This window comes from Poecilia reticulata, chromosome 3, assembly GCF_904066995.2.
Source record: "Poecilia reticulata chromosome 3, P_reticulata-male-v2, whole genome shotgun sequence".
In the NCBI taxonomy this organism is placed as follows: domain Eukaryota; kingdom Metazoa; phylum Chordata; class Actinopteri; order Cyprinodontiformes; family Poeciliidae; genus Poecilia; species Poecilia reticulata.
The window spans coordinates 20473439-20615418 of NC_088832.1; the positions used below are offsets into that span (position 1 = coordinate 20473439).

General features: G+C 38.1%; 10 protein-coding genes across 14 annotated transcripts; all 10 read left to right on the forward strand.

Annotated features, from left to right (window-relative positions):
• Window positions 1-11733: 11733 nt before the first annotated feature.
• On the forward strand, window positions 11734-54226 carry LOC103462566 (heterogeneous nuclear ribonucleoprotein C-like). Its single transcript, XM_017304159.2, has 7 exons — window positions 11734-11924; window positions 18405-18480; window positions 45360-45410; window positions 49663-49838; window positions 50581-50694; window positions 52283-52416; window positions 52722-54226. Exons 1-7 carry the CDS (start codon window positions 11903-11905, stop codon window positions 52758-52760), a joined length of 612 nt encoding a protein of 203 aa, XP_017159648.1. The 5' UTR covers window positions 11734-11902; the 3' UTR covers window positions 52761-54226.
• A 1127-nt stretch (window positions 54227-55353) lies between these two features.
• On the forward strand, window positions 55354-58164 carry LOC103462567 (5-hydroxyisourate hydrolase-like). Its single transcript, XM_008405449.3, has 4 exons — window positions 55354-55475; window positions 56094-56231; window positions 56458-56593; window positions 57171-58164. The coding sequence occupies exons 2-4, from the start codon at window positions 56101-56103 to the stop codon at window positions 57258-57260; spliced, it is 357 nt and encodes a 118-aa protein (XP_008403671.2). The 5' UTR covers window positions 55354-55475; window positions 56094-56100; the 3' UTR covers window positions 57261-58164.
• A 96-nt stretch (window positions 58165-58260) lies between these two features.
• LOC103462568 (uncharacterized) lies at window positions 58261-61912 on the forward strand. 2 transcript variants are annotated; one of them, XM_008405451.3, is made up of 5 exons: window positions 58261-58707; window positions 58915-58955; window positions 59890-60239; window positions 60344-60507; window positions 60635-61912. In XM_008405451.3, exons 1-5 carry the CDS (start codon window positions 58420-58422, stop codon window positions 60716-60718), a joined length of 927 nt encoding a protein of 308 aa, XP_008403673.2. In that variant the 5' UTR covers window positions 58261-58419; the 3' UTR covers window positions 60719-61912. The 2 variants fall into 2 exon arrangements, with proteins under 2 accessions (XP_008403673.2, XP_008403672.2); XM_008405450.3 differs by having other exon boundaries at window positions 58441-58707; window positions 60341-60507.
• A 121-nt stretch (window positions 61913-62033) lies between these two features.
• LOC103462569 (5-hydroxyisourate hydrolase-like) lies at window positions 62034-65207 on the forward strand. Its single transcript, XM_008405452.3, has 4 exons — window positions 62034-63250; window positions 63821-63960; window positions 64034-64169; window positions 64274-65207. The coding sequence occupies exons 1-4, from the start codon at window positions 63197-63199 to the stop codon at window positions 64361-64363; spliced, it is 420 nt and encodes a 139-aa protein (XP_008403674.2). The 5' UTR covers window positions 62034-63196; the 3' UTR covers window positions 64364-65207.
• A 102-nt stretch (window positions 65208-65309) lies between these two features.
• Window positions 65310-68853, forward strand: pdcd5 (programmed cell death 5). Of its 2 annotated transcripts, XM_008405454.3 has the most exons (7): window positions 65310-65399; window positions 65473-65560; window positions 66989-67029; window positions 67615-67676; window positions 67772-67863; window positions 67935-68006; window positions 68091-68853. In XM_008405454.3, the coding sequence occupies exons 2-7, from the start codon at window positions 65495-65497 to the stop codon at window positions 68136-68138; spliced, it is 381 nt and encodes a 126-aa protein (XP_008403676.2). In that variant the 5' UTR covers window positions 65310-65399; window positions 65473-65494; the 3' UTR covers window positions 68139-68853. The 2 variants fall into 2 exon arrangements, with proteins under 2 accessions (XP_008403676.2, XP_008403675.2); XM_008405453.2 differs by lacking the exon at window positions 65310-65399 and having other exon boundaries at window positions 65406-65560.
• A 1029-nt stretch (window positions 68854-69882) lies between these two features.
• mvda (mevalonate (diphospho) decarboxylase a) lies at window positions 69883-74709 on the forward strand. 2 transcript variants are annotated; one of them, XM_008405455.3, is made up of 10 exons: window positions 69904-70354; window positions 70578-70648; window positions 71364-71478; window positions 71588-71737; window positions 71869-72068; window positions 72759-72833; window positions 72913-73131; window positions 73388-73503; window positions 74032-74140; window positions 74242-74709. In XM_008405455.3, exons 1-10 carry the CDS (start codon window positions 70279-70281, stop codon window positions 74320-74322), a joined length of 1212 nt encoding a protein of 403 aa, XP_008403677.1. In that variant the 5' UTR covers window positions 69904-70278; the 3' UTR covers window positions 74323-74709. The 2 variants fall into 2 exon arrangements, with proteins under 2 accessions (XP_017159323.1, XP_008403677.1); XM_017303834.2 differs by lacking the exon at window positions 74242-74709 and having other exon boundaries at window positions 69883-70354; window positions 73388-73530.
• Window positions 74710-74835: 126 nt separating this feature from the next.
• cyba (cytochrome b-245, alpha polypeptide) lies at window positions 74836-77887 on the forward strand. Its single transcript, XM_008405456.3, has 6 exons — window positions 74836-75522; window positions 75761-75830; window positions 76202-76276; window positions 76363-76446; window positions 76628-76709; window positions 77107-77887. Exons 1-6 carry the CDS (start codon window positions 75465-75467, stop codon window positions 77296-77298), a joined length of 561 nt encoding a protein of 186 aa, XP_008403678.1. The 5' UTR covers window positions 74836-75464; the 3' UTR covers window positions 77299-77887.
• Window positions 77888-79284: 1397 nt separating this feature from the next.
• tcf25 (TCF25 ribosome quality control complex subunit) lies at window positions 79285-98748 on the forward strand. The gene is made up of 18 exons (XM_008405458.3): window positions 79285-79653; window positions 80206-80343; window positions 80448-80519; window positions 80763-80884; window positions 81975-82040; window positions 82127-82209; window positions 83380-83510; window positions 84971-85070; window positions 88761-88854; window positions 88995-89087; window positions 90219-90324; window positions 90412-90571; window positions 90668-90755; window positions 90933-91091; window positions 91307-91397; window positions 92685-92764; window positions 92889-92964; window positions 97896-98748. Exons 1-18 carry the CDS (start codon window positions 79417-79419, stop codon window positions 98061-98063), a joined length of 2064 nt encoding a protein of 687 aa, XP_008403680.1. The 5' UTR covers window positions 79285-79416; the 3' UTR covers window positions 98064-98748.
• A 2831-nt stretch (window positions 98749-101579) lies between these two features.
• mc1r (melanocortin 1 receptor) lies at window positions 101580-105528 on the forward strand. Its single transcript, XM_008405459.3, has one exon. The coding sequence runs from the start codon at window positions 102170-102172 to the stop codon at window positions 103136-103138; it is 969 nt and encodes a 322-aa protein (XP_008403681.1). The 5' UTR covers window positions 101580-102169; the 3' UTR covers window positions 103139-105528.
• Window positions 105529-108769: 3241 nt separating this feature from the next.
• On the forward strand, window positions 108770-126949 carry def8 (differentially expressed in FDCP 8 homolog). Of its 2 annotated transcripts, XM_008405460.3 has the most exons (12): window positions 108770-108916; window positions 109619-109741; window positions 113570-113664; window positions 114127-114276; window positions 114598-114739; window positions 115481-115645; window positions 115917-116044; window positions 119372-119485; window positions 122016-122096; window positions 124274-124414; window positions 124547-124656; window positions 125621-126949. In XM_008405460.3, exons 2-12 carry the CDS (start codon window positions 109633-109635, stop codon window positions 125706-125708), a joined length of 1323 nt encoding a protein of 440 aa, XP_008403682.2. In that variant the 5' UTR covers window positions 108770-108916; window positions 109619-109632; the 3' UTR covers window positions 125709-126949. The 2 variants fall into 2 exon arrangements, with proteins under 2 accessions (XP_008403682.2, XP_081461332.1); XM_081605206.1 differs by lacking the exons at window positions 108770-108916; window positions 109619-109741 and adding an exon at window positions 113235-113402.
• Window positions 126950-141980: the final 15031 nt, after the last annotated feature.

The window sequence follows — 141980 nt, forward strand, 5'->3', positions numbered from 1 at the left end:
ACATGTCTCCAATTATTCTATTTCTGTGTTGGCTTTGTGAAATATCCAGTCTGCAGACTACTCTCTGCAGAAAACAACACATAAGAACAATTGTAAGAATTGCATCAAAAACTAAACATTTTTCCTAATTACTTTTCTAGAATGTCTGCAAATCTCTGTTTCTCTTGTTTAAGCGATAGCTTTGTAGAAAATTACATTAATGTTGCTTCAACAGGCAGTCAAACAAACCAATTCTGTTATGAATAAAGCCCGGGGCTACAATGGGATGGTAATGGGAAAAAGAGTGGGAACAGCCGCGCTGGGAAACTAGAGAATAAACTGATCAGAATAAGATAAGACTGAAAATATACCCCACAATGAAAGCAAAAGATGTTCCTTACAACAGAAATATTGTTGCCAGCAGCGAGTTGGATCCCAGACAGTAAGAGTGGGAGAAAAAGAGTAGGAAGACCAGGAGGCAGAATGGGTGGAACATTATAAGACTCTTGATAAACAAATGTATGGAGGGTAGAGAACGGAGAGCGGCTTCTCAAGGATGTCATATCTTAATTAAAAATGACAGCTTCAATTAAAAATGTAATCATTCTGACTGTTTTCTAATTAAAAGCGAAAAGACTGATTGTATTGACTCATTAACTTCAAAGAGTGGTGCACCCTAACTGAGTGAGGAGGGGTGTATCATTTGTTGAATGGCTCAGCAGATGAGAGGTGCTGAAGGGGATGAAAAGGAGCCATGCTTTGAGAAAGGATAATCTGCCGGAGCTGCAGCTCAGCATCAGTGGAAAATCGGTTAGATGATGATAATTTGAAGGCAAAGAGGAAATATTCAGAAATGGAGGTGGTTAGGTTTAATACAAGCAGCTCATATCAATGAGGGACAATAATTATTTATGAAAATTAGCGCTTGTGTCATTACAGTTGCTGTAAACTAGACGCGATACAAACTTTTTTAATTCTTGACAAGTTACATCATCTGATACATGATATTTGAGTAACACATTTATATGTTTATAGGTCTAAATGCATCAGATTATAAATCTAGATGAGTTCAGCCTAGCTAATATAACACAGGCTTACAACAAAGTCACAGAAAGACACTGTAAGAGAACCCAGTTTCTATTAAGTACAATTTATTATATCATTAGAACAGTGTGATGCGGACATAAAATTGTACAGACATTATTAACATTCTTCTAGAAAACAGGACACTGCTCTCCAAAACAGAAAAAATGCATTTTACAAAGTACAAAGTTATGAGTTTATAACCAACATGTAGTATAATCCAGGCATTATAAAAAACAAAAGTTTTCTCAGAAATATTGGCTAACGAGGACCTGCCATTGAGTTAGTGGAATACATTATGATGTTTTCTTCATAGATAAACAAACAGCAAGCTAATAATAGTTTTGAAAGGTAAGTAGCTGTACATCTCTTAAAGGTCTACTCGTCATCGTAACTGATTACCAAACAGCATGTGACATGTTACAAGGCAACATAGATAAAACCAAATTAAAAAGATATGTCATAGCGCAGAAAAGAGCCGTTTAAAATGTGAAACATTCACATAATTATGATTCTCTGCATACTTTTTTGTGATATTAGTGGACTGGATGTCAGCAAAATGGCCTGATTTGCACCTTGTGGAAAAACACGGAACAAGTGAGACTTTGATTCTTAAGAAAAAAACCCGCAATCACACAAAGAAACGTTGCATATGCTGCATTTCTCTTTGTTTCTCTATTTTTGATTCTGCAAGCCACAGCACTCTGAACTGCCAAGTCTTTATCAGAAATAAAAGGACCACATTGATTCTGCTTTGTTCCTTAACATTCCACCTGGAACAGCAAATATGGCACAAGCCATTTCAAATAATTGTTTTTGTGTACTTTACGTTCCCCTTGCCATTTTCATAGTGTTTACTTTTAGATTGATGTTCACCTCAGTGTCTCCCAAGGTTGATCCCAGTGTTTGCTTGCAAGCTTTAACTTGCGTGATTTAGAATCAGCTTGCAAGAAGAAATCTCATCTTTTCTTCTTCAAACACCCGGCCTTTCTCTTGTGCCCTCCATTTGAGGCCTTTAGTTTGAACTCTGGCAGCTTCGTTGTTTGCTGCTTTTAATATGTAATTATGTTGCAAATGCAAAGTCGAAAACGAAAACTATTTTTCAAACTGGCAGATAAGTGAACGCTATTTCTGCCCTTAGTATCTGCATAATATATTCATAATGTAAACAAAACACCAACGCATGCTTGCACAGACACTCTTATCTTTTAAAGACATTCATGCAGGTTAGCCTCAAAAATCCTAACCTGCAACTTATCTGTAATGACTGTTATACCTCACAGAGACTTCAACTAACCTACTTGGTTCTAGTAAATCTAATGAGAAGCTCAGAGATGGTGTTTTAATGCCTCCCAAGCTTAGGACTGTGATTGCCAATTGTTATAATAACCACTACAAGCACTAAAACAATAGCATCAGAGTTACACACTCACCATTTGTAGAGCGTCTAAGCACAAATAAAACCTTGACATAATTATTGTTTTCCCTGACCTGAATTTAATCAACACAAGCGTCACAGCTTGCAAAATGTTGTTAGGTAACCTAATTACAAAAAAAATGTAGTGTCAAACATTACCAGTGACCCATTCAAAACTGGCACCAAGATGTTCAGACTGGTTTCATGCAGACATCAGGAAGCATGTGATTGCACTTAAATCAATTGAAGATGCCTGAGGCACTTGTATCTGTATTAGCTTGGCTGTCTAAATGCAGTGCATCCCCAAACAAATTGAAGGATCGCTCACTGACCTGGCGTGACTCGCCGCCAGCAGCAAAAGTACTTGTACGCAATTACATAAATACATTCTGAAAACAGCTTCACCTTTCTCACTAGAATAAGTTCACAAAAGTGCAACTCAGATGTTGATGTCTGAAGAACATGTCAAGTCATTGCGAATGCGTCTCAGATTTAAGAGAAATGTGGTCAAGTTCTGTTTGTTGTCCTGCCTATGACCTCATACGTTTTAACGGGCATAAACCAGGGGTTGTGTGACGGGTCTTTATTAGGCTTGTCTACTTACATCTCAGTCAGTCTGGAAAACACCAGATGTAAATGGAACGTGGTATTTATTTTATTCACAGCAGGACAGCAGAGCATTAAGCATCCAGCCAACACACAGCATAGTCTGAAACCTTTGTAGAGGATCTCAAAAGGTGAATCCAAACATCTAGTACCACTGGATAACAGGTTACTAACTTACAGGTATTAAGCAGTCTACACCTAAGAGACAAGCTGCCTTGTCTAAGTTCACAGCAGGCAAATGTGACCAAGATCAGATTTTTTTGCCCTTAAGTGACTGACATCCAAGTTTTTCATGGCAATCTGAACGGCCCAATTCTAGCCTTCCCCACCCCAAAAAACTAAGATTTTTGCGAGTCCCGTATATTGTACTAAATTGAATAGTCATGTAGCCTTTAATAAAACTTTCATGTCATTGACTTGATACATACGTCATAGTTCTGCACCAGAAAAAGCCAGACATAAGTTGGACACAAACAAATGTGGAAGCTTGAAAATAAAGCGATTTAAGATGCATCAAGTATTGGATGAAGCTAATCAATGGAATTTAATCAATAGAAAGACACGTTTTTGTTTTAGCTTCCTTTATCTTGTTAAGATCTTGTGACAACTACTTTAAAATTGATCCGTAAATGGAGGCATCCATTATTACTTCCGTAAACAGGGCACTGCTGTGACATCTACATTCTTCTTCTGCGAATGCGGGTCGCTTTGGAGTCGTAAACCATTTACACAGAAGTCTGATTGCGGTTTAAATAGTACCATGAATGACCATGCAAAAAAATTGTACTTTAGCTAAATATTGGAATTGAGTATCAAGACCTGCTGTGTGAGCATATGTTCATTCATGCTATGTTTATGTTCCCCAAGTGTTTCACAAGTTTCACTGGCATGTTATGGTTTCTCACTTGCAGAGGCTGGATATCAGAATGCGACATTTGTCAGCTGTGAGTTGTGAAAAGATCTCTGGGGAATAAACTCTTGCTTTCCAGTGCATTGCATTCTGTGCATGAAGGGAAACATAAGATTCAGATTATGCATCTCTTTACAACTTGTGCTAGAAGAATAATTACTGATAAGTAGCAAAAACCAAAGGACCTAATTATATCAAGTTATAAGTCCGTGGTGCTGGAGAAGCAATTAAATAACTTAGACAATAATATGTTCAAACAATCTTTGGGAAACAGAGGCAGGTAACTAAAATCCAGTGATAACTCAAGGAAAAGACAAGGTTAAAAGGGTGGAAGAGCTGGTGAGCCAATTGAAGCAAGATGAAGAGCCAAGCTAACAAAGGCAGAAGGGAAGACAGGACCATAAATACTCAGAGACACAGATGAGACACTGATGGAAACAGTGAAGACAATCATAGGACGAGACCAGCAAGTAAAATCAGATGCAGAGACACAAGCCAGTCTAAACTAAAAAATATAATATCATAGCACTCCAGTCCCTCAAGGGTGATTCAGTTTAGTGATCTGACGCAGTCTCATCATCTTTTACAGTCAGTTTATGTTGTGGTTTTATTCACCTTTCTAACCAATAATAAGACATTGGTTGATACTATGTAACTTGATTAAATTAAAACAAGATCAGGGGAGTGAGATTATATTCATAATACTGAATACTTCCCCTTGACTTGGTTGTCTACAAGTGTGCCATTCAAGTGAAATACTGTATAGTATGGATCTTATACATGTATTCAAATTTATGTTAAGTTATAAAAAATAACTTTTATCCACACAAATAATGGTTATAAACAATAACCAATAAAGAGCCAGCAGGGGATGCTGCTTTAGTTTCTCCCTGAAGAACTGCCAACTTAATGTGTTGGACGAGTTTGAGCTTCCCTGTTATTCTGGGAACTCTGGCGCATTGTCAGGTCCATTACGGCAAATTGGCTTCAGGGGACGGGTCAGTTGACAATTTCAGTGAATGACAGACTGTTATTATTGACCTGTTGCAGCATGATGCCATTTTAAGTACTAAAGAGGAGCTGGACTTTGTCCCAGTCCAGAGTTGCCTGAGGAGAGAGTAATCAACTGGGTGTGGGGACGCTCTCAACCCCACAGCTGAGCACCTCGATAGCGGATGTTTCTTTGTGGCTTGTTGTGAGAAGAGAGGCGGTGCGTGGACCTAAAGAGCTTAACAGATGCTAATCTCAGGCTTTATCTTCTAAAATCAAAGGAAGATATTGATCCATCCAAATGAGAGAAAAGCTACTTTCTTTACTTATCTTAACCCAGAACTCTCATAAATTTATGTTTGTGACATTTCTTACTTGATTGTGCTACAATATGGCACAATGTGCCTGAAAAATAAAATACATAATATCCCACTTTAGATAAATAAATTGTAGCCTCTTTGTTTTTAAGCATTAAGAGACTTTTCAGCACAGAGACAGGTACACTATTAAGCATCCACCTTTATGCTTATGAAATGATATATGAAATTAAATTGATATTTTGATCAATCAATTTCTTATGAAAATGATACAAAAAGGCCTCTTCATTTTGGTGCATAGCAGGATCAATATGGAGGAACAGTATCCTTCCTGATACTTAACATTAAAACTTGATATCCGTGGTGTTATTTTCACTGGCTTTTATACTCTCCCTGTGGCATTTTTGTCTTCGGTGTTTTCACGTGTCTCTGTCTGTTCTTATTTCTATCACCCTTTCAGGCTCAAGTATACATGTTTGCATATTTAAGATGAATTTTTTTTCTTGTCACTGATGGGCAGCCAAAAGGCTAGCCCTGACGCGAGAAGATAGGGCTGCGGAGGATGATGAATGGGGCTGTTTGAGAATGCAACGCAGTTCACCCTCACTCGCTGCTTTGTCTGTTTCCACGCAAGATGTAATGAAAGAGCAGGAAACAAAAAAAGTTAACAGAGATTCAGATTCTCAGTTTCTCAGACAATAATTGAATCCTCTGCCTAATTACTCTTTAGAGAATATCCAACAAAAATTGGATTGCCAACTAAAAAAACCTGCTGTGCTTTTCATTTTTGTTTGTTTAACACTTCACACACATGTGTGTGGACTGCGTCTAAAAGACTCTGCATAGAAAAACAGACACATCCAAAGCCGGGCTCAAACCATAAGATACTGGCACGTTTAAGTACCACAGAACCAAGATGGACTTTGAGTTCATGATTAGAAATAATCTAGAGATGCACTGATTAGAATTTACTGGCTGCCAATTTCTGCTTTTCTTTGAGGTCTAATTTGGATTTTGGGTCACTTCAAGTCTTAAACATACAAAGTAATTTGTGTGATGTTAATATTACAGGTTCCCTGTTACCTGAAAATGGAGAGATCGTGAGATTACCCCCACTTGTGCAGAAAAGCATTAAATCTTTCTGTGAGAATCAACAGTGACCTCAGTCACAGTAATGTTGATATTAATTGAAACAACAACGGTTCAACAATATTTTATAAAATAAGATGAAACATTAATCATTTTAAGAAACCACTATAAATAGTTTTATAGAGCCAATACAAAAGGTCATTTGAACTAAATCATAAAATCCAGTTGGCCAGCCGAAACGAGAAAGAGAGAAAAAGCTTTTTTCAATCAAACGTTGTATCCAAAAACAAGTCCGGTGCGACTATCGGTTAATTGAATAAGCAAATAAATGAGCACATTGTGGATACTGTCACATTCACAGTGCTCTCTTTGGTTCCTTTGCAACTTTTCATACACGTATACAAACAAAAACCCTATTACTGAGACTCGAGAGCAGGGGCTCTCTAACCTTCTGTCCAATTGAGTTTGCAGGTCCGGCAGAAGAATATAATGAGGTTTTCACTCTGAGAAACTCAAGTTTAAAAAAGCACAGGAGGGATGGCAGAGGAGGACGTCGGTGGGTGTGACACAGAGAAAGAAGGTGAGCGAAAGAGAAAAGGCACTCAATGATAATGTATGAGCTGTCTGCTGTGCTCCATGGTGGGGGATGGGGGGACGGAGAGTGCAGCGGCGCATTTAAAAAGAAGATTATCATGTCAGAATACAGTGATACTTCACCAAACACTGATTTTTATTCGTTATAGGTCTTCCCTGCCTGCCTTGATGTTAGCACCCAAAAAGAGAGAACGTCTATTGTAGCTTGTAGCTTCATATGAATTAACATGAGAGCTGGTATTTTAATGTATTTTATAGCTCTATAAACATCTTTCAGAGAGATCCACGCCGACTCTTAAAGAGCCTGCAATTGATATTTTTTTCTATAGTTGTTACTATTACTCAATAACTGTAATTAACATTTTATCATGCAGTTTATTATACTATTACACAAACTGGCAATTTCATATTTAGTGCATTGAGTTATGGTCTATTCCCTCGACATTCCTATAGTGATGGAACCTCTCAGGGTTCTGTGTCTTGCTCAGAGACACTTCAGTATTTTAGTGGTTGAGAAGATTGAACTTGCAATTAGGCATGAACCTGCTCTAACACCTAATCTCATCTGCACACAGTGGAAAGACAAAAAGATGGGAGCTTTCAGCAGAGACCCAGTGGAGAAACTAAACCCAGAGCTGCAGTTCCTCCTTAACTTTATGGACCGCTGTAGAGAGTCTCAGCTCATTATTCAGTTGTACGTGTTCAAAACTTTACTGTTTTGGCTCTCTCTCACTGCTCTAATAGCATCATTTTACACCTCAGCGGACAGCTCTGTAACTTACAAAGAGGAAGAGGCTAAAATAACCCACCTTCTCAGCAGAAACATTCAGGAAGAGATGCAAATACACACCAACTTGGTAAGTATAGTTGTGCACTTTGAAGCTAAAGAGTCACTTATTTCCCTCAGAAATGGAAAAGACCACAAACATCGAGGCTTTACTGTGATATTGATCTTATACAAAAGAAACAGAGGTACAAAGAGTTGCTATAGATCTCATTTTGCATCTAGGTTGGTTAAATGAGCAAACACATCTTATATAAAGTAAATTGCATAATAATCTTGGATAATGTGTAGGGCTGTGTAATAATATCGATTTTGCAATATATATCGATATTTTCTTTCCTAGAAAAAAATCGATATTCATCCGTAAGTATCGTAACATCCACCTGTCACCTTGCTCACTCACTGCTTGCTTCACCGGGAGAGTGATTAGGTCATCAGGCTTAGAGTGATTCCTTCAGATGTTAAGTGTCAAGGTTAAAATGGTATCAAACTATTCAGAGCAGGGTACTTGGTGCACTTTATTTACTTTACAAATGCATGTAAGCTACAGTTTGTACTGTTTCAATTAAAAGAAACATGTTTTCTCACCACTTCTTTGATTTATTTTGTCCAGCTGTCGACTTTAAGTCTGTGTCCATGTCCAACCAGAGCCAGGTATTGTGTAGTTGGTGCTTTTAATCCGTTTTCAGTCAAATTAATTCAATCCAACTCAATAACAGTCACAAAATGTCACCAAAATCACTCTGTCCCTCTAAAATCTTTCAGAAAATCACGAAAGTGTATTGAATTGTATCGTTTGCTGAACATCGCAATATATATCATATCTGAGCAGAATATCGTGTATCATATTGTGAGATTATTGTATCACTACAGCTCTAATAATGTATAGACCTAAGTTTAATTATGTTTATTTAATTTCTCTTTGGGATCAATAAAGTATTTTTGAAGTTGAAAATACCTGATGTACATGTAAGTACATGTAAACCTGATGTGAGATTTATTTACTTCTTCATAGAGATGCTGAATGTTATCCATCAGAATCAATAAGTGAAACTATAAATTAAATTTTTCATTAAATGCTCCTCAGAAAGCTTTGGGTTGACATTGATGGATTAGAAAACTGAGACTAAGAAAAAAACTCAACGTTCATACTTCTGTTTCATCCACTGCTCCACTAAGGTATCATTCAAGCAAAAAAAAACAACAACAACAACAACACTTTTTTGTTTTCTTCTGAAAACAAAAGAATGAAAGCAACATGAGCATTCATGCCTAGCAACTTAGGTGTTGATAAAGATGAAAGAAACAGAGAATCCTCCCCCTCTATGATGACTGCTACAAATCTGTCAGTGTGATCATTCAAAACAACCTAGGAAGGGTAAATAATATATTGGGGTATGTAGACAAACACAAAGAAGCAAATTATTATGACGTGGATCAAATTTTATACTTTCAATACTATTACTTTACTAATAAATATCTGAAAAGCGTGCTGTGAATTTTTAAAGTCAGGTCAGGAAGAATTACATTGTCAGCCAAAGACTGTCTATTCAGATTTCCAATGCCCCTGTCAGAAACAAACCATTTTTCCAAATGTTTCATTGTGTCTGTAATTATACAAATTTTAAATAGCACTGAATCAGATACTCTGTTTTATTTACTCCCTTTAGTCCGATATGCCTAAATAAAACCGTCTAACACACTACCTGCAGAACTCACCTGGTTGATAAATAAAGCCCACTGACGTGTCATAAAATCTCCTTTTAATCCAGCTGTTCTATAAAGGCATCTAAAGTTTGTAAGAGAGCATTAGAGAACAAACAGGAGCCACAGCAGGCCGGTCAGAAAAAAGTTGTGAAGAAAGTTAAAGGGATAGTTTGGGATAATTTTATCCCAAAGCTTGGGATAAAATTCACCAATAAACAGGTGAAGTTGTTTATTCTTCACCTGAAAGTGGAAAGAATAACACGGCTAAAACTTACCAAGACCCAGATGTCCGCTTAAACTGGCATGTGACCATTTCCCTGCCTGGAGGAACAACTGAAATCCAAGTCTCAAGTAGGAGAATCTGTTGAAGAAACAACTATAAATATGACTCTGACCTTATTGAAGACTTAAAAGAAGAAGCTATAGCGAAATGAAAACCACAAGCTGTAGTTTCACGATCAAAAGGGGCATGTCCGTGGCTTAGAGACAGTATAGGCAAATGCTAATATCGCCAGAAGTTTGGTTGCGCCATAAAAACAGAGAAAAATAGAAAAACCCTTTTACTATTTTTTTAAGCTAACACATAATAATACAATTTATTAATAAAAAAAAATCTGAACTAATTTAGCTGCATAGCAACAAATATTAAATATTATATCTACAAATAATAATACTCTGCTTAGGTCCCCCCTCCTTCTCCACTAGATGGTTTGTTCCTGCACCGCACCTCTCCCCACGCGCTGTGCAGGCAGTTGTGCTCTGGATGGGAGAGTTTTGTAACGCAAGTAACGTCAGAAGTCATCATGTCGAAACGTCCCAAACTGTCTGGTCTGGTGCCCAATGAAGAAAAAATAAAGAAAAGAGAAAAGAAGGCGAAGGAAAACGTGGCTGGAGCAGAGGTACTAAATTACTGTGAGGAAATTACTTGTTGCCTTAGTTGTTTAGAAGAGTGTAGCGTAGCAGCAAGGCCAACTAGCCAAACATGGAGCTAATTAATATATAGCCTACCCAGTGTTTCCTGATAGTTTTCATTCAACTGTCAACTCAAATTCCACATTTTTATATTACCACACAGGCCTAAACAGAGACACATGGTTAAAGTGATGCATTTTGTTTGCATTAAGTTATAACTCTGCCAAAATATTTAAAAATGAAAACATCGTCTTCAAAACATACAACTATTTTTTTTTTAGGTTTTTTCAAGTTTTCCTTCTTGCAAAAAAATTGGATCCAGAATCAGAAATGCTTTGATGTACATGTTATTTATCCAATTTCATTTATTTTTTTAAATGTAACTGAAAAACTAAATACTGTCAAAAGTACTGTAAATGTAAACTAAAAATATATTAGAGAATAAGAAATGAAGAATAAAAAAATTTATTTCTATTTGGTTTACCCTAACACAACACAGGTGGAAGAACATGCTCTGGTGACACCAAAGCTGAACATTTTGGGCGGCATGTAGCTCTTTATTTAACCATATAACCAAATCACCCTATTTTCTAACATTTTCCACGCTATCTGACGACTCCCATAAAATTCAGCTGCGTCTCACTTCTCTGAGAAGTCGATTACTAAGGGGTTAACGGTTTAATAATGTAATTGTTTCTGGGGTAAGTGTGGTGTGAAAAGAGGTAATAATCTTTTTTTAGAGTTGACTAAGATTAAGGTTTGGCTTGCAGCCAGCCATTGCCCTGGGTTGGCTGTTTAAAAAAAGCTAATTAAACCTACACGAAAGCCCTTCCTCAGGAGAAAGAAAGATTAAACATCCTAAAGAGTAGGACTAGATCAGCACACCTAAAATGAGCATAGGCAATGTGATGCATATTTAAAAAAAAGGGAATCCTGTATAATTATTTTGAAAAAATTACTGATTTTCTGTCTGTTTTGATTAATAGTTCATTGGCTTTTATCTGACATTATGATCCTAGAAATAAACCACTTTTTCTGCTAAATTTAAAAAGATGTGCTTAATTAATTCCTAATTTACAAATGAATAAGAAAGTTAGATGCTTTTTTAGAGTGTTAGCCAGACGCTCCATTAAGACACACACATAGTCACTCATGCGGCTGCAGCGTCCTCTTTGCCAGACTGGAATTACTAAAAACCGAGGTCTTGTTTTTTTTAGAGGGAACCAGCTGCAGGCTCATCCAAACCTCTTCCCTGTTTCTTTTATGGAGCAGCCCAGTGCACCACTGTCCACCCCTGCCACATGATGACATTTGGTACAACCCACTGGAGCTTCTCTGTCTGGTTTGTCACTGACTCAGTAGTACCACAGCAGCCAGCCAAACAGCATCTTGATCACAAACACACCCTAAGACACACACCAAGAGCGAAAACATAAGAAGAGTTTCGAGACAGAAGCAAAGAAATCCCTTGGCTTGTTCCTCCACTCTGCTTTTCATTGCTTTGCATCCCTGATATGACCCTGTTCAGTCCAAGATGTGAGTATGCAGTCAGACCTCTTTATCTCTGTGCATGCATGTGTTAGTGAATGTTTGCATGGCGTGGTGTGCTTTATGAAATTTTCTCTACATCTCCCTCAGTGCGGTAGTCCATTCAGCTTGTAGTTTTTGTTACCCCTGTATTTCTTCCTAAAATATTTTCCCCTTATGATTATTCTTTTTATTTTTATTATTCTTGTCACATGTTCAGAACACTCACAGACAGATTCATTTTGGAGAAATCTGCTGGTAAAATATAAAGCCTTGCTTAATTTATTTTGCAGTACTGAGACAGTTTTATGTTCCTTTACTTTACATCAGAGGTGAGAAGTAGTTGAAGTGTAACTATTTCTAACACTACCAAGGTCAGAACCTGGACTCAGACTGTGAAGACTTGTGGGATCAAAACCTCTGTCAGCCTAATTTTGTCATGAAGGAACAAACCTGCGTTTTTGTCTGTTGTTGTTCTGCTGTAAAGTGAATGTCACCCTTAAAATCAACCCTTAATAAGATTACTTTCCCCGGCATGCAGGAGCAGCAGCTCTACTTAGTTTGAAGCGGATGCAGACTCCACAGTCTTCTCACAAAAGCTTTTTTTTTGGTCGGGGGGGGGTTTAGAGGGTTGAGGCAAGTTCAGTGCAGTTGACAGATTTAACAGTGAAACAGAGATTCATATTTGGCTGTATCAGATTTTTCGAGATGAGCATTGGTGGCATAGCTCAACATTGAACACCTCTGAATATTCTGCCCGATATTAATGTTTTTGTTTCTATTTCTCTAAATCTGACAGCTTTTTCCTCCACATAACACATAAGCCTTCTTTATCTTTTCTCTATCTTTCTTTTGTCTCAGATGGATATCATATATTGACATTACTGCCTGTAGTTGCACTGCAAAGCCATGAGTATGGAAACTTAATTTTTTATAGCTGGCTCTTGGACGCAAAGCCTGATCAGGTCCGTAGCATTGCAAGAAGATATGGAGTAGATCAAGTCAGCAAGAAGCGTGAATGCTGTGAAACCATGTTTAAATGTAGACAATCAGACTGCAGAGTAACAGATCGACTTTGCAGCAGTTGCAAACAATAAACAAACTATAGTCTTGCTTCTATAATCTCCAAAAAAGCACACTGTGTTATAAAAATAGCACAATATGTTGATGAACCGATTAAATTAACATACTGGTGGGGTAAAATACATGCAAAAAAGAAAATAAGGGTTTTGCACAATCATTTAAACATATCCTAATCTACATTTAAACATATCAGAAAACACTTTGGACTTCTCTATTTGTAATTACTTGTTGTTCAGATCAATAAAATGAGCAATACGTTGAAGCAGATCTAAAAACTCCTTGAAAAATAACAGAAGAACATGAGAAAACCCCAAAATGACAAAAAGTGATTGATTCAAAGAGTGGTTCTGATGGTGAGTCCTATGGGTTGATGTTTCACATGCCAGTAGGTACGTTCAGTAAAGAGTCTGAATGTCCTTCATGTGAATGCTGGGGTTCTCTCCTGGTATCAGGCATACATCTTTTGTCCAGAACCAACTAGGGCTGTAGTGATACAATAATCTCACGATACAATACGATACACGATATTCTGCTCACGATACGATATATATTGCGATATTCAGCGAACACTGTAATTCAATACACTTGGCGATTTTCTGATAGATTTTAGAGGGACAGAGTGATTTTGGTGGCATTTTGTGACTGTTATAGAGTTGGACTGAATTAATTTAACTGAAAACTGATTAAAAGCACCAACTACACAATACCTGGCTCTGGTTGGGCATGGACACAGACTTAAAGTCGACAGCTGGACAAAAAGTGGTGAGAAAACATGTTCCTTTTAATTGAAACAGTACAAACTGTAGATTACATGCATTTGTAAAGTAAATAAAGTGCACCAAGTACCCTGCTCTGAATAGTTTGATACCTTTTTAGCCTTGACACTTAACATCTGAAGGAATCACTCTAAGCCTGATGACCTAATCACTCTCCCGGCGAAGCAAGCAGTGAGTGAGCAAGGTGACAGTTGGATGTTACGATACTTGCGGATGAATATTGATTTTTTTCTAGAAAAGAAAATATCGGTATATATCGCAAAATCGCTATTATTACACAGCCCTAGAACCAACGATGTTAGGCTAATTGGCAGCTCCAAGCCATCCTGATGTGTTAGTGTGTAGGTGTGTTAGTGTGTAGGTGTGTGTGCATGCTTGTTTGTCTTGTGTTTATTGGCCCAGTAATAGACTGGTGACCTGTCCATAGGGGTGCACAGCTTCTCGTTGAGATTCTGCTGGGGGTGTCTTCATCCTCACCTCAATCCTAAGCACTATTCAGCAGCTATAGAGAACAGGCAGACAAAAAGTTAAAATGATCTCAATGGGCATTAATTAAAACAACTTGATAATAAATGTACCAAGTAAATTAATTGACTTGGATGTGGATTTTTGAAGAGATGTGGATTAAACAGAAGTACTGCTTTTTTAAAGATATTTTATTTTCAATTATCCAAGTAGCTGTCATATTCTCAAACATGTGAAATATCTGCTGAAATGTCATCAAAGTTGAACTAAATTAAATTGATGGATAATTTAAGATGGGATTTTAGCCGCTGCTTAAAAATGTCAAAACTAGGAATGAACGAGTGAAGCTACCCTAGCACTTTTTTATCTGACTGGAACATCATCCCTCCTCCAAAAAATGTCCAACTTCAAGTTTCAGATTTTTACATACATTTAGCAGCTTGCTTTAATAATAATTTCTGAGAGTGGTGGAGAATTTAGCTGCTTGGTGGCTGTCTTTTGGAGAAACTGCTGAGATTTTGAATAAGAAAATGTTTATTTTATTGTTCTTGTATGATTTTGTTTCCAGTAAGATTAGGTCAGCTTTGACTTTGTGCCTGCATGAGGGATCAGTCTGGCTCCAGGCCTGCCATAAAGCAATGTGACAGGCTGTAAACTGTAGCAGAGGATTTATAATTCATTATGGCTGATTGAATGTGACCTCTGTGTGTCATTTAATCCAGTTTTATCAACTAAACTTAAACATCAGATTATAGTTATGTCTGTTTTTAAAATATTATCACCAAAGCATTGCCCTGAAGTTGTTAGTGACCATAGTGATCGCTACTTCCTGAAGTTTTTACATTTTGACACTTTAAAGCCACAAACTAATATACTGACAATAGGATATTCAAAGTAGCAATTTCAATGCAGAAGGAATGTGTTTCTGATAAAAACACATTTATGTTGAGCGATAAGCAGTTGAGGCTGGAATATTGCTCACCACCAGTGTGTACATGAATGACTGATTGAAGTGTGAAGAGCTTTGGAGTCTACTGACTTGATAAGTACAGGCCATTTACCATTTTGACTTTTGAAGGCAATTGGTTGAACTCAACTGTATTTCAGGGTATCAGAGGTAAGAGGCTGAAAACATATGCACAACGTACTTTTTCAGATTTTTATTTGACAAATATCTTTCCTTTCCCCTCCACTTCATAGTAATCCACTACTGTATAAAAAATATGCTGAAGTCTGTGGTTGTACTGAAGCAAAGGTGAAAAAGTACCAACACTTTTGATCAGAGCCATGAATAATTATCATCGTCATCAAAAGGAAGATTTTCTTTTTTAACGTTAAATCCAACCATAAAATCCATTTGTAGGATTATAAGGTTTTGATGGAGTTCAAAGGTTGTGCCATTTTTATTATAGAAAGCAATTTTATTGGTCTTCCAGACAAACTATGCGATCAATACATTGCATGATTTATATGTTTTCTGTTTCTTTGTATACTCCGTTACCCTCAGAATTAAAGGGCCAAAAAAAGGCTTTTTTTTTCTCTTTTCCTCTCCACTTTGTCAACATGTACTTGGTATGTTTTCTATAAAAACATCAATCGATCCCCGCTATCATCCTTTTAATTCTTCTCTAAATCAACACACACTAGAAATAGTGAGAATTTAGTGAAGACTCTAAGTTCATTAATAAAAACGAGGCAACGCACATAACATTCATTGACAGCATTACATCTTTTGTGCTGTCTCTTTATTTGAGTTGCAATAAAAGAGGCAAAGACCATTTAGCTTATTTATCCCTGTGTCTCCAACATAAATCTGGGGAAAAACAACGTATATGTGTGTCTGTGTGTCTTATATGTGAAGTCTGCTCTGGTGATGCTAATTATGGCGTGTAGGATTGTGTTTACGAATAGGCACGCTGATTACCACCTGAGGTTTTGCTCCCGTTGAGAGAGACAACTGTGCTCAGCAGCATCCTGGTATCTTGTCCTGTTTAATGGCTTCATCATGCAGTCAATCACACCGTCTTCACGTTTCTAAATAAATGCATCATAAAACATTAGAAAGTTTTGTTTTCCAATCCTGATTTTTGGAGGAAGGTGATTTTCCTGTGCAGGATGAAATATGCATGTTTGTTTTGATTGCTAAGATACTTTGGATTTTTGTACTCGTGAATCTGGCTATATTTCAAATATTTGTTCTTTGAACAGTATTTTTAACTAACCAGTAGGATGTGCTTGAGTGCCTGGTCCTAGATGAGACGTAGTTCTGCAATGGGGGCAAGCTGCCCACCAGCAGAGAAACTGCCGGCTGCAGAGAAGCTCCCCAACAGGGCGCTGTTGGGCCACAAACTGCTGGAAAAATATCTCTGCTGTGGGAGGCAAAGGCGCGTACACATGTCTAATTTTCCTTTCACACATTCAGACCCATACTTAATTAATTGTAGCTCCCAGCCATTTGACAGTCATACTGTGTGAGTGTATGTGCAGCTGGCCCAGTCACACTCCATTCAACACCCATCTGTCCGTGTCAAGCCGGACTCCTTCTTCATTTTTCCCCCCTTTGCCTTTCTGCCTTTTTATGCCTCTCTTTGGGCAAATCAACACCCAAAACCACAGTGCAAACACTGAACTGTTGGCAGACACTGTAATCAAGGTGATTTATGATTAATTATCCGGTGAGAACACGTGTAAAGATATGTATGCAGGAAGGATGGCGGAAACAAAGCCATAAGGTGGCTGATGTTTGAAGTCACCTTGCAAACTAGACAAAAATGGAGCAGCAGGAGAATTTGAGACTCAGTACAACAACCCGCAGTAAAACTATAACAGTATCAATTACACAACTTTAAACTAAAATACACAACACTTTAATTATTGCTTCTTCTATTTTATAACATCTTGATTACGAATTTTATGTTTAACTTTTATTTTTTAATTTAAAACTAACATAATTAGACATGATAAGAGGGACCCACTTTAGTTGTAGATATTTTACAGGATATCATTTTGCTTTGTATTTTTAAGCCTGTTAACAGTAACCTTTACTGCATTATGGCACAATGCCTGTATTTTTGTGAGCATAATCCAACCCAGAAAAAAGTTCCACCTAGGAACCCTGGGACTAAAATGGGCCCTTGTAAAAAAAATTAAAAAATGGTTCTCAAAAGACTTTATGGAATTTATTTTCCTTTTACCTTTGCAGAGCTTTATTAACTAAATATTTGTTCATTTTATTTTTTATTTAAGCTTTCATGCATAATAACCTCCCTGATTTTATCAAGAAAAAAATAGCAAAAAGTAATTTAGGAAGTGTATAGTGGAACGTTAGTGTGTGGTTCATCCAGACACTTTTGTGTCCCAATAATAAATTTCATCACTTTGCAATGATGTATGAAAACTCAGTTGATTTTCAGTTTAGAGCCACTTGAGATGTTGTGCCTACTAGTGATAAAATGTGTAATTTCGGGAAAAAGGTCATCTTAATGCAATTTGAATAAGGCATTCACAGCAGCACCTTCAATTTTATATCAAAAAATTATTGCTTGGTCGTTAGTGGAAACCTATTTGTGCCTAGTTTACTATGTGTGCAATGAACCTTGATGAACATCAGAATGAGGTGTAAGATAATCCAACACTGTTAGCTCCATATAGCCTGAGAATACTCTGATCACACAGCACTACAATGGCCTCTATAAATAACTTTAAATCATAGAAACCAAATATTAGCTGTTTCAAAAAAAATGTTTTAATTTCTCTCTCATTGTTTTGATCTGTGGCATCTATTGTATTTGTTTATTTTTGTAGTTATTTTTTTATTTGTTATGTGATCTATGTATATTATGTGTCTTCAGTTGTTTATGTTGAATTTTTGGACTCCAGAAAGAGTAGATGCAGGGAACTGCAACTAATGGGGAGCCAACGAAAAAAGAAATAAAGAAATAAAAAATGAAAGAAAGACAGACGCCAGAAACCAGTCAGTGCCGAATTGAGGCTGCAGGTACAATGAAACAAGTCCTTTCCTGTGCAGATAAAACCAACTTGGTGCAGAATGAATCCTTTCTAGTTAATCTGAACATTCCTCCTGTTTGTTTTGTCCACTTTGTTTATTAGCTTTGTTGCTCTTGACTCCATCAGCACAAAGTTAATTGGTTGCTCTTTCATGCAGACATGAGCATGAGTGGAGAGTTGAAGTCGAGTCGCTCCAGGGCAGCTAGTAAGAGGGCCAGCAACACCACTTATGGGTGAGTATGAACCACCTATTCACGCACGCACACACACACACACACACACAAACACACACACACCCAGACGCGCACACACACACACACACTCTATAATTCCCTCACACTCTCAAAGATGTGTTGTGTTATTTGCTGCAGCCCTTTATCTGCAACTCTGCTGCATCTCAGCTTTCCAATAAATGCAGCATTATTCGTTATTAGCTTCATACCTGCTGTGTGTTTAAGCGGCTATTGATTTCTGCCAGAGGTGCAGTTTCCATCAGTCAGTGTTTTAATTTATTTGTTGATGCAGCGCACACATGTGATTGGAGCTGATTGTTGTCTATTGCCAGCAGGTCAATGCAGCACTGTGGAGCTATACGGGCTCTGTGCTTCGAATTAGAGGGTAGGGCGCAGGAGAGAGATGACTTTGCATTGGCTGGTTGAGTTTGTTTATACTTTCTAACAAGAACAAAACAAAACGATACTACTGGTTTCAGTGTCTGCAGCATCAGTCTCAAGCTGGAGAAGATTCTCATTTATTGACTCGTGTTCTGCTACTGGCCTCATTTGTGTTTTTTGTCTGGTGTGTTTTCTGGAAGTCAATATGCTGTTTTTTATTTATCATATTCTTTGAGTTTCTAAAAGCCCCTAAAGAAGCCACATTGACTGCTTTTTCTTTTCTTTTTTGCAAAGTAAACCATTCTTCACTCAACTCTCATCCACATGCAAACATTGCCTTCCAAATTTTTGAAAGTGCTTCCTAATGTGAGATTATTAAAGACCCAGTTTGTGGGGCTTTTTTCTTTTGTTCTATTTTGTTTGTTTGTTTGGCAAGATGTGCCCTGATCCTGAAGTCATTGCACTTTGACTGTGTGCTAAAAAGGTTAATTACTTCCAGAAAATGGTAAAGGAAGTCAATGAAAGAACAAGCTACAGCTGTCTGGGGAGAAACAGCAGCACTGTGTTTTTTCTTTAGCTGCTGTTGCACTGCTTCCTATCTTGGCATGTATGTTTTTGTTTTGGAAATTTTGTGATATATGTTACACACTGGCATAAACGTGAGAAAATTAACACCTAAAATCCATGTGGGATGGGCAATTGTCATATCATTTATCATTTATTGTGATAAATCTCTTATCATGATAAGTATTTTGATTTATCGTTGTCACAATAACTTCCAATTAATGTTTAAAAAAAAAAAACTGTCCACAGTGTTGGGATTGCTAGCTTTGCCGTTTTCTTTTGTAATTGAGAACATCAATAAATATCAATAAAGTTGAAAATATTATTAACTGCAGTGACTATGTGCAAGTGATACAAATCACACTTCGTTATGTGACTGGTGCCCTAAAGAAGCATATTAATACTTTTTTTAAGAGCAATAATTGTTTGTGGAGATGGGATTGCTGTGTGAGGCAGTCACAGTCATACCTAAAGTTATGACCTCTTTTATCCGTATCAGAATAGTACCACAAAATATCGTGGTAAAACTTAAAGTCCATATCACCCAACCCTAGTGTCCATTCATCCTTGCAAAATAGTTAAAGTACAGTTTCTAACAACGTTTCTACCGGGACTAACCCATTTTTTTTTTTCGTCCATCTTCACATCAACTCTGTTCAGGTTTTGTGTTCCCACTGAAGAAAAGGATCCCGACACAATGATGATGCCACCATCACGTTTTGCAGTGGTAGTGGCTTGTTCAGGGTGATGTGTGAGGTTAGCTCTCTGCCACACATGACATGGATGAAGGTGAAAAAGTCCATATGAAAAAGCTCTCATGAAAAGAACAGCTGGCATATGAAGCAAAACTCAAGTAGCTCATAATTGAGTGAAATTAATTATGATTTAATTAATAGCTGCTTAGCTCCTTTTAATTAGCCACTTGGCTGCTTTTAAGGTAAACTGATGAGGCAAATGCCTGATCAACATTCTGCTTCTAGCTGGATGTAGCAGCATTGAAGCCAAAGAGGTGGCCTAATCAGAATGCTGTGGCCTGTTTGTGGTGACAAGATATGACAAATTTAGCCCAGGCCAGATTCTTTAGGTACTTGTTTTAAAATCAATAAAATCATACAATTGTTATGAAATTGGAAGGGAAGCCAGTAAAAAGATGACGCATATCTTAAATCCACAATAAATATTATATAAATTATCTATGTCTTTCTATTCAAGCCACTTACAATCTAGGTTATCCACCAGGTTTATCTCCCTGACATAACACACTGACACTGGACATATTACTTTGCTGTGTTAGGATTCATATATAGTATATTGTGTCCCCAGGTTGCCCCTGTCCGTGTGCAGAATATCTTTAATCGATCTCTCTCTCTCTCTCTCTCTCTCTCTCTCTCTCTCTCTCTCTCTCTCCTTCTCTCTCTCTCCTTGTCTCTCTCTGACCTTAACCTCAAACATTATTCGCACTGTCCCCCATGTTGTTTTTTAGCAGCATGCATCATTGCATTAATGAGGTTAGTCATACAGAACCACACACATGCATGCTCACAAAGAAAAACACCTGAGGTCTCACCACTGATACAGCTTGATATCGCCCATGTGATATTTTATGGGGATGATAAAAGGGGCCTGTCAAGTTCGATAACAAATGGAAAACAAACAGTCTAAAACAGCACCAGCAGGTCTGTGAGGCTTTTCACATTCACACCTTCACACCATGAGTGTGGTGTTAACATTTAACATAGTAAATGCTTACACACATCTCAGTATCATATTTACAGTATTACTATCAATAGTGCTCTGTGAAATTATCCAAAGGAAAACTTGAATGAAAAAGAAATTGTTCTCACCTCAGATTTGTGAACTGCTCGACTGGAATCGAACAGTTCACAAACTGTGCCTTGTTCCTTCAAAATGTTTTTCTTCTTTTGTCGACTTTGTGAAGGAATCCTTGAGTCCACTCTTCGGTAACTCCCTTCCTCTTAACATTGGTTTCTTTGCTTTCAGCCCCACATTTTTACATTATTTGTGAACACCGTGGAATGCAGTGCTGTTAAATAAGAGATTAAATAAGAGATTTATTAAATAAGATTTATTTATTTATTATTAAATATTAAATAAACATTAAATAAGAGATTGCTCTTATTTAATGTTTTTTGGGGGGTTTGATTTAGAGCTTTAAAGAGGCTTTTCTTTGTGCTTGTTTTTGAAACAGTCTGAAGAGACTTTCATATTTGCTCATTTTCTACTGAGCAAATATCAAACAACCGTTTCTGAATTGCAATGTACATTTTTTTATTGAAATATGTGAAAATGATGCAAATCATTGAGTCCTGCTCCTCTTTATCCCTTTATAGTCTTTGCAAAGGTTTATGGCTGTCTCTTCTGTATTTGGCAAACACACACAAATATTGCAAATCCAATATCCTGTCATATTGCCTCTAGTCACATGTGGATGGAAAACAGCATAAATATGATTTTATTGTACAAAAGAAGTCAGTCTCCACCACCAAACTCAAAATATGATTTTAATTCCAAATAAATAGATAAGTCAAATGTGTCTTATTCCAGTTTAGTGTACATGATCAATTTTCCAGAGCCAGAAACTACAGCACAGCCACAGACACAAATGTAAATCATGTGGAGACAGCTACCAAAAATTTCTCTGTCCAGACTCCAACCCCCCCGCGCCGTGAGGCTGGCAGCGTAGAGCCCCGTCTGCTCCCGCCTCTCTCCATCCTCACAGAGTCGGCCAACAAACACTTCTGCCTGCGGCCCAGATAATTCAGGAAACAAAAAAATCTCAACCTCCTCCATAAGACACTAAAGTCCTGTTATCTGCTCGCCGACTCCATGCAGGTTTACAGCATTTCTGAACTGATTTAATTACTGGAGAGTTTGATTAGTCTTTACATGATTACATTTTCAAAATCAGATGGCCAGCCCAGTAAAGTCTTTTCATATTGTGTATGAACAAATTATGTCACGTTTAATGGTGGCAGCCTTCCATGGAGGAAAGGTACATGCCTTCTTTCCATTGCCTTCAGCTTTTTTACCCTCACATGTCTCCCCTCAGGCTGTTTCCTGTAGAGCGGCCATGACAACACATGGGTGTTATCATTTATTATTACTTTCCGACAGACACAGGTGTCCTTTAACTCAGTAAACCCCAGCTGTGTGGAGAGAGTGGCAAGCATTTCCCCACTCAGACACAGATGCTACTGCGTTGCTGCTTCTTTATGCTCTGGTGAACATAGAAGCCCACTGCTCTGTGAGGCCTTCATTAAGAGGCTCAGGTGCCACACAAAGGGTCTTAAAGGGTGTTTACGCTAATAGCTAACCCATAAACTGGGACTCAAGGATTTGTTTTTCTTTTACTCTTTATTTATTTGGCCTTTACATAATGTAGATGGTGAAAGAAAATCCTGGTCTGGGTTCATTTGGCCCTACAGGGCTGGGTTACTGATTTGACGTGGCATTCAGGGTAAGATTTTCAACCCAAGAAATGCGTTAAAGCGATAAGTGTCTGACATTTAAAGCTAACAATCCAGCCATTTCCTTACACTCTTATCCCATTGGGGTCAGGAGGGGTGCTGGTGTCTATCTCCAGCTGTCAATGGGCGAGAGGCGGGGTCACCTTGGACGGGTCGCCTGTCCATCGGAGGCCAACACAGAGACAGACAGGACAAACAACCATGCACCCACACACTCACTAAGGAGAATTTAGAGAAACCAATTAACCTAACAGTCATGCATTTGGACTGTGGGAGGAAGCCGGAGTACCCGGAGAAAACCCACCATGCACAGGGAGAACATGCAAACGCCATGCAGAAAGACCCCAGGCCGGGAATCAAACCCAGGACCTTCTTGCTGCAAGACAACAGCTTTACCAACTGCGCCCCTGTGCAGCCCAAGCTATCAAAAATACCTTGATTACCAAGCAACTATTATTTGACATAGGTGTGTAACAATACCTAAGACTCACAAGGCGAGATGAAGTTTTGATATTATTCATACGAAAACTCAAATTTTTTAAAGGCATTCATTTTGTATTTTAATAGATTTTGCCACAAACTCAACAAACTGATATGCCTTTTTCTGATTTATTTTGATCTTTTCAGACCTTCGGACAGTGCTTCAACTAGGCTGCAGTACAACAAGTGCATTTCACAGTGGCTTTTGATGAAGTTTACTGTTACTGTTTAGTAGCTTATATAGACATCTGTAATTCTCCAAGCAAGACAATACTGCTAATACCTTACCTTACCTAATAGTTCGTGAGAAAATAATATTGATAAATGAAGACAATTTGTCTTCATTTACAATGTCTAATTAGAATTTAACAACAAATGTTTGATCATTTTTTGACATTATGTCCAATTTTTGAACTAACTTAGCATTTGCTTATGCCAAATACTTAGAGGGTAAAATGCTAATGTTTCTTAATACAGTAAACTTGTGCTCTAGTGAGAACTAAAGTATTGATACCACCCACTCATATTTAAATTATTATATAGAAGCTTTTTACAATGCTTTTACCAGTTCATATGTCATCCTGAGGAAGAGGTTCTTCAGTGTCTGATCAGGTCATTGTGTAGGCAAAGATGTTGCTTTTTCTTAAAATTTCCTTTCTAACCAAACAAACAAGATCATCATTTTTAGCCTGGTATTTTTACGTTAAATGTATCTTCTCAGAATAAAGCAAACATTTTGGTTGAGGAAATAACACAGGCGAAATTCATTTTTGTTTGGTCTTAGCTTTAATAAGTGTATGACAAATTTGCCTCATCGCTAATTGCATTATCTGCTTCATTTTACCTCTCTGTGCAAAGGGAAAGGAAGGATTCACACAGGGATGATGGTGTGTGACCATCAAGCAGAGTGTATGTGCTTTTCCACCTCTTAATTTGCCATAATCAGTCATTATCATTAATTATGAGAAGGGACAGTCATCAAAGTACTGGAAATAGGATGGAATAAATGCAGCAATCTGATGGTTTTTCTTATACATCTAAGAAGGATGATCAGAGAACAGTGGTTCAATTGAATTTTGTGTTTATTTCAAGTTTTGTTATTCACAGGAATACATCTTAGTTAATATACCGATATTTCTCACAACCATGCCTTAACAATTTTTTCATCCTGAAAATTATGAGTCAGGGTCAAATAACTGATAATATAAGATGAATAAAATCTCTTGTCGCTGTTAACATTGCTCCCATTAAAGCTTCAACCTTGTCCTACTTGTCTGTAAGAGGTTTTGTCCTGTTAAAATATCTTCCTGTTCTTACTTTATTCTTCCGATGTTGCCATGTTTCTCAATTTCATCCATGTTCTTCACTATGAAAAATATTGTATACCAGAAAGATGCAATGAGAAACTTATCATACAAAGTTGTTGTTTATTTATCTCTTTTTCTGCGCAATATTTGACACTTGGCCTGACAGATTGTATATGTGTATCCAGCCTGCAGCGCCGTTGGCTGACATCTGTAAATGCGCCTCATGCTGTGGGAAACCAAGGGGCAAAGCTGAAGTTCATTGGCTTTTATGATCAAATTCCTTCCTTTAGTTTGACTCTTGCTAGTCAAACTAAATCCCATCTACTTTCATTTCAGTTCAGAGGTTTATCATGCAACATTTTATTAACACATCAACATAATCATGTGTTATTTATTTTTTGTTTTGAAAGATTTAGATATTATTTTAAAATTGTACATTTTCTTAACATTTCAGTAGCAGCTGACATTATAACCGGACAGGAATATATAAGTTTGCAATTCTATCTACTGCTTATCAAATATGGAGAAAGGAAATGTAACATACGAAGACGTGACTTGATATTGTGAATCTGTGTCATCATGTTTGAAATAAATCTGAACCTATCAATAATGATCATTAATAACATTATCAGTTTTGCAATTACAACAAAGTAGGAGTCAGATTAAAATTAATTCAATTCTTGAAATTACAAAAAACAGACAACTGGTAGAAGTTGAAAGAAAAAAAAAAAGCGTTACCAATAGTGTGAATTCTTTCAGTGGTAACATTGAGCAAGTTGTTCATAATGTCAAGGAATGTCAAGGAGATGGATTTATTTGGGATTCTGTTGCCTCCCTGAATGGAGACATAATAGACTTCATGACCTTATTTTCCTTGCAGAATGCAAGAGTTGGTATCCTGTTATGATTGACAAAATGTCTTTCACAAATAGCTTAGGTATGTTTTGTACAGATGAAAAACAAAAGGCAGAACATCAAACAGCTTTATGACTTTACAGTGATTGACGTCTTCCCATTTAATTTCACTTTGAGAATAGCTTTCATGTCTTCTTATGCTTGCACAATGGCTAGCTAAAAGAAAAAATCTGTTATACAGAGAGTTCTTTATCTAAGAGACATATATATTAGTGCTTTCAGTATGACTATAAATATTGTGGCTGACAATAACTCCACTCAGATTTGACACAAACAAGCCAGCATTGCAGCTCAAATGTAACGTAGGAGTGGAAAACCATATAACAGCACTATACACTAACGGTAAGTGCAGTTTCACTTAAAAGCCAAATGATTCTGAATTGTATCATGTTGCCATTATAACATTGTGACTGGTAATAAACCCAACCACAATGTTGGTAAAAATATTTTCTCAAAGACTAGAGTGTTTTACTTCATTCAGAGATTACACAAAAAATAACTCTGGCTGAAAGCTGGTGGTCTATTTTGTGCAGAGGAAAACAAAAAGCAAAACAGCTGTAAAAAAACAAAAAAAATTTCAATCTCATGTAAAACTAGATGCAGATTGCTCCCATCACCTGGACTGGCAGTCAAAACAGCAGCAAAACAACAGATGCGATTGTACCTTAATCTCTTCCCCAACTATTGTTAGCATTTACTTTAAATGTTAATGTCTTGATTTTAACATTTAGACATAAAGCCTCTTATTTTGGGTTTCAAAATGAGAGACTAATTCAGTGAGAAGTTCTATCAGCTGCTAAAATCTCTAAATGACATGGGTATCATCAACAAATACTCAAGTTTTGACTTAAGTGCCAATTTCATATTGCACCATTAGCGGCAAACCCATTTCCTGTCATAGTGGGACACATGATTGTTCAAGAAATTTCTCAACTATTGTTTCAAAAGTTGTGTTCTCTTGATGTTTTTTGTAAATATCTTCAAGGTGTCAGCAGAGAGCCTATTGTTTTTATTACCATTTATTTACCTTGTTCATCCTAGTAATGCTTGGAGGACTGTTGCAATGTGCTTTCTCTCATTAGGACACATTAAATTTTTTATGAGCAATGATGTAGTTTAAAATCATATTTGTCAAACATGCTTTAATGTTTGGACAGTAGACCCACTGTAACTATGACATTGTATATATATATTCCAGCTTTATGATGCTTTATGCTTAAGTGTACAAGGATTGTTCCCAAGTACAATCCTTAGACAGATGCCGTCTGTGTCTTTCACAATTAACAGCTACAGTCACACTGATTAGCTCTTGGACAAAATGAATGATTTACCCTTCAGTTTCCATGCTAGACTTTACACAAAGCATGCTGTTTGGCAGATCGGTGGAGGAAGGTGACACTACAACTCTGATTCGTGGTATTCTGGACTGTTTTATTACTCCTGCAACTGAGTGTTGACTGATCTTTTAGTTGGTTACTCTGATATTTTCTCTGTCTGATAATCTGGGTTGTACCCATCTGCACTATCAGTTACAAACTTGTGTAATCCAGAAAAGCAAAAGGAAGCACTCAGATGCAGTAGTCAAACAATTAATCTGACAAAATGACGGCAGAAACATATGAAAGCATTATTCATATGGGAGGTTTGTAGTGGAAATTTTTTTTGCAAAAGTGGCACAATACCTCTTGCCTCTTACAGTAAGAAGGATTTGATTGATTTGATTTAGATAGCCTCTCCAAACCATCTATCCATCCTGGATAATGCCTAATCAATCAAGAGTTCAGCATTTTCATCTCTAAAGCTTCTGCTCTCGTGTCACTCTTATTATGTGTGCATAGCTGCATGACTAACTGACAGTCTGGGTGACAGACCGTCACTGGCAAAGCGTGCCACCGTGGTGGCAGTTTTCACTTACGCTGTGGCCAAAAACAGCCCACTAACTATGCACCAAAGCCTGCTGTTCACTCCCCTTTCCACTTTAACATCAATTTTACAGTCTAACTGCCATTTTCACTTTGCTGTCCAGCCTCCCTCTCTGTCCCCTGACAGCTTTCTCTCTGCATGGATACACAGACAATGTGCTGTTTGCAGTCCATTCCTAAGAGGTGACTGGAGCCGTACTGTAGGTAAAGGTCAGTGCAGACTGAGGTGGATGTACTGCTGGGGAAAAGGTCAATCCCCGCAGAGGAGGAAGGAAAGTGCATCAGATAGTTTCAGGGCCACAGACAAAGCCTCTGAGACGGTGGGAAACAAGAGAGAGGAGGAGACGGTGGGCAGAACATCCTGGCTGCAGACAGGATGTTACGGGAAGATAAATTGCAGAGCAAAAAATACAAATTATGAGATATTTTATTACGCTACGACAACAAACTCCCATGTTTTTCATACAAGACATACTAACATAATTTAGCACATTACTGTAAAATGAAAGTAAAAGGCCACGCGTTTTTTTAAAAAAGATTTTAAACATAAGAATTTGACTTACAGTTGTATTTAGCCCACCGAGTGAATCCTTTGTAGAACCACACTTTAATGCAATTAGAGCTGCAACTTCAGTCAGGTTGGATAAACCTGGAACCACAGTTTTCAGGTTTTACCACAGATTCTCCAGATCTGGTCTCTAATTGCTATTTCACTGCATGAATATTTTTTTATTTGAATTCTGTTCTGATTGCATGTTGGTGAGGAAGGTGAACCACCACAGTCACATATTTTTTTGGAAACTCTTAAGGTTTTCTCCCAGGACTGCAGTGTGTTTAGCTCTGTCTGTTCCCGACCAACTCTGAGTGTCTTCCTTATCTTTGTGGAAGAATGCATCCCCACAGCATGATGCTGCCATCACCATGGTGCATTATGGGGGTGATTTTCTCAAGATGACACACAGTGTTTAATTTTTATCTCATTCCTCCAGAGCGCATGTTTAACTGACCTTATGTATGGGAACATGACTTCTTATGGCTTTCTTTTTCTTTTCTTTTTCTCCTTTTTTACCCTCCATAACGGCCCGGCTTGTGGAGAACAAATGCCCCGTTAACTCTCCCTTCCAGTGGGGCTTTGCAGCTCCTCCAGAGATACCATGGCTTGGCTGCTTCCCTGAATAAAGGTCTTCTTTCCAGGCCCATCAGTTTATGTGGACAGCAGTTTTTTGGCAGGTTTTCAGTTGTGGGATAATCCTTTAGTTTCCAGATGATGGATCGGACAATGCCCCATGTGATGTTTAAAGCTTTTTAATCCAAGCCGTCTTTGAACTCTTCCACAGCTTTTCCTGGAACCTGCCTGGATGTGTTGTTTGGTCTTTTTGGTGCTGCTGTTTGTTCTCTAACAAACAAATGAAATCTTCACAGATTTATACTTATACTGAAATTAAATTATACACAGGTTGACTTTTTTTTTTCTAGGTTAGTTTTAAATATTGTAGGTTGCACTGAAGTTTATGTGACATAGTTGAAAAAACTCTCTGGGTATTAAAAGTTTTCCAACATCCTCCATCCCAACCACTGCTGAAGCTCAAAGCATCACCCAGCCATGTGCAGACTTATCTGTGCAGGTTTGTCCGTCTGCTAATGAAGTCATCACCATCCTCACTCCTTACCCTCAGCTGCCAGGACAAAAGTGAGGGAAGCAGGCGGAAAACAGAGTGCAGGAGGCATAAATGAGGATTAATGTGGAAAGGTTAGTGACAGGCAGGGTGCAACCCAAAGGAACAGTGAAGGACAAGTGTGAAACAATTGAACGAAAGAGCAGCAAAGAGGAGAGAAAAATGCAGATGGAATAGAAATAACAGCAGCCACGGAGCGTGAGGGGTGAAGAAAGCGAGGGAGGGAAAGCTAGTGAGCACTGCACTGCGTGTCATTGCCCCCCTGGCGTGAACAATCCATCTCAAATTGATCTTCCAGCTCGGCCCAGCAGGGCATTCGGAATCAATCTCAAATTGATCTCTGTGCCAGAGGTCGGGAAAACTAGCAGTGGAGCTTATCAGAAATATAGTGGTGCTGTGAGGATCTGACAGGGAAACTTATCACACCGCACAACAGGAAATGGGCTCTGAGCCCCCCGGGGCAGAAAGAGGACGATCCTGTTCCCTATACACACACACACACACAGACTCAATGTCTCTGCGTGTTCCCAGCCCAGCCGTGCGCTGACACATGCTCCCCAGTGTTCAGCACAGTAAGGAGAGGGCGAGGTGCGCAGAGAGGCCGGTGCTCTTACACACCTACAGGGCGCCTGGAAAAATACAAACTTTGTCCGAGCATAATATGTCGATATATTTTTAAGCCAGACGGGTGAAATTCAAGGCCCGGAGCGCTTAATGACTTATAACGCATTTAATGTGTCCTCAGTGAGGCTGTGTGAAAGGCCCGAGGAAGGACGATCAATACCAGCCTGCATTTAGACACTCAGTCAGCTTAGGGGAGCAACTTGCCACTTCAGGCTCAGTAAAAATAACAACACTTATAAACAGCTGTCCCAAAGTGACTTTCAGTGGAGTCTCAAACTTAGAAAAATTGAGTCAAGGTACTGTAGTTTACAACAGGGTGCAAAAAAAAAATTCAAACCCTTTCTTCTTTTTTAAACCATTTTGCTCCCAGGCAACAAATCTGGTTGGTAGTATTTTACAGCGGTTTTGTTAGGATCTTTCAAAAAACAAACAAATCCGATTAATATACAGAAACATTCAAACTGATCTTACAGTCAGATTTAAATTTTATTAAATACACATGTCTGCACATTTTTGCATCTTTTGAAATGTGCATTTCACATATTTCTTAGTGCGTAATTGCTAAAATAAAATAATAATTAAAAAAAAGTGCTTTCATTACTGTCCAATTCTAAGTGTGTCCATTTTGCTCCTGAGGGAGTGTGAACCCTGCAGTGCTGTCTCTCTCTTTCGATGACTGCCCAGGTCACCAGAATGATGCTGAAAGTGACTTTACAGAGCGCAACCAGGGACCGAAGCACACGACAAACTAACAGAGGTCATTTTAACGGCACAGCAAGCTGCTGAGCGACATAAAGATAGAACGGGGGCCAGGGAGAGGCAATAAAAAGCAGTGAGCGACTCGGGGAGGGCAGAGGAAGGGGACGGGAGCGGTGTGTTTGAGTATGTCAGCATTTGGGAGGCAGCAGTAGAGACTTTTCTGTGGCTTGGACTGCAAAAGTTGTCTGTCAGCACAGAGAGGTAATGGGGGTTAGCAGGAGGATGGAGGGCGGAGTTAAAATGAGCATCTGAGTATATAAAAATTTTGTCACTGGGTGCAAGGGGGCTCCATCATTCCTTCTAGTTAACAATGCTATTACAGCAGAATAACTGCTGATGCATTTGTCAAAACAAAAGTGAAAACAGTGATAGCTGAGTTTAATAATAGTGATTACCTCACTTTAAAAAAAAAGTGCCTGTCAAGGTGTGGGGTATGTAAAACAAGCGATCAGTACTTCCATTTCATATGTTGGAAGCAGAAAAAAAGGCATCAGCATTTTGGATTAACAATTATGTCTGTAATTCTGGGGTTGCTGTATTTCTGACAGGGTTAATATTGTACTGAGACCAGGTTCTAAGCAACATAGTTACTGCACCCAAATCAGAAAGAAAAATGGATCCAACACGCAAATTCTTTACCTATTAATATAGTCTACACCAGTGCAACAGTCCTATTAAACACAAGTGGACTGTTAATCTACAGTTCTGAAGGCGTATTACAAAGATAAAAGAAAAAAAGTGGTTTTATTAGATGAAACTCTGGCTTTTTTTAGATGGTGGTCACATGTCCCAAGGTGTAAATGGCAAAAAAAAATCTCCTGTGGAGACGAGTCAGAGCTGCAGAGTAGATGTTAGAAAGATGAAATCTGAGGCCTCTTCTTCCATTTAGTGAAGGTTTTTGTCTTTAACTTAGGTGATTTCTATTCAAAATGATTCAATATATTATCGACTTTTATGACAGGTGATTCTCTCACTAAATCACCTATCTTCCCTGTCCAAAACGTGCATGCTGCTGTTCTCAAATGAACGTTGGATATGTAAATGAATGGCTGATTCCTGATCCGATGACTTTGCTCTCCTGCATTGGACCATTCATTTGTGTAGCTGCTGTTTGGTTTCTCCAATCCTCTAAACAATCGTCGCTGCACTGGACTGCATAAACACTTCTGAGCTCGAGTTTGTGTGTTTTATACTCGGTATCAACCAGTTTCTGTCTCAGAGTGCTTTTAGGTTTAAGATTCACTGCAATATTATGCTTGGTGTAAGTATCTTGCCTAGTTTCTCGGGTACTCTATCAAAATACGTGATGATGGTGTTCTTTTATCTTTCAGTGGACTGTGTTTAGCATTTTCTTGAAATCCTGGATGGCTTAATTTATGATATTCACGGGTTTGAAGGGCTTTCTTGATGTGATTATGTTCCTTGTGAGGACCTGTTTGGCTCATTTCTGCAGAGCTGTAATGATGGACAGTTTATGTTCCAGTGGGTGGTAAGATTTTAGAAAAAAGTACTGGGTCAAATGTTTGGGTTTTCTGTAGACTTCACTGGTGAGACGTATTGTCAGTGTGAATCAGGCAGTTCAAAACAGGGAGCTTGCTGTCTTCCTCCCTTATGAACTTACTGCATGAATTATTTTTAGCATCAGTGCTTATCTTCTTTAGCAAGGATTAGAGAAACATATGTTCTGTAGCCTGATTTTAAATCAGTAATTTTTTTGTTTGCAGTTAATGTTTGTCTTTTAAAATTAACATATAATTTCGGTTTAGACTCCAGCCAGGAAACCACTAAAAATAGTTCAATATTTCTACCAGAAAATGTTCTGAAGACACATAAAATCGTCTCTTACTGTTCAAAATGACTCAATATATTATCTACTTTCTACCACTTACCCTATAGGTTCCAATTCACTCTGTTTGAAGACAACATGGCAGTCATTTTCTAACAGAAAAAGCCAAGAGGAGTGTACAGCATGCATAAAAATATCAGTTTAAACTAGAAAATTCCTGCAGAAATTTTAAAGGGGCATGCCAAAGTGTGCCCGTCGGCTTTGACGCAGCGCTATGATGTTAAAAATTAGCATTAATGCTAAAGAAAGCTGCAACGTAGTCAATAACCTGTGGAGAGGCAGAAGCATGTTTAATAAACTGTAGTTGTACCATTCATTATGTTAGAATTGATGCATAAGCTAAAATTAGCCAATATGCTGGCAGTAGCATGTGGAGCAACACGACCATGTTGTTTTAATTTTACTACTGTATTCAGTATACTAAACATGTCTAATTTAATGAGAAAATAGGTAAAAGCTAACTTAGGTAAAAGTGCTAGTGCACTAGTCATAGACAGTGAAATGCTAACTTTTGTACAAATGCTAATGACCTGCCTTGCTGAGCATCACCGCTCTTTTCCTACGAATCCTCTTCTGCTCCTCTGTCAGGTTGTGATCTGTAGCATCGCAGGCGCTGCGTCTGTGCCGCTGGTCCTTAAAGGAGCAGCGACGTTATTTTCTGTCCATAGACTTTTAATCAACTATTTATTCTTATTTATGTCAGATTTTAACATGGGGGACATATGTGTAATGGTTATAGTCTTGAATCAGTAGTATAATGCTGAAAACACAAGAGTTGTAAATACCAGTAAACCCTACAGTGCAGTCCTGGGGAGCTGCAGTTCCAGACTGTTCTGTTGCTATGGTAATTAATCCCCTGCAGCTGTGAGAGCCAAAGAGCGGGAAAATCCTCTTCAGACACAGTTTCTATACTTGGGAGACACCAGGCGTCAGTCTGAAGGACCCTGACAAAAAGCATAAGCCCTAGCAAATTTTTGTAAACATTGTACATGAGCATGCATGTGTATCTATGTTATGACCAACTTTCAGACCAATAGGGCGATATTTATGCCTGTGAGGGGGATTTAAAAAGGGTTTTTGAGTCAGCCATAAACAGTCCTGTGTGTGTGTTTCATAGAGAAAGATTACTGATTCTGTGAGACACAAAATCTCAAATTTTTTCGTTTTTATTAATTTATGTAATCATTTTAACTCCGATCCCCAATAAAAATAATAGCAATAATGCCGGCCTCGAGCCGCACGATTTGATACCACTTTTGTGGGTGGGCACGCAGCGGTACGAGCCGCATTAACGGTGATGGAAGAATAATAAATAATAAAGAGGCGTTCTATTGGGTGTAGAACAATAGGATTGAACTGAGATTGTACTGCAATACCAATATGCTGTTAAGGCGTGAAACAATGAAGCCTCTAAAAAAAAATCTATAAAATATTGTTGACGTATAAAAGAACAAAAGTGTTGGGCTATGGATCATCTGAAAAAATAAAAAGCTTGAGAAATACAAGCAGTTAATCAATTTTAAAAGGTGTGTGGAATCAATTGTGTCATCATTTGGAACTACCCATTGATTTATTACCCTGAAAATTTGCAGCAGTTTATATTAAAGCAATGAATGAAAAACTGCAGCATCGAATGTTCTCAATTTCCTAAAAGAAGGAAAAAAGATCTCTAACTTTTTACATCTCTGTGTTTATATTACTTCAGACCAAAACCACCCACAGCAATTTTATTAAAATGGAATCTTTAAAAGGTAAAGTGTATGAACAATTTTATGCTGCTTCTTTATTTTATCATGCTTCATTAGTCTTACATTACTCCATTATCCTTATAACTTATTTTAACTGGATGGTTCCTTTTTCTAAAGTCTTAGACTTGACAGATATTTGACTATGCTGATCTCTTCGTCTTAACAGGAATGACTAAGACACACAGACCGTATTGACAGAGCAGGGCTTGATGTTAGCTGAGGTTAAAGTTTTGTCCAGTGAGGACTGCAGACTCCAGTCGGAAGTTGACTCAACAAATGTCAGTTCTGTCAATCAAAGCTGAAAACCAAGAATGGTTCTCCTGAGAACATTTCTGAATGGCAGCATGTTGTTTGCACTGGATGTCTCTAAGCACTCACCTTCTCTTCTAATTTCCTAATTTTATTCAAGACAAAAATCACATTTTGCTCTTGGCTATTCCTCTTTTTCTATTTTACTTTATGTTAAGGTGAATGGAAATGACTGAATTAGTATAACTGTGCTGCTTTGCCCTTCACACAGCTGAGCCAAAATTACTTTTAGCTTTTAATACTTCACTAATTTCAGGACAATAGAGTAGTTCAGGACATGACAATGACACAAGGACTTGCAAGAACTTTGAAGACTGGGAGGATTATTTATTCCCGGCTGCCTCCAGTAACCTTTTAACTTGGCAGCTTAGCTGCGTTGTGACGGGGACCCTGTTAGAGAACGTCTGGGCGCCTCGCACTCTCCAAGGGTGCAGACTGAGCCACGTTGACTGTAACTTATCATCTCATGGTGTAATGCTGTTAAATGGCATCAGAAATCGTGATCTGTGAAATTTCAATTACTTCTCCTCTTCATATCCACTGCTTTTGGTGAACCAGTAAATTCACAGTTTCTTGGTTGGTGCACGATGGCCATCTCAAACAGAAATACAACATGCACAGAGACTGGCTTTAATTAAAGAGCTGTTTTCAAAGTGGAGAAATAATAAAAAGATGCACCGCTTGCACATTTTGTTACATAATTTATTTTGTGCTGACGGTCCTAAGTCATGCAGAAGAATCTACCCTATTTTCCGCACTATAAGGCGCACCTAAAAACCTTCAATTTCCTCAAAAGCCGACAGTGCGCCTTATAATCCGGTGCGCCTTATATATGGACCAATATTGAGCCACAACAGGTCTAGCAACTACGGTAAGCAACCGCCGACTTCATTTTCCCCCGTAGAAGAAGAAGTGCGCGGTGCATGCTGGGATAGTTGTCAGAACGCTGGTTTTTTAAATAAAGTTTGATAATACATTTAAAGCCAAGGGGGAGGGGTGGGGAAAGAGAGACAGAGACTGCGGCGGCAGCGTGTTGGTTGGTCTGTGTTACCCAGAAAGCAGTTGGGCACAATATCGCAACACCAACACCATGAGTGAAACAACGACTGGGGCAGCCTACTATATAAAGTACTCGGGGACCACTTCTTTACAAATGTGGATGTGTAATAATAAGAGTACAAATCGGCAACCCAAACTGAAGCGTCTATTCTATGCGCCTTATGATGCGGTGCGCCTTATTTATGAAAAAAGTTTTAAAATAGGCTATTCATTGAAGGTGCGCCTTTTAATCCGGTGCGCCTTATAGTGCGGAAAATACGGTATTTTTCTACTCATTTACGACTGAATGCAGAAAAATGAGGCTATTCTAAGAGGAAACGGTTTTAACACCATAAACAAAAAGCCGCTCCCTGCTATCGTCTGATTTGAATCTGGTAGAGAGGAAGAGATTACATAGATGGAAAGTGTAACTGTAACTCCTACATGTTTTATATGGGACTTGATTACCACCTAAAAGAAGTAACAATCTGATTGATTATATTAAGTGGGTGGCCAGGAGAGGTAAGGTCTGTGCCTTGTTGAAACTTAAAACCAGAAATTTGCTGGGGAGCGAGTCACTGATCCGAGATAAACATCGGACGAGGGTGGAAAGCCTATCCAGCTGGTGCGGTTTAAAAGATGCATATAGCTGGATGTCATCTGCATAGATGTGATAGGAGATGTCAGGGGGAAAAAACCTGCATCCTCTCTGTTATCGGCAATGTTCTGTCTTTTATGCGCCGCCTTTGCCATCCTTCTGGGGTCTGCTCGGTGCCTTCCTGCTGCTGCAGCACTCCGCAGCTCCTCTCTATCAATGAACTAATCTCTAATGTGCCTCTTTCCGATTGTGACTCTGCAATCAGACCCGAAGGACTGTCAGCTGTTTAGTAAAGAGAGGACGACTGAGTGCAGTCTCACAGCCTTTACCAACCTGCTGCCATTACTCAGAGTGAATACATTTTTCCAAGGTTGTAATTTAACCTTGATGCCTGTTGGGAATTAAATTATGAGCTCCTGGGCTTGCCATTACTCTGCAGGCCAGTGGACCAAGCAGTAATAGATATGTAGAACCAGATTATTGATTGGCTACTGCAATATGTGTCATTGATTGAAGCAGCAAAGTGTGTAATCACCGCATGTTTAAGTTGTTTCCTTGGAAATATCAAAGTTGTTCGGCTGAAACCATGTCTATTTCTGTAGGTACTTATGTGTTAGTGCATATATTTATTGTAGTAATATAGGTAAGAGATTTTTGGTAGTATAAAAGGTACATATTGTTATGTAATACAATGTCATAGGTTTAGCTAATTATATCTGTATAGCAATTTAACTTACCTAGTCATCTATGTAGAAAAGTGAAAATATCCATTCCTATGGCAATCAAACCATTTGCAACTGTAGATTCTGTTCAGCTGCAGTCCAAAGCTTTTTCAGTTTATTCCAAATGTTTTGGTTGAAATCATATTGAAAAAATATTTGCTCCACACACACTTAAACTTGAGTGACATTCCATTGCTAACCCATTAGGTCAAATATGATGTTGAACCACCTCTTGCATCTGTTTGGACCTGTGTCTGTGAGTTTTTGACTATTCTCCCAGAAGAGCATTTGTGAGGTCAGACGCTGCTGTTGGATGAGAAAAATGTGACTTGTAGTTTCTACTTAAATTCATCCCAAAGTTGTTCTCTCTGGTTGAGATCCAGACTGTATAAGCCAGTGAAGCACTTCCTCAGCAGATACTCTTCCGTATTTTGATGAACTATGCTTATGAACTGTTGTACAGTCATGTTGAAACTGGAAGGGAGATTCAACAAACTGTTCGTACAAAGTTAGGAGTGTTGCTTGTGCTGATTAATCAGCAAAATCCTTTCAGTGGAAAAAAAACCCCGGGGCTGAACCCAAAACCTTAAGAACAGTGCCACACCATAATAATCCACTTAGCACAATGAACTTAGCTAGGAGATGCTGTCCTGGCAACAGGTCCTAGCTGACATGTCCATTGGAGAGTCAGACTCAGAGGATTGATTTATGACTCCAGAGGACACATCTCCACTGATCAGCTAACAGTCTGTGAATAGCAACTTTCAAGGCTTATTCTAAGTTGGATTTAGGTTTTGTCTTTGACTGGACAATTCAAATACTCAACAACACTTTGGTCTCTACGGAGGACCAAAACTGACAGAAGTACAAATGTGTAAAAAGCTAAACATATATATCATACACTTAAAATCCACCAGTTTCTAAGACATTGGTTACATCTATCTTTGCTAATGTAACTATAATAAATTATCCCTTGAATAGCAATGAAAATTATATTATGCCTCAAATGTACAACAAACAAGGTCACAACAAGCCCCAACCACTGCAAAATGGATCCATGTGGAAGATATAGCAAGTTGTTTTCGCTTGTCATTATAACTTCTAACAGAACAAGCATTACAGATTTTCATTAAAAGGTACAAAAAAATCAATAAAAAGTATTTCATATACTGCATGCATTTTCAGAGATTCAGTATTGCTGAACAATCAAGACAAATGAAATATTAAAGCTGCACAAATGGCTGTAATCCATGTTACATTGCATATAAGTGTGTTTAAAGGGCAGTTTGCCGTGCAAGTAGACTCATATATTTTTACAAGAAACAAGAGCAGTTAAGAGAAATATACTGTGAGTGTGAGTGGAGCAGAGAGACAAATAGTGACAGTGATTAAATGAAAGCAGAAGCGGACAGAGATTAGCTCAGAGTCTGTCCTTAGAGAGTGTCTGAGAGGGCAAACAAGCTACCAGCTCTCTCTTCATCTTCCTCTCCTCCCTCATCAAAGCCTCTCTGCTCTCATTTTGATCATGGTCAAAATCCAACAGTCTCTCTTCTTTCTCTTTACGTCTCTCCACTAATTGTCAGTCCACCAACACTCCCAGTTTTCTTCTAATTTCTTTTAAAGCCAAGGGGGAAAATGGCTTTGCATAGTTTTCAGACATAATCTCATTTTCCTCTCTGCTCATGCTGTTTTCAGTTTCTCTGTGTAGGTGTGGGTTGTGTTCTTTCTTGATTGTTGTGCTGCATTATGCTTTCCATACATTTTTATATAACTGAGATTTTGCTCATCCACATTATGTAAACCACTGTGCTTTAGGAGCCGCGGTAACTAGATTCAGCATCCACCACAGCCTCGGAAAGCAGGCAACAAGTAGCGATGCATTATGGGAGGCACATTTTTAACTCATGTCCACTGGACCTTACCAGATACTGGGGATTGATGTCAGGATTGATGATGAGAACTAAGCATACAAACATTTTGTTGTCACAAAGGTAGAATGTGAAGTGATATTCACTTCTTAATTTTGACCATCTATCTGCAGAGACTGTCTGCCTGCCTGCCTGGACTCCACGATTTAATCCAAATGAATCCTTAGCGCAGCTATTAGAGCAGCCTTCTTAAATGAATAGGCTCATTTTCAAAGGAATCAGTGTTTTCTTGAGCTCCTAAATAATTGTTCATATAAAGAACATCATTATTGTGACAAAACTCGTTGATACTTTGCAGCTGCAACCTATTAGCTTCTTACACCAAAACCTCCTCAACGGCTCATCAGCTGTCTGGTCTGAGAGGAGGCTTCCAGCGAGACGAGGATCATTTGAATGAAGGACAAAATTCTCTAAACCTCCGCCAAAAACTCTCCAAATCAGCGGATCAGCACCAATCAGCTTTGTTAAACATGAAGGTGAGGAGGTGACATAGCCAATAAAATCTGTATAAGATCATAAATAATAATGTCAGGCTCAAAAAGTCGCAGCTTAGGTTTCAACAGGAATTGATCAAGAGAAAACCTGAAGAATAAGAATCGGAATAATTTTGTGTTGTTTCAGTTATTCACTCTGTTCCTCACTTGAAACCAAAATCACTCTATTGGTTTACTTTTCTACACATTTTCATCACTCACACTGCAACTTGATCCTGTTGGCTTATTATGTTTGCCAAATGTTAAACATTCCCAAAGCTATCGTGTGACTTATTACATAAAGGAAGAATGCAAATTGGCCTTTCAGTTCAGCGTTTGAGACAGAAGAGGCAGAGATTATGATTTTAGACTAAACTTTGCATTACCGTCCTGTTCTCTGTGAGTGTAGCATTAATCCCAATTAGAGTTGATGATTTGAGTAAGAAAATGTTTCTGGTGTGTTATTTCTAGTCCAAGGTCAATGTTGGTTTACTGTGTCCTCTGTATTTTTTCAAACACAAAAAAGAACAGCCGGCACCACATAGTTTGAGCAAAAACACAGTGGTTTGAAGTGTAAGCTGGAGGAGCATAGGGATAAAGATGTTTTGTTACTTCTTATCTGAAGTTCAGAGTTGGGCATTATTCTCTGGAAAATATTAACCTCTGATGGAGTGAGATCTTTTCAAACTTGGCGAAACAAAAAGAGAATCAACTTTTTCTCAATTTCTTTTCTATAATTAAGTGACTTTGGGCACTTAATTATATGCTAACAAAGAGAAAAGTGAACAATTTATTTAAAAAATGCAAATAAATTGTCCATCTCCTGCTGTTACTCTCATACTAAATCAGTGTAGGAACGTTTTTTGTAACTTCGTCTACCGATTCCAGCAGGTTAGGAGGGATTTCAGTCAATATATTTCCCAACACTGTGTAGTGCATATTTAGATTGCAAAAGATAGGTAAGATATGTAAATATGTGTAATGTTAGACATTGCCATCAGGTACAAGTGCTGAAACCTTATAAACAGTGCAAGAGCAATGTCTTTCTCAAGGATTTCTGCAGTTAGACCTACCAAGCACAAACCATAGTGAAAACAGCAAAATATAACAATATAACACATTTCCTGTTATTTAATGTTGACCTTTATCAAAACACATTAGTCAGTGTAAGATTTATTTCTAACATGCAGTAATGAATATGCAGTATTTCTGACTTACCATCTCAAAAGATGATCGGCGCATAGCAAGTCCATTTTGGGTTTAATTTTTGAGATTGCCACTCTGTGCTACATCTCCTGTAGAGCTGATGCTGTTGTTATCCTGTTGTAATCACGTGAATGTCCTGATGGGGAGGGTTGGGAAATTTATTTATTTGTATTTCAGCATAAGCGTCTTCTTTTTAAGTATTATAAAAAAAAGACAGAAATAAAAATCATTTACCTTAGCCTGACCTTTCATCTGAAGCCACTGGGCATTCTGCCTTATCTTGGTCCAGTCGCCACCATCATTATGAACTATTGAAAAATGATTCAATATCCATAGATTTTTAAAAATACCAATAGGGTTTTCAATAGGCATATATTTTAATTTTGCGTTTATTTGGGTGTCAAACTAATTATGGTTTAGGGCCACGTCATTATCATGCATCTCCTCAAAGGGCTGATTGTGAGAAAATGAATTAATAAAACTATCTATTAACAAACTGATGAGTCCTTCTAATGAAATTATATTGAACACTAATATAACATGGTATAATAAAAAATAAAAATGTATCTATTTTGTGGTCCTCTAAAGCCTTGAGATTTGGCCTGTGGGTCTTGAGTTTGACTTTGCGGTTTGAGACTTTAAAACAAACACACAATTTGAAGAGCTAATCTCCTATTATTGAAATGATTTTCTTTGTCTGTTGGAATATTATGACTTTTAAATATCCATTCGATTCTAAATATCACTTAAACCATCAAAAATAGTACAAACAATCTTATAATCGGACAAAACCTTAATATAATATAAAAGAATGAATGATTATTTGTCAGCAAAGATGTCGCTGTGTCCAAAAAATCAATGAGAGAAAAAAAAGAAAAATGTGAGTCATTGATTTTCTGTCACCTACATTTTTAATGCATCTGTCAAGTTTTAAACCATTTGAACATGTCAATACTTCATTTCAAACACCTTCTAGGGATTTTTTTCCCCCCATTGAATCTGTAAAATACTGATGTTTTCTTGCCTTAGTTGAATTCTGCGTGCTGGAAGGAATCTCTGAGATGTCCTGTTCACGAAAGCAACTTGCCGTTTTACTGGTGTGCACAAAACACACACAGAGGCACGCTGCGGCCGAGATGATTTATTGCCAAGCACGTCTAATGGATTGCTTTGGCACTTGAGAAATTATGAAAAGAAATTAATTAGCCTTTAGTGACCCCGCTGTCCATCTGCTGCTGTTCTCTCTCTCTGCTGGCCGAGGCGCTTGGCTGCTTTCTCTGCATGTGATTGTTGTTTAAAGGGGCTGTACTTACCTGTGGAAGATTTATCTCCACTAAATCAAGTGAAAACTCTGACAACGTGCCATTACTCCAACTCAGCGACAATACCCAGCCATCATTACAAACAATGAAGAATTAAATATTTGTTTATGATATTATGCACAGTTAAATCTATCACACTAAATATTGGTCTGTCCGCTGAGCAAACAATTAGCTGTTATGTAAGGATGGTGCTTTCATTGCAAAAGCTTTATGATATTTAAGCTTAACTGGTCCTGAAGTTCTTAAAGTTTTATGAAATGAAAACAGAGGTGATGGTGTTTGGACCAAGTGGTCCCAGTGAGTCCACGTTTGGACTATCAAACCAAATGTTGACAATTTGTATGTTTTTAAACTTAGACCGGTTTTAAAGTCCTGCTTTTATAAGTTTATCAAATGGTTCTGTTCTGACCACTAATATGGAATATCTGGATGGTGGTGAAAATCACAAAAATTGTGGACAACCCTGAGCATCCTCTTTATGAGACTGTCATAAAAAAGCAAAGTGTCTTCAGTCAGAGGCTTCTTCAAATTCACTGTAAACACATTACCCCAGTTTGCCTGTTAATTTTAGAGCTCATTTTGCTTTTTTTTTTTTTTTTGGAAGGTCTGAATGCTCTTGCAAAGTATTCACCTCCTGCAGGTACAAGGTTTAGGAGGAAGTTTGGACAGATAGGGCCTTCACCAGTGCAACTCCTCAGCAGTGGAATAAATTACCCCTCCACAGCAGTGAGCTATATTCACTGCCTGCTTTTGAAACCGGTCTTGAAACCCATTTTCATTCCTTTAACAGTGAAAATTTGTTTGTTTTATTTGTGTTTAATGTTTCATCATCTTACGTCATATTCATATGTTTTAGTTTCGTATGTTTATGGTGTATAGTTACATGCAGCCATTGTTTCTACTGTGGTTCTTTTAAAGTTCTTCATAAATAAAATTGGTCATTTTAAGCATCTCATTTATTCTCAAAATAGTCGACTTTCAATCTTCTTTTTCACATGGCTTGCATTGAAGATGATCGCGTTGTTATATATGGTGCATTCACTGTTTTCACATCATTAGTAGACATGTAACATTGGCATCCTGGTTAGATTCATTTTCAAGAGTGCCTGCTACAAAGGGACAAGCAATAAATTGATTTATTACAATAGTGACCTAATCTATGCTGCTGTGAGAGGATCAGGTCACAGGACCTGCTTAATCCCACATTAAACAATCATTTAATTAAACTAAAGACGTATTTTGTGCACTTTTAAGTTCTGTTAGTAATAATTTGTAGTTCTGCCAGCAAACTGCTGATTAGAGTACAACAGTCGAACTGAGACCGTTACAAGTAGAACATCACAAAAAAGTTATTACTATTTGGCGTTATTTTTTTTCCCAAAGAGATTATTCACCAAATGACAGTTTGTCCAGCAAACACTCGATCCCAAGATAGAAATCCACAAAGCAAAAGCACTGAACAGAAACCGAGCAGCGGTTCGGTTCCCCTTCAGTGAGGATTTTGTTGAATGACTGTTATTTTCTGAATCCACTCAGAAAGACAAAGGTCAGCCTAGTTGAGAAGCTGAGGATTTGCAGCTTGTCTCTGTGCTCTATTCCTCTCCCACATGGATTTTTTTTTTTTACAGGAACAAGATGTAAAAGGCCAGAAATGCCTTCATAATATTGAATCCTCAAATGGAAGACAAAGATGTTTCATGTAGCTTGACAGAGAGAGCTATAACAACGCAGGGACCATTTCTGTATGAAATGGGACAACAAAAAGGCCGCCTTGAAATTGGTAAATGAGCTCTTGTTGTAAATTATTTGGAGGTTTTCTGTCCCCTGAGCTCAGCAAACTAGTTGGCATGAGACAGTGAGAACAGAGTGAGAAAATGTGATTACGATCTGATCCAAAAATGAGTCTAGAGTTCAGATTCACACAATTACACAAATTGGTTGAGAGTTTCCCCTTTGCTGTTTTCTCATTTCTTTTGAACACTTTTGTGACTTTAATAATGTAAAGTGCTCACTTTACCGCCCTCCATTTATATGAGAGGCTGAAAACGAGTGGACTCACTAGTAGGATCACCCTAAAATTGATAAACAGATTGTTTATTCAGTAGGAAAGACATGAGAGAAGTTTTCAAAAATCTATTTCTGTTAATATAACAGAAATAGATTTTTCTGTTATATTAACGCTGCATGTTGTTACAAAAATAACAACATGCAGCGCATTCCTCAGCATTAAATTTAGTTTATTGCTCTTCATGTTCTAACAAACAAAAATGTGAGCTGAATGTAGGTTTAACAGTTTAAATACTCTAATATTTTCATTTTCATCAATATTTTCTTATATTTGTCAACAAAGGATAATCCAGTGTAGACAATGGATAGACAAACTATATAACAATAAAACTACTTGAATAGGTTGATATTGCTGGGTAGCCATAAAACTGCCCTGCTTTTTAAGCTACTGGGATCCGTAAAAATCTGCACAAAATCAAACAATGTATAAAATGTCAGACTTTTGTCTGCTCCTTTGTGTTTATCCCGTTTTTGAAAGTACTCATGGATGGATGAAACATTTTCCACTTTTGCCGTTTCATTGGACATTTTATTTGTCATATATCCTCACTATAAACCATCTTTTGAGTCAGTTATTTGATTTTTCTTGCGATGCAGCACAGCCATGGTCGGAGATGTTTCCTAGATCTCATGGGTGTTCAGATGACTTTGGATTCATGACAAACCAGTAGAGAAATCTCTGTCCTTTACGGCGCCTTCACTGCATCAGCTTCTGTGTTTGCTGTCAGTCACTTTGCATGCAAAAGACAGATGAATATTCCACATGTTAAAACCATAGGATGATTTTATTAAACATGTATTTAATGGCAGTTTTATAGTTTAATGCAGAGACTGAAGTCAGCTTTAAAAAAAAGAGGGACATAATGATGAGGACAGAGTCAGTGAGACAGAGAAGCAGACTGAGGGATAGTGAGCCACATGCAGGGATTAATAGAGACTCATTGCAGGGATTTGGGAGGAACGATGAGGTCTGACACACCAGAATGTGCTCTCGCTGGAGCTTAGTGTCACTGTTCTCTCTTCCTTGAGTCTTTTTAAAAAAAAAAATTTATTTTTACAGATATGCATCAACTATACCAGCGTTTATAAGTTAACTGTCGCATCATTCATTTGCCTTTCGTTCTTCCCGTCTCTCTCTTGCTCATGGTTCGTGTAACTCACCACACCGAGCTCAAACATCGATGTGTTCAGTGGGTGATACGGTTGCAGCGCGATCCAATTTTTATGGATTTTCCACCTGGATGCCGCAGCAGAAAAAGAAAACCCAATGTTTTCTTCCAGCTGGCTGGAGACCATGAGCGCAGTGTTTTTTGTTTTTTTTTTCCCAGATGAAGAGGCTGCAGCAAAAAAAAATCTGTGTTCACACTCACATTTACCCACTAAACTCTCAACAAATTACAGCCTTTAACTGAAATCAATGACAGCAGCAACAAAAGTGCCTCATCAAAGTTTTGCAAGCATTTTATCCAACCATCTGATCTGACTTTATCTCTCCCTGTTCTGCAGGTCAGAGTTTGATCTGGACTACGACAGCTACCACGAGGATTACTACGACAGGTACTGTCAGAAAGTCAGGTCTCTCACACACCTCACTGCATGCCTGTGTGTCCCAGAAAGCAACGAGATTTTACGCTCTTGATTTCTGTCTGCGTTCAGGCTGTCCGTCATTCTGTCTCGGTTCAGTGTTGCGTCTTAGCAGTCACAATCAAGCATTAAACATTTGCAGACCTTCCCTTTATAGAGACAGCTGCAAACCCGCTGTCAGCACAACTCCTGGTTGTGGATTGGATGAAAACACTGTGTGCTTTAATAAAAAAGACATTTGACTGAAAGGGAAAAGACCCAGCTTCACTTGCCTAACAAAACAACAAGGTGGCTCCATGACAGTCAAATGTTTCGAAGATTTTTAAGAACCGCTTTGTTCAGATGTTTTCATGCTCTACTGCAGGGATGTGTGTTGTTCTTTACAGATCACCCTATTCAGCATTTGATTTTATATTTTGGTATTTGTAAGGTGTAAACCAATGGGTGGATGCAGAAACATTTATTCCACTTAAACATGCCCATTTACAAGTAGTAGTCATGAGTACTACTTGTATTATATTGAGGAGAGACACCAAAAATGTGGAAGGAAGTTAAATTTCTGGGCTAAAAATATGAAATTAGACCTAAGGGTTTAATAGCTGTTAAGATAAACATATTCCTATCAGAAGTGCCCTTTCAAAGTCCAGATTAAATCAGATACCCAATCTTTGTCATGTCTTACATATAAAGGTTTAACAAGGAACAAGTTGTCCTGCCTAAGGGATCCCACAAGGCTCTTCTCTTAGATCAATTTGATTTAAACATAAAATGATGCCTTACAATGTCGAACAGGAAATTTTGTAAAAATACAGGAATTTTCACAAATCAATATTATCAAATATTATTAAATCTGATCTTTAATTAGTGTTCTTGTTCAATTATGGTTCATTTGTAGTTTAACATTCACATTTTCTATATCAGTTAAGAATTTTCAATGACATTTACATCCAACACATTTAAATGGTGTAATAATAGTTTATCATATCTTGTTAATGAATAAACAAGGAAGAAAAATAAGTATCAATCTACAAGTGATGATATTCCTACCAGTTCAGATCTGAACATCAGAGAAAACGGAAGTGGAAAAAAATTGAAGTTTTTTTTTCCTTTTGATTTTCCTTCTGTCTCGCTGCCTGGACAAGTTGACAACCATAAAGACATGTCTCTGTAAAACTGTGTGAGCATTATTGTTGAGTAAGTATCATAACCTCGTGGCTGAGCGGTTAAAATGTTTGCACTGTAAGCTCAGCAGTCAGGTGGACAAGGGGGTGAGTGGCTCCATGTAATCAGTCATCTACTAAAATTGCTCTGGGAGCGCCTTCCATCCCTCAGGCCCAAACTCTAACTGCTGCACTCAGCACATCTGAATAACAGGAAACGGTCACAGTACATAAGGACACTTATACACATACACACACAGTTAATGTGCATCTTTTTCTATCAGTTCTCTTTTTTTCTAAGTTTGTTCATCAGTTGCTTAAATTAATGTCAATTTTGCTCCACTGTCGTCTTTTTTTCCTCTTTTCTTCTCTTTTTGCATTTTCTTTCTGTTTAGGGGGAACACTCGCCACTGATTTTCAATTTGTGTCTAACACAGTGCCTGATTATTTTCCGTGCTACTGGTTAACACTACAGAGCTCTGCGTGTGTGTGTGTGCTTGTGTGTGGGAATGTGTATAGCAAAAATTGTAATATTTATTTTTATATGCATTTCCCTCTAGGTTTAAATCTGTGAAGTCTATGCGTGCGTGTGCGCGTGCATGACGCGAGCATTTGTGTTTCAGTGTTTGTTGTTGACAGCGTCACTTTGTGAGGATGAGAGAAATTAGTCTTTTGGTGGACTGTCCTGTTGTTCAAACACAAAAGTAAAGTGTCTTTCAGCACACTGATAACAGCTCTAGCTGACAAAGCTGCTTTACATGCACGGTCTAATCCACAGAGACAAACACTCTCTCACACACATACGCCCACACACTTTTCTGTAATCCTCTCCCGTCTGCTTTCTCTCATTGTCTGAGCTTCCTTTCTCTGGGATGACACTTCAAAGCCAGTGTAACATCACGTTGTGTATCTGCCCCCTGCAAACCGCTCTGAAAGCCTTTAAACTCCAATAAGTCTTTGGTTGCCGTCTCTCCCGGTGCTCCCTGAGAACGAGACTCCCTGGTGCTCAAATCATGTAAACTCACTCAGTTATGGTGTCCTGATGCACTTCACCCACGTGTTCTGGAGGTGCACAACGATGCATTATGTGCATTGGTCACAGCTTCTGAGAAGGTTACAGCTTCTCAGAAAACAGCAAAACACAGAAATGAGTTCACAGCTCTGTGATTCAATGACAACTCAATCAGCGAATCTACTTCACCATCATGATTTAAGTTCTCTTTTTGGATGCTCACTGCTTCTGATTAATACCCAGATTGAATTCACAAAGTGCTGTGGAAAAAAATATTTGTACCCTTACCGAATTTTCATTTTTAAATACTTTTGAGTTTTAGACATTTCAAGATGAACTGATTTTGCATCTTTACTGCCCATTACATTTAAAGTCTGAAATGCAGCTGGGCTCCAACTTCGTCACATCATAGAGAGATGAGTAAATGACCAGACTTGTCCAGGTTAGTGGTTTATAGAAAATTATCTCTATATCATATCGTATTTATACCCAGGAAATGTGGATTAATAAAAGTCCCTAGACATTCTGATCAACTTTAAGAAGTATAAATTATAAACAAAATGCTGCTGTTGTGTATTTTTCTGCTGGTTTTTACAACATTTTTCAGTGTGAGACTATGTTACTGCAATAAATAAGTACTTTAAGCTGCTTTTTACTGTCTGTCCTTACCAAGGGTGCACTACTCTGAGTGCAGACCAAGCTCTAAACGGTCAACTTTGATCTCGTGGCTTGTGTTTCACCTACTCAGTGGGTCAGTGAGTGCTGAGTATTTTCTTTTTATTTGTTTATTACTTTAAATCGCCACCATATTTCTCTCTCTACAGAAACAGCTATGCACAAAGTGTCATTTCTGTAACCACTATAGAGGTTGACTGTGATACACCCGCTGTCTGCAGCACTACCAGCCTGGCGGGGCGCTATTGATTGGCCCTGACAGAACCAATTACATTCAGTGACAGATAGAGACATGGAGCGGTCCACAGAGAGGAGGCCGGCGCCAGAGGAAACACTTTCACTCGCCTCTTCTGGAGACAAAATAAAACAAAAACAAAGGAACGGTGCAAAAAGATGCGTATTTGTTTTAATAGCTGCCGTCTCATTTTACCTAGTTTATTTCATCTATTTCAATGTCTACAGTCTGCTGCTTTTGGCTGAGTACAATAGAACAAATGTTATCGCATTTTACTTTGTGTTGAATATTGATGAAATCATTGAAGTGTTTAGGCCATTAATGATTTTCTACCTGCTGAACAAATGGGAATTATTGAGCTTTATTACATATAGAGTTGGGCTAAAGGCTGTGGTACCTGTGGTAAATTTAAATGTAAAATTATTTTTCTGCAACAGGTTTTTTTTTTTTTTTGATAGGCAACAAGACAGGAATCTCTAAAAAAAACAGTAAATTAATTCAAAAAGAGCTGCAGGTTTTGAAAAAATAACAAAAACTATTAATTTGTTTATTTTCCTACATCTTGTTATAGAGTGACATGTCTAAAACCACATCATTCTCAGTAATCAATAGAAAATCGTTTATGGCATAACAAGATTAAACCCTATTAATATTTACTGACTAGGTTATTGCACATGTAGTGATGAAATTCAAGTCTTTGAGGTTGGAAGGCCTCCATGCCATCACCCTTATCTTTAGCTCTCGCCACATTTTCTCTGTCAAAATCAAGTCGGGACTTTAGGCGAGTTGTGCCAAAACATTAGGCTCTCTGACAGTCAGAAGAAACCTGTTTGTATTGATAAAATAATAATCTTAATTGTGTGTATGTGTGCACAGAACACATACACAAAAATTTTCTAAAAATAAATCATTTTAAAATTTGAGAACAGTGAAATAAGATGCATGGTCTCTTCTCCTGATCTCATGAATGTTTTAGTTCAGAATCTGTTAGATTTTCTCTTGTCTGTGGCTAAATGTGTCGCTTCCATCTCACTTGGATTAAACCGTAACAAAGCTTTACGTGCTACACAGACAAAACTTGTCGCATACAGTCGCAATTAAATATAAGTTACTTTGAAAACTGTCTGTCTGCTTAATTTGCAGGGCGTGTGACTATCAGCGTGTGCCAGCCTCCCTCTCTCCTGTCCCTTCAGGACCAAGTGTGGCCAAGAGATCCCGCTCCACCTCCTACTCCTACTCCAGTGGGCACAGACGCAGTCGAGACAGAACCCACTCTAAGAGCTCAAGAGCCCACTCCACAAGTTCAAACACAGCCAAGTGTGAGTAATATGAATGGGCTGAGGCAGATTCACTTAAGCTTTTCAAAAACGGTGTGGAAGAAAAATACTACCTTGTAGCTGTAACAGAGGCATTTGGTAGAGAAGCCAGCTTTAGGTTCCAACTCTTATAAATTAAGGACCAAAGATGAAGAAAACATGACAAAACTGTGTGCAAACATCATATAAAAATAAACAAAAACAATAAAATGCAAATATGAAATAAAATACAAAAACAGCTGATTGTTAAAAAAGTGTAAATCTTTGGAGAGGCTTCAGTAAATTTTACTTCTGATTTAAAGGAGCCAGCCGTTTCTGCAGACTTTAAGGAAGTTGGTTGCAGAGATGATTAATACAAGTTGTAATAAAGCTGTAATGTAACAAAATGTGGAATGAGTGAAGCGCTGTGAAGGATGAAGGGATTAGTGATGAAGGAGGAAAGGATGAGGGAATATGGTAAAAAAAAAAAAATCACACAACTCAAGTTTGTGATTGATGCCTGAAAATACCTGAGCAAACTAAAATATTATATAGGCCATATGAGAAAACATACCCTGAAACATAGACATACTGATGTAAGGTGTTAACCAAATACCTGCACTGTTCCTTCTAAAACACATTATCATTGCTGAACCAAGCTGCAGCTATTTTTTTTAAATACCAGCTAGACCTGAACCAATGCTGAAAGGTACTTCAGGTTCTGTAATTCCATTGTCGCTTACCTCCCTCTCCCTCTTTCCTTCAGTGGGGATGGAAGAGCTGCAGGTGATTAAAAAAGAGCTGACTCTGATAAAGACACAGATCGATGGGCTTCTTGACAGCCTTGACAGGATGGACACACAGAAGAACGACCACAAAGGTGAGATGCTCACTCAGAGCGACGGCGGAGGCACACGGGTTTGAGATCAAACGATAGATAATCTATCGGTGCATCAAAATCGCTTTAAAACAGACTCAGTGTGATGCGCCTGCTTTCAGATTCATTCTGGTTTAGTCCTGCCAGGCATCAGTCCAGATCGTAATGACTCAGAATTGGTGCTGCAGCGGCAGAGGAGGATGGAAATGTTATGCATGAATGGAGCCACAGCTCTTTCAACTAATCAGTCTGTTATTTCCATCATCCAGTAATGATATGCTTCAAATTGAATACTAGCCACAGTGGATTAGCACAGCTATAGTTTTAAGCAAAATATGGAGTAAGATGAGGAAACTATGTGAGCACTACCGAAAATGCTGCATGGATTTTGCTGCCATCATGTGGATGTTTGTCATTAATTACACCAGCTTGCAAGCGTAACACTGACTGCCTCGCAAAAATATTCAGAAACATTTTCAAATTTGCTATGTGACAAATGCAGTTCAAATAATTAGATTTCGAAATCACCAGGTATGTTAGCTCCACACCTGTGTGGAATTAAATGTTAATTTTTAGGTATATTAAGGAACAAAGCACCATGAAGGCCAAGGAACCAAGTTTAAAGCCAAGTTAGAAAACAACATCCAGGCTTTGAACATTTTACAGCTACCCTTTAATCCATCCTTCTCAAATGGAGATAAAACTGCACATATACCAAAGACAGGACTGCTCCGCGTAAACTGAGGAAAGGTTAGCACTAACGTGAGAAGTAGCCAAGAGCTGACCTGGAGGAGCTACAGAGGTCCACATCAGAGGTGGAGATTTTATTTTTTAGAGAGCATCTATTAGCTGTGCATGCAACAAATGTTGGATTGCTGGAAGAGTGGAGAGAAAAAAAATGTCTATATTAAGAGAAAGCTAAAACGGAAAACAGAGAAAAAGATGCTCTAGTCATACAAATTTACTTTAGATGATATTTATGACATATCCCACTCTTACAATGTGCTACAGCAGCACCATGCTGTGGGTGTGGTTTTGTTGAGTGATGACAGCAAAACTGATCAGATTTTATAGGACGATGAATGGCGTTCAATACTGTGCAGGAAGAAAACTTTTTAAAAGCTGCTTAACCCTTGAGGCTGGAGTGGAGGTTCTCACAGTAGGACAGTGGTACTGAGCAACCAGAACCAGTTTGAATGAACCATCCTATTTGAAAACAGACTTTAAACTGTAGCTTTAAACAAACTGATAATCTACAGAAACACAAATGACACACAGTGTCCCTGTGGAACAATCTAAGTCTTGTGTGTGATGCAGCTGAATGACCTTGATGGATTGATAGCTTTCATCATTATATTAATTTACCCCGTCATCATTTGACTCGTCTGTCCGTCACCATGCATCCTCACCTCCCTCCCACTGACTGCACATCTGTCCTTCATCCTGTCACTTCCACTCTGATGGTCTGCCTGTCATCCGCTACGAAAGCCAGCCGGTCACAGCTCGTTTTCTACACTCTGTTTCACCAAAAAATACTTCATTTCAGTTCCTCATCTCCGAGAGGTAAAATCTCCTTCATCCTGTTTTCCAGAGTCTCCGCTGAGAGAGGACAGTCCGCTCAGCTTGTCTTATGTGGTGACGGCCAGCAGTCCGGAGCATTCCCTGTCCTCCCTCTCCCCACCCAGCTCCCGCCATCGGATCCACAGGGAGAGTCCCAATATGAAGGTGTGTGACAATGACCATCATGTGTTGCTTGTATTCTTTTTAAAAAACCCAAACGTTGCACCACTTAGGAGCAAGGGGCTCTTTTTTAATTTATTTTTTTCTAAAGTAGTCATTTGGAGTGAGACATTCCAGTTTCTGTCTCCCGATTTGCACATGAACCAAGTCTGTGAAATCAAGTTACATCCGCAGAAGAAGAAAAAATGTCCTGAGTCATTCTGAGCTGGCAGCTAATGAACGTCCTCTTTGTCTTTCCCTCGCACCTCCCCGCCTCCACGTCTGTCTTTTTGCCTGCTTGTCTGTCACAGATGAGCAGCCACAGCTCCGACCCCGAGGAGGAAATATGAGGGACAAACATGAAGAAAACGTAGAAGACGTGGATTAGGTGCCAAACATGGACGAAGAGAAACCTAAACCTTCAAGTTAACGCCCACCAACAGAGGCTCAACGCGGCCTGGACATATCAGATCAGATAGCATATTTATTATTACCGCAGCTGCTTGGTTTTACTTGAAACAAGGACGCGACAACAAAACATGAATAGAATTAACAAGATTATTTTGGATTACCTTGAAAGAAACAGAATGGCGCACTGATCCTATATATAACGTAAATGTAAATTAAAGCTGGAAGCTGAGTAAAGATTAAAGCCTCACTACTGAAAATTAATCGGTTCCGCTGAGGGCACGGATCAATAAGAACAGCAATACTCCCCATGAATCACACTGATGGAAAATGAATTAGTTCTGATCACAAGCCTCCCTGTGTATTTTACTTACGTTTGTCTTTTCTTTACACAACGCAACAATTACCAGCATTAATCACTGCATAGATACATTGCAGATTATTTTTCAAAAGTCAAACAACAGTTCAAATTTAAAGGAAAGAATTAAATCAGACTGGATGGAGAACAACTTCATGCGACACATTAATGATATCAGCCATTCTGCTGTAACTCTGGCTGAATGTTTAGGGTCACATCTGCTCAAAGGACCGTCTACCCCTATAAACGTTTCTTTTTTACAGTTCTATAAATTTCTCCATCAAATCTGACTGAAGCAAAGGAAACCCAAAGCATGATGTTGCCCCCACCATACTTTACCGTGGAGAAGGTGTGTTCTCGTTGATGTGCAGCGTTAGTGTCGTGCATGTTGGCCAAAAGCTCACTTTTGGTTTCAACTTCTGAAGACAACAGGGATTTATTTAAGAGTAGCAGAGTGAAGGGGGCTCCATTTCCACTCTTTTCCGATTTTTACTGTTGAAAATCTTTTGAAAACGTCTCATTTTCTTTCCATTTCATAACAACTTTCTACATCGTGTTTTTCACATGAACTCTCAATAAAATTCAGTGAAGTTGGTTGTTGAAACTTGACAAAATGTGGAAAAAGGTCAAAGGTTATGAATACTTTGTAAGGAACTGTACTTCCTCAGCAACAGGTGTGCTGGTGAAATATTACAGGTGTCCTCTACTACATATTTGGCACTTTGAAATGTGTAAAGGCCCCAATCAGTGTGTAATATTGTGTATTATTGTATACTTTACTGTAATTGCTTAGCTCTTGGAACTAAATATTAAGTTAGGACTTCTTGTGTGGTACTTTTTTAAGGAAAATAATGATGTTATAAATAATTATCTAATTCTTATGTTGTTACATGTTTTGGTTTGCACTATCAAGATAAGATACTTGTTGTCACTGTAGTGAAAGTATTTTCATATCGAGTACGTATGCAGCAGCACATTGTGGTATGTTTTTATCTTGACAGACCATTACAGAAATGGAAGGAGAATAAAAGACAATGGTTGAAGAAGTGATGTCAAGGTTCAAGTGTGATTTTTCTTAGATTTTGTACACTTTAAACATGAAGGAGAAAAGCAGAGTCCAAATCAAAATTGTTACCAAATGACCTCAGATCTTTCTTTTCACTTCAGTCCTCAGATGTGTTTATTGAAGAGCACATCTGTAAAGAGACAGTTCTCAGTAGCATTCGCACGTTGCCAGTCCTGAGTTATGTGTAATCTCACACATACTCCACAAACTGTTTGCAAACTGCAGCTTTTTTCTTCCTCACGGAGCCATTTCTCTGAACGATGACTCTAAATATCTGCGTGATAATACATCATCTCTGGCATCGAGCACCGCAGAAACAGATAAAGAACTCAGATACATTTTTTTTTTAAATCTGTATGCATTACAGCTCCATCCTTTTTATCAGCGGTTCACAGCATCCTGCTGATTTGCTGCACAGACATAAAATCAGATTTACTTAATAAAAATCCTGAAAAAAAAAAAGCCATCAAGCACAACTGCAGCGGTTCCCCCAGCAGCTGCCTCCGTATAAGCTGAGTGCGCCTGAGAGAAATCAATGAGAGTGAGAAGGACAGATCCATATAGCTGACATAATAAGTCTGCATGAAGCAATGAAATGGCCTCCACCAGCTGTGGGTTTATTATAGTCTGTCGTTTCCAACAGTTGACGTACACACAGCGAGAAAATTAACTTGGAGCTTTAAGGTCCTTGTTGAGTTTGTCCAAAGACCACGTTCTTCAGTAACACGCCTTTTTCAGCAAGGTTTTCTTCTCTTGCACAGACAGATCCTCAGCCGTCTAACTACAAAGGTCAACTCACAGTCACATGTTTGCATGTTTGTGGACCTTGGGAGGAAAATTACATAAGAGAAAATTAACCTTTCACACCGAGGTAACTGCCTGTATACAATATAGATAACATTAAAAATAAAGAATTGCTCCGTTGTATTATTTTCCACGGATTCTTAACTCTCCCACCAATAAACTCCTCATATAAGTTCAGAGAGCTGAACTAAAAAGTGTATCCAAAGGAAACGTTTGCACAACAGGCCTTCTGTTGACAGTTCCTGTGGGCTGAGCAGGACAGTGTGCAAGATTTCTCAGGCTTAGTGTGAGTGAAAACCTGATTTTGTTCATTTAACCATAAAATTAAATTCAATTTCTCAGCAAAGCTGCTGACCCACATCCGATGTTATTTATAAGTGAACATTCAGGCTGCAGCAACTGAGGAGGCACATTCTGCCTGAAAGCAAGGTGAGCAGAGAGCTTTTAATGAGTTTATATCTTTATTTTTCTATAAACAAGACTAACATATTATTCTTGATTCACTTGATGTTGTGTAGAAATTGTATTTTTAAACATATTTTTAAAAGTTCATTTAGAGACTATTTCGATTTTGGAGCCGTAAAGCTTTGTGACAGTTGTTTTTTAGTGGCACCATGGTGTAAATGCCTCTTTTTGTAATATTTTGATATAAAATTGGATGAAGAAATGAGCTACCCCTTTAGCAATAGATGAAATAACAGAATTTTCTGATTTATTCACAGCTTAAATCAGAGCACAAAATTCAGCAAATTAATATTTTTTTTCCATTTTTTCCAAATTGAATTGTGTACAAGCCAAATTGAAATCAAAACAGAGCCAGCAGCACTATCGGTAATATGAAAGTATTGAATGGAATTCCTTCAGTTCAGCACTTTCCTCTGTCTCTAATTGAAGTATGGGAGTCAACGTGGGTTTTTGTGAAAACTGAAAATGTACACCTACTTGTCTCAAATTTAAGGTTCTTATATTTAACGTTGTTTAACAAATTCATAATGTGGTTGTTCCAGATTAAAGTAGCTAAACACGTCTTGTTTTCTGTCGCTGTAGATCAACCATGTCCAGCTCACCCAGTCCTCTGACCACCCATGTGCTGAACACAGCACTGGGGGTCCCAGGATCAAACGTGACCCTCAGACTTTACCAGCAAGACCCTTCAACCGATGTCTGGCACTTAATAACCACTGGGTAATGTTCTTTGAAAATGGTAAGCTGTGAAAAAAGTATTTGCCTCCTTTGACATATTTATCAGTTTTTACTTTTTAAAGGTTTCAGATTGTCTAAAATCTCAGGAAATCTGTAAAGGGGCAGATACTTTTTTCACAATATCTCTAAGTTTGATCCCTTTCAAATTCCAAATTATACTAAAACTTTTTTTCTGTCTCAGATCTTAAAATGTGTACTTCCTCAACAGGACAACAAACGATGATGGGCGATGTCCAGGACTGATCACACAGCAGCAGTTTAAATCTGGTGTGTACAAACTGCATTTTGAGACTGGTCAGTACTGGGCCGGGATGGGACAGACCTCCTTCTATCCCTACGTTGAGGTAAGAAAAGGTCAACCGTGATGTTTTTCATTCTAAGCTGCATTGCTGAATTATTTACATTGTTGTTGGTGACTTAGATTTTTAATTATTAAACAAAAGGCAATCTATGCTCTTGAATAAAAAGCAACTGAACTTCTTGTCTTGTTTTCACCAATCATCTAAAAATCTCCTCCCTAAATATTCTATCCATTCCAACAAGACCCACATGCTAAATGTGTCAGTAGCATTTCACACTTTACATCTAGATTTTATAAGTAGAACACATCTGAAAAACGGAAAATTATCCACATTAAGTGTAAGACGAATGTCTTGGAGTCATTGATTCAAAACACCCCAGCAACCACAGTGCAATATGTTTAAATATGACAAGAACAATATTGTAATACTATGCTCCTAATTTAAATTTACAACTAAAGAAGCAATTTGGATTAGAATTGAAATCTTGCGCAAACAAGAAAGGAAGTTGAAGTACTTTCTATTCAATTCAAGTCTTTGTTACATTATTAATATAAGAATGTGAGATTGTTTGTCTTTCCTGTTGCTTTCTTTTAATTTTTTTTCTGCTTTTGATCTTCAGATTGTTTTCACTATAACTGACCCGGACCAAAAATATCATGTCCCTCTGCTTGTGAGTCGTTTCTCGTACAGCACCTACAGGGGGAGCTAAAGAGCAACAACAACAAGGAACCGCCTGACCCTTCCTTCACTTTTATCACTGGCTGACTCAGAACGACAGGGACTGCTGCATTTTGTAACTGAATTAACTAATACTGTTTTCAAAATGGGGCCTAAATAACTCAAGCGTCTCCATGAAAATGTGCTGTGAATAAATAATGAGTGAAGTATTTTTTAAGAAACAATTTTTGTTCTGTCTGTATTGTGCTTTACATTGTACTCTATTGGCATAACATTGACATTGATTTAAAAGCTAAGCCCCAATAAAATGAAGTGCGGCAAGTGATCTTATGAAATGGTCATGTAACCTCAAATGATGTATTCTCGTTTATTTTCACTTCTGTTAAAAATAAATTAGTTAAATAACAATATTGGGTAAACGGGTAAACAAAGAGTTAAGTAAAATACAGCTTTACAAATATATTAGAAATATAAAGCTGTAAAGCTAGAGAAAGTAACAATAAAAAAGAAAAGAAGCATAATTGTTTTACAGTAAAACAATCTAAGTTGTTGAAACTGCACTGTATGGAGGGTCCCGCCCTTTAGCAAAGTTAAACATGTCAAAAAACGGCAAATACTTCCACATTATTTAGAAAGATTGTGTACAAGATGTTGACTGCACCTTTGGATGCGCACTATGAATAATATGAATAAGCTTATGTCCAGCAGGTCTTTTTTTAGAAAAGCATGACCCTTCAAAACCAAGCCAAAGTTCCAAACACCAATCTGTTTTGATCCAAAACCTTCAGGTGTCTGCTAGAAAGTTGAAGATGAAAAGGTATATATTTTTTCAGCATCACAGTGAGTGCAAGCATACATCCACATTAACAACTCCTGAGTTGAAAATGTAGATTTTGGCCAAATCAGTGTCCAGAAATAAAACTTTGAAGTCAGTATTTGTATGTGTTTTCCTTGATTATTTTTTAAGCTAAATTACATAGAATATTTGCAGCATGTATAGGATGTCTTTTGTAGTTTGATTCCAGTGGACTGGTTGCCTTTTTGGATGTGATGACATCCTAGCTTAGATACTTTACCTGTCGAGACCCAAAACGTTTTTAGTACAGGTCATATTTTTAATTGTGTATTTACCTTTTAAGATCAGGTAAAGAACAACATTTGTTTTTGCTCTGCTGTTTGAGTCCATAATCATGTTTTTTTTTTTATTTATATCCATAGTTTCTCTGTTCTGTAGAAATGAGCCGCTAGTTTGTGATCTTCTCTCTGTGCTCCATTGCTTCCCCCTGAATGCTGGGTTATTGTTTCTGGTCTTGATTACGTTCCCCCGTCAGTGGCCAGGTTGTCGCCTCTGTTTTGAGAGGAACGTGAACGATGCCTTCTGTCATGTAATTATTTGTAGGTCTACATTTCTGTCACCAAAAATGGCTGACAAATTGAGGAAGCAGAGAGCAGCGAAGCAGCAGAAGGCAGAGCTCGGGGTGAGGCAGAACTGGGTGTTACACTAACGATTTAGCTTAATAATGATATCAATAATATCCAGCCCGTTATGTCACATGCAACTCGCTGCTTGTAATCCTACAGATGCTTGTACTGGATTTCTTAGACTCTGTAAAAAGTAATTCAAATGAAGGTTTGCCATATGCATGCATATTTCAGGTGACTTTTTTTGTCTTATTTCTTTTCAGGACCCTTCAAATAATCAGCAAGGCGAGAAACCCAAACAAAGGTGAGGTGTTATATATTTTGGGTCCATTGGCTTTGGCAACAGAGACAATATTCAGAATGTATTTATTTATTTATTTTTATTTTTTTACTTTTCCAATGCTGTTATAATGCTAGCAAATCTTCTCATATCAAAAATTAAGTCCATATTATTTAGTTTACATTTTTCCAGCAATGGTTTGGTAACATTAATGTTAAATTTAAGGTAAATTCAGGAAAATTGTGTATTTTTATGTTCTGATCATACAATAAATACATCCCAAAATCCGTAAAATTCATACTGGCGTTAGGTAGAAACATGCAGTGACAGAATATTACTTTTATTTAGAAATTGTATACCTTTTTGACATTATTGTGGATATTCTAAGCGTCTGGTAGTAGCCTTGATCATTCTGGGAGGACTTTTTCAAAATAAATGGGATATTCTGCATACATAATCAAATATTACATATTTATGCATATGTATAACATGTATATCTTATATATAATGCATATCTTTGTGTAATTGTTGTTAAGATTTAGTTTAAGATCCTTTCCAATAACAGCTCTGCACCAGGAACATCTGCATCAGATTCTGCTGAGCAACATATTGCTCAAACTAAATGGGGGATTATGTGTTTCCTTTGCTGTGAATGCATCGCTGTGTCATGCTACTTTTGCAGCAATCACCTCATCTCACTTATTCTGCAATTTCACTTTACACATTACAGTTTGTACTGTAAAATGTATTTCTGGCTTCAAACTTTTATTGAGACCTCTCAGTTGCTTGTGATGCGTAATAAAAATCTGTAAATAACGGAATCAAACAATTCTCTGAAATGGGCTCTAGTTTGATACTGTGTGGAATAATAAAAAAAATTAAAAAAAACAGTTTTTAAAATCCAATAAAACTCATCTGCTTACAGACTCAGTTTTTTTCATCCCAACCTCTCCCACAGAATAGGTAAGACCAAAGAGCTGTCGTGTGACGTCAGGGACCAGATAGTGGATCTGCACAAAGCTGGAATGGGCTACAGGACCATCAGCAAAAAACTTGGTGTGAAGGTGCCAACTGTTGGTGCAATTATTAGAAAATGGAAGAAGTACAAAATGATCGTCAATCGTCCTCGATCTGGAGCTCCATGCAAGATTTTGCCTGAAGGGATGAGGATGATCATAAGGAAAGTGGTAGATCAGCCCACAACAACACGGGAGGAGCTTGTTAATGACCTGATGGCAGTTGGGACCACAGTCACCAAGCACACCGTTGGTAACACACTACACCGTCTTGGCTATCAGTTCAAGAAAGGTATTTACCCAACTTTGTTTTGTGCTTAAATCTCAGGAGCGAGTTAAGGTTTATCTTTTGTGTGAAAACTGAAAGTAGTGCCTCCGTTTCATCTTATTTAGCAGACTCTCCCATGAGGGCGGACAGTCCGCTCAGCTCAACGTTTGGCGTCTTAGCTAGCAGTCCGGAGAATTCCCTCTCTTCCTTCCTCCCATCCAGTTCCCGCCACTGGATCTACGAAGAGAGCCCTGACAGGAAGGTGCTTGATGATGATGACGATGAGCACATAGTACGTGCATTCTTTCTCCTTTGAAAAAAAATCATTAAAGGTGCATGTGAGAATTTCCTGAGTCATTCTGAACTGGCAGCTAATGAACCTCCTCTTTGTTTTCCTCCTCCCTACCCGTCGGTCACAGATGAGTAGTGACAGTGAGGAAGAAAGCGAGGAAAATATGAAAGATGTGGATCAAATACCAAACATGGAGGAAGAGAAACATTAATCGTCAAGTAAAAGCCACAGCAGAAGCAGCATACAAGCTCGTGGTCAATGAAGATTCTACCTTGTTTTAGGTCTGGTGTTTTACTCGCATCAGGAATAATAGAAAAAGTATCCGATCTTCACCAGGTTCTGAAATAATCTAACCTGAAGTGCACAAAAACAGATTCTGCAATGTTTTGTCTATTACACAAAGACGAAGAAAAATCAAAAGTGTTGTGTGAAAAACTCAGCACATCCTTTGATTTAATATAACCAATGTTAGCAGCACCAGGCTTGAAGTTATTTCTTCCGTATGACTTTATTAATCTCTCACATTTTTGTGGAGGAATGTTGGTTGACTTTACAATCTTGCTTCACTTCATTATCGATGTTTGATCACGGAGCGTTTATTTAAGGTACCACCACAGTATTTCAATCATATTGAGGTCTGGACTTTGAGCCATTGCAGTGGTTGGATTTTTCTCTGTTTCAGTAATTATGTTGTTGATTTGATGTTGTTTTAAGAATGTTTTTGTTTCCAGGCCCACTTTGGCCGACCTCTTGGCAATCCATAGTTGTTTAACTTTTTTTTTTATTGCACTGTCATGCACTTTAACAATTAATAAGCTAACTGAGGTCTGCAGAGTCTAAAGTGAAGGTTTTATATTTCTTTTATGTTTCCTTTTTTTGACGTTTCTGCCTTAAATGTTTTCCACTGACAATTTTTTTGTACAACATGTGACTTTAGATGGTATGGAAATTGCCTTAATTTTGGAAATAGGCAAAAAATATACATTGTGATGTTTGAATCATATCCACCTGTTGCTTATTTCCCTCTGAAATCCTGCGGCGTCCATTGGAAGGATTTACTTGCTTCTCTGCTTTGGCTTCAGTTTTGTTTAATGAAAAGTAGTGAAGCTCATTTTCAATTGTTTTAGAATCCAAAACAACCAATCATTTTAGTATGCCCCGATGCATAAAACCCTAACGTGAATGAGAATGAAGGAGTGAGAGTTGTTTATGAACAACCAGCTGTTACCGTTCCATCTTTTTCAGATTTCTTTGCGTCAGATATCCTAATAAAATCTCACCACGAGACTCCTACACATATTTGACACTTAAAATGTCTAAAGGCCCAGATCAACATGTAACATTGTGTATTATCGTCTACTACTATGTAAGCATTTAGCTCAATGAACCATATCTTGATTTAGAACGTCTTTTGTGGTACTTTTTAAAAGAAAAAATATACAAATATCTGTCTCTTCATGTGTTATATGTTTCTATTTGCACTGTTAAGATTTAAAAAATGCAAATACTAATTGTCCCTAATATAAACGTGTTTACTTAATATAAACACGTTTATATTAAGTATAAACGTGTTTGTCACATTGTTTGGTGATGCTATTTTGAAAGACAAGGACACAAAAGAGCAGAGGAGTCAGAAAGTTTTTCATTTTAAAGGTAAAGAGGCTTTACTCAGTAGCATTCACTCTGTGTGGATGTGGGCATATCTGATGCATCTAAGTTCACACTTGATACACAAACTGTTTGCAAACTGCAGTACTTTCCGCACAGAGCAATTTGTCTGAGAACTCTGTGTGATAATACATAATCTTGGCACCAAGCCTCTTAGAAACAGATATATTTTTTAATCTGTATATTTTTACAGCTCTCTCGTTTTTATCATCAGCGTGCAGCATCCTGCTGATTTGTTACACAGAGATAAAGTCAGATTTATTTGACTAAAATGGCTGGAAAAAGCAACAAGCACAGCTCCAGCAGTTCCTCCAGCAGCTGTGTCTTTAAGAGAGAAATCATTTAGAGTGAGAAGTACAGATCCATATAGCTGAGATAAATCTGCATGGAGCAACTTAATGGCCTCTACCAGCTGTGGGTTTATGTCACTCTTTTGATTCTCATCAGTTAAACTATTGTCATTGAGAAACTGAAGATGGAGCTTAAAGAAGCTTGAAAAGTCTCAAATGAGAGTCCCGTCTCCCCTGGAAGGCCGTTTTCGGAGAGTTTTCCTGGTCAGTGCTTCACATTACTGTTTTAAAATAAGGATGAAGATATTTGTTCACTGATGTCAGGACTTTGAGAGGACAAAGTTTGGCTCGGAGACTGCAGCGCCAAGGAGGAGCTCAAAAAAGTTGATTTTACATAATACTCCACCTTTAATACATAGGTAGAATTAATTCAAAAAACTGTTTTGCTCAATTATCTATGAGGCCCACAACAACCAACTGCTCTGCCATGCCTCATATAAGTTCAAAGAGCTGAACTAAAACTGTGGCCAAAGGAAACTCTTGCACAACAGGCCTGTTGTTGACAAAAGATAGGTTCTGGGTACTGAAAGCCGCGCTGACTGAGTGGGACTGTATGCAGGATTTTACAGAGTAATGTGAGTAAAAATTTGATTCTTTTCATCAAGCCATAAATTTAAGTTAAAAGTAACAGTAAAAACTGCAGAACCACGTCACGTTATTTATAAGTGAACATGAGCGAATTCAGGCTGCAGCAACTGAAGAGTCACATTATGTCTGAAAGACGGGTAAGCAGAGAGCTTTTTATAAATATTTATCTCAATTTATACTTCCTGTTTAACGTATTACGTAAGTCATTATTATGAGCTTTGGGTGAGATTAAAAATACAGTAAAAAATAAATAAAACTTTTGATTCAATAATTGCATTAAATTACTGTAAAATCTGTGCTATTTAAACTGTCCTCTGGTTTAAAGTCCTAGGCCAATATTAAAATGTAACTGAAGTTGAAAATTGCAGATCTTGTGATCTTCTAAAGAAATTATTTTTGAATCTGAAGAGTCTTTGTTGTTCAGATCAAGTGTCTCAAATTTTAGCAGCCAACAGACAACATTTAATGTTCAGTGTAACGAAAGAAACTAAGTCTAGAGATTATTTCAAAGATAAAGTTTGGTTTTGCATCTTTTACATGTTTCTCCAGTCTCTTAATTTCCCCCAGTTAATATGTGAAGAAAGACAATTTGATTACAGTTTTCATCTATTGTGATAAATAGATGAATAGATTAAGATGTAATGTTTACATCTTAATGCAGATGTAAACATTACATCTGCATTAAGTCTTAATTTATGTTGCTGCAGATCACAACTATGTCTGGCTCACCCAGTCCTCTGACCACCCATGTGCTGAACACAGCACTGGGGGTCCCAGGATCAAACATGACCATCAGACTTTACCAACAAGACCCTTCAACCAATGTCTGGCATCTGATAACCGCTGGGTAATACCATTCATACAGATCTACGAGGAGTCATATCCATTCACACATCTAAAGGCTTATTGTTCCTCAACAGGACAACTAACAGTGATGGGCGATGTCCAGGACTGATCACACAGCAGCAGTTTGTACCTGCTGTCTACAAGTTGCACTTCGAGACTGGTCAGTACTGGGCCAGTCTGGGACAGAACTCCTTTTATCCCTATGTAGAGGTGAGAAAATGCCAGTTCAATCACAACTCCTATGAACACGTGAACATTTGTAACTTCACTGACAGAACTGTACGTAAATGGCTTATTTATGCTTTTTCACCCAGATTGTTTTCACTATAACCAATCCAGGCCAGAGGTATCATGTGCCGCTGCTTGTGAGTCGTTTCTCCTTCAGCACATACAGGGGGAGCTAGAGGGCATCTGTCGTTAACCTCTTCCACCAACTTATCACTATCTGACTGAAAAAAGGCATTGGCAACTCCACTAATGACGCTCTTGGCAGCACTAATGGCGAAAAATGTATTTGTTTATTTTCCCTGAAGAAATTAGCACTACAACATTAAAATAAATGGTTATATGTACTACCACAAAACTATGCTGTAGTCTTACTGGTGCAAACAGTATGAGTTCTGTTAATGTTAAACTTTGGTATTTATTCTACTGTTTTTATGATTAGCTTGCAATTAAGTTATTATTAAAAGTGTTAATTAATCACAATAGACATGTGAATAATGCCACATTATATAAATTATGCGTATAAAGTACGCATAATTTATACAATGTAACATATAGTAACATGTTTACTTTAATAGATTTCTTCACAATGAAAATGCCTTGTTGTCATTTTTTTCTTTAGTGTTGTGCATTTAAAAAAAAATTAAAACAAACTTAGTTTTTTTCAGCATTTAAAGTCACACTGCAAGCATTGCATTTTTGTCATTAACCCTTTTCATTTTCTGTAAATAAATTCTTGTAAATGTAGTATTTTTTATTTGGATCTGGAATGTTATCAATTATAGTCATACAGAATAAAACAACTCCTTTATTCATATTTGATATTAATTCAGAAGTTAACACACACTAAAAATAGATAAAGTTTTTTTTTATCACTTTCTAAATGAAGTCAAACTTCTCGTTTTAGGTCAGCCAGAATTACCAAAATTATTTCTATTTGCCAAATATCACAATGATGAACTAAATAATATTAATTGATGAAACACACACAACACCCAAATACATGATATCTGAACAAGACAGGATCAGTCCTCACCTGGAAGCTCATATTCCTCCATGTAAAGTCTCATTTATTTATGAAACATTTAGCTGAGGTGAGTTTCAAATAGAAAACTCGGTTCAGCAGCTTCATTGATCCCCCATCTGTGTTCCATTGCTTTCGCCTGAGGGCATGATCTGTGTGATCTGCTCTCGACTATCTGGGGCTGTGCTAAGGTAGGGCCTTGTCTCTGATTTGAGAGAAGTGTGCATTTCGGGTACCGTATCTTATCTTGTTCTATATCTGAAGGAGAACGTTACCGTGAATAACAATGGCAGACGAAGAATTAGAGGCCATAAGGCGGCAGAGGATGGCGGAACTGCAGGCGAAGCAAGGGGTAAGGACTGAACAGGAGCTGGAAACGTGTTGGAGGCCGCCTTATAAGGAGATGCTGGATTCAGTCAGTTTACTGCTAACAGTGTGGCTATCCTAAACACTGAAAACCATCTGATTACAGGGTAGTTTTCCCAAGTACCAGATTACGCAAAGAAATTAAGCGAAATCCCAGCAAAGTGTAAAACTTTCCTCCCGCGGTCGGGTTAATCAGCTGCATAGCAACATGTCAGTGTTAGCTTTGTGTTGTTGTGTCAGCGCACACCCCCTGAAATCTGCTAAAACTAGTCGACTTGTAAAAATAGTGTTTTTTTTGTGTGTGTGTTGGATTAAAGTTTGTAAAGTATTTTGATATTCATTATTCAATCGGAAGCTCTTAATAAATGTTTACATTTACAAGCCAGACTTTTTTTGTGTAATCAATTAACAAAATATGTAGAATATTATGCTTGTTTTTTTTCTGTTTGGTTAGCTATCCAGTTGGAAATCATTACTTAATCAGGATAAAATGTACCAAATTTAACTTTGACACATACGTGTGACATCACATAAGGCAACTGATCAGTTATTTTCATAAATGTAAAAACTTAGTGGATTTTAGGAAAAATTTGGCAACAGTCAAACTCACTGAAAAGTACCTGTGCAGACATTAGTTTCTACATCTAAAACTCGACTTTTGTTTCATTAATTTGTTATATGTAAAACTAATAATTACTTCAAAAATGTTGTATGTTGTTAGAAATGTGAGCTCTTTGCAGTATATAATTCCCTTCTGAAGTGGTATCTTATTAGCTTAACGTTACTTATTGCGCAAAAATTACTGTTTTTTTGTGGACTGAGCTAGCGCTGTATCAACTAGCATAGGTCAATTACCCAAAATGTATTTAAGCCTTAACAGCATGGCAATGTCTATGTGATAATGTTTTATTTAAATGTATAAAAAAAAAACCTACAGTAGTTTCACAGTTTTTTTTTTACATCTGAAATAAATGTTTATCAAATTAAGTCTATTGTTACAGCTAGTTATGGATCTCTTTGAAGGAAACAAGAAATAAGTAAATGTAATCGGTGCATCTGTATTAACACAGTACAGTTCAAGGCTAAAACTCATCTATTTAGAGAGGCCTTTGAATAATAATATCTATAACATTGAATAATGATGCATATTTGATAATGATTCATTTCAATTATTTGACTAAATGCCATCATTGTTCAAATGTACTGTACAAACAAACTTGATTTGAAAATAAAATGTGTCTGAGGCTCATTGATGTGTGGGTTGCAGGATGATTCATTATCTTATTTTCACAAATTTATTCCAACCAAGAGCAGAAATCCTAAAGTGATGTATTTAAGAAGAACTGTAAACATTTAGGCTGTGTTCTGTAATTTTAGTGCAGAATTAATAGAGCAAAGCTGTGCTGTCTTTCAGGATGCTTCAAATAATCAGCATGGTGAAGAAGCTAAACAAAGGTAAGGTTCCTGGGATATTTAAAATCATGAAGCTAAAGTGATGAAGTATTTTTTCATTTAGTTGTACTCATCCTTCCTCTTATACAAGACAGTTATTGGAGCGGTTCAGTACACACTTGGCACTCAAGCAATATTGGATATTTCTCAAATTAATAATGATAACACACTGTTTTATACCGTCATTATAATTTGCCCTTTAAAATTTGAACAATCCGGTTAGTTTACTGAACCTTTTTTCCCCTTGCTGATGATTAAACGAAACAACTTCAAGAACATGAGTGCTATTTATTGCACTTCAGAATCACCATGGTGACAAGCATAAGCTAATCATTCTTTATAATAACCTTATTGTACTTTGGTTATGCACGGTGCAGAGCTTTGCTGTGACATTTGTCAACCGTCAGCTTAAACATCAGGTTTCTCGATTTATATAAATCCTGTAAATATTCAGCCATGAATGTAATATTTGTCGTTGCAGCTGTGTGTCTGTGCAGGTGTTCTGGTGTATTTTTGCTTAAAATTATTTTCTTTTTTTACTGGGTTCAGCTGAACCAATGTGGAAATGTTATTTTTGTTTATTCACAGAGAAACTGAAATGAGGAACTCTATATTGGCTCAAGTCCTGGATCAGTCTGCTCGAGCAAGATGTACGGGCACACTCAAATTTTGATTTTACTAAATTGCATATTTTGCTGCATACCATTACACACATTTTTATTTTATTTTATTTATTTTTTCCCAGTAAGCAATCTTGCATTGGTGAAGCCGGAGAAGGCAAATGCAGTCGAGAACTATCTGATTCAGATGGCTCGATTTGGGAAGCTAGGAGGAAAGGTAAGACAAAAAAAAAAAATGCTTTTTGTCATCTCCATGGCAGAGTAACGAGCAAACTTCTCTCTTTTCAGATTTCTGAGTCCGGCTTAATAGAGATCCTGGAAAAAGTCAGTCAGCAAACGGAGAAAAAGACCACAGTTACAGTAAGTTCCCCTGAAATGTCTTAAAACCGTCGATTCAGTTTCTGTCCATCTCACCTCGCACTGCGCTTTGTGCCTGACTTGCAGTTCAACAGACGGAGGGTGATGGACTCAGACGACGAGGACGATTACTGAGTTCAGACAGAAGCGCTGGAATGAGGCAAAAAAAATTCCAGGAGGTGAAATGCATTGCTGGGATTCCGCGAGGATCTCTGACTCGTGTGTTCTCATCAAATTCCTGGGATGCCACACTGCCTTCTGTGTCCTTGGAATGGAGACAACAAAACAGAAGAACAAGGATGTTAGGTTAATATTATCCTGCGCAGAGGGGGATTTAAAGGAAGCACACAGTGTTCACAGAGGTTTTTGCAGGCTTGTACAGCTTGTGTTGTACCCATGATAGCTGATGGCACTGTCTGACTCCTCTTCACAACAGTTCTGTTGTTTTTATTCCCCTCCTTATGGTTAAACTCTGTTTTGCAAACATAGGATGCAAGACATTTATTTTATCTGAACTGTTCTGCAATCAATCTTTTTTTTTTTTTTATTCATAGGTTTGAACTAGGTTTGAACATTTCTCTTACATCGTTTTCTTGTTGCTGACTTGTATTTCTAAATTTTTCATTAAAAATAATAATTAAAAAAAGCCTTATACATTAAAACATTTTGTTTTCCATCTTCAAGTATAACCATGATTCATTTAAGAATTTATGCAAATGAATCTGTTTCATTTAATTACACAGGAAGTTGGAACCATGATATTTTCAAGTTTCGGTTTAATTTCCAAAGCCAGAGTTAACAGATTGCCAATGTATCCAAAAACTGTTGAAAATAAAAAAACGTGAACAAATGTCTGTCTTTATCGCCTTGTAATTTACTAGATTTAAAAGTTTTATTTTCCTGTATGTTGCAATCGCCTCATCTAGGTTGTCCACACCTCCTTTATTGCAATTGTGTAGGATGATGCCTGTCTTCCTGTCTTTACGGTTCATCAGCATCTTCCAAGCATAGTTGGTTTTGGCATCACAGGTCACACATGACTTGATCCCATATTTTACAAGCCTTTAATGCAGAAGAGCAGTGTTGCATCTTCATGACATTTTGTCATCGTGTCATTTTTGTATGCTCATGAGGGCCATGTTATTTTTTTATTTTTTGACAGAAAACACTCTCCTTCAGTTTGAGGCATTTCTTCTTCTGTTATTAAATCAGCATCTTCCAATGAGTTGGATTCCTCCCAATCTTTTTTGATACCTCTTGCGAATCAGTTGTATTCGCAAGAGGTATCTTGCTGCCATTTGGGGCAGCATTTGGCCCCAAATGGCCAAATGCTGGCCATTTGGGGAAAAAAAAAAAAAGTTTCCAGATCTTGTTCAGCAGTGAAATGCGAACTCGTGAGTGCAGCAGATAGGATTCGGGGTACTGCAATGTGTATCAGCTTTATCCACCTTAGTCCTGGCTGAATGAAACCATTATGGGTCCTACTTCCGGTGGACGCCGGAAATAGCAGAAAAGCACTGGCTTTCGTTGGACACGTGCTAATTAGAAGTTACATTTCTGTTTACCTAACTAATATAGTTTAATATTAAACAAAAATAGTCTTTACTAAATGGCTACCGGATGCTGAATTACACGTTATCACAGATGCAGTTAATACAAAGTTGACAGATAAATGAAAGATTTGTAAATTATCTAAAAAATATATAGCAAAAATATAGAAAAAAAAGTAGTTGATATTTAACTACTTTTTTTCAGTAGTTAAAAACCAAAAAAGGCTTTTTGTTATTTTGATTGTTAATTTTGACGATTAGGGCTAACAGCTGCTTAAACCCTCAAATTCTGTTTTCAGAAATGAAAAATAAAGCCAATATCATGGTCTTTTGAATTTCACTGTTGAATTGAATCACTAAAATATATTAACTTGTTGGTGATATTTCAATTTATCAAGCTGCAACATGTATGTTGCTTTATGAAAACGTATTAGTTTGCTACAGTAAAACATGTCCCAGAGTAGGTGTGTGTCCTTGCTCCACTTCTGCATGACTGTGGTCAGATGGTTGCTCATTGGCCACTTGGACTTTTACGTCAATTAAGTTCTATCTGATTGGTGGAGGGTAAAGCCACATGTTTATGATCAGCCAATCGGAAGAGCTTGCTAGGAAAAAGCTACGGTGTGCTTGGATTAGCAATAGAGATCATGCTAAACACACGAAACTCTTCGAACAGAGGAGGTTAAGTTTGCAGGTTGCCCAAAAATCGGCTTACAGACAGAACTATGCCTGAAGACAGCATGGACAAACCGAGTATAGTAACGTGCACCGCTCCTGTGAATATAGCTGTCATTAAATACTGTGAGTATCTCCTGGACTTGTTTGATTTAACCTCAATTGTTTTGGTTATAGTCGTGAAAGAGCTAAAACATCCATAACAGTACATTATCTTTATATGGTGGTTTAAAAACTCCATATTTGTGACCATTTTAGTGAAAATCATCCTTTAAAGTCTTTTATGTTGCATTACTGTACTATGGTTGTATAACTTATCTGTTACTAAATTGACTACCTTATATTGCAGGGGGGAAGAGGGATGAAGATTTAATTTTACCCATCAATTCATCTTTGAGCGTCACTTTGCATCAAGACCAGGTTGGGAAAATTGCTTCTGATTGCAGCTAGTGAATAACAAAAGTTAGGCGTTCTTGCTGTTTTTAATACGTTATACATTAGTAAGTATTAATAAGCAGCATAATGGCTTGTTAGTTGTTTCTTCATTTGGAGTTTCTTCTTTCTATACCTGACTGCCTGAAAAACACAGGCAGACATGGTGTAAAAATTTTGTGCATTTCTAAAAAAAACTCAGCAGGATAGTTTTTTTTTATGTATTAAGATTTTTGTATGCGACTCATATTTACAATGAAAATGTAGCAGCAACATTAGTATTACAGAATGACCAATATATCTTAAAACAAGCAAGAGTAGTAACAACTGATTACAAAAGCATTTGTATCGTTTAATATTCGTTTAGTTTTACTTTGCGTGGAAATACAATGGGACCATGCCAGCTTTATTCAGGATGATCATGATGTAAGATGATCATCCATGATGTAAGGGAAACAACGGGAAATCCACCCCATTTCCTTTTGAACTAGACCCTTCAGTGTTAAAATGTGTGACTGACTTGGTCTATTGCTTTATAAATCTTTATTTGTAAATTTTTGAAAGTCATATCAAACTTAGAGAAAAAAAAAACCCTGCCTTGGACATTGAATTGTGTAAATTGGAGTACATGATGATCATTTATGGTATCAGTAATTAAATGCTGTTTGGTATAAACTTGCCTTGCATTATTTCCTTTGCTCAGTTGAAAACGACAACAACCGTTGCAATCAGCCGATCCTTTCAGGAGGACAGACTGTGGCTCAATGGCAAAGAGGAGGACATTACCCATCAAAGACTGCAGTCCTGCCTGAGAGAAAGTAAGTCATGTCTGTTTAGGTTTTCCTCTGGAAGTCTGTAGAGTACAGAAATGGTATTCTAGTAAAATAGAGGCTTTTATCCATTCTTTTTTTTTTTCCTTCTATTTAGTCAGACGACTAACGAGGAAGAGACGTACTGATGGAGACGCTCGTTCGACCGATTCGGTGGGATTGTCTCATAAAGTCCACATTTGCTCTGTTAACAACTTCCCCACTGCTGCTGGACTCGCCTCATCAGCAGCTGGATTTGCTTGTCTTGGTGAGCTTGTGTATTTTTTTTAGTATCCACTGTTATAGTGCTTGAAAAAAGTGACAATTTAATATGCAAATTTAATTGAGTAAATTTTTTTTTAAACCAGTGTTTTTTGTTCTGTGCATTTTGTGTTGCAGTTTATACTCTGGCTCAGGCATTTGGTGTGGAAGGAGAGCTGTCTGGGATTGCTCGTCAGGGCTCAGGCAGTGCCTGCAGAAGCATGTATGGCGGCTTTGTCCAGTGGATCATGGGAAGCAAAGATGATGGGAAAGACAGTGTTGCCCAGCAGGTGGAGCCAGAGAGCCACTGGCCTGAGCTCAGGATTCTTGTTCTAGTGGTAGGTCTGACTCTGAGAACTAAACTGTCACAAAAGGGAATAAAAATGCCATTGTGGGTTGTAGTTGACATTTATATATCTACAAATAAAATGGTTGTTAGTTTAGTTTTTCACAGTAGTTTAAAAATATTGAAATGGGTATTTTTATATTCTGTATAAAATCATTTTTTCTTCTGAATCGGGCTTTACTTTTTCTATTCTCAGGTCAGTTATGCAATACCAAAATTAGTTCTGTTAGATAGATGCCAGAATAATGGGGATAATACAATATACATTTTTATAGTTCTGTTTTCTTAAATGTCTTTACAACTCTACGTTTAATATTTGGTAGGATTGTGTTTTATCCTGTCTCAGTTTGATCAACTTTTCACATTATCTAGCTGTAACTCTGTCCCATTCCTCCACTCAGAGCTGGTTTAACTGAGTGAGGTTTGGAAAACCTGTGTGTACCCAACCATCAACTTCCTGGCCGATATCTTGAGATGTTGCTTCAGTGCTTGTGTGGTTATTATGGTCAAACACTTTAGTTTCATCAGACCAGAAAACATAAACCCAAAAATGTCACTTTGTCCTTGCGTACATTTGCAAAGTGTAATCTGTTTTTTTTTGTGTGTGTGTTTCTTGTGGAGTAATGGCTTCTTCTTCGCTGAGTAACCTCACACTTTCTTTTTTTTTTCTTTTTCTTTTTAGGCTAGTTCTGAACGGAAACCAATAGGGAGCACCTCTGGGATGCAAACCAGTGTACAAACAAGTTTACTGTTACAGGTGCTTTATTTGAGTCCTACACTGCGTTTTTAATCGGAGCGGCTGAAACACTGAGCGTGATTTGTGTGTTTGTGCGTAGCACCGAGCAGAGGCTATCGTCCCACGTCGGATGGTAGATATGATCGAAGCCGTGCGAAGGAAGGATTTTCCTGCATTTGCAGAGCTGACCATGAAGGACAGCAACCAGTTTCATGCCACCTGCCTTGACACGCACCCACCTATCTTCTACCTCAACAGTGTCTCCCAGCAGATCATTCACTTGGTGCATCGGTATAACAAATACTGTGGGGAGACCAGGGTGAGCAACTGGAAAATCTGTTCCTAAACAACCAATATGACTAGATATTTAGTTGTGAAAACTGTCAAAGTTTAAACTTGGCATAATTTTCGCTATCTTTGTCAATTTTTTTTTTACACAAATTTGCCTAATTTGTTGCAGCTGAACTTCTCAGGTTGTGTAATGAAGATGTGAAACCTGCAGGTTGTTTTTGAAATGGGGAACCGGAAAGAGCATCTCTCAAGCTGCTCGTCACACCCTGTCTGCTCTCTCGTAGGTGGCCTACAGTTTTGATGCAGGTCCCAACGCTGTGATCTTCATTCTGCAGCAGTTTGTTCCAGAGTTTGTGCAGCTGGTTCAGCACTTCTTTCCCCCAGACAGAAACGGAGAAGAGTACGTTAACAGACAACACAGATAAATGTACTTTTTAGTTTTTTTTTAAGAGTAATTTTATTAATTTCTCAGTCATTTTATCAGTTTTTTTTTTATTAGTTTTGAACATTTTCAGAACAATCCCTTTAAGCTTCCCATAGAAGACATTTTCACATTTGTTTTTGCAGTGGTGCCAAAGAAAGATCCTGCGTAGTTTATATAAATTTAGCAAATCAGAAGTCAAGCTACAATAAGTCACAATGACCCACATTTGGCAACCCTTTTAAATATGTTCTGATGTTTCTGATTGGAAACAGTTTTTCAATTTAGATAATAGTTTAATTTGAAAGATTTCTGCTGATTCTTTCTTTCAAATTAAAGAACACAAACAAGAAAGCTGCCTGATAACTTCTACAGGCAAAAACAATGACAAAATAATAAACTGGTGCCACCTACATCTCCCCTGTTGAAGCTCATGTTTACCCAGTAGGGTGTGTTTGCTTTTAGTTACCTGGATGATGTCACTAAGTGTTTGCTACTTGTCGTTAGTTTTATTAAAGGTCTTCCCGTCAAGTGTGCTGCTCTTCCCATGGAGCTGAAGCAGAATATTGGCCTAGAACCCGTTCCAAAGGGAATCAACTACATAATTAGCACAAAGGTTTGAAGAAACATAATTAAAAAAAAATTATTTTCAGCAAATATGCACACACAAGATTAGTCTTTTTTTCTTCTTTTTAAATGATGTGTGATACCTTTCAGGCTGGACCAGGCCCTCGTGTTGTTGACGATCCTTCTCAGCACCTCCTCTCAGCAGAAGGTTTACCAAAGAAGACTGTCTGAGAAGCCTCTCTCACCAAGAAGCTAATTCTGCTCAGCGGCAATAAATCTTACTTGGCAGATCTGAAATTTACAAGATGAAGCATTTTATTATTTTTGTATGAAAAAAAGAATATGTTTTTTGTAAGATTTTGCCACACAATAAGTCCCTTTAGCTGATGGTCTTTAAAAAATGCCACAAAATTTTTTTTTTTTGAATATGCCGTTAGCTAGAAAGTCACACTGTAAATAAATGTGTCTGGTACCAACTTTGTTTTTATTTTAATGTATAAATCTAGTCAAGGGTTAATTCTTGATCTTTTGAAATTTTATGTATTTTTCATAAATATTTTTATTTTCATTAACTTCAGCGATGTTGATGCAAATAATAAAACTTGGCCAAGTTCTGTATTTACTCTTTTTTTTTTCTTCTCAAAAACATAATTTAAAATTGAGCTATCTCTGTATTTTTGGCGGGTTTTTTGTTTAAATTGAATTTTGATACTTTATTTGATTTTCCATTCCCAGGTGTTGAAATACCTTTAAATGTTATGTTTTATTGTCCACACGGTGAAGAGTTGTTTATATTTCATGCAAATATAGCAGTTTGGATAATATTCCTTTTTTTTTTTGAAAGTTAAAATTTAATTGATGAAAAGTACATTTAAGGGTTTCAATATTCATTACTAGTTTTGTGAGAACTGAAGGTAATAATTGCGTTAATAAAAAGTACATTAATGCATATTATTTCCTTTTTCAATATGCATATCTGGTTTGTCCCAGTAGCTACTAATAATCCTCTCGTCCTTCAATAAAGATAATGCAAGTCATAAAAAAAATCTTCCTTATTGAAGAGAATACCAGTAAAACATTCTACTGGGGGGAAAAAAGTTACACATTTAAAAAGTTTTTCCTTGTCCAGCGCTCATTCTTCCCGTCATTTGCCGTTGCCGTCCGGTAAGTTTGAAGCTGTTAACCCCTCCTCTCTGCTGTCGAGGCAACTTTTCGGAAATGACGAGCGAAATGGGGACAGGTTAACGCAAGCCCTGCCTACCAGCCCTTAAATCTGTGTGCTTTTCATCACGTAAATACAGTCTCTTCCTTGTGGAGCTCGGTTCCGTCCCGCAGCGCTTCAGAGACTTTCAGCAGCTGTCCAGGTGGTCGCCATGGGGAAGATAGAGTGGGCGATGTGGGCCAATGAACAGGCTCTAGCTTCGGGGCTCAGTGAGTATGAAAACTTTACGTCAAATAAAATGTACTCATTTTAAAATTTTGCATGGAAAGAACTAATTGACTTTATAATATATAAGTTGTGATTTTTTTTTTTTCAGCGTTTCTGCAAAAATAATGTCCTGCATCATCACGATAAATTATAATACATTTTAACGCAGTCCTGCTTTTTTGGCATGGAGTCACAGAAGGTGCATTGTTTTAATCTCACCTTCCTGTTTCCTTCTTTCAGTTCTTCTTACTGGAGGAATAGTAGGTGTGGCTGGCCAGTTCAGAGGCTGGGAGTTTGCTGCTTATTCAGTGTATCCTTTACACCTAAAACTCACTTCAAAAAAAATTCAGACAATGGTGGGGGAAATATAGCTTTCTTTTCTCTTTTCTTTCCTGTTTTTAAGGAGTTTCATCTAGTCCTTGTATGCATGAAATGTGCAACTATAGTCTCTCTGTCTGTCTGTCTGTCTATCTAACTATCTTTACAAACAGTACTGTCTGTAAATCTGTGCAAACCACAGTATTTGGAAAATGTTGTGCATTATATGTGTAGTTAATGTCCTGCCATAAGTATTTTTTTTTTTTTAAATGACAGTCTTGTTGGCAGTTTTGGTTATACTGGCACACTTTCTTTTGTTGGTTGTGAGGAATTAACAAAGTATCAGCCTTGACAGAAAACCAGTGCCGCTGGTGTGTTTGTGTGTCTGCTTGAATATCCAAGAAGCAAGAGGGCCAAAGGAACAAGTGTGGAAAGAACGTAAGCAGTGCTGCAGTTTTCTCTCTATTTTCTTTATCCCATGTTATGTGATGATCATAAAATGATGCTTATATACTGTCTGTTAGGGGCCAGTATTGTTTCACAGTGTGCGTAAAAGCCTTCGGACCGCTGACGAGGAACTACTACGTCAGAGCATTTTTACATGCAGCGTGAGTTCATTTGGGTTTTATGCACATTTGACACTTGATGAGTTTGTGGGAGACTTTAAATGTGGATTGGTGGGATTGGCCTGCTGGGGTTGCAAAACAGCATTCCTCCTCTTCACTGGATCTTGCTAAATAAAAAGGCTTATCATTCCATCACCTTCTGTCTTTTGTTTTCCCTTTTCAGTATCTGTGTTCCCGGGGGTTTTATGCTAGCAACTGTCCTTGGATGTGTCTGCCTCGGCATTGCCAGCCTCATCTATCTGGCAGTAAGTTGTTGACTTTTTTTTTTTTTTGCCAGATTTTGGCTCCACTTGAGCAGGTTGATAACTGTGAATTCTAAGAAAGGAAGTACAGAAATAAGGAAATTATAATAAGGAAGAGCTTGTTACTCAGTCCTTCCACGGTTGCGACATGACCTCAGAGTTTTGAAACTTGACCGGTCAAGGATGTTGCTGAACTCTTCAATAGCTCAAAGTGGTCAAGCTAAAGATGACTGTATATAGATGATGCGGTTAAAAACGCAGTTTTTATAGCTTTACAAACAAGAATGCTTAGAAAATAATCAGCTTTTATAGCTTTAATTTTATAGCTTTTAAAATGTATAAGTTTCAGTAACTAGATAGATGCTCAACAGACTCTAACTGACTTGGTCTTGTTTTCCAGGCAGCTATTCGAGGTGAGCACTGGGAGCCCATTCTTCCACGGAAAGAAATGCGAAAGCCTGTTGCAGAGAGCATCAAGAATCCTCCACAGAACCCACCACCAAGACCTCCTCCAGAGATGCGCAGGAAACAAGCAAAGGACCTTGAATCAGCTGCCTACGATAACCCCGTCTCTGTTACTGCAGATGAGTAACAGGTCCAGAGCTTTGCCCTTTTTATTCACCCTCCTTTGTCAAAAAAAATGACACAGTCATTGTTTAAGCTCCCTGGATTAAGTGACTGTAGATGAGCGGGCAGAGCCTTCCCTACGTCACGGATTACTGGAACTATAGTTCAGAGAAAAATAAATGACGAAATCGAGTTGTTTTTTTGTTGGTTTTTCTACTTTTGATGAACAAAAAATGCTGCAGACAAATTTAATTCTGCAGCTGCTAGACTGCAACCAAGGGCAACTACTGTCACTTTAGAGTACTGTATGTTAAATGTTAGTGCTAACCGGTCCGTTGAAGCAAAGGTCACAGCCTAATGCTGCTTTATGTTTGAGTTATTTAAGTTCTTCTAAGCATGCATACGCCTTATGGAAGAGTTGTGTACCTTAACTGTAATTTCTATGTGTATGTGTTTAAAAGCTTTGGGTTACAGTTGTTTACAGTTTTATGGTATTATTTATACCTTTAGATAAAATTAGCTGTTTCCAGCTGATATTAGCCTTTTTATTATTTGTTTTTTGTTGTTAGTCATGGTTTTATTGTCTTGTAAATAAATCTTTTGCTTCCTTTGAATCATTGGTTGCAGACTTCTGTTTTTTCTGTTTCCTTTAAAAATAATTAAAGAAATGGCATTTGCAAGTTCCTCATTTCGCAACAAATGGATTTCACTATAGAAATTCCCTTTTCCTTTTGTTCTCCGAAGTATTTTTTTCTTTTTGTCTACAATCATGCTAAATACAATCCCTTATTCTTTTCAAGAGGGAGGCAGTGTATTTATAGATTTGCTTGTGAAACAAGTTTTGCATGTTTGAGTCATTTTTTTGCACATGCAACAGGGTTTTCTTTTTGTTTGTTCTTTTTTTCCTGTTACTGATCACAGTTTATCTTTAATGGGTTGCAGGCTCTTTGGAAACCTCAAACATGAAAAAATGGTTCCTTTTTTCAGAACTAGACTGTCACATTAGATGTAATGTGACAGTCTAGTTCGCATTACATCTAAAAACATGTTTGGTTGCCATTTTTCCTATTTAAGAATTTTTAAACATCTAGGTTTAAAATAATAAGTTGGAGAGTATTTTCCACAGGATTTTAGTTATAGTCAAAGTTTGAAGCGCTAAATTTAACTCCGCAGTCAAATTTCTGCAGAGTTCTTGAATGGTTTCAGACTGAAACTCTGCTCCACAGTGTTGACTCAAGCTCGAAGAGTGTGGGTACATTATGGGATCCACAAACACAGGTATGGATCCCAGCACAACGTGGAGACAAAATAAACCAATATCCAAAGAAGATTTAATATGTAAGTTGTAGAAAAAACTCAGTTGAAAGCAAGACCTATACAGTGGTACTGCGTGTATGTTCTGCCTAGAGGCCTCTACAACTGGGCCATATATCCTCATAATTTGGTTGTTCTGATACAAGCTGCAGTTTGAAATAAAATCCTTCACTGCTCAACTGAAGTTCTTCCTGCAGAGTCTTGTTTCCCCAAGAAGCATTCTCACACCAGAATTTTGAAGACAACTACCAATCATACACCCACACTGTTCTTCCTAAATGACAGTAAATATGAAAAAAAAATAAGTGTAGTGTAGTGCTAAGTAACAGAAACCCTTTGCTATTTCATGACAACCAGACTCTGACTGCCACAGTTTGCAACAGTTTAGAAACTTAATTTTGCATAATAAAGCCTCCATGCGGTAGGAAAAGTAGCTATACTTGGCCATTACTATAATACTGGATGGCCAGGAAGAACTGTCCATTCCTTGGTGATGCTAAGAGAAGTGTTGTTTCCACTTTATTATTATTATTATTATTATTATTATTATTATTATTATTATTATTATTATTATTATTATTATTATTATTATTATTCAATAATAGCAATTTTTCTAACTTGAGCACATTTTTAATGAAAAAGAAGAAAAAAGTGATGCAATATTCCATCTAACCTCTAGAGGGAGACCTCACCCTAACTGTCCGTAAATACTTAGAAGAAGAAAGAGTCTGAATTTTACCCTCATATCACTGGTGTGGTATTGACAGCTATGAAAACAACATTTTAACACTATACAGTTTATATTTAGTCAACCCACATATAGTCTACAATGTCTACACGGGCCTTGAGAAGGCTCAAAGGGAAACAGCGGGGTCAGGAGGCCTTGGACCTCGGGGACCTAAGTTTGGGAGACAGCCCGGAGGAGCAGGCTGAAGCTGAGGTTGGGGAGGAGCAGCTGGACACGGCTAATGCTGCTAATGTTTCTCCTCCTTCCAATAGCAAAAGCAGCAGCCGAAAGACAAAGAAAAATAAGGCTCAGAAAAACTTCAGTAACATTTATGAACTGGTAAGGCGACGATAAAAATGGAGTGATGCGTTTCTTGTACAGCAACGGCAGTTTTTGTCTCCAGTTTACATCAGCTCCTGGTAGCTTACATAGCTAAAACATGCTAACAGTTATTCTGAGTTAAATATTAACACGCTAGAGTTTGTTACACTAGCCAACTCAGTAAGTACTTGTAAGTTAAACACATTTTAAAGCTTGTCTAAGGAGAAACCAAAATAACAGAGTGGAGGGTAAATTAGTTTCATTCCTACATTATTGACTGGTGTAAAAAATTATGTATCTAGGACAAATTTCTGCTTTGTAAAGTTGCCTCTTACTCAAAAACATATATGTTATAGAGAACATATAGACATATGCTGACTGTCAGAGTACTGACACTGACCGACTGCTTTATCTTTTAACATTTGTCAATTCAGGGTTTGTGTGCTTTTGTACATTTGAAGTTACTGAATTTCTTTTAGAATCTGGTGAAGACCAGATTTATCATGCAATATGTTAATATTTTATGGTTTACTCCAACCAATACACCTTTTTGACTTTTTTTTTAATCAGATAGGTGATGCAGAAAATGAGTCAGACAGAGTTTCACCTGATGAAGATCCAGAGAAAAATAAAGCAAGTGGAACCAGAAAGAATAATAACAAAGATGTTGAGAACCAAGATCAAAAGCATGACGAAGAGTCCACAAAGGTAAAGTTAAAACAATTAGGAAGAAGTTATATTCGTAATTAACTTAAATGTTTTATCTAAACATACATTTTTTATGACTTGTGTGTTTTATTTTTCTTTTACAGTCAGGAGACAGAGCTAAAAAGAAGAAAAAAAAGAAGAAAACCAAAACAACATCAGAGGATGAACAATTAAATGTATGGGATATATCCAATTCTGACAGGACAATGCCATAATTCAGTCTGAGCCTAATTTGCATCCCTAGAATAATATAACAGTTTTTAAAGCAGAAAGTTTTACACCAAATTATTCTGTGTTGTAGAGTTTATGCAGTCAGTGCATAAGTCGGTTTACAGAATCGTTACTAATCTTGGCAACACCATAACAGTTAATATGACGTCACAACTCTTTCAACATGCATTTTTTTAAATTACTTTTAGGGAGCTGCAACTGAAAATATTGATTTACTGCTGGAGAACGTGGAGCTGTCCAACGGTGTGAGTCTGCAAAGTGAGGACTGCGGCTGCTCAGTCAGAAGATCTGTGCTTCATGTGGAACACAGGTGTGAACACCAACCTGTTTGACGCTGAAGATGCATAGAAACCTGACAAAAAACATGAACACAACTCTGATTTTAATGTGCTCTGTCGTGATAATGCATTGGATATATTTAGCAAGATTACATGTTTCAATTGTTACACAACAGGAGATAATTCAGCAAAGTTAGCGCTGCGGCCATTCTGTCACAGACTTAAAATAAAGGTCGTAAGAAAATGAGTGATTCCACTGGTGTAAAATTATCGACGAGGCTGGAATATTTCTTATCATCTGAAGATAGGAGAAGCAGAGAAATACAGCTTTATAGATTCAAACCAAAGGATGAAAGCATGAACTTGCTGCCTGATTTGTCGGATGCTTTTAGATTGCAGCTAAAGAGGTTGAAAATCTTGCTTTAATTAATTTATAATGAAAAATAAATAAATTGAGTTTCATATTTTCAGATTTAATGAAGCATAATGTTTTCCTTTTCATTTCATTGATGTTTGTAAAAATTGTAAAAACTATTATAAATGTTGGCCAGTTATTTTAAGTGCCATGCATTTAGGCTCTCTGTCCCAGTATTATATGTAGTGACCAGTAGTTTCATGCAGCATGAACAGGTTTGGCTGATAAAGTGGTAGTGAGGTGGACCAGGCATTAAGAAGTTACAGTAAAGGTGTCCCAATGCTGAAAGAGCAGATGGCAACCAGAGCAACTTCTTCCATAAATCACTGTTGAGGTGGACATTTTGAATCTTGATCTGGCATCAATATTTGCTGTTACCAAAAGCAGAAAGACAGTAGCACTTATTCATCAACATTCATTGTTAGAGTCATATTGCTATTGCAACATTTACCAGTATTACTGCAGATCACATGTTTTCCTAATATTTCCTAATATTAAGATTGTTAGATCATGATTCATTTTTAGGGAAACGTTAGCTGCCAGAAAGTGGTGATCCTGCCTGCCGCACAATGTTCTCATCGTTGTCTATGCTATTTTTGTAACATTTTGTTTTAAACGGAAAATTATATAAAAAAAGAAAGTCACATGGAGTGAATCTTCACAGCTCATCAATGTTGTCAAAGTGACTGTTTCTGGTTTGTTATCAGGAATCTCAACCCAGAGACTGAACTGAAGAGATACTTTGGAGCTAGGGCTGTTCTGGGTGATCAAAGGTAAGGGATTTTAAAAATGAAAAGTGTTGTGTCATTTCTATGTGTTGGATTCATAAAGTTTTTTTGTTTTTTTGTTTCCTGAACAGACCTCGGCAAAGAAACAGGCACTTTCACCGCAGCACTTGGATGACCAGCCCAAAGGAGAGCTGGCCTCGCTTTAGCCGACCCGGTGGGTCTTTAATCCTAAATATTAATAAAATATAAAATGTTTATGTGATAGACCAACACGACCTTCTACATTATTTTAACGTTAAACACTCTACTTGGTGTCAGTCTGTGACACGACATCCCAGTTAAATATACTAAAGTGTGAGGTTGTAAAGTGTCAGATTTTGAAAAAAAAGTTTGTTTTAGAAATATTTTAGCAAAGATACAAGATGATTATGAGCCACATGATTTCATAGCTCATTTGTACTGCATATCTGTTCAACTCTCCTTAATTTTATTAATATTTACAACATCCAGCTGTTCTTTATTAAACCTGAATAGCAACATTTATGAGACTGTTGTAAACATTGCTATTCAATCTCATTATGAGAGCTTGAATAGCAAAGTTTACAAGAGTTTGAAAGTACCTTAGCAAAACTTTTCTCAGTTTCCCAGATTTGCAGTCAGGCAACATAAAACTGGCTAAGAGCATTTTTGGAACAATGACGTCATCACAAAGACTGGCTTATTGTCCACACACTGAAAAACCTTATTGATTCATTACCTTATCTGTCTGATGGATATTCACGCCATAGCCTGATGGCATTTTTTTCCCCCACAAATGTTAATTTAGGTTCTTATGAAAGGTTTGAAGCCAGGTCTCATCTGCACACAGAGCCTTGTGTTTTAGGTGTTTAGTAACTTGCTCACACAGTTCCTGTTTCGTGTTTATGCTTAAAACAGGTCATCTGAGCAACTCCTAGTAGGTTATTGTGTTATGTGTACTGACCCACAATGTCTTGCATTCTACTTTATCTGTTTACTTTATCTGTTTCGCAGCAACAGTGATTAAAACTTACAATCACTGGAATAGCCACATTACTGGTCATGTTTAACTGCAGGGTACCACAAATTTGCATTATAATCTTCTTAAAGTTGACAGTTTGACTTATTGTAGATTTTAATTTTTGTATTGAATTATAGTTTCATAATCTTTTTTGTTTTGTTTTTTTGCTTGTATAAATCTTATTCCTTAGAATAAAGAGCATTACAAAAAATATTGCTTTACTAAATAAAGTTTGATAGTTTTCACCTTTTTTATTGTTATATTAATACAAGTTTAACATAAACTAGGTCACATGCTTTGTATTTAAATTCTTTTTAGTTTGAGCCCTAATTTCTGCCTCCTCAGGAATCTCAATGACCTTGCTGGAGTCCAAGAATGGCGTTCATTATTTCACCTTTGAGCACAACCGGGATTACCAACAAGTGCAGTTCAAGTTCTTAGATGCTGTTGAGTCCATGGATCCCAACAACATTGTGGTGAGTCTTCCTCTCCTGGTGCTTAAATCTGTTTTATCTTTAATCTACAAGGTGAAGCTTTGTGAATCTAGTGGAGTTGTTGCTAAATATTTTGTTCCAGCTTAAACTCCTGCAGTTTGTTTTGCCAGGTAACTTTAATGTTAATATTTTAACATTTTGGAACTTTTACAAATGTTTTCTTAAAAATCTCTGATGAATTTTTTCAGTGTATTTGAATGTGCCATGTAATTTAAAGTTAACAGAAAATGTGAACTATAGTTGAGTAAAACTGAGAAATATTTACCACCTTCCCACCGCTCCATCTTTAGTTTAGGGTTCTGCCTTCCTCACAGATCTGTTTTTACCTGATTTGAACAAGGTGTTAGAAAAACGTCCCTACTTCCTGAAACGGTTCCTGCAGTGGAAGTGCACTTTCATTAACAACCCAGATTTTTTCCCAGGTTGTAGTCGGAGGAGCAGCTCTAGTAGGACGTAGTTTACGGAAGCAGCTCCAGCAGTTAAAACACAGACATCAAACTATTCAGGGACGATTCAGTGTAATTAGGTTTTGAGGGAAGCACATTGGACACATGCCTCATGTGTGCCTAAGAACTTAAAAAGTTCTTAGCCAAGAACTTTTCAAATTCTTAGAAAAGGTCAGTAAATGCTTCAAGCAAAGATAAAAACACAAGGTTTTTAAAGTTTAAACATTTGCATATTTAAAATTTAAGCTGTTCTGCATCTGTTTGTTTCGTTTTGCAGCAATCACTAAGGATTAGGAAAAAAAAAGGTAGTGACATAGAAAGCTCAATGCCAGCTTTTATAACTTGGATATTAATGGTCCAAATTTTCAACATGCAATAAAATATTGTGTATTTTATGAACAAATGTCCTTAATCAAGAATAAAGAGTCTCACAGACAGGAGAAGGTGTTCAAAATCTACACAAAGATACAAAGAAGTCCTTTAGTTTTCCGTTGCTGCTCTGTTTGTGATCATCTCAAGGCAGCAAATATCATCATAAATATCTGTCTTTACTTTGCTGTAAAGAAATCAATGTCTAATGTCCCTCCTGTATTTTACCAGGACTTATTGTCAGGAAATTAATTTCAAAGTGAACCTATTGAGTCCAACCAGACAAACAGTTGTATTAAATAGAGCAAAACATTAAAAGCAAAATAATATTTTTTTCCAGATATTTCTTGTTTTAAATTGTACTATTTTTATATTTGAAGTTTATGTTGAATGTATAGCATTTGGTTATGGCTCTTCAGTAAACATTTATATAGAAAACACTGAGATGTTTCCACCTTTATACAAGGAGGTTATCGGCTCCCTTTGTAATGATTATAAGTTTCCTCCTTCTGATGGCGACTGTTTAACAACGGAGTAGGACTGACTGCAGAAACTCCTTATTTTTAATTTATCTTTATTTACTAAAAGCCAGCAGTATATTTCTGTTTTCCACTTTATTTTCTGCAGGCTCTGCTTCAGCTAAACCCGTATCACATCGATTCCCTACTGCAGCTTTCTGACGTCTGCAGGATACAGGAGGATCAAGAGATGGCCCGCGACCTCATCGGTGAGGAGAAAACTGGAATGCATTGAGTTTTATGAGCTGAAGTTTTTAGAGGAACTCTTTGCACCCAGTGTCAGTTTCTTTTTAGGAACAAATGATTTGTTTTGCATGCACACTGAAAGCCTGATGTGAAGATTTACGTTCATTTACTTTGGTTAGTATCAAGTATTACCCACATACAACCCTGTAAAACATTCCTTAGTTGATTTGAACATGGGGGTTTTTCATATTGCATTTCTAACTCATTTGTCGGTTCGTCCATAAAGCCTCGCAGGCTTATCTATTTTAGAAAACAAAGTCGATCTGTTCCAAGTTTGTCCTTTTTATAGACAACTGATTTTGGCACAAACATGAAAGGATGCAGCCTCTCTTGAGAAAATACTCTGCTGTCAATTATAAGTCTGGTTTTCATCATCGTTTCCTAAGAGGACAAGCGGAATATTGTGTCCAGATCATTATATTTCACTATTCCTGGTCTTGTGAGGATCCTTAAAGTAAAGGTGAAACTAAATTAAAAAGCTACTTTTTTAAATCCTGCAGAGATCAGTGCACTTTTTGCTTCACATTTAGAATTGTGTTTGTCAGCGACTTTGGACAAAAATGATGACAAATAAACTGATGTCTCCTATTTTTGCTTATGAGTTTATCAAATTGAAGAATTTCAGAGCTGTGGGCTTTTGCAAAATGTGACTTAACAAACCAGTCTCTGTTAGGCAATCAGGGTTCAGGCTTCATCTAAAGCACAATGCGATGTTTATCATCACAGACTCTGTACTTTAACATTTCTTCAGTCAATGTGGAAGAGTCACAAAGGACATTTGTCTTCCTCCTTGGATAATTGATTCAGCCCAGCTTTACCATAAGACAGAGGTTTTCAGTTTCGATATTTTTAGGTTGTAAAGACTTGCTGGTAAGATTGTAAATAAGATTATGACTGCCAGAGCATGTTTGTTGCATTGTTGTTCCCTGCTTTTCCTCATTGGGCAGCAAGAGTATATCTCAGGGTTTCCCCCAGTGTGTTATAGGCCTGGCGGCCCGCCATGCTTTACTAGGGCCACCGCCAGGCTAAGCCTTTCTTGTTTTTTTTGTTTTGTTTTTTTGAAAATAAAATAATAAAAAAAATAGCCTTTTTTTTTAAGCCGGATTGCAAGTGTTTCTGTTGCTCCGAGCGTTTCACTATCAGAGCAGATTTATTCCTAAAAGATATGTTTATAGAAGATATGTTTATAGTTTATGCATTTAAAGCCGGTGTTATGCACAGAAAAGCACGCCTGCCCAAATTTGCATCCCCTGTCGCGGGAGCGCGCATCGCCTTAAACTCTCGCATATTGACGAGGAAACAGATAAAAATATGACCGAAGAGGAAATTTTAAAGATATTTGTAACATTATCACGTTTCTCAACCATGTAATCCCTAATACAGTGGGTTTTATTTTGCAAATTTGAAATAAATACGGTTTTTACACTTTTATTGACACAAATGAGTCAAACTTTTTTTCAGTCCGTGTCTGTTGTAAACGTTCTCCGCAAATGGTTTGAAATTCTCTGCTTTGTCTTTTGATACCATAATAGCTCAAAAGCATTACAACAGAGACCCATTATGTAGAACATTTTATATCATGCTTAACTTCTAGTCTGTTAATGTAGGAGGAAATGCTACTTAATTTATGAGCCTGAAAATATTTGCATCCGTCTTGTTGATATGAAACTTATAGCATTAGCTCAGAGAACAAGTGTCATTATGTAGAAGAGATTAAATCCTTTCAGCTCTTTATTTCCCCCAATTAGCACAGGGATGCATGTTTTGGCAATATAGATTTTGAGCCTGCCACAATATGCATCCCCTCTCTATTCCCCTTAAATATTATCCTATCGATGTAAAACTTATACCAGCAGTTCTTGGAACTACTCTCATTATGTAGAAAAAGTTATTTCACTCATAACTCTTTAATTCTTCAAATTAGCACTGGGATGCATTTTTGGGCAAAATTTTCAGCCTGCCAAAATATGCATCCCTTATCTATTCCCCTCAAATATTATCCTATCGATATAAAACTTATACCAGCAGTTCATGGAACTACTCAGGTTATGCAGAAAAAGTTATTTCACTATTAACTCTTTATTTCTCAACGTTAGCACAGGGATGCATTTTTGGGCAATATGGATTTCCAGCCTGCCAAAATATGCATCCCCTCTCTATTCCCCTCAAATATTATCCAATTGATTTAAAACGTATAACAGCAGTTCTTGGAGCTACTCTCATTATATAGAAAAAGTTATTTCACTATTAACTCTATTTCTCAAAGTTAGCACAGGGATGCATTTTTGGGCAATATGGATTTACAGCCTGCCAAAATATTCATCCCCTCTCTATTCCCCTCAAATTTTATCCAATTGATTTAAAACTTATAACAGCGGTTCCTGGAGCTACTATCATTATGTAGAAAAGGTTATTTCACTCTTAATTCTTTAATTCTTCAAATTAGCACTGGGATGCGTTTTTGGGCAAAATTTCCAGCCTGTCAATATATATATAGTGGTTAGTGGTTAACGACTCACTTATCGTGCAGGTGTAACCTGGTTAGGAGCTTTCGCGCTCTCGCAGTCACGCATCACGCTTATTATTTTATTATTATTAATAATTTTTCCGGTTACATTAAGCACCAAACCGTATCAAATGTTTTGCCCACTTAGTCAGACAGAGTTAATGCGCGCGGCCACCGGACATCTGAAAAACCAGAAACTCGACCAACCAAAATATTTTGTGTGTCCCCTTGTTAAAAACTCAACAGACACGAAATGAAAGAGCTACTAAAGCCACATTAGGAGCATTGAATTAAATCTCGCATTTGTTGCGCATTTCTGCGTAGTGCAGCGGATTACCACATCATGCAGGGCCGGTCCAAGGGTGTATGAGGCCTGGAGCAGAATATGACTTTTGTTGCTAAAAACATCAGCACCTCTAACAGCTTCTGTGTTAGATTAAGTGAAATCTAGGACAGAGGGAGTAGTTTAACTGGCAAACCTAAAAAGCAATAAATTACAACTGCAGTTTACTAATTTGTATTTGTGAACAAACGGAGCTGAAACTCAAAGATTAAACTCGACATCAGATTGTAGCTGTGGTAACAAACCAATCTGACAATGAATATTGTTCTTTTAACTTCCACAAAATAAACTTGCCAGCTCCTTAAAATCTTACATATAAATGTTAAATCATTTAAAGTTTTTTAATTTATATATGCTGAAACCATTATGTCAAATTTAGCAGCAATGATGATCTCAATAAACAAATGCTACATTTATATATCGGTGGTCTATGTTTAAATATTAGCATTTATGGGGCCCCTGAAGCTCTGGGGGGCCTGATGGAGCCTCTGACTTCATTTGGATTTCACACAAGTGGACATAATTGATATTCATTTTAATTGTATTTTTTGATTAGTTGTTTTTAAGACTGGTTGTGGGTTTATATAGCAGTTCACTGACAATGTTTTCCCATAACATATAATTACCCACTGATATTTTTACTTTTATTGTCTACTTAACATCTTTTAATACAAAAACACGGTGGACTGCCGGTGGACCGCCTCGGCGCCCAACCACCGGGCTTAGCAGGTTTTCTGGGGGAAACCCTGTATCTTGTTATGAACTCCTTTAGAAAAATGTCTTCTCTTTTTACTCTTTGTGCAGAACGGGCTTTGTACAGCTTCGAGTGCGCTTTTCACCCTTTATTCAGCCTAACATCAGGAACCAGCCAGCTGGACTATTTGCGACCAGAAAACAGGTTGGTTGTGTCCTTTTTTTTAATTTTTATCTCCTACGTTTGGTGTTGGGAGGCGTCAGTTTGACCCCAGATTAACATTTTGAACGTAAATTATGCTTTATGGCTCAGCAGTCCAGTAATTTAATAATCCTTGTTTGCAGAGCATTTTATCTGGCTCTTTATAAGCACATGATGTTCCTGGAGAAGAGAGGATGCCCACGGACCGCTTTGGAGTACTGCAAACTGATCCTTTGGTAAAAGAAGAAAACGTGTGATTTCCACAGTCTTTTGAAAGTCAAAGCTAACAGAATTTAACTTTGAATTATTACGGGTTTATTTAAATTCATTTCTGACTAGGCATTTTGTTTCTTAAAAAGGAAATTCAAACAGCAACTATTACGATACATGCAGGATATTCTTTAAATAAGCAAGACATAAATATGCATTCATTAACTGATCTGCTGCACATTGCCTGAAATTTAGATGGACATTTGCCCAAATGTTTGTGTATTGCGTGCAATATTGTTATTCTGGTTTTGCTGCACTTCCTGAAAAATGTTGTAGATCTCCTAAAAGTGATTTTCCAAAGTAGATCTACACACTAGATGAAAATTCCTGCAGAATTTCAGTATTTGATGTTACAGTTGCACTGGATGCAATATTTAGAAGAGTAGTTTATGTAAAGTCCCATGAGCTGCTGCTCTGCATGCCAACATTACTGTTCTTGGCAACAATGTTCATTCCTCTTAATCTTTTTAATGTTTTTCTTTTTTTTTTTGCCTTTTTGGGAATTTCATCGAAAGACCAGCACAAAATATTGCATAATTATGAAGCGAAAAGTTAAGGATGTTTTCAACACTTTTTCAAATCTGAAAAGTGAGTCAGATATTTGTATTCAGTTCACTCTGAAAGCAATGTCTCTCAATGAAAGCACAGAATTAGTCAGACAAGATTAGCGATCAAACGGCATCATAAAAACAAAGTAACACAGCAGACAGGTCAGAGATGAACTTGTGTAGAAGTTTAATTCGGGGTTAGGATAGAAAACTGGGTCCAAAGTTATAAGACTGTGAAGAACACAGCGGATCGCTGCTGTCCGTCTACATTAACAGGCTGGATCAAGGAAGAAGGTGCTTTAGTCAGATATATTAACATTGTCTGTCATGCTTGATCTGTACCTCTGATTTAAAATTGATTAAAATTTTCCTTAGATAAAATATTTATATAGGTTCTGATGCTTTATTACACATAAACAATTACATGAAACATTTTTGACAGTTTTCCGTAAATCGTTATAAAAGAATATTAGACTTCTCATCATATTATGTGAACATGTTTCTAAGTGCTTTAAGCGACTCTTTTACTCGTGGTTTTGTGTCTCACAGTTTAGACCCAGACTCCGACCCGCTTTGCATGCTGCTGCTCATCGATTTCCTCATGCTTCGTTCCAGAGAGTACAAGTCTCTCCTTCAGCTGTACCAGGACTGGGAGGTAAAATTGGGGCCTTTGTGTGCACCACTTAACTCCTTAGAAATCGGATACTGAAATTGTTTTTTTTTTATAACTCTTTTTTTTCAGGAGCATAGAAATCTGTCTCAGCTGCCAAACTTTGCATTCTCCTGCGCGCTCTGTCATTTCCACCTGAGTCAGCAAGAAGATGTGGATCCTGAAGAAAGCGACAAACAGAGACGACAAGCTGACCAGATGCTGCAGAGCGCTCTCATAATGTTCCCTGGAGGTTAGATGAAATCTTTCACATACCCTGTGTTTAGGAGGACAACTTATAGAGAGGTTTTCATCATGTATTTCCGGCTGTAATTGTGTTGTTTTGCAGTTTTGATGCCTTTGCTGGATCTATGCACTGTTCAGCCTGACAGCACAGTCTCTTCCCATAGCTTCTTTGGCCCAAAGAGTCAGAGAGGGTAGGTCTCCTTTTTCTTCCTAATGTAGCGCATAACCCGCACATGCTATTACATAAATGCTGCATGCTAAAATTGATCTGTCCACACTGTATAACCAAGAAAAAAAACAACTTTATGTAACATATGCTGCAGATAAAGATCATTGTATCAAATCTACCAAACGCCATGTGTCTGCAGGCAGCCACCAGCTTTGGCTGAGCTCACGGCTCTGTATGTGGGGAGAACGTACAGCCTGTGGAAGGAGGCGGCGGTAATGCTCTGGCTGGAGGAGTCTGTGAAGGAGGTGCTGCGCCGGGTCGATGCCAAAGAGGCTCTCATAGAGGACTGCCAGAACAAGTAAGCTGTACACTTCCTGCTTGCTCGCCATCACTCGTATTTCTGCCGGCTTTGTGATGACGAGCCGTGTTAAGTAAAAATGCCAATACTTAGACCAGCCGTATGTTGCTTAAAGAGCCAAGTGGGTACAATGTATTTATTCACTGATGAACTTGGACTCTATATTAATAGTTCATTAATTTTGATAAATGATGTCATTTATTGCTCTGTTCTAGGAGAAAGGAGAGATACCAGAGTGCACCAAGAAACATCCATCGCCATGTTCTCCTGTCTGAGATTAAAGAAGCCACCTCGACTCTGCCTCTTGTAAGAAGTCACCAGCTGAGCTTCCAGTGACATTGCTTTTCAGAAAATTGAAGGATCAGGCTTTATGTGCTGATGTCAATATCAGGTTTTCTTTAAATTGGATTAAATTTGATATCAAAGCACAATAAAACATAATGTTCTTAGGTAGTTTTAATACAACAATGAAGGAAGGAAATATCCTTCATATTTCCATATCTTTAACACTTTTTTTTACTTATTAATACCATAAAAGTTGCATTAAAACACATGGTGTGAACGGAAAATGTTAGGAGTTTGTAGTTTTGGTGGGTTTATTAAACAGATAAACAAATCCATATCTGAGCTCATTTATTGGTTCTCTCTGAAGATATCTTAAAAATCTCCTGCACAGATGTTTTCCAATATGGCAAAACTTGCTCTACTTGTAGCAGGCATGTCGATTGAGGCATGTTAGTCTGATTGTGTCGGAGAAGCTGACCAGGCCCGACTCCTGATTCGCTGTCATCACCACCCTGCAGTTTGTGGTTTTCATGTCAGCTGTACCGAATAAAAGCTGCAGTAAAACATTGTGGTGGAACCTGCCATAATTTTCACATTACGTGCTACTTCATGCGAGTCTGTTGGAGAGCATTAGTGAATAAACAGCAGAATGAAGATTTAAGACGCACAGCAGTGAAAGTTGTAAAGAAGTTTAAAGCAGCTTTCAAAGCACTTCTTAAGCTTTCACATGAAAATGGGAAGAGTATGGCACAACTACACCTGGTGAAGTGCAGCATCACAGTTCACTCTTCTCTTGCACTGCTGTTCTGTCTGTCATAGATGAGGCACTGATTTTAATAACTTTATTCTAACTATAAAATGTAATGACTAGTTTTGGTTGGTCTTAAGTCTTGATCAGCTCATCCCTGCGTTATAGTTTCCTATTTTCCTATTATTATTGCCGTCAACACCAACAGGCTGATGGAAGCAACATTTCCACAGCTCCAGCACACAGATTACAAATTTCAATATATCCTCATGCTCTGTGTTTTTTATTTATTTATTTTTCCTTCTTTAAACCGACACGCAAAAAACCCAGGCTCCACTCCACAACAAAGTTTACCAACTCATGATCCAAACCTTGAGAACAGACTCGTGTTTCTTCTATTTAAAGTCCAGACATTTTGTTGGGTGTGATGAACTCTCTGTTCTTTCCATGCTGCAGATGAGCGTAGCCATCAGCAATGCTGCAGAAAGTTTAAAAAGCCAGTTATTTTTTCAAAAGTGATGATTAAAAAAAAATGTACGGTATATTTCTAACTCCTGTAGGAGGTGACCACTCAGCCCGTGATGGGTTTTGACCCTCTGCCTCCACTGGACTCAGTGATTTCATACACCAGACCAGAAAGGTGATGTGATGCATTCATGTGCATGCATTTCTGATCTTCATAGAACAAGCATTCTTCTAACTTTAGTTCATTATAAATTTAAAGCGTTGTCCCGATTTAGTGATTTTTGTGTCTTCACATTCAGGCAGCATGTTGGTGCATCCAATGAGAGCACGCTGTCGCTGTTTTTCCGCTCTTTGCTCCCAAACTTCAACCTTCAGGTGAGTTGCACAAGTTCTGCTGCTGGATTCTTGGAAAGATTAAATCGTTTAAATTACGTGCTATAAATGGCGGAACAAAAATCACAAAGAAGACCCACATTATTACCCTGATGTCGACTCGGTGCCTTTCAGGAGTAGTTTGTGAATTTCTCTCTCTACGCTCTAAAGAGGAAACTGCTAATACATCCAAAGACGTTGGCACTGAATATGAGCTGAAAGCACTAATTAAGAACTCATGCTGTGCATGTGGAGACGACATGTGATCAGCAGCTGTAAGCCCCACAGACACAAGTTATTTGTCTCTTAACAAATTCTGTTTCTGTGTCCAGAGTTTGGTCATTACAGTCGATATAAACTTTCTTCTTTGACAGGCAGAAAGTAAAGCAGTCTTTAATATTCTTCTTCCTGTAGCCTTAAGGGTTTTTGCAGAACTTCCTGTCACATTTGGACAGAGGGATGTGCTTAACCTCTGTCCAAATAAGAAGCCAAGCTTCTCTTACAGCAAAAATAAGAGAAAGTTGACGTAGTGTTTGGGGGAAAAAAAAGAAATCATAAATGCTGTATTAGAAATCTAAATGCTGCAAAGTTCTGTCCTGGAGATCTTGGTTTTATGTGATGAAACATAGTGCCTGTAAATGAATGACCTGGACATGTGCTATTTTGTTATGGATGCTTCTCTGATTTTATGAGATTTATGCATCGGTGAGTAATTCTTAATGCGTTCACAATTCTGTAAAGTTTCTCATTCCACATTATTACCAGCAAGTCTTTCCTGGCTATTTTTTTTGCAGTGCGCTCTTTAGGTTTCTGGAGATTTTTCAGAGTTTTTCTTTAGACCTTGACTGCTTTTTCAGGCATGTTGAGTACTGACCAATTTCAGGGGAACCTTTGAGTTTAAGCCTATTAATTTTGACATAAAATTCATTCAAGTAGAAAAATTATACTCAAGTGACGACTGTGTCTTTAGGCACTTTTACAGTCCGAGACATGGAGACGATTTAATCCAGCTTCCTAGATAGATTTTGTTATGTTAAATATGCCCTATTTTAACATAATAACAATTATTAACAACCAACAAAGAGATTTATTTCAAGTACTGGCCACTTGCTGCTTACATTTTATTTAGCGTGACTCGTATTTTGTGATGCGTTTGTTCACAACATGCTGTTTTATCCAGGCTTGTACTGCAAACAAGCAAAGAACGAAACAGAATCCAAAGAAAAACTTTCATTGCTTTGACAGTCCATGCACCACCAGTGGTAAATCTATCACAGTTTGACAACAATGGATAAAATAAACCCTTTGTTGTTCATTGAATTTGCATGAAATAGAAATGTCCTCTCAGAAAAATTACAAAGATCCTAGCAAATAAAAATGAATAAATCTACCGACCAATACATTTACAAACAGTGATTTGAAAAAGCTTTTGCTCCAATGCAGATTTTTTTTAAATACTCCCGAGTGTTTCATCTCATCTAAGCTATTTCATTTACTACATAATATGTGACACAGTTGGTAGCTCTGTTGCTACGTCAGGATCATAAATTGGACCATAAATTTTGCTCCCACCAGAAAATCCCGAAGAACAATTTCCAGTTGTCGATTCATGACTTTGAGACAAAGCCAACTTGGGTTGTTTGGCAGGGCTCAGACAGCACATCCGTAAACAAACAAATCTACTAATGCAAAAAATAAAAATAGCAACAAAAAAAATACACCTGTGTGTGCAGCAAAGATAGCAACATTGTTTTAATTAAATAAATAAATATAGGATTCCTGTAGCAGTTTGTCTGTGTTGGTTGAGCCCAAACTGCTGATTGAGGAGCATAGGAAGTATCATTATAGATGTAAGCAGCAATGATTCTACTTCTATTGAGGCATATGACCTTATGCATGGATGAATCATAATTTCTTCACAGAGAGCTGATTTGAACCAATGACCTTGTTTATCACCGGATTCAATTTGTTCCAGTGTTTAAGGGATTACCATTTACGTGTGATATATGTTGTGATGTTTTTAGGTCAGCATGTGTTTACTGCTGTTGAATCCCATGTAATAATTTCTCTGAAGACAATCATCGTCATGACCTCTTCATCAATTTAATCTGCTTGCATCGAGGTTGAATCTGTCTTTCCACATTGACTCGCAGGTGCTTGAAATTAGAAATATGTTCCACTATTTGGTCTGAATTAAATGCAAACCCCTTACCAGATCTTACTCATGAATCTTACGCATGAATCCTCCAAGTATTTTCTGAGTCTGATACTTTTTGCTCTTTTTCTCATAGTTTCACAAATTTTTTATGATGTTGCCTGAGCCTCAAAACCTCAAAAACACTGTTGTGGTGTATCGTCTCTAGTTTTCCGGTTAGCGGTTACAAAACCGACATAGATACAGCTATTTGGCCGCAGCACCCTGCAGGCCTTGTGGAAACATTTGTGCTGCTAACAGCTAGGAGGAAATATTTTAACACATGCCCTTGACTGATGAAACATTTCCTCCCAAAGCTCATGGTTAGCCTAAAGGGACAACAACTGTAGAGCATCTGTTAAGGCATATGACCTTTTTGCAGTTAATTTTGTCTTCCATTTGCCAGCGTGCTGGTGAAAAGTTAAACAATGAAAACATTCACAAAGTTGTTTGTTTTTTCAGCATGCTTGCTATTAATGAATTTTATTCATTGGGATGATGAAGGACCGCTGTATGGAAATGTCAGCGAGTTCCTTTTCAATTAGTTATTACTCAACCTCTTTTTTTATAATCCTTGATGTATGGAAAATAAATAAGTGACTGGATGTGTCTTTCATTAGTTGAGCATCTTTGAGTTTTATTTTAACTTTTTACTTTACTCTAAGGCTTTTAGAAGTGCGAGGAAAAACTTTGTGGCATTTTGGTAGCACATGCTTGCTTTGTGCTAAATAATAAAATTTTTTGATTAAATAAGTCAAACCTTCTTAGACAAGTTGTTTGGTTCATACTTTGACTTGTGTGTGATAATGTTTAATTACAGTTGCTCATTTCACTGAATTTTGATTTGATTGTCTTTTAACTAAATTGCTGGAAGCTGTTTGGATTGTGGTACAGGACATTCGGAAGCTGGTTTTACTGAACTAAAATTGATCATTTTATTTTGTTCAAAGCTCTTATCTGTTGTGTTTTTTAGTGTTTCAGGCTTTTAACATCCCATCTTTGAGAACTGAAAGTTTGTTTGTTTCTTAACAGGAAGAGAACGCTCTTTATAAAAAAGAGCAAAAAAGACAAAATGCTTTTTTGTCTTTTTGGATTTTGTACAAAACTTAATTTAAATGCTGAATAGAATTTTTTGTTTTTGATTGAATCAGGTTTTCAAAGAAGTGAAAAGTTGTTTTGGGTCAGCAGCAGTGCAAAAACAGCTTGACTTGTTCAAAGTGAGCTTTAGTTTTTGTGTGGTAGCGTCGGCTTTCTGTTGACTTCAGAAACATGAAGGTCATGCACCGACCTGCCATCTTTCCGTACATCAACCGCTCTTTGGCTCGCATGAAGTCGGGTTGCAGATGTGACGGGTCCAAAAGGATAATCCATACATTTCTCTGGCCAGCAACTGTCTCCAGCTTATTCCTGGAGGATCCCAAAGTGTTCTCAGGCCGGAAAGGCTCCTGCCATCAATACTTGACAAAAACACAAAATACTTGGGATCTTGATCTCTAGAGGCAGAAACTGATCTGAACCTGAAAAAAGAACAGGAGGAGCCTTTTTGTTTGCTTATGAGGCTGCTCTCCTTTTGTTCTGTCAAAATTAGAACAGGGATGAGGTCATCTCCAAATGAAAAGCCCCTTTCTGATCATGTTGTTCATTGATCTACATGTGTTTATCCATCCTTGGGATCAACTGAAAGGTCCCGACATGGAAAGAAGGGCCCAAGTCACACCTTCAGGCATTGTGCCTGTGGTCCATCTCACAAACCCATAACCGCTGAAGACTGTAAGGGGCTAATAGAAGATTGTGGAACGAAGTGATTTGATGCAGAGTAAAGTCAGCTGCAGCAGCAGCAGGAGTCCTCGGTGCTGGCAGCCTGCCCCAGCGTGTGACTGAATGGCTGAGTGACTAATGCTACACAAGTACAGGCCATTTAGCATTTACCAGTGGATGGATGGATCCCCTAGACGGTAATGTTCTTATAAAATGTGCCCTGGTTGGAACCTAAAGGCTGCAGAGTGCTGCTACAGGATGCTGCTTGTGATTGGCGAGCAGCAGAATGACCCTAAACGAGGTTAAGCGGAGACGCATGTGTACTCAGGGGTTCATAAGTTACTCACTTTCCCTATCTCATCAGTGTTCTTGTAATCCAATGCGTTTTTTGTAGCAGAAAACAAACAGAAACATGAATACATGTACTGCTTTGCAAAAGTATCCACTAAACTTTGACATGTTACAATTACAAAACTCAAAAGTATTTGTTATACTTGGTTATTTAAACAGCCTTATTTAACAAACTATGCAGCCTTACTTTTGCCTTTTTGAAGAAAAATATCTTATGTCACTGCATGATGCTGCCACCACCATGTTTTACCATAGGAGCGGTGTGTTCAGGTCGAGGAGCAGTGTTTTGTGTTCTGCTGAAAATGTTAAAGGTGTATGAATAGTTTTGCTAAACACTGTAGAGATGAGCATCCTGCAGGTCAGCTGAACATGAGTAAACAGACGTGCCCTGCATGTTTCCATCTGCATCCTTCCTGATATTATTATCTACTTAAAGAGAGGAAGAGATATAATATGGATACAAGTAATAAAGTAGAGGGTAATATATATATGTACTGTCTGGATGTTCTTTACATGTTAGATAGGACACAATTAAGATCTTTTTTTTGTTACAAAAACAACCAATAGAGAATAATCGAGCTGGTTCCTAGTGAAAATATGAAGATCTTTTTTTTTTCTTCCTCATCTTCAGGGCGGACTGAGACAGGAAGATGACATGGAAGTAGCGCGAGCCGGCCAGGAGCTGAACCAGGAGGTGAACCGTCTGATGGTGGCCATGAGGGACATGCTGGCAAACATCCGCTTCCAGGAGCCGCCCAGAGAGGACAACCCCTACAGGGACGAGGACGAATGGGACTGAGAGCAGCACTCAAACCAGTGTTGGATGCAAAGAGTTGAAATAAAAAACAGAAGATATTTTCTTACGGTTATGAGCAAGTTGGACTTGGACATTGTAATTGTGCTTTTTTTTCTTTTAAATTTTTCCAGAAAGGAACATTTTAATTTGTTCGAACGAGGGGAACTTTCCTGCAACCCCAGAAAACAAACAGGAAGTAAATTATTATGTCTGAGTTTTACTGATCTATCAATGACAAATAACAGGCATCTTTTCTCTTCCTCAGATCATTTTTGCTTGCAGAGAAAATGAACTCCTTTTTATTATTGTGAGAACAATTATGTTTAACTGCAGTTATACATAACTGCTTCAAAATCTAATTTAAAAGCAATTCATTCTTATAGTGGAAAAAATATTATTTGCAAGACATGAAGCAGAGAAAATGTTTATATTGGTTGTGGAACATTAATTAAATATTTAATGTTTTCTTTAAATAACCAAGTCCACCTTTCACTCATTACAGTTTTATTTATCATTAAATACACTGATTAATAAAAAAAAAAAACACTTAATGAAAAAACATTTATTGAAACATGTGCACAGAAAATTTATTAAGGAACAGTGCAATAAAAGCTCATGCTGTAAGGGAGAGCTCACACTGCATCTGTATGAGGACATAAATATATCAATAAATTCATTTTTGGTAGAATTGTTTTTGTTTGAATTTACTGAAAAACAATTTATTTCTGTTTTTTTGTTGTTTGTTTTAAAAACAAATCTGATTTTTAAGTGAATCTTAAGTGATTTCTAAAACTACTGGGCCCAATTCATATCCAAATACAGAATCTTATTTCTTTCCCAAATTCAATTCAAATCAAGACATTAATCCTTCATAGTGAGCAAGCATGTGGTGAAAGTGGAAAGGAACTACAACCTTTTATCAGGGAACAGTGGTCTTCCAATATTTGGCCCTTTGGGGTCCATGTTTTGGCTATTAATAATTTAGTCAATTATGTTTTTAAAAATAAATTTGAATAAAACCAGTACTGTACCTATTTTTCTATCTAGTTGGTTCAAAATCTGCATTAAACTCTACTATAGAATAAAACTAATGGAAAGAAAACTATTCTTCACTTTAAAAACATGGAATTTTCTATTCAATAAAACGCTTGTTTGTTTAATCAGATCGGTCGATTATGATTAGGATGTTAAGCTAACACATCAAAAACATTATTTCACTTGAGCTTAGGTGAATATGAACACAAATTGATGAATAAAATCAGTTTTATATAATAAAAGCACATTATTGACTGCTCAGCATTTTAACAGCTTTGTGCAGGTTCTTTGGAGAAATCTAGAAGTTATAGGAAGTCCTGGTTGCAGTTTACAGCAAATGTTTGACAAAAATAAAAATAAAAAGGTTTTCTGGTCAGATAAGTACAAACTTGAACTTTCCGGCACGACATGCAAATTGCTCTGTGAGGTGGGAAACTCATCCTGAGCACAGCATCTCCACAGTGAAGCATGCAGATGGACGGAGAGACCGAGGGACTTCTAATCCCAGATTAGCTGCTTTACAGCCCTTGACTGTTTCACAACATGCAATCCTTCATAGATAGCAAGCACAATGGGACAAAACGGCTTATTGCATAAAACCCAATAAGGTGAATTGAAATTTGTGATGGTCATGTGAAAAAAAGGGGTGGTGTGAATACTTTTGGGAAACACTTACTGTAAGCTTCTTGCTGTGGTTTTCACCCAGTGAAGAGACAGATCAATACAGAAGCTGAGCCGGGAAAACTTTCAATTGGAGATCATCATGCACCAAAGCGAAAGTTTAAAAAAAATAAATAACTTGGAGAAATGTCCGAAAAGAAGAGAAATTCTGCTGAAACCTTCTTTTTTCCCCACTTGCATCTTATTTAAGCTCCTCTTCTGCCTTGAAATCCACCCACAATGTCGCCTTGTCAGAGTAACGTTTATATCTAGGTCAATTTACAAGCATTTGATTTTTTTTCCCTATCAGCCCGTTCTGTAGAACTATTAGGCTGAACACAAGCCTGTGAAACTGCAGATATTTCCGTATTTGCTAAATTGATTACCAAAAAGAATATTTTCCTCTCCTCTCTGCCGAGATGCTCAATGTTTTCCCATGGAAGACTTCCTCTGCATGAGAGCAGAACCCTGCTCCTCCCAGCACCACAACAATAAATTATGCTAGAAATTTATCTCTGGTTTTGTTCAGTATTTGTTTCAGTCTGGTCAGGCTGTTTATACAGATGTTTATCTCTGGAGGAAAATGTTGTCATTTCTGATAGGGAGCAGAGGGTCTAAATATAACTTAATTTGACTGAATCATGACTTTGCCTCATGCTGTAGTGTTTCCTGTCAAACCTCCTGCACAAGAAAATAACCCAGTGCAGAGTCGTGATCACTTCTAGCTCATTAGTTTTGAGCGCCTGTGTGGGGTTTTTTTTTCTTTTCCTTTTTTTTCTCCTACATTTTGATTAAATACACACTCACGATAATGTTGGGCAGTGACACCATAATTATTGCCTGTGGTGACATTTGCAGTTTCGTTTGTGTGGGCATGTACACATTTTTCCTTCTACTAAATTTTCCATTAATATGTGTAAGTAGGCCCTGCGATAGACTGGCGACCTGTCCAGGGTGTACCCCGCCTCTCGCCCGAAACGTTGGCTGGAGATGGGCACCAGCACCCCTCCCGACCCCACTGAGGGAAAAAGGGTGCAAGAAAATGGATGGATGGATGGATGTGTAAGTAGATCAGTGTGAGAACATTCAGCCTTTTCTAGGTATGAACTCTCTGCAGAGCATTGCCAGCTGTCTGCTGTTAAATTGGCAGCATTCCCTTACATTGTATTGGCAATAACATGACTCGGCATTTCTGTATCAGACCTCTCCCCTTTTTTTTAATTGGTATGATGTGATGCTCGAGTGTTTTTATTTTTGAGAAACTGAACTTTGCATTTTCGACAGAATCCATCAAATATAAATAAATGTTTAGAATTCGGCAGCTTGTATTGTATTAGTGAGAACACCGCCGTTTTCTGACTGGTTTAATTCAGCGCTTTCAAGTGGTTACTTTTAACACCGGTGAAAGTATTTAAAATTCCCATCATACGTAGGTCTTTTCCTTTGGAGCACGTGTGTCACCCACAGGGTCGAGACGCCCTGGGCAGAAAGCCATGTCTCACTTATCAAAATCTTCCAACACTGAACAGACTTTAGGCTCCACAGCAAAACACTGTCAACTAAAGCATATAAAGCAGGTTCTGTTGGGAGTCCTTAATTAGTTGTCACGTTTTATGAAATAAGGAGATTTCTATTGCTTTGAATTCAGGTTGTAAAATCTTTTGGAAGGGTAATAAAAGTTGTTCCTTTCAGCTCTCTGGTAAACTGCAGCCTTCAGATGCGTCAAAGTTTTCTGTGACGATCTCTTGTTGAGAGTAAAATTCAGAACTACAGCATTTGCTTGGTGTTTTTTTTTTTTAATAAGCTTTCTTGTTAATGTCCTTGTTAAGATATAAATATTTTACATAACACTGAACATCGCTGAATCCAAACTCTGAGACAGGACCACATTTCCAACTGACGTCTGAGTGAGAGGAGGAGTTTGGTAAAGTCACTCAGGATCATTTTCAAAATGACTCAAGCAGCTCCCTCTCCATCTCGAACAGACGCCTCCAGTTTTCCCTCTTTACTGTATTGTCCAGAACGGATCGGATGGTTCCAGCAGATCGGATGCGCGAAGACTGAGAATCATGACGGACAAGAGAAACGCGTTCGTGGACAAATCGTGGATGTCTGTCCAAGTGGAGCTGCTTCGATGACGGTGGGGAGAATTTGGAAGAAGAGACGGGATTTTTCAAATGGACAAACGTCTCTCCTGTCTTGGCCTTCACAGCTGAGAACTCCCTGGGTCTTACGGTCGTTTGGGCAAACTCAGCTTTGCTGGGACCAGCTTCCGAGCGATTTGCGAGTTGCCTGATACTCACAGGGACACATCTGAAGCGCAATCATCTTCCCGTGGACTGATGAAACTTAGTCTCCCCCCGTTGTTCCAGGTAAGCTGAAGTCCGTCCGTCGTCATTACTCAGAATTCCGACATGGATTTCAACAACAGCTCCCTGCGCTATCTCCACGTGGAGTTCAACCCGCTGACTGAAATCATGGACGAGAACGAGACGAACTCCACGCTCGGCGAGCGAAGCTCGCCGAGCTGCGTCCAGATCCGCATCCCGCAGGAGCTTTTCCTGGCGCTGGGCATCATCAGCCTGGTGGAGAACATCCTGGTGATCCTGGCGATCATCAGGAACCGCAACCTGCACTCGCCCATGTACTACTTCATCTGCTGCCTGGCCGTGTCCGACATGCTGGTGAGCGTCAGCAACGTGGTGGAGACCATCTTCATGCTCCTGAACGACCACGGCCTCCTGGACGTGCACCCGGGCATGCTGCGCCACCTGGACAACGTCATCGACGTGATGATCTGCAGCTCCGTGGTGTCCTCGCTCTCCTTCCTGTGCACCATCGCCGCGGACCGCTACATCACCATCTTCTACGCCCTGCGCTACCACAGCATCATGACCACGCAGCGCGCCGTCACCATCATCGCGGTGGTGTGGCTGGCCAGCGTCACCTCCAGCATCCTCTTCATCGTGTACCACACCGACAACGCCGTCATCGTGTGCCTGGTCACCTTCTTCTGCATCACCCTGGTGTTCAACGCGGCTCTCTACCTGCACATGTTCGTGTTGGCGCACGTGCACTCGCGGCGCATCACCGCGTTTCACAAAGGCAGGCGCCAGTCCACCAGCATGAAGGGCGCGATCACCCTCACCATCCTGCTCGGCGTCTTCATTCTGTGCTGGGGGCCTTTCTTCCTCCACCTCATCCTCATCCTCGCCTGCCCCGCCAGTCCCTTCTGCAACTGCTTCTTCCGGAACTTCAACCTTTTCCTAATTCTGATCATCTGCAACTCCCTGATCGACCCGCTCATCTACGCGTACAGGAGCCAGGAGCTGCGTAAAACCCTGCAGGAGCTGGTCCTGTGCTCCTGGTGCTTCGGCATGTAGCGGCCCGTTCACGTTGCGGGCAAATTGAGGCAAATTAGGTCGACGTGCGAGCTTTTATACGAAGAACTGTTTCTCTGTGAGGGTTTTATTGGGCGGATTGGTCTCCGAGCTGCACGCAGCACTTACAAGATGAAGGAGGAATCTTATGAAGACGCTTGCTAATGCCAGCATGGAGTTGGGATTAGTTTCATGTGGGAGATGTTGCCGTTTCGTTGTTGCTGATGGAGAACGCTCGATGCTGAATAGTTTTAAGACTTCAGGGCCTTTTCTTTGACAAGAGGATGCTGTCAGACAACTAAAGAGATCTTTAACCTGGTCAGGTTGTTAAAAAAGTCTCTGAACATGGACTTAAAAAAACAAACAAACGAAAATAGTCGTTTAACTTTACATTGTTAAATATCAAAGTCCAGTGAAATATTTGACAGCTGCCTAGAATTTAGGCGGCGAGTAACAAAATATTGTCTGTGATCATTTGTGTCGTCATTTCGTTTGACAATCAATTATTTACAGTGACTTTCTTTATGCTGCAAGAAAATATATTAGATTTCAACATTTTATAAAAGAAAGAAATATCCACCAGCTGATCAGTCAGTTATTCGCGATCTTAAATCTGAAATATATATATTTTTTAAGAGGCCTGAACGGGGATCAGATCCGCGGAACGTTGTCGAATTAAAATATACGTGAATTATCTTAATGATTATTCAATTCCATAATTCACAAACCAACTCAAAATAAAACAGATATGGACATGCAAGGGCTTAAGTGTATGGTACCAAAGGAGGTAAAAATGGAGGGAGGAAAAAATATAAAATGACGGAGGACGAAGACTAGAAGCGTATGTGGTATTTTACTATAATTAATAACCAACTCAATAATAATAATAATAATAATAATAATAATAATAATAATAATAATAATAATAATAATAATAATAATAATAATCAACAATATTATCTCCATTGCAATAGCTAATAACATCTTTCAGCATTTTTATTGTTTCAGCAAACAATAGAAATTGACCTTGGCTGTAATTGATTTACATTTGTGTTGTTCAAAATGTTCATTAATGTACAATATCCCTAAATAGATAAATCTAAAAGAAAAGAAGAAATATTAAGGGATGTTTCATAATTTACATAACAAAAAAAAAAAAAGAAAAAAAAAGATTTTTTTTTCTTCGAAAAAGACAAAGTTCATTAACTGTACTGATTCAATAAATCGTGGTTCCAATAAAGGTGGGGGATTAAACTTCCTCCCAAAATGCGCCTTGTTCAAATTATCCTTCAGAAATCTTGTTTTCTTAAACAATGCTTGCAGTCAACAACTCTGTCCAAAAATAAAAGTGCGAATGAGACGCAGAGAGGAAAAAAAAAAAAAAACACTGATGGGGGAAAAAAATCACATGAACATCCCAACGCCCGAGGCTCACTGCATGGGACGTTTATGAAAGGAGACTTAATCAAAGTTAGGCTGGATGTATTTCTGGCGACGTGATTCCCGGAAAACTACAAAGACGCGGCGGTTCCGGATTTGACTTTAGTCTGCTCAGGTCTGAACAGCTTTCTGCTAGTGAAGATTATTATTATTATTATTATTATTATTATTATTATTATTATTATTATTATTATTATTATTATTATTATTATTATTGGCCTCAGAGTGAAATTCAGTGGTAAGCTGTGATTATTTTCTTTATTGTGTGTGCTTCTTGTTCTAAAGTTTTATTTGCCGTTTCAAAAATTTCAATTTACGTTTTAGGTTTACGGACGATAACTTGAAAAATGCTTATTTACATTTACCTTTTAGCTCGTCACTGTAGCCAATGAAATCAAAACGCCTGAGCATATTTTTTAAACACAACAAAACCTCCATCTTACCTTATATGTTTTTCTTACACCTGTTCCTAAAATAAACACGTCAATATAAATTATTAATAATACTAACTACTGGACAATAAAATATGTAGCTAAACTTTCTGTGTAAATAGACTAAGCAAAGCCTTAGTTCATTTCGAGGCTAAGGGGCGCCTTTCTGTTTCGACTAAGGAGATCTAAGACTGATCCATTCTCTCATGTAAGGCTTGGAAAATAGATGCGTAATTATGTTTTAAGAGAAATGACTGTCTTTAGTCATTAGACTTGTAGTATTTATTGCTTTTGTATGATTGTAAAACAATCATAGCCATTTCAGGGCCTCTAAAGATTATTTTGTTGTATGTAAACATGCAAATACGTGTCTCTGGGTGTAACATATTTCTGATGAAAGCTGCAGTTTTACCTATTTTAATGTGTGAAATGGTCAGTGTGACACTATTATATATATATATAAAAAAGAGAGTTGACTTTTCTACTCTTATTGTTTTCATAATAAAAAAGTTAAATTTTAAATGTGTTGTTATTTATCCAAACAAAACCTCATTTACTCCAGGGAGTCTTCACATACTTTATGTTGCAGGGCCTGAAAGACGATGCTTGGTGAAGCCACCTTTCATTGCAAACAGAATTGCCATTCTGTGGGATACTTCTACCAGCTTTGCATGTCTGCTGCAAATTTTGCCATTCACCATCTAAAGATTAAAAACATTGGATGAATGATGCCTGGACATCAGTTTTCAAGTCTTGCTATGATTCTCTGACTGGGTCATTCCAACACATCCATCCATCCATCCATCCATCCATCCATTTTCTTTACACCCTTGTCCCTCAGTGGGGTCAGTAGGGTTGCTGGTGCCCATCTCCAGCTAACGTTCTGGGCGAGAGGCGGGGGCCACCCTGGACAGGTTGCCAGTCTGTCGCACATTCCAACACATTATATACTTTAAAATGAATCCCTTCATATTAGTTCTGGTTGTATGTCGAGAGTCAATCTTTGCCTTGGTCCTGAATCTTTTGAAACAAGTTTTCTTTTCAACACCTTGTTTGAGAAGAATTTACCACGAACGCACGAATCTTCACATGCTTACATATCATCTTAATGCTTTAGAGTGGGATGGTAAGGTAGGAACAAAAGACCAAGAAACTGAGGAAAAAAGTTGCATGTTGGGCCATTAACCTTAGACCTTGTCTCCATGTCCACGCAGGTTATTTTCTCTCCTACCATCACAAATGTAAGGTTTTGATTTTTCTAAAAAAAAAAAAAGAAACACTGCGATGTGAACTGGAACCATATGCTTTAGTCAGGTGAGAGTCAGATTGAGAAGTTAGGAGTAAAAACTTCAGGTTTAACACGAAACAAAGGATGATTTGTGGAAAACCACTTCATGCCCGCTGGACTATTTGTGATCCAGTGGATCTGTTTCTCTACCAAAAGCCCCAGAAAGTTTTCTGGACTTCATGGCACCATGGACTCTTTCAAATACCAGGACATTTTAATTAAAGATCTATAAGTCTTTGCCAGTAATCTTGTAATCTTAAAATGGGTCGTCATTGGATTTTTTTAGACCTCTCTAACCCAGAAGAGAGCAACAGGATAGTCCTTATCCAGAGTAACAATATGCAACTACTAAACATTGTTCAACACTGGTGACAATTAATCATCCTTAAGTTTAGATCACATTTGGTCACAAAACTGCAAAAATACTCATTTTATAGTATATGCAGATGAGAAATTACTGGGTGTTTAATAAACCTTCAAACTCACCTTTTAATCTTGAGTGCTTTATGTCAAATCAGTGACACATGTACTACATTATGAAAACTTGCATACGTTTTCTTCTTCATATGAACCCAATAGTGGATCTGATGTGGCGAAGTCACTTGACTTTAATTATAACTAATTAAAGTAGATTAGGGCAGAGTGTGACTGCGTGGGGAACGGCATGTTCAGAGTTAGGCAGAATTATGACTTCCTCTTCCTTTCATACAGCACTGCACAGCTTTGTTCGTAGCACAGACCAAATCTCTCCAGTTGCAATAAATACAACAAAAAACTAATGTAATCACAATTAACTTCCATACTGTTAACTTAAATATTTCAAGATCATCAAGAGCGATGTGTACAATGAACAGCGTTTACAGAATAGTTATTATAATGTAAGCTTCTGATTACATTTATTCATAGAGAGTGTTTTTTTGTTGTTGTTGCTGCTCTTAACATATCTTTATTTGTATAAACACTAATTGCTTCTAGAAAAAATATTATGTTAGACCTTTATTGGGCACTATGTGTGAACTTCCACAATGTTTCTTTATCTTTTGTACCATTTCTTAAATCATTTTTATGTTAGCTGATGCTTTCCAGTGCTTGACAAGCCAACAAGTGGTACATTTCACAGTTAATTATGCTTATTTTTATTGTCATTTCGTGTTTAAAGCTTCAACATGACGCCCTCATGATTACTGTTTCTAGGAAACTGCAAACTGGTTCAAGGTAGGGACTTTTTCTCAGGAAAGTCACTGAATAATGTCATTCAACTCTCTTCAAAGAGCCATTGGCTTTTTGTGAAAAATGTTCACACGTTCAAACGATGAATAAAAATCCCTAGGCAGTGTTAACATTTACAAGACAGTCGTTGTTGTACGCAGGTGGTGGGCATGATCAAAGAAGACAAGATAAAATACTTTGCTGCAATTAGACAGTTTGGTAATGCTCTCGTGGTCCAAGTGTCTACTTTCAGGGGGAATTCCCATTTCATAAGTGATGACACGAAAATGAAGATGCCTCTGTGTTTTTCTTTTGGTTTTACAAAGCTGCTCTGTGAACCATTAGACACCAAGCGGTCATGAAGGAACACAGCAGATTGTTTGAAGTAGGGCTGAAATATAAAACAATATCCAAAGCTTTGAAAAATCTCACATAACACTGTTCAATACATCATCTGAAAATGGATTATTGGTCTCTGCTGTCTGTTACACAGCTAAAAAGCAGGTTGTACAAATACCGACTTAAATCTAACATGGCTTTACATCTCAGGATCAAAATGTCTGGTGTATATCTTTAGTTTATAGTCTTTCCATGCCCTCTTTCTTGTTCTTCTAGTTTTATTGTTGTTGTTATTGTTAATATTATTATTAGCAGTAACATAGTAGAAGTTATAATATTGTTATAACTGGAATATTTTTCTGTCTTATTCCAAATTTCTGTTTAATTTAAAAAGTTTAAACTCTTCAATTTAAAAAGCTAATCCTATGTGAGTGCAGGTTTCTTTTTCTTTTTACCAGCAAGTCTTCCCCCTGAGAGACAATCAGAGATTGTTGTCTATTTTATTCTATTTGAGCCTCAATTAAATTTCAAAGTAAATTCAGCAGGATTTTTTTTGCTATTCTAGGATAGGATGAAATGAAGAAACCACTAAACAAATTTCAACTATTTTATTGGAAGGATTGGGAGCTGAAAATGTTAAAACTTCAAAATAAAAGCTTAAACATCACTTTAAACTTAGTTATTGTACTTAAACCAAAGCAGGTACAAAACACTGGAATGGAATGGCTTAATTACCTCCTCCTTGTGTAGATACGTTCTCCAGAGCCTTGCTAATGACCTAATTATTTTTTTAGCTGTGGTGCAACAAAGGCACATCTAAAAGGAGGAGAAATGGAGTTTGACACCGCAATTCACATCAAATGTGCGCAGATGCTCGCTGAAGGATTTTATTCTGAAGGAAACAAACCGGAAGCAGCTGTTGAAACGGAGGTAAATTTTCACGTCGCTGTGTGATGTTGCTGATGACAGGGGCAAAACAACACTCCGAGAGCTGCCCATGTTAACAATATTAGTCGCTACAAAATACGCCTTATCAGCTGCTTGTTGTCTGATGTTAACACAGTGAAGAACGGGGTAAGCTTTTATACATACTCGCTCTTAAATGCGTCAGAATTGGTATCAAAACAACAGAAGACAGAAGAAAACATTGCTTTTTGAGGCTGGTTAGCTCGTTAGCCTTAGCCGGGGTGGTGTTTATTTGCCATTTCATGGTGGTAGGATGGCTGAAACCTGTTGTTTTCAATGCTCAAGGTTATTTTCGGCAGTAATAAGTGAAGTGTTGCGTTAGGTGACCATTCAACGGGAGTCCTGATTGGTTATAATGAGGTGATGAAGCGTCTACTTGCACTGTCTGCAAGCTTTAAGCTGTTTTTAATGATCTGAACTCATGCCTGTTGCAGATTCTGAGAAGAAATAGAGAACACATGCAAATTAGTTCTTGGTATGACAAGCATTGTCTTTGCCATTCATTTTTAGTCATTCCTTCTTTGAGTGAGCTTTTAACAATTTTAACAGACACTTTTAACGGTACCAGACATACAGTTATATGAATCTAAAGCATTCTTACTTGACTCCTTTAGTTTTCTGGATTGTTGAAATCATAATTAGGGTTTAACTGACATGATATTTTCTTAAAAAGCTGAACATTTTCCAATGTACAGTTGGCAAGTGGACACATTAGCTAGCCAGCTTCCATTATAAACTAGTTCTATTAAGATCAAGAAAAGTGAATTTGACTGCCTGTCTATCACCTTGGTTGGTTTTTGTCTGTCTTAGATGTAGCCAATAAAATGGAGTATGATGAGAAACTTGCACATTTCCGTCAAACTCGCCTCAATCCCTTTGATCGTGGAGAAGAGGAAGATCAACCTGAAGGAGGGAAGGCAACTCAGCAACATGGTAAAGAAAATTATTGTTAATTACAGCTGTGTAGAAAAACATAAGTATAAACAAAATATATAATTGAGACAATTATATATTTTGTCTCAAAATATATAATTGAGACAAATTATATATTTGTCTCAATTATATATTGAGACAAATATATAATTGTCTCAATAATATATTGAGACAATTATTATTGTCTCAATTATATATACAGTATAATGTTATACTGTTAACATTATAAGAGAAATATTAACAGTTTTTTTTCTTCTGGTAAAGATAGGGATGTAATTACAGTTTAACACCAAAAACTAGAGATGTGCCGATCAGGTTTTTTCCTTCCGATTCCGATCACCCATGAGGGCCGATCACCGATACCGATCACCGATACCGATCACTGATACCGATCACATAATTATTATTTTTTAAATCATAAACACTACCGGTTACGTTATGTGGAAAAAGAAACCATGAATTCACCTTAATTTAGACAAAAACTTGTTTTTAATAACTTTTTTCAAGAAAAAAACAAAATAGGCATTGTGCAAAGTGTACTGCTATCAGTAATACTATCTTTAACAGACTGAAACTATGAGGCTCTGAAGAGGCTAATAATGCAAAAGGTCCAAATAACCTCTCAACATTGCCAAAAATTCAAGTATAAAACTTAACATTCAGAGGCAAATACAGGTTCCATTACAATAAACAATCCTGAGTTACTGAATGAAAACTTCCTGATAGCATGGCGGCTAGCTGATTACTGCTAGTTCTGACTGGTTGTTTCTGACTGAGCGAAGTAATTATGCAGAACAGGGAGGAGGCAGAGAGATTGATTATTTTTTTAGAGATTATCTGTCTCATGTTAGGACAGCGAAAATTTTAAAACTTATGTAAAATGTATTTTTTTAGGTTAGATGCTGCAGTTTTAAGCAGAGGTTCGGTGTGAGAGTCACTACCAGGTGGAGCAGAAGCGGCGCTCCGTCTGTGAAATATGTAGCGCGTAGCAGCGGTTCAACAGCGAGAGCAGAAACACATCGCAGCTCGAAGACTTAAATAATTTTGTGGGTTATTTGTTTAGCTTTCTGACCGTCATGCTAATCCGGGTGAGTGTTTGTAGCTGTGCCCTGCTTTACCTGCTGTCTGATCCTCCATATGTCTTTTTTTACTGCAGTGAGCCTCGATGTAGCCAAACTCCGTCAAGTATGGCATTGTTTTTATGTCGTATTAGCTTCGTCGTGTTGATGCATTTTGACCTGCTTCACCCCACATACTTCAATTTTCCGCCGCAACACGCAAACTTCCCCATTCACTCAGTGCATTATAGTTCCACATAGCTTAGGATTTGTTGCTGCGCGTTTTCGCAGAGTGAAGGAAAGAGGAGACCAGCTGCACAGGCAGGCTGAGAAATGAGAAGAAGGTGATTGGTTTGTGTGATCGGCAACAAGAGACTGTGATCGGCGATCACCGATCATACACTGTTTCACGGAAATCGGCCGATTATTATCGGTAGCCGATCGATCGGCACACCTCTACCAAAAACCTTTCTTGTTTTACTCATCACTTACTGGGATACAGATTTGGACTGCATGGTTTGTCTGCTTATCATGCATCATCTTATTTTCTTCAAGAATTCTCCAGTTATTTTTAATGCTGTAAAAAAACAATGTGGAGACTGCCCTAGTCAAGGTGTTCAACGATATCCATATAAACACAGACTGTGGAAGAACCACAGTCTTAAATAAATAAAATACAGATGTCCAACAGAACCTGCACTGAGGTTCTGTCGGACCTCAGTGCAGCTTTTGACACCGTTGATCATGGCATGTTACTGAATTGACTGAAGAGTTGATTCAGAAACTCATCCATGCGTTTATCTTTAGTCGCATCAATTAGTGCAGCAGCGTCTTTACAGGTAGGCCAAAAAAAAATCAATCCTGCAGCTGATCCAGAACGCTGCTGCTCGCGTTCTGACTAAAACCAGGAAGTTGGAGCACACCAGTTTTACAGTTCCTACACTGACTCCCTGTGGCTCAGAGAATCGACTTTAAAATACTGCTGTTAGTTTACAAATCACTGAATGGCTTAGTACCACAATACATCTGCTGCTGTTGTATCATCCTTCCAGACCCCTCAGGTCTTCTGCTTCTGCTCTGCATCCCCAGAACCAGAACCAAACATGGAGAAGCAGCATTCAGCTTCTATGCACCTCAAATCTGGAACGAACTTCCAGAAAAACATCTGAAACACTGAGCTCCCTTAAATCTAGACTACAAAGCCACCTGGTTAGAGTTGCGTTTGAAACCTAATCATGAAACAATCAATCTGATGTGCAAAATGTAATATTGTTCACTGTGTGTTCTATAACTTTGTATTTTTGTAATGTAAAGCACTTTGAAATGTTTTGTTGCTGAAAGGTGCAATATATAAATTAAATTTGATTGAATGTAGACTAAAAACTTCCCCAAATCTGGTCTATAATTGAATGGAGAGATAAAATACTCACCACAAATATTGTCTTTTTACTTTTAGAAATTTTATACATTTAAGTCTTATTTATATTTTTGTTATGGGATATCTTTTTCTGTGTTCATGGGCTTTTCCGTCATCTGCTTTTTTTTGTTACCGTCACTTCCTTGCAAATGACGTTTGCAAGGAAGTGTAAACTTCCTTACATCTGGTGCAGGACTTTCCTTCTTAAAACCCACTTTTAAGAAATGGTTGAACATAATGAAACTGTTTTAATGTCAGTCAAATACTTGCAAAAAAAAAAAAGCCAAATGAACTCTTGTGACCAACTCCAGGGCTATAAAACAAGAAGTGGGAAATGCTGTAGCTAAACCAGAACAAATGAGAAGCAAAAGTGTAAGCAGGAAATCAGTAACACTTCCTTTATTGTTGGATTTGGGAGCACAAGCAAAGCTTCTCAAACACTTTATCCGCTCTGATTCTGTTATTGCAAGTGATTCGACACTCAGGCTAAAGATGTTTTGCTCTGAAGTGTACACAGGTAAAGGCTACATTTTTCTGCATTGTTTTCAGTTTTAAGTCAAATAAATATGATAGATATTAATATAGATTACCTTAGCAAAAAAAATGTTAAATATATTTTTAGTTGTTTTAGTTATGTTTATTCTTCTTGGACTAACCAGTTTCTTTTCCATATTGATTTAACGCCGCTTTTACAAAAATGTATCATTTTGTTCTATTAGATTTTGATGTAGTTTTATGTCTTTTCTCATTAAAATTACCAAAAAATGCAATAACTGCTAGGATTTACAAGTGGTTTGTATTTTTGTAAAGCAAATGTGGTTACTCAGTGTGCATGTTTGCCGTAGTGTAAGGCCTCTTATCTGGATTTATATGGTGTTGCTAGGCACCGGCTCGTAAATAGGAAGCATTTAGAAACTAAACGGACTGCTGCTTTTATTTACGTTTGAAAAAAAATAATAATAATTTTGGTGTCAAATTTTCAACTTTAAAATTTTATCAGAAAGCAACATGATTATAACGTACAGCTTAGTTGCTGACATAATGCACAACTTGGTAAAAAAAAAAAGGTGCCAGTTGCAGAATTTGTGGTAATAAAAACAAAAGTGTATGTAAAACAAAAACTGACAGCAGAATGAATTAAACTTCAGAGTTCATTTACTCAGCTGATCTACTTTTTTTATGACAGGTGATCACATGTCCTTTTAAACAGCTTGGTTACACATTATTGGACGGTTTAAAGCAGTTCTCAGTTTGTTCCTCTGCTTGTGATTCTCCTGTGTGTGGAGGCAGTATGGAGGACTGAGTATCCAGTGTTTAACTTAACTTTTTAAAGTTGTGATTCTGTGTTTTCAGAAGCAAGCTCTGAGCTGCTTTCTGGGACCAAAACCCACAGTTCTGATCGCACCATGGACCTCGGCCTAGCTGAGGACCATTTTTCCAGACCTGTGGTGAGTTTTAAATGTTTTTCTGTACCAGTTGGAAAGTAAAATGTGTAAACTGGCCAGGATCAGTGCATCCCTGTTTCTGTTTTGTTGCTGAAGCTGTGCTTTGCTTTGCTTTTATCACCTGAACACAATGAAGGTGTTAAACTGCTGAAATCCTTAGTTTAAGAAATGTCTTGGAGCACTGAAAATTATCATAAATGGATGTAGGATAAAAAGATTGACCAAAATCAAATGTTTATTTTTTGACAATTGTAATATATTTTTGCTTGATCTATTTAATTAAACAGAACATCTTACATAATATGACTTTTATTCCAACCTGCAGTTATGATACATAGTTGCTGAAAGGACATCAACCAAAATGGCTGTTGCTGAGATTCAATAAAACTACTGCAAAGAAGAAACACTTCCATCTTAAATGAATGTTTTTTGTTGTTGTTGTTTTTTTTAATGGTGATGTTTCAGGGTTCCTTTGTGGCTTCGGACATTGAACAGCTGAAACTGGCCATAGAAGAATGTAAGAAGCTGATCTTGGAGCTGCCGGAGCATTCGGAGAGACAAAAAGACACTGTGGTCAAACTGATCCATCTGCGACTTAAACTGCAGGAACTTAAGGTTGGAACTGAGACGAAGACACAACACTAATGTTTGTTTTTTTTAATGCTGCTTCAGGAGGATGGATGATGTGTTCCTCTGTTTTATTTTTCTAATTGAGTAACTTTTTTTTTTTTCTTCTAAATATTCCTGACAAATCTGAGTGGCACACTGGGAATTATCCTGAACTAACAGAATTGCACTTCAGGTCGTAGCGAAGGTTGATTACACAAATGAATCATTATTTTTGAATTAAACTGGCACAGGTTTTTGATGCACATCCACAAACCCAACCACATTATCTCAAAATCTGAGTCTCATGTTTGCTGTTTTCCTCTAAAGGACCCGGAGGAAGATGAGCCTAATCTGAGAGTCATACTGGAGCACCGCTTTTCAAAAGAGAAGAGTAAGAGCGTGAAGCAGACCTGTGACAAGTGCAGCACCATCATTTGGGGTCTAATCCAGACCTGGTACACCTGCACAGGTAAGACACAGTATACACCGATGCAGCACTGCAGGGTGTGTTAGTGCAGAAAACTAAAAAACGCCACACAACATGTAGAAAGGAACAAGGCGTTTGTCTTTCACATTGCAGGACTTAATTGGGCCCTGGAGTTTTACCCTGCAGTTATAATAGTTGAACTCATACATTTGATATGAACTGCTAATGAAACTTTTTGCAGTGTTTATTCATGAACTAATTTTTCAAGTTTAGAATAGAATAATTTGCGTTTCACCACAACTTTCACGCAGATGTGCATTTTTCTGATTACATCGTCACACAGATTGAGCTATCTTTGTTTTGTCTGGATGATTAAATTTTTCCACCTGAGAGATAAATTAACAACATAAAGGGATTATTTTACTCGAAGATTATTAAAAATCCCACTAACATTGCCTTTGTTTCTGTTCATAATACTTTATTGTTGCTAATTTTTTGAAGGTAAGTTTATGAGTCTAAATGAAGAAATGAAACGAACAGTTCAGCTCTGACTTGGCTAGAGGGGAAGCTGAAGAGAATCTCAGTTTGTCTATGTGAAGAAGGTTTCTTTCAGGTTCTTGTTACTTCATAAATATCACAGTTTGAAGTCACAAGGAAACTTTTTTAACACTTACAAAAGCTTTCTCAAAAGCACATTCGAGATAAAATCAATCTTTGTCTGAGTAAGTAAAAGTATTTCTTCTTTGCTTTTCGTAGCATGCAATTGTGTTTTCCTTGTTTCAGGATGCTATTACCGTTGCCATAGCAAGTGCATGATCCAGATCACGAAGCCCTGCGTCCGGTCAAAGGTGAGCCACCAGTCGGAGTATGAACTAAGCATCTGCCCAGAAATAGGACTGGATCGACAAGACTACCGCTGTGCAGAGTGCCGCATTCCTGTCTCACTGAGTGAGTACAAATGAGATGGAAAGTTGTCCAAATCTGCCATTAATTCATTGTGAGGTTTTGAATTCATTCCTTAAAATTTGACTAAAATAAGAATGGGGAACCCATAAAGTGTAATTCTGTTGAGAAATGTGTAGGAGTCTCCCTCCCCTACCGTACGTATAATCCTAAATCTCCGAAAGAACAACATGCAGCCATGATGCTGTTTGCTGCATGATGCAGTTGCTCTACATTTACAGCAGCTTGACTGTAATGCGTCATGTTTATGTTTCAGGAGGCGTTCCCAGCGAGGCCAGGCAATGTGATTACACAGGCCAGTATTACTGCAGCACGTGCCACTGGAACGACACGGCTATCATTCCAGCTCGGGTCATCCACAACTGGGAGTTTGAGCCTCGCAAGGTATCATCAGCAGGCCTGCGATTAAAAGTTGATGCACCAAAGTATGAGCTTGTTGGAAATGAGTCCAGAGGCAGGACGTACTGTATATCATACTCATTTGCTGTTATTTGCAGACCTTAGAAAACTGAAAAAAACAGACATTCAAAATAATTGCATGATTTCAAACCATTTTACAATCATGTTTCTGCATCTTTCATGGTTTAATTCAGTTTATTTTCTATTTTCTTGTTGAGAGAAATGGCGATAAATAAGCTTCATGGTCTTTTTAATATGTTAGATTATGGGGATATTTTCTCAGCAACTCAATTAACTACTAAACCATAGTTAACGGTAAATCATGTTTTCTTTATATATATATAAAGAAAACATGTCATATATATATATGACATTCTCTGTGGGTCCAAAGAGCTGCTTTGGACGCATAGAGTTACTGATTGTAGATCTGATCACCTGCTGCCACCTCAGATCCTAACGCTGTCTAATCAGTCTCGAGACCTTTTTCAGATTAGTCTTAATGATCAGTGGTTTTCTTATGGGTAGACTAGCGGTTCTCAACGTGGGCGGTACCGCCCCCCAGGGGGGAGTTCAGAGGACGGCAGGGGGCGCTGGAGGACATTTTTACAAAAGGGGGGCGCTGGGATGCCTTTGGGGGGCGTTTGGTCGAAGGTAAACTTTACACCTTAAATGCACAACAATACCAGTTTAGACTTTGAGCAACTTGGTGAAACTGTATCGTGTAACATTAAACCATGCTTGGCTGCAACTGTATCGATAGCAGCTCTTCTTCTATTCAGTGTTTGTTAGCTTCTGTTAGCTTCTAGGTGCAGCTCCGTTCTCCTGCTACTGGTATTTAAAATCACGATACCCTCACTGTGTATCCCTCTGAAAAATGAAACCATTTAAATAAAGAAATAAAGAAATCCCTCCATGGGTGATACCACGATAGACAGCGTTAATTTTATAGCATTAACACGGCGCTGTAAGTGGTCCAGTGTGAAACGGGGGTGATGGAACAACACAGCACTTTTAAATTTCAATAATCAGAATGCAGAAATTGTTTCTGTTGTTTTAAAAGGTTTATGTCAGTCTGCCTTTTCCCCATCGATACGCTTCCCGACCGCCCTGCACCTTAGGGGCTTAAAAAAAAGACCTGCACATTGCACAAAACTCTGAAACAGGAGAAGCGGGACATAAAACGGAGCGACGAACTAGATTGAATTATGGCATAAACAGAGAATCCAACGCTGAACAGTGAAAAATCAACACATGATGTAAGCATATACGATTAGGCGGCGCAGAGGTGATGAGTGAATATTACTGATGGTCAATAACGATAAAAATAATCTAGCAACAGGAAAGAAACTAAAGTGGACATAGCAATAAACCAAGAGAGATAATATAATCAAAAGAAACTAAATGGAAATTAATAAGAACAAAATGCAAGAATAAACTAAGAACTAAAGTAAATACAGAGGAATAAACTGGTATGGCAAGACCTTCGAGCAATAATTAATACAGAGGACTGTATGGCAGAATAAACAGACACTATTCCAGATAAAAGGTAAATAATATTGTTGAAGTGCCATGGTTTGTGAGACCACATCTAGTATGAGAATAAATATATCTTACAGACCATAACAGTAAAGAACCGATCACTTATTTATTTTTTAATTAGATTGATATATTATTTCTTCAATATTATTTTTCATGTCAGTGTTAATGTCATAGCTGATGACTCCATGACACTTTCAATTTGACTTATTAGGATTGATTAAGAACCAGATTTTCTTTGTAATTCTTCCAGTAAAACTATTATCTATAAATCAATAGACAGTCTATATAAATATATAATCCATGTTCTGTCTCATATTGTATGGCAGTATTATTTATTCAAAATAATACTTACTGAAGAGCCTCCAGTTACAGTGTAAACTCCTGAGTCCTTCACCAGCAGCTGTACTCCTGAATCCAGAACTTTGTTTTCCACTGAAAGCTCTGGTTTGCACAAAAAATGCCATGTGGGTGAAATTTATGGATGATACTCTGATGTCCCATTCTCCTGAAGGCAGCACAGAGCTGCACCACCAGAAACACAGAAACACTGAAAGAGAAGAGCTATATAATGTAGTTACAGTTCTATCCATGTTTAATGTTGCAGAGCTCAGTCGTTTTGCAAATAGTTCAAAGTTTAAACTGACATGTTGTACATCTTTATCTGGTCATTTGTGGAATATTTAACAACTAGAAAATGGCACAAATAAGAATATTTTTTCCACTCTGATTGGCTGCGGTTAGGCCTACCAATTGTAACTTGAATGTTCATTGCATTTTTCATAGACACCTGTGAAAATAATTTCTATTCCCATGACTTTTTTGTTATCTGGGAAATTATTTTTGATGATAAAACCATCAAAAATAATGCTTGTTTCTACAAGCATAAAAATCTAAACATCTACAATAGGGATAGTAATATTAATGATAAAATAATAGTCAGTGCAAAGTAGCCTGCAAATTCTTTGGTGGGGGGCGGTGAGGGACCTGGATAATGGCTGGGGGGCGTTGGCCTGAAAAAGTTGAGAAACACTGGGCTAGACAGTGGTTTAATGCCACATCCATGAGATTTCTTTGCATTGTACATGTGGAAATGCTCTTACTTTAAAAACAGAACAGAACTGCAAGTTTTGCATTTTGTTCATGGTGTGATTTCACCAAAGTGATTGTTAAACCGGGCTGCACAGTGGCACAGTTGGTAGAGCTGTTGCCTTGCAGCAAGAAGGTTCTGGGTTCGATTCCCAGCCTGGGGACTTTCTGCATGGAGTTTGCATGTTCTCCCTGTGCGTGCGTGGGTTTTCTCTGGGTACTCCGGTTTCCTCCCACAGTCCAAAAACATGACTGTCAGGTTAATTGGCCTCTCCAAATTGCCCCTAGGTGTGAGTGTGTGTGCATGGTTGTGTGTCCTGTGTGTCTCTGTGTTGCCCTGCGACAGACTGGCGACCTGTCCAGGGTGTACCCCGCCTCTCGCCCGAAACGTTGGCTGGAGATGGGCATCAGCACCCCTCCCGACCCCACTGAGGGAAAAAGGGTGCAAGAAAATGGATGGATGGATGGATTGTTAAACCACAACCAATCAAGATTTTTGTTTTTGACCACTTTTCTTCCTCAGAAAAGTGGTCAAACCTCAGATTGCTTAAAAAAGGCACTGCGACACTATTCTAATTTTTTTGGGAAGTGAGTGCTGGATATAGAATAATAATAATAAGAAGAAAGGTACATCTTTGTTTCTTGGGTAAAAGTATCTTTCCTGAGAGGATATTTTCTCTGTTTCAGGTTTGTCGTTCCTCCATGCGTTACTTGACTCTCATGATGCCTCGACCTGTGCTGAAGATGAAAGAAATCAACCCACTGCTGTTCAACTTTGTGGAGGAACTGGTTGAGATCAGGGTGAGGAAATTGATTTATTTCCCTCTAAAAATGTTAAATTTCACTTTAACTTCACAATTTTAGGGTCATGTATAAAGTTTTATCCTGGTAGCTCATTTAAACCCTTGTTTTGTTGGACTGCTGCTCTCAAACCAGCACGGTGATACCTAAAAGTACATTAGAAAACTCAAATTAAATGTGACCCAGTGCTGAACCACAGCTTAAATTGCTTTATATTTTTAAACCTTCCTAATTGGAGCCTGCCATAGCAGAGCATAGAAGATCTGCTGCTAAGAGAAGAGAAGTGCTACAAAGAAAACATCAGATTTTTACTATTGCAAAATTTACCAACTGTAAAGTTCTTGTGTCTAAGCAGATAAACAGTATTTCAAAGTGGCTTATGTTTTTTAAACAATAATTAATTTGGTGTTAAGAGATGAGGGGTTTTTTTCTGGTAACAAACTGCCACGAAGTATAAATCAGATTAAAATTTTTCTGTTGAATATCTGTTTTATAATATATTCACCACCAATGACAAAAAAAACAAAAAACATTTTCACTTCTCTGAGAAATTCACCAACAGCACAATTCTTGTTAAGTAGTGTAATGATGAATAGTATTTCAAAAGAGCTGAAGAAATCTTACGTTTTTTGAACAATAACAATATTTGTTGTTGGTCTGTTGCTAAGAGACGAATGTGTTTTCTGGTAACCAAGTGCTGCAAAATAGACATCAGATTTTAAATTTTGCAACATTTACCAACTGTAAATTTCTTGTTTCTTAGCAGATAAGCAGTATTTCAAAAGGGATTATGCTTTATAAACAAAAATTAATTTGGTAGTAGGAGATTAGCTTTTTTTTTTCTGGTAATGAACTGCCAGGAAGTATAAATCTGAATTTTACATTTTCATTGAATATCTGTTTTATAAAGTATTCACTACCAATTAAGTAGTAAATAGTGTAAGATAAATGGTATTTCAAAATAGCAGAAGAAATCTTATGTTTTTTGAACAATAACTATTTGTTGTCAGTCTGTTGCTAAGAGATGAGAGCATTTTCTGGTAACCAAGTGCAATAAAGTAAACATCAGATTTTTACTTTTGCAAATTTACCAACTGTAAATTCTTGTTTCTTAGCAGATAAACACCATTTCAAAAGAGCTTGTTTCATAAGCAATAATTTTTCTTTTTACTAATTTGTTAAGGGATGAGTGTTTTTTTCTAGTAACAAAAGTATGTTTTTATCTTTTTTTTTTCCCAAAATCTCTTTCTTACTGTTCAATGTCACATGCTGTTTTTATTTTGTTTTTTAATTATGTAAAGCACATTGAAATGCCTTGCTACTGAAATGTGCTATACAAATAAAATTTGATTGATTGATTGATAGTAACGAACTGCCATGAAGTATAAATCAGAATTTTAAATTTTCATTGAATATCTGTTTTATAAAGTATTTACCACCAATGACAAAAAAAAAATTACATTTTCATTTTTCTGAAAAATTCACCTACTGCACAATTCTTAAGTAGTAAGTAATGTAAGATAAATGGTATTTCAAAATAGCAGAAGAAATCTTGTGTTTTTTGAACAATAATATTTGTTGTCAGTCTGTTGCTAAGAGATGAGTGCATTTTCTGGTAACCAAGTGCTACAAAGTAAACACCAGATTTTTACTTTTGCAAATTAACCAACTGTAAATTTCTTGTTTCTTAGCAGACAGACACCATTTCAAAAGAGCTTATGTTTCATAGGCAATAATTTTTCTTTTTATTAATTTGTTGTTAAGGGATGAGCGTTTTTTTTTCTAGTAACAAAAGTATGTTTTTATCTTTTTTTTTTCCTAAAATCTTTCTCTTTCTTACTGTTTATTCAATGTCACATGCTGTTTTTATTTTGTTTTTAATTATGTGAAGCACCTTGAAATGCCTTGCTGCTGAAATGTGCTATACAAATAAAATTTGATTGACAGTAACGAACTGCCACAAAGTATAAATCAGATTTTTACATGGTTTTTAGCTATTTATTTATTAGCCACGTTCAGCACACTGAATGGAGGAAGTCAATGTAAGACAACATGCTAGTGATACCCCACATGCCACTGGCAGCATTTATGCTAACGTTAGCATTTTGGCTAATTTTAGCTTGTACACTAATTTTAACATGCTTGTGACTCTCCACGTGTTTGAGTACATTGTATCTTATTTTTCATTGATGCTAATTTTTAGCATCAGAACACGGGGTTCCAACCGACACTTTAATTTTAATAAACTTCTCTTTAATACTGTTGCTGTTACCGACTGATTTAATGAGTTTTATTTTATATTTAAGTAAAACGGAGAGAACTGTTCTTAACACTTCAATACTCTTGAGTGATATGTAACAAAATGGCTTCCGTTAAAGATTTTTGTCTCATTAATATTTTGGTTCTTAATTTTTTTTACAGCTGCTGATAATTATGATGAGAAAAAAACAATTTTTTTTTATTGAGGTTGGCGATCTCATGCTGGGAGTTCCAACATTTATTTTTGTATGCGTCTGCTTTGGATTCACAGAAACTTCGCCATGATATCCTCTTGATGAAACCTTATTTCATTACCTGCAAGGAGGCGATGGAGGCTCGGCTGCTGCTGCAGGTCAGTAACTATTTGAGTTATCAACTTGACAAACATCAAAATGACTTAGCAGCGTTCTTATTAATCTGTAAAACAGAATGAAACATTTTCCCTCTTGTGGTGAAATTGTGCACTACCAGCATCTAGGGCAGTGTTTCTCAACCTTTTTCGGGCGAGCGCCCTCCTAGCCCTAATCCAGGTCCCTCACCGCCCCCCACCAAAGAATTTGTAGGTTACTTTGCACTGACAATTATTTTATTATTAATATTACTATCATTATTGTAGATGTTTTGAATCGGCGCACCGATAATGTTTTCCCGTACACTCCGCGCCCCTTACGCTCCTTCACCTCGCGCACATAACGGGGTAAATGTAGCGAGTTTGCCCTAAACGTATCGGCGTCTGGAGGAGGGGTTGGAGGGAGGCGAACGTATGTTCTATGCTCCTTCGTGGGGGGCGCCGATTATGTTTCGCATCCACCTGAATAATGTGTAGTTACGCCCCTGCCCATGGCACTTCAACAATATTTTTACCTTTATCTGGAAATTGTGTCTGTTTATTCTTACCATACAGTCTCTGTATTAATTATTGCTCGAAAGGTCTTGCCATACCAGTTTATTCCTCCGTATTTACTTAGTTTCTTAGTTTATTCTTGCATTTTGTTCTCATTCATTTCCATTTAGTTTCATTTGATTAGTTTTATCCTCTCGGTTTATTGCTATGTCCACTTTAGTTTCTTTCCTGTTGCTAAATTTATTTTATCGTTTATTGACCATCAGTAATTTTCACTCATCACCTGCTGCGCCTCCTAATCGTCATGTGTTTCACATCATGTGTTGATTTTTCACTGTTCAGCGTCGGATTCTCTGTTTTTATGCCATAATTCACATCTAGTTCGTCACTCCGTTTTATGTCCCGCTTCTCCTGTTTCAGAGTTTTGCGGAATGTGCGCAGCGTTTTTTTTTTATTTTGTTTTTTTAACTCCCTAAGTGCAGGGCGGTTGGGAAACATGTAGATGGGGAAAAGGCAGACTGACATGAACCTTTTACAACAATGGAAACAATTTCTGCATTCTGATTATTGAAATTTAAAAGTGCTGTGTTGTTCTATTACCCCCCTTTTCATACCGGACCACTTACAGCACCGTGTTAACGCTATAAAATGAACGCTCTCTATAGAGGTATCACCCATGGAGGGATTTCTTTATTTAAATGGGTTCATTTTTCAGATTGATACAAAGTGAGGGTATCGTGATTTTAGTAGTTACATGTTTATAAGAGCGATTTTCTGTTGTCCTTCCATGGAAGCGGGCAGCTTTCAAATGGAAATAAAACACTTTTTAATATAAATTGCTGCTTTGACATGATCACAGAACTGCCAAAACATATGTAGCCTACATAAATACCAGACAAAGTGAATCACAGCAGCGTCATCAGCAGGTGTAACACTGAACTGATGCGGAGCGGAGCTGCGCCATGAAGCTACAAACACTGAATAGAAGAAGAGCTGCCATTGATACAGTTGCAGCCAAGCATGGTTTAATGTTACACAATACAGTTTTACCAAGTTGCTCAAAGTCTAAACTGGCATTGTTGTGGATTTAAGATGTAAAGTTTACCTTCGACCAAACGCCCCCCAAAAGTATCCCAGCGCCCCCATTTTGTAAAAATGTCCGCCAGCGCCGCCTGCCGTCCTCCGAACGCCCCCTGGAGGGCGGTACCGCCCACGTTGAGAACCGCTAATCTAGGGGGTAGTGTTTAATATAGTCTCTCAAATGTTAAGCATTTTAATTTCAACAATCCCCTTCGGATTTTTTTGATTGTTGTTTTATGGTTAGTATTTGCTTTGGTTATATAGAAGCTCATAGATTTAAATCATATTAATTCTACTCTGTTATGTCCATGAACACATTATTATTGGGCTACTATCCTGTTAAAGATAAATCATTACAGAATAATAAATCACCACTTTTGCTATTAGAGCACCAAAACAGAAGTTTCTTTGTTCAGGAGAAGTTCTGAGAAGCCTAGAAATAAAAACTTTAAACATGTCGGAACATTTTAATTATCTGTTTCCTAATTTATAATTCACCCGTTTCCTTCAAAGTTGAGTGTTGCTGCGTTCAAGTTGCCTGCACAGGTTTTAGGCTGCACTGCTCTGGTTTTGCTTCATATTTCCTTTGCGTTTTTGCTCCACAGTTGCAGGATCGCCAGCACTTTGTTGAAAACGACGACATGTACTCACTACAGGATTTGATTGACATCTCCACTGGGAGGCTGAGCTGCTCCCTCACTGAGATCCACACAACATTTGCCAAGCACATCAAGCTAGACTGCGAGGTGAGCCCAGTTCACTTAAAGTTATTAAGCTTCCCATTCGCACATTAGCTACGGGAACAGTAAAAAATATCATTCATTAATTGACTAAACTTGATACCACTCTTGTTCTGCTCCTGTGTTGTGCTTGTCTAGCGTTGTCAGGCCAAAGGCTTTGTCTGTGAGCTTTGTAAGGAGGGAGACGTCTTGTTTCCGTTTGACAGTCACACCTCGGTGTGCCACGAGTGTTCTGCCGTCTTCCACAGGTGAGGAGCCACCAACCTTTTAAACTGAATTAGACTGAAATATCTCAACTTTGAAAGCTGAAATTGTAGACGTAAGGAAATATCGAGCAGAGCAGAGCAGGGCAAGTTAATCCGACTGTGTTTGTCAGTCTGATTAACTTCCTTTATTTCCTCAATGGGTTAAACCACATCTCAAACTCAAGGCCCGAGGGCCAAAATCGTCCCTCTGGATTCTAGAAGGAAGAATAAAAAAAATAACATTCAAGATGACAGTTGTGTTCTTAAAGATGATTTTATCAATTTAATTTCAAGAAGTATTTTTTGAATTCAGAGACAGCTTTTCATTAATACCTTAACCGTTTGTGAATGGGCAGTTTTATTATTAAATTCTCCCACAACCGGACGGTTTGAGGACATTTGTGATCTTGATGTGGCTCGAAATGAAAATGGGTTTGACCGTACATTCTTATTTGACTGTACGTATTGCAATAGTAAGCCAATAAATCTGACCTGACCTGCCCCAAATTTTGGGTTGGATTTGGCTCAGACCATACATCTAAACTCTACCCACGTAGAAGGAAGATAATTTTTACACCTTTTATTTAGGATCTCTTTCTTTGAGTCATGGTACTGGGAATGAGCTCGAATTCATGCGGACAATACAGACACAGCTATTGCTTTGACCACCGAGGGATCAGATGACCACTAAAAGACCCGTCCTCCTGCACCACAAAATGCCTCATGGGAAACGGTCGTAAGCCTTAAGCCGATGCATAAAACGCATGTAGGCCGGAGAAGCAAACTCAACTGACCCTCTCACCACTTTTACGAGTTTAAAGAAACAAATCAAGTATCTGTATTATTTGCAGTTGCTGAATCATTCTTCTAGTTAAGAAAGCAACTGTGTAACTTGTCTATATTGTGTGTGTGTGTGTGTGTGTGTGTGTGTGTGTGTGTGTGTGTGTGTGCGTGTGTGTGTGTTTAGAGACTGCTACTATGACCACTCTACCACCTGTCCACGATGTGCTCGAATGACTGACCGCCAACAGGATGAGGTGGAAGAAGACAAATGAGCTCAACTCCAGGAAGAAGCACAAGATGTTTTTTTAACATGTTGACTCTTAGTCTCTCCTAGTCGGACCAAACTAGCTTCCCGTCTTGGTCTATGTATGTTTGACTTGTTTTGTTTTTGCCTTTTTCTCTTCTGTGCACTACAATGTGAAACGGGGAACTAAAACATTTAGAACCTGGTGTACAGAGCGCTCTTGTGCGTCTGAGGTGATCCGGTGTCCCTGTTGGAATATTTGTGAACATGGCTGCTGGTGTAAGTTTACATTTCAGTTCCCTTTAGAACAATTTCTTGACATCAGTCGAAGATGACGCCAGAAAAAACTATGTATTAATTTTTTTGCAGCTAAAGTAAGGCCCTTTAATAAAATGTTTTGATGTATTAAGTTCCAATTCCCTGCTTTCAATTACAAGATGGAAAAATGTTAGCCATCATAAATATACTACTCATCTTCTTGTTTTGTGAGTTTAATTTTTTTTTCCATATAAAAGTAAAATTGTGTGCTCAATATCGATTATTGTAGCAAAACTAAACAGAAAAATACGGATTTGAATTCTGTTCCAATTCTGCAGGTTCTTTCAGAATATCTTCTTTTTTTTTCAAATCAAACCCTAATAATCTGTTTTAAATAGTTTATGAAGTCTTTATATAAACACAACTACAGGGCAAACAGCAATATTTATTTGAATCATTCAGTTTGCATTTATTCTCATATCTCTGACTTTCTATCAATAAGTTAGTAGTGGAATAAACTTTAAATCTTATAATTTTATTAGATTAAAAAAGTCATTATAACAATACTCTGAATCTGCACTAACAGGTTAACTGAAGCATGCCTCTGCAGCACAGTTTGGACTAACGGAGTTAATTGCGCTTCTGTTATTTAAATCTGAACTCATTCGTACATTCAGGATGTAGCTAATTGCTGGGATGATCAGCTGCTGCAAACATTTTAATGTCATTGTGTTGATGGTTTCAGTCTTATGCTATTGAGAACAAGTTTTGTGTAGACACGATGAGTTTATTAGGTGGCAATTTTGTTAAAGTGACCATTTGAACAAAGTATTTGTTTTAAAATATCAATGTTTTGGATGTGTTATTTTTTTCAGCAGCATGAAGTACTGTAAATATATAGTTGTTTTTTTTATTTTTGACCTTAATGACCATACATGCTGTTGGTAAAATCAATGCCTTGTTGTAAGACGACTGATCAGTGCATGGAATAAATAAACTTCCTGACTAATGTTTTGAAATGTTTCTTCAGTATTTCAACATAATCTTGTCAGAAAGAAAATGCCATCTGCTTCGTGAAGTGCACCAGTAAAAAACCCATTGTATGATGCTGGAAAAGGCACATTTATTCAAATATGGTAAAGATGAGAAGTTTTTTTAGATTGCACATCACCATAAGTGCACTGCATCCACATGGCTGTAGCAGCATTCTTTAATGTTTCACGTTTCTAAAGATTTTGTCAAGACAGCTGAAACATGGAACAGTTTCAAATATCCATAAATTTTGACTTAAAATCTTCAAAAGTCTCGGAAAGCTGAGGATGAAAAGCTATTTTGTTTTTCAGCACATTCAAGCATACATCCAAATCAGTCAAAAAATGGTTTTGTGTCAGGAAAGTTGAAGTTTTTGTATTGGCTTAGTCAGATTCCATAACTAAATGTTGTGAGATCACAAGGAGAGGGCTGCGGATGAAAGATGTCCCTTTGGAGATGCTTTGCACGGTGGAGTGGACGAATATTAGAGCCATTTACTGACATGCTGAACATCTTATTCTGCTACATACACCTTTTTATACACACACAGACCATGCACATGGATAAAAGAGGAACTTGGAAGTCATGGCACATTGACTGTTTTTGCTTTTTAATTTTTCTAAGACGAATGGACCATGAAAAAAAAAAATTATGTATATGGACTACTGCATAAGTTGATGTTTAAATTAATAAATTTTTGTTGATACAAAAACATTGAAGAAATAGAGCTGCTAATGTTAATATTAATCTTGTATTTGGTAATGGCCATTTATGCAGATATTAGATATAATTCTTGTATATGAATTAGGGGCCGGGATGTTGTGACCATTTATGTAAAGTTTGCAATTTGCAATTTCTACTAATTTAGTTTTCCATTTTGGGAAGTTAGAATTTATTTAAGTTAGTTTAGATCCAAAATCTGTAATTAAGTTGTATATTTCAATTTATTAGATTATGTTGGTAATTGGTAACTCCCATTAATTTGAGTAATTAAAAACACACCGGGTGCTTGGTGGAGGCATTGTTTTGCAAATGTTTGGCGTGTGGCCGGTAGGTTTGTTGTAAATGATTTTTTTTACCACTTTTTCCATACTTGAAACGTCACATTAGTTTACTTTCATTTTTGGCTAACTTGTAGGACATTTTTGTCCTACGACTTCATTTCATTTCATTTTTGGCTGATGAAACGCCAAAAATGAAAACAATATTATTTTCCAATATAAGATCAAAATGGTCCCACACTGCGGAAACATTTCCTTTGAAGCTGCTCCATAGTAAATGTAAAAGAATGTAAAATGTAAAATGCAATGTAAAAGATCAAGAATTTGTTTGGCAACTGCTTTTCACAGATTCGCTTCCTTATAAACAGTTTGGCATCCAGTGGCATTTCGAAACAGTTCCTGTATTGGTCACGTGACTTGCTGAAACCAATACGCGCACCGACACGGGTGTTGATCTATGGGCTTGATGCATGAACCGGCGCGTCGGTGTTGCTGGACCCATCACTACACTTGACATTCTTGAGTTTGTTAATGCCTTTTGTTTTGTATTAACTGGGTTAAATTGTGTTGTCTTATGAAACTTTATTTTGTAATAAATAATTTTACATTCCACTTGTTACTCTGGACACATTTTATGTTACCGCCTCTGGACCCCTAGACCTTGGGGGAGTAATGATGATATTCTATTTGGTAGCTTGTTTTTTCCCCAGGTTCCTGTTTTGTCTCAGACTAACTGTGGTTGACAGTAGATTTGGTGTGAATTATATACATGACTGCCTCATAAGTTTTAGATCAGTGAAATGTTTGTAAGCTATTGGTTCAGTGGCTAATTGAGACACACATCACTTTATTTTATGTCTGGAATTTACAAGGTGCAGGTAGTTTTATGGTAGAGACACTTCACTGTATTTAGACAACCACATTCACAAGATGATTAAAAACATACAAGTATAGCTTCAATTTGAAGGAACACACACACAGGCATGTTCTGAAATTCACTTTTTATTGCACTCATCACTTCCAGCTTTTTTTTTTTGTAGACATGACCCTACATTTTTGGTTTTACTTTTATACTGAAGCTTATATCCAGTTTTTTCACTTCATTATTTCAGAGTATTACAGGTTACATTTTTGTTCAATCCAATCTATTTTTGCTTAGATTTAATGCTAGACTTAAACCTATTCAGTTTCCTAAGTACAGAAACATATCTTTATTTAGATAGTTTTTCTTACTATGCATTGTATATTGGAGTTAGTTGTGTGTTTGAAAGTATCTCCTTTATCATTAGTAAGTTTTACCAAATCTCCCAAATTATTTCTTTACATAGTAAAGCAACATAAAGCAAAAACACAACATAGAAAACATGTGCTCTTAATGTAAAATAATACAGCATACACAGACATAAGCTACTAAAACAAGAGCTAAAACTAAAATGTTTGCATTTAAAAAAATATATATATATATTTCACACAAAGTTATAGAGCCTTTCTGAAACCAGAAACCTGCAAAGAGCTCCTTTGTGAATTTTGCATAGAAGGTGTGAATCAGACTCATCCCTCCAGATGACACATTAAAATAACTCAGAGTACCAACTAAGGGTGAAAGTAGGCGGGTACGGTCAGGTACTGCGTACCCCTAAATGATTTAACGGGGTTAAGCCGTATCTGCAAGAGAATGGAGCGGCTGTCTGCTGAAAAAAAAATCAATGGGTTCACTGTGCAGCTGTGAGTGCACTCACTAATCAGTCGTGACTAATTAGTTTTTCAAGAACAATCTAAAACACAACTTAATCAGTTGATAAATAACTTTTTTCCCATTTCAATTGTTTCTGAACTGCTAGCACAGTGGTGCATTACGTCGATCGCGGAAGGTTTTGAGTCGATCTCGGCATTAGGTGACAAACTGAACGCCGCCAGGAGACCAGCACGTCCTCCTCTGGCTCGCTTAAAACGTTCGTAAATAACAAAAAATAAATAAAAAATCAACAAAACGTGACCCAACAAAAATAATAATCTCAGTATTTATGGTTTCTACAAGGTGTTGCGCAATTCTGTGCGTTTCAGTTCCATTACCAAAATAACTAGCAGAGCAAGAGTTTAAAATTAAGTAATCAACCACCGCTGTGTTCAGGGGAGCGCTTATTAAAGAAATGTATGCTCTTTTTTCACATTTGTGGGCACACACCAGTGGGCATCACAAGAGGTTTGACTGATAAACCGGCCCACCAGGTCATGTAGCGGTTCCATTTGACACTTTGCCCTACGCCTGTTAGGAGATGGAACCCAAATAACAAATAAAAATGGGTAGGGCGGTAAAGTGGAGGGGCCAATGGTTCCCTGGCCGTCTTGTTATGCTGCGCAAATCACTGCCAGTTCAGACTTGAGAGAATAATGAATTTAGTGCCCACAGATTCAATTGTTTTTTATAGCACATGCTCACTGCGTGCCATTAGCCCTAGCAACAGTTTCCATGCTGCTGACAATGATGTCATCAGCATGACTTCAAATGATGTCTGTCATGAGGCCCTTCTAAGGTTGACTGTGATGTCATAGAGGCCATGACATCACCAACTGATCAGTTAATTCTCTGATCAGTTAACACAAATCAGTTCAGTCAGTCAGCACAAGATTCATTTGGACGTTTTAGCTCAGCACAATAAAGATGAACGACGAAAGCCCACAGAGAGAAATGGATGTGAAGCCTAAGGTTTCTTTTTGGACAAAAGTGAAAAAAACATTGTCCAAAAAAGTTCACCCTGGTCAAAGAAGCCCAGATTACAAGAAAAGAAACTTTCTCAGTGAACTTCTGTGGAAAGTGATTGAAAAGGCTGCAGATGGACCAACTCTGCATCTTGTCCGACACACCTTTCAGGAACAACACAGCAAAATTATGATCTTGCTTTTGAGAAAAACTGGGGAATTAAACGTGGACGTACTATCCGAGGTGTCAGAAGAGCTAGGAGAAAGGATTTTCCAGAGTCTTGCGAGAGATGCATTTCACTTTGCCAGTGGACTGCATTTAATCGCACTCATTGAACACAAAGAAGGACACCAAGTAATTGTGGAGAAATTCAAAAAGCACTTGGAGAATCCTGTTCCTAAAGAGAAAATGTTTGCGGCTACAAAAAGAAAGCTCAGAAAGACATTTTTTCCTACTGAAGACTTGTACGCAGATGAAAACTGCCTGAGTGAAGATTATACTCAGGCAGCCATGGACCCTGAACAGTTTTTGAGGGACGCAAACAGGATGGGTTTCAGACGAGGAACCGAAGAAGAAAGGAGAGTAATGGTGGAAAACATCCTGTGGAGATTGATTTACAAGTCCAGTTATAGATCTACCTACGGCCATTACAAGAGGAAGCACACCGAACCAGTCCAGAGAAAGCTTGCTCCGAAAATTTGGAAAGAAGTAAAGGACATAGACTTTGTCTTTTTTGACAAAATGGAAAAAAAAATCTGCAGAGACATTTTGCAACTTCTCTGGGGAAATGAAGATGCAGTTAGAGAACTGCTCTTCAAAATGATCAGGAGCGACAACCCAATCGTTATTTATAAGGTTGTCCAATGCTTCCGAAGAACCCTGGCAAGACCGCGGAAAATCATTCTCAGAGACACCATTTTTCAAAAGGCCTGGGGGCATATCAAAGAGGCGCTGTGTTCTGAAGATGCTTCAGAGGAAGAAGAGAGGCAAGAACCCACCAAGAGTGGACAGAAAGCTGTGTTTAGTCCATGCGAAGTTGGGCCTCAAAGTTTGGTCTGCTCAAAGATCGGTACTGACTCGGAGGAGTCAGGGCCGGTCTCCGAGTCAGGACCCGCCTCCGAGACAAGACACGCCTCTGAGTCTGGACCCGCCTCAGAGACAGGACCTGCCTCAGAGACAGGACCCGCCTTCGAGACAGGACCCTCCTTCGAGTCTGGACCCGCCTCCGAGGCAGGACCCGCCTCTGAGGCAGGAACCGCCTCCGAGGCAGGAACCGCCTCCGAGACAGGACCCGACTCCGGGAAAGGACCCGCCTCCGAGACAGGAACCGCCTCGGAGACAGGACCAGCTTCCGAGACAGGACCCGCCTCAGAGACAGGAACCGCCTCCGAGACAGGACCAGCCTCCGAGATAGGAACCGCCTCCGAGACAGAACCCGCCTTCGAGATAGGAACCGCCTCCGAGACAGGACCAGCCTCCACGATAGGAACCGCCCCCGAGACAGGACCCGCCTCCGAGATAGGAACCGCCCCCGAGACAGGACCCGCCTCCGAGATAGGAACCGCCCCCGAGACAGGACCCGCCTCCGAGATAGGAACCGCCTCCGAGACAGGACCCGCCTCCAAGACAGGAACCGCCACAGAGTCTGGACCCATCTCCAAGACAGGAACCACCTCAGAGTCTAGACCCGCCTCCGAGACAGGAACCGCCTCCGAGACAGGAACCGCCTCCGAGACAGGACCCGCCTCCGAGACAGGACCCGCCTCCGAGACAGGACCCGCCTCTGAGACAGGACCCGACTCTGAGAAAGGACCCGCCTCCGAGACAGGAACCGCCTCCGAGACAGGACCCGACTCTGAGAAAGGACCTGCCTCCGAGACAGGACCGCTCGAGAAGGACCCGCCTCCGAGACACGACCCGCCTCCGAGACAGTACCCGCCTCCGTGTCAGGACCCGCCTCCGAGACAGGACTGGGGGGGAGAGTACCTTCGAAGGGGTTCGAAGAAGAAGGAGAGAAGGTGGGGGGCTGACGTATCGTTAGAGGGGTGGGGGTTGGGGGAAGCAAAGAAGGAGGGAGCGAAGGAGAGACATTGAGGGGGGGCTAGTGTATCATTAGATGTGTGAGGGGTCGAAGAGGGTGGGGCCGGTCTAGCGTACTGTTCAATGCTGGGAGAGCCGGACGGACTGCGTATTGTAAGAAGGGGGAGGAGGTCTGGCTCTAGAAGGAAGGGGGCGAAAGAGAGACGTTAATCTGTGGACTGGGGGCCGAGAGTATAATTAGAAGGGGTTCGAAGAAGAAGGAGAGAAGATGGGGAACTGACGTATCGTTAGAGGGGTGGGGGGTGGGGAAGCAAAGAAGGAGGGAGCGAAGGAGAGACATTGAGGGGGCTAGTGTACCATTAGAAGTGTGAGGGGTCGAAGAGGGTGGGGCCGGTCTAGCGTACCGTTGAGTGCTGCGGGGGCCGGACGGACGTCGCATTGCAAGAAGGGGGAGGAGGTCTGGTTGTAGAAGGAGGGGGGCGAAGGAGAGACATTAATCTGCGGACTGGGGGGCTAGAGAATAATTAGAAGGGGTTCAAGGAAGAAGGAGAGAAGGTGGGGGGCTGATGTATCATTAGAGGGGTGGGGGTGGGGAAGCAAAGAAGAAGGGAGCGAAGGAGAGACATCGAGGGGGGCTAGTGTATCATTAGAAGTGTGAGGGGTCGAAGAGGGTGGGGCCGGTCTAGCGTACCGTTGAGGGCTGGGGGGGCTGGACGGACGGCGCACTGCAAGAAGGGGGAGGAGGTCTGTTTGTAGAAGGAGGGGGGCGAAGGAGAGACATTAATCTGCGGACTGGGGGGGCTAGAGAATAATTAGAAGGGGTTCAAAGAAGAAGGAGAGAAGGTGGGGGGCTGATGTATCGTTAGAGGGGTGGGGGAAGCAAAGACGAAGGGAGCGAAGGAGAGACATTGAGGGGGGGGCTAGTGTATCATTAGAAGTGTGAGGGGTCAGAGAGGGTGGGGCCGGTCTAGCGTACCGTTCAGCACTGAACGGTACGGTCCGGACGGACAGCGTATTGCAAGAAGGGGGAGGAGGTGTGGCTGTAGAAGGAGGGGGGCGAAGGAGAGACATTAATCCCCCGATACCTCTATAAATGCTATTTTATTTATATAATTAGGACTACTGTTGTCAGGTTTAACCCCTGACATAAGTATATAACTCTGCAAAAGAAACACGGAGACAGAGATTAGAATTCAACTCGCTGCGAGGAGAGGTGTTCGGAGATGCAACCAGTCACATGCCCCAAACAAACTCTGGCTTGCATTCCGCTCTCCCCGCTTTTATTTAGGGAAAGCCCTGGTTACAGATGATTTCTAAAGGTGGGGGAGCAAACAGGCTGAAACTGGTTTACAGTATGCATTCCTCTTCTTTCTCCAGATGCCCCCAACTGGCCTTCTTCTCCTTATAAGGTAATGGTCAGCATGCATTGTTGACACCAGCTACTCTGTCTGCTGGCGTCCTGGAGTGGGGGGTGATTTTACAACCACATGAAACAAATATGTGACACAAGTTCCTACTAAATCCACACACTATTCATAAACAGAAGAGATACTTTTATAGATAACTACATTATTTAGAATGAAAACTAATAAGTAGAAAAAGATAATTATAACATTTATCCAACATTTCCCTCCTATTTATCACAAAAGTATCTATTCTCAAATCACTTAGTGTCCTCTTCTGTTTCAGATTTTCAAACACCAGTTCACTATAAGTACTTTTATTTACACTCAGAGGAGAAAAAGGGTCAACAGTTATTGTTTACATCTAGCTCTTAAAAGTCATTAGGATCAGGATACAAGTCTGGCAGATGCAGTGACAGTTCTTCTCCATCAGGGTCCGCTGCATCTTCTTCTTCCAGTGCTTCGTCATCCAATGGCAACAGTGCATAAAGCTGCTTTTCCATAGGAGTTATTGCTGTTGTGATCAATCTATTTAGAAGTGCTCTTATACAAGGAATGCAACAACATCCACACATTGTTAAGATTGCTGCAAAGACAGCTATGGAAATTAGGACTGAGGCTACCAAGTCTTTGTATTTTCCAAACATATTTGCCCATGCATCCCACATCTCAGTGTCCACTCCTGAATGGTCTTTCATTTTCTTATTCAGGCTTCTCAGGCCATCAATAGCCTTGGTCAAGGTACCATCTGCCGCTGTGTTGTTTGGAATTAGAACACAACATTCAGCTCCGAAGAGACTGCAGACGCCTCCTTTCTCAGCTAACAACATGTCAACCGCAATCCTGTTCTGGAAAGCCATGAGGGAGGTAGCAGACAACTGAGCGTGTACGGCCTCAAATCCTTCCTGAGTTTTGTTGCCTAACCTCTGAACATTGTAGTGGATGTAGTTGATTCTGTCTACATTCTTGTTTGGTGTTATAGGAAAAAGTGCTGAAATTATCGGTATATTTTCAAAACCTGCTGCAACCTGATCAACTAATTTATATTCATCTGGTACTCCTCTAGGCACACCTATACTATCTATATAGGTAGGATCATCAGCATCCTTCCATGCTCTCTTGGATCTTTTCCACTGGCCAGAAATAATGCTTAAAGTAGTCTGCAATAATTCCTGCACTGTTATAGGAACAATGGTAATGGGCAGTAACAAGTCACTGCTGCACAAAGTCCTGTTGTGTCATGGGGAAGTCTGTCAAACAACCTGTCATCTCCACACCACCACCAGATGTCAGCCCTGGACAGTGGTTTGAAATCAGTTACATTCACAATGTCTGTACACTGAGATTTATTTAGTTTTCCTAACTCTTGCCCTTTTCCAAGTCTTCTGATACAGGTGAAGTTTCCTTTTGCTATTTTCTTTAAAAACACAGGTTTCTGTTTGTCTGGTACTGACAAGGGATACACTGTATCCCATTCAGTGCAATTTGGTGGTGGTACTGTTTGAGTCATGACAGGTACTAAACATCCTGGTGTAATGGGAGCTGGTACTACACGTAAAATTGGACGTGCTCCCATGCATACTACACAATCCTGTTTAACTGCAATTGCAGCTTGTTCAGCCATTAAAAGCCAGTTATTGCTTTCTGCAGATATACCTGTGGTTACCCTAAACCAGTCATCAATAGGCAATTTATAGTCTACTACAACAATAGCTTTAATTCTTTTTTGTCCCCCTGCGGGAGTTAAATTTCCTCCAGTCTCGTTTGATGCCTTTGCCATGTTGGCCATGAACAAAGGACACAGTCTTAGCTCCCAACATGGGTCAGTACCTGGTGCCCATGCGCATAATCTAATCCTTGAACATTTTTTTTTTCATTTAGGGGCATTGCTGTTGAGTTGATGGTGAGATACACTGAGGTTGTGGTTACTGTTAAATTTGTAACAATTTTCCTCCATGTTTTTGCTAAATCCGTCCACCCATATGAGTCTGGCTTCCATGAGCGAGACGTAGTGATAAAAGTGTCTCCCCACCACGAATCCCTGGTGTTTCTTACATGACTATCTAGATAAAAATCATATCCTGCATACTGGGAAGGATCTTCTTTTCGCTACCTGGTGTGGTCTTATCTTAAAACTAAAAATAATTGTTATTACAATGGCTAGGATCAGTATCCCTAGCCCCAGTAGGACTTTATTTCTTTTGGTCAACATTGTAGATTATGATGATTTCCTAAGCACCTCTCGGCAGAGTTGTGGACAATCTTCACCAGGTTTGAGACAGTTGTATACTATAAATGCAACTCCCTTTGTAGCTGGACTTTTCTCTGGAGGTCTTTGAAATCCTCACAATACTACACTAAGTAAAAAAAAGCTATCACTACAACACTTATTACTATTACAAATTGAACACTATTATTAAAAATGTAATTTTAGTCATCTCTCCGTATCACCAGTTTGCAATGTGTTAAGTGTATCCAAGTATTTCTTTCTGCTATCTTTAATGCAGTGCCAGTAGTCAACAATACTTGGTAGGGTCCTTCCCACTTAGGTGAGTGCCAATGCTTCTTCTTTATACTTTTCATTAGCACCCAATCTCCTGGTTCAACTAGTGAGGCTTCCTGTGGCAGACAGATGGGAATTCATCATCAGATGGCGGTTGTTTCTGGTTTTCTAACATCTTTCTCATATAGTCAGCTAGATTACTCTCATCATTTGTTTCCCAGGAATTTCCAAAATATGGTAATCTATATGGTCTTCCAAACAGCATTTCATAGGGAGTTAGCCCACTGGTGCTAGTAATATTAATATGCAGTTTGACTAAATCTACACACTTTGACCATGGTCTACCTGTTTCTTCCATACATTTCCTCAACCCGTATTTTATAGTACCATTCATTCTTTCAACCAGGCCTGCACTTTGTGGATGATAAGCACAATGGTGTTTTAGGTTAATTTCAAATGCTTTCCCTATGTTATTTATTATTTGATTCACAAAATGCGTTCCATTGTCACTGTATATTCTCTCAGGTATCCCATACCTTGGTATTATGTCTTTGCATAGTGCTTTAGCTACTGTTAATGCGTCAGGTGTCTTTATTGGGAACAGCTCAACCCATTTGGAAAAGGAGTCTATGATTACCAGACAATATTTTTTCCTTCATTTCCTTTTTCTGCATCTAATTCTATGAAATCCATGTGTATGTGCTGAAAAGGATATTCTGGTTTGGGAAACTGTCCCCTTTTTGGTCTTAAGTTTCCCTGTGCATTGTGTTTTGCACAGATGAGGCACGTTCTGCAAAAAATTTTTTGAATAAGTATTGAATCCATAAGTAGTAAAGTATTTAGATACTAGTCCTACCATCCCCCCTGTTGAGACATGTGTATTACCGTGGCTCAATATTGCAGCCCATTTGTATAAATTTTTTGGTAGGATTGGTTTTCCTACTGGTCAAGTGTATATTCCATTCTTTTCTTTTGCCCCTTTTTTTAACCAAGATTCTCTTTCCTGTGTAGGTGACTGTTGTTGCATGTCTTTTAAAACATCCTGTTGTAATGATTCAGTAGCATTCCATAAAACCTTTATTTCTCTCATTGCTGCTGCTTTTGCATGCTTATCTGCAAATGCATTCCCTTTTTATACAAAGTCTGTGTTTGATGTATGTGCAGCACATTTACAGACTGCTACGTGTTTAGGTAGCTGTACTGCTTTAATTAAATCTTTTAGCAGGTCAGCATGAGTTGTTGGTTTACCCGTAGATGTAATCATTCCCCTGTTTTTCCAGTACTGGGCAAAAGTGTGTATCGTGGCAAATGCATATTGACTATCAGTATAGATTGTTACAGCCTTATCCTTCATTAGTTTGCAAGCTTCTGTTAATGCTATCAGTTCTGCTGCTTGTGCAGATAGATTTTGTGGTAAAGCTTCTGCCTACAGTACTTTTTCGGATGTTACCACAGCGTATCCTGTTCTAGTTTTTCCATACGCGTCCTTTTTAGAGGATCCATCTACAAATACTATTTGTCCAAACCCTAATGGTGTATCAGTTAGGTCAGCTCTACATTTAGCTTTGGTGGTTGCTAAAGCTTCACAGTCATGAGGTTCTCCATCTTAAAAAAAAAATTGCTTCACCTCTTCTGGGAGGATTACAGAGGCTGCTGAGGTTGCTGACACATCAGAATACACATATGCTATGGTGACTTTTACTGGGGTTACTCTGTGTAATTGGTCTTCAAATTTCCTGTCCGGGCCTGGAGAGTTTTCGTACCACAAAGTAATGTGTAGGTCATCTGGATCCATTACATCTTGTGTTTTCCTGATGTCTTCTCATTACTTTCAGCCCATCTGGTGTAGGCATCAATGCTAATCCCAATGCTACTAAGCCATCTCGTCCCAACAGATTTACTGGACAGTCTGGCAGTACCAACACTTTTAGTTCACATTGTTCTCCTTCTGGATCTGTTATCCAGATTGGCTGTGTTTCTGGTATGCTATTAACAGCTCCTTGTGCGGCCCTGACCATTATTTTTTCAGGGCCCAACCTCATTCCTGGTATTTTGTGTCTTATAGTTGTCCTGCATGCCCCTGAGTCACATAAAAAGATAATCTTTTTTCCCATCACTACTAATTCAACCTCTGGTCTAACTTTTTCTTCAAAAAATAATTCTTCTAAATTGAGCATGACTTCTGGACCTAAATCTAGTCATGCTTGATGTTGGTCTTTCCCCTGTGCTCCACTTTGACATTCTCTGGCAATGTGGCCCTCTTTTCCACATGTCCAGCAGACCCTCGGACCCCTCCTTGGCGGGGTCCAAATCCACGGCCCGGCCCCTCCCTCTTCCTCTACCCTTCCTCGGTTCTTATCCCTTTGGTAGTACACTTCCATTTCATCTCCAGTGTCTTGGAAGAAGGTGGAGACAGGTGTGGATTTTTTGTTTAGCTTTTGTTACTTTTTCTGCATGCAAAGCATGTGTCACATAGTCTCCCAGTGTTCCTCCACTCATTCCTATATAATGTTTATTTATCCACCCGTTTATCTCGGGTCTAGAGCCTGCATGTAGTGCATTTTTTAACTGCTGACGGTATGGCCCGTGGTCAGCACCGTCCTCCTGTAATCCACTGTGTGTTTTAAACACTTTTTCCATTCTAACACGGAAATCATCAAAAGGTTCTTCTGGTTTTTGTTTACACCTACTGATTTCAGTGTAGTTTGCCTGTCTTCTATACCTAGCTCTGATCCTGGTGAGCAAATGTCCCACTTTAGTGTTTAAAGTGTCACTTCCCTGCTCTTCTACCACCAGGGGGTCATTTACTCTATTCATTGGGTCATAATCCCCTTTAGCATGATACCAGTCTGGACCGGTTAACTAAGTCCTCATCTCCTGCATGGAGGTTGGGCATCTGAGGTGGGTTAGGTGATAATAGCCCTCCCAACCTATGAGACCATCCCCCCACTGATCCCCGTGATCTGGTCCTTGTAGGTGTTGGGCTCGAATCATATGAGGGTGGTCTATCAAGCAAGCCTCTGCCTTGTGCTGTTGCTATATATGATGTGGCGGGGGTGCTTGGTGTTGGTGGGGGAGGAGCAGTAACTCCTTGTGGTTCTTGGCGTTGCTGCTCAGCTGCAGCCTCCTGTACTGCACGCCTTGCTTCTCTCATTAGAGCTGCATACATCGTGCTTTCATTGTCATCTTCTTTCCTATGAAACATAACTGTACCTTTGCTACTTTCCCCTGGTTCCTTCTTACAACCTGTCTTTTCTGCCTTATATTTCTCCTGTCCTTCTGCCTCCCGCTCTCTCCTTTCTTCAGCCCTTCTCTCTCCATCCTTTCTCTTTCTTGCTATTTGGAGCCAGACTTTTATCTGCTCATAACCTTCCTTTGCCATTTTGCTTCTCTTTTCCATTACATTTTGTTTTAATTTTGAACTAAATTTAGCCCAGTGTGGTTTCAACACCTACTGTGTTCTAAACACTGGGATTTTTACAATAGGGTGATGATAATTTAGATTGTGGTAAAGCTCACTTCAACTCAAAAAGAGTGGAGCTTTCTTGCCTGCATGCATCCACAAAATCTCATCACTTGGTTCCTATTGTTTTTTGGTATAAGAGTTCTGTCTAGAGTCAGAAGTCTTCACTCACACACACAATCACACTTTTAGAACGCGCTTCTTTTCTCTTAACTGCAGTAGGGGACTCTGCCGTCCCACACAGAATTTAACTAACTATCAGTTAGAGGAGTCTGCCCTCCCTGCGGAATTTAACTACTCAGTTTACCTGATAGTGCCTAGGATTCTCAGGGTTTTAATTCTACGTGCTCTACACGTCTCATTCAGGCCTTTTTTTAACAGAAAACTACTCACTGTCTCCCGTGCTCCTGGATCACTCGTCAACCGTCCGGGGTCCAGCCCCACAAGGGCAACCAGTCCTGGAAAAGGATTTTTAAGCTGTGGCCACAGACTTCACCTGGATCCCCTTGCGTGCTGGACCAACCTTCAGGTGTCTTGAGATCCGGCTCGAAGGACCAAAATATATGTCAGGTTTAACCCCTGACATAAGTATATAACTCTGCAAAAGAAACACGGAGACAGAGATTAGAATTCAACTCGCTGCGAGGAGAGGTGTTCGGAGATGCAACCAGTCACATGCCCCAAACAAACTCTGGCTTGCATTCCGCTCTCCCCGCTTTTATTTAGGGAAAGCCCTGGTTACAGATGATTTCTAAAGGTGGGGGAGCAAACAGGCTGAAACTGGTTTACAGTATGCATTCCTCTTCTTTCTCCAGATGCCCCCAACTGGCCTTCTTCTCCTTATAAGGTAATGGTCAGCATGCATTGTTGACACCAGCTACTCTGTCTGCTGGCGTCCTGGAGTGGGGGGTGATTTTACAACCACATGAAACAAATATGTGACACAAGTTGCTACTAAATCCACACACTATTCATAAACAGAAGAGATACTTTTATAGATAACTACATTATTTAGAATGAAAACTAATAAGTAGAAAAAGATAATTATAACATTTATCCAACAACTGTAAATGAATATTTTAGTAATTGAGTCATCTATTGATTATTCTTACGATTAATCGAGAAATCGTATAAAAAACTGACAAAATAAAGTATTGGTAAATCTGGCATAACAGTAGAGTTACTATCGGATATCAATATCAGTCCAATTTTTCATTTTTGAGCTTACCTAACAGTTACTTTTTTGTAGTTTAGAAAACTAACCTGTTACAATAACAGCTCACTTTCTAAGTTAACCTGAAAACAAGTTATACAAAAATCTGAAATTATTTTCAATTTAATAAAAAGAGGCAGACTCACAAATACGCTTATTAAATATGTCTATGATCCAGCTTTAAGTTTATGTATTCATCTTCAGTCAGTTTAATAGATGAATTCTCACATTGCCCCATACCTGTCAAGCTTTGAGTTTGAGAATATGGGAAATGTCGCCTGAAGTGGTGGTGTTGGGCAATAATTTAACAGTTTGTATATGTTAAATTACAGAAAAATTCTGCTGGAAATTCCGTAAACAAACAGAAGATGTATTGGCAGAAAATTACCAGGACATTTCCCTGTTTTTTTACAGAAACATTTGAAATAAAATACTGTTAAATTACGGGAAACTTCTGACGGAAATTCTTGAAAAAATAAAATAAAATTCTGGCAGAGAATTACCAGTACATTTTATGGATTTTTTATTTATTTATTTTTTTCAGAATTTCCATCAAAGTATTTTTCAAAATTTAACAGTTTTTTATGTCAAAATTATCAATATTTTGTAAAAACAAAACTGAAATTCTCTGTCTTTTTACTCTTTTGTGATATATTCACAAACTTTTTTTTAAAAACTTTGGACAT

Excerpts from the sequence above, each read along its gene's own strand:
- LOC103462566 (XM_017304159.2), top strand. The coding sequence starts at position 11,903 with ATGACCCTGTTCAGTCCAAGAT. Across the intron at positions 11,925-18,404 it reads GACCCTGTTCAGTCCAAGAT|ACATGAGCATGAGTGGAGAG; the intron begins GTGAGTATGCAG and ends TCTTTCATGCAG. Across the intron at positions 18,481-45,359 it reads GCCAGCAACACCACTTATGG|GTCAGAGTTTGATCTGGACT; the intron begins GTGAGTATGAAC and ends CCTGTTCTGCAG.
- LOC103462567 (XM_008405449.3), top strand. The coding sequence starts at position 56,101 with ATGTCCAGCTCACCCAGTCCTCTGACCACCCATGTGCTGAACACAGCA. Across the intron at positions 56,232-56,457 it reads TGGCACTTAATAACCACTGG|GACAACAAACGATGATGGGC; the intron begins GTAATGTTCTTT and ends CTTCCTCAACAG. Across the intron at positions 56,594-57,170 it reads CCTTCTATCCCTACGTTGAG|ATTGTTTTCACTATAACTGA; the intron begins GTAAGAAAAGGT and ends TTTGATCTTCAG.
- LOC103462568 (XM_008405451.3), top strand. The coding sequence starts at position 58,420 with ATGTTTTTTTTTTTATTTATATCCATAGTTTCTCTGTTCTGTAGAAAT. Across the intron at positions 58,956-59,889 it reads GGCGAGAAACCCAAACAAAG|AATAGGTAAGACCAAAGAGC; the intron begins GTGAGGTGTTAT and ends CCTCTCCCACAG. Across the intron at positions 60,240-60,343 it reads TGGCTATCAGTTCAAGAAAG|ACTCTCCCATGAGGGCGGAC; the intron begins GTATTTACCCAA and ends CTTATTTAGCAG.
- LOC103462569 (XM_008405452.3), top strand. The coding sequence starts at position 63,197 with ATGAGCGAATTCAGGCTGCAGCAACTGAAGAGTCACATTATGTCTGAA. Across the intron at positions 63,251-63,820 it reads ACATTATGTCTGAAAGACGG|ATCACAACTATGTCTGGCTC; the intron begins GTAAGCAGAGAG and ends ATGTTGCTGCAG. Across the intron at positions 64,170-64,273 it reads CCTTTTATCCCTATGTAGAG|ATTGTTTTCACTATAACCAA; the intron begins GTGAGAAAATGC and ends TTTTTCACCCAG.
- pdcd5 (XM_008405454.3), top strand. The coding sequence starts at position 65,495 with ATGGCAGACGAAGAATTAGAGGCCATAAGGCGGCAGAGGATGGCGGAA. Across the intron at positions 65,561-66,988 it reads AACTGCAGGCGAAGCAAGGG|GATGCTTCAAATAATCAGCA; the intron begins GTAAGGACTGAA and ends GCTGTCTTTCAG. Across the intron at positions 67,030-67,614 it reads GGTGAAGAAGCTAAACAAAG|AGAAACTGAAATGAGGAACT; the intron begins GTAAGGTTCCTG and ends GTTTATTCACAG.
- mvda (XM_008405455.3), top strand. The coding sequence starts at position 70,279 with ATGCCTGAAGACAGCATGGACAAACCGAGTATAGTAACGTGCACCGCT. Across the intron at positions 70,355-70,577 it reads TATAGCTGTCATTAAATACT|GGGGGAAGAGGGATGAAGAT; the intron begins GTGAGTATCTCC and ends CTTATATTGCAG. Across the intron at positions 73,132-73,387 it reads AATACTGTGGGGAGACCAGG|GTGGCCTACAGTTTTGATGC; the intron begins GTGAGCAACTGG and ends GCTCTCTCGTAG.
- cyba (XM_008405456.3), top strand. The coding sequence starts at position 75,465 with ATGGGGAAGATAGAGTGGGCGATGTGGGCCAATGAACAGGCTCTAGCT. Across the intron at positions 75,523-75,760 it reads GGCTCTAGCTTCGGGGCTCA|TTCTTCTTACTGGAGGAATA; the intron begins GTGAGTATGAAA and ends TCCTTCTTTCAG. Across the intron at positions 76,277-76,362 it reads GGAACAAGTGTGGAAAGAAC|GGGCCAGTATTGTTTCACAG; the intron begins GTAAGCAGTGCT and ends ACTGTCTGTTAG.
- tcf25 (XM_008405458.3), top strand. The coding sequence starts at position 79,417 with ATGTCTACACGGGCCTTGAGAAGGCTCAAAGGGAAACAGCGGGGTCAG. Across the intron at positions 79,654-80,205 it reads TCAGTAACATTTATGAACTG|ATAGGTGATGCAGAAAATGA; the intron begins GTAAGGCGACGA and ends TTTTTTAATCAG. Across the intron at positions 91,398-92,684 it reads CCACCTCGACTCTGCCTCTT|GAGGTGACCACTCAGCCCGT; the intron begins GTAAGAAGTCAC and ends TAACTCCTGTAG.
- mc1r (XM_008405459.3), top strand. The coding sequence starts at position 102,170 with ATGGATTTCAACAACAGCTCCCTGCGCTATCTCCACGTGGAGTTCAAC.
- def8 (XM_008405460.3), top strand. The coding sequence starts at position 109,633 with ATGGAGTATGATGAGAAACTTGCACATTTCCGTCAAACTCGCCTCAAT. Across the intron at positions 109,742-113,569 it reads GAAGGCAACTCAGCAACATG|AAGCAAGCTCTGAGCTGCTT; the intron begins GTAAAGAAAATT and ends CTGTGTTTTCAG. Across the intron at positions 119,486-122,015 it reads AGGAACTGGTTGAGATCAGG|AAACTTCGCCATGATATCCT; the intron begins GTGAGGAAATTG and ends TTGGATTCACAG.